The following is a 144179-nucleotide window of genomic DNA, read 5'->3' as shown; positions in this document are numbered from 1 at the left end:
TCAAAATCTCCCAGGGCATGAAGGACAGAGGCCATAACAGGGACCCGAAGCAGTGCCGCGTGAAACTGAAGGAGCTGAGGCAAGCCTACCAGAAAACCAGAGAGGCGAACGGCTGCTCCGGGTCAGAGCCCCAAACATGCCGCTTCTATGATGAGCTGCATGCCATTTTAGGGGGTTCAGCCACCACTACCCCAGCCGTGTTGTTTGACTCCTTCAATGGAGATGGAGGCAATACGGAAGCAGGTTTTGGGGACGAAGAAGATGATGATAATGATGAGGTTGTAGATAGCTCACAGCAAGCAAGCAGAGAAACCGGTTTTCCCAACAGCCAGGAACTGTTTCTCACCCTGGACCTGGAGCCAGTACCCCCCGAACCCACCCAAGGCTGCCTTCTGGACCCAGCAGGCGGAGAAGGGACCTCTGGTGAGTGTACCTTTTAAAATACTATACATGGTTTAAAAGCAAGCATGTGAAAGGATTACTTTGCCCTGGCATTCTTGGTTCTCCTAGATGTAGTCCTAAAGCCTTTGCAAAAGGTTTCTGGGGAGGGCAGCCTTATTGCGTCCTTCATGGTAGGACACTTTACCACTCCAGGCCAGTAACACGTACTCGGGAATCATTGTAGAACAAAGCATTGCAGTGTATGTTTGCTGGCATTCAAACAACACCCGTTCTTTATCTCTCTGTGTTATCCTCAGGAGAGTGAGATATAATTCATGGTCACCTGGTTGAAATAGACTGCTTTTCTTCAGGGGACACTCAGAGGAGCCCATTCCTGCTGGGCTGTTTGCCTCTGGCTAAACAGAAATGTTCCCCGCTGTTAGCCACAGGGAGGGGGGAAGGTTGAGGGGGTAGTCACGCGGTGGGGGGAGGCAAAATGCGACCTTGTAACGAAAGCACATATGCTATGTATGTAATGTTAACAGCAAGGTTTACCCTGAAAGAGTGTAGCCACTGTTTTATAAAATGTGTCTTTTTAAATACCGCTGTCCCTTTTTTTTTCTCCACCAGCTGCATGTGTTTCAATGATCACAGGATCTTCTCCTTCCCAGAGGCTAGTGAAGCTTAGAAAGAAAAAAAAACGCACTCGCGATGAAATGTTCTCCGAGCTCATGCTGTCCTCCCACACTGACAGAGCACAGATGAATACGTGGAGGCAAATAATGTCAGAGTGCAGGAAAGCACAAAATGACTGGGAGGAGAGGTGGTGGGCTGAAGAGAGTAAGTGGCGGGCTGAAGACAGGGCTGAAGCTCAAATGTGGCGGCAGTGTGATGAGAGGAGGCAGGATTCAATGCTGAGGCTGCTGCAGGACCAAACCAGTATGCTCCAGTGTATGGTTGAGCTGCAGCACAGGCAGCTGGAGCACAGACTGCCACTGCAGCCCCTGTGTAACCAACCGCCCTCCTCCCCAAGTTCCATAGCCTCCATACCCAGATGCCCAAGAATGCGGTGGGGGGGCCTCCGGCCAACCAGCCACTCCACCACAGAGGATTGCACACAAAAAAGAAGGCTGTCATTCAATAAATTTTAAAGTTGTAAACTTTTAAAGTGCTGTGCTTAAAGTGCTGTGTGGCATTTTCCTTCCCTCCTCCACCACCCCTCCTGGGCTACCTTGGTAGTCATCCCCCTATTTGTGTGATGAATGAATAAAGAATGCATGAATGTGAAGCAACAATGACTTTATTGCCTCTGCAAGCGGTGATTGAAGGGAGATGGGGAGGGTGGTTAGCTTACAGGGAAGTAGAGTGAACCAAGGGGCGGGGGGTTTCATCAAGGAGAAACAAACAGAACTTTTACACCGTAGCCTGGCCAGTCATGAAACTGGTTTTCAAAGCTTCTCTGATGCGTACCACGCCCTCCTGTGCTCTTCTAACCGTCCTGGTGTCTGGCTGCGCGTAACCAGCAGCCAGGCAATTTGCCTCAACCTCCCACCCCGCCATAAACGTCTCCCCCTTACTCTCACAGATATTGTGGAGCACACAGCAAGCAGTAATAATAGTGGGAATATTGGTTTCGCTGAGGTCTAAGCGAGTCAGTAAACTGCGCCAGCGCGCCTTTAAACGTTCAAATGCACATTCTACCACCATTCTGCACTTGCTCAGCCTGTAGTTGAACAGCTCCTGACTACTGTCCAGGCTGCCTGTGTACGGCTTCATGAGCCATGGCATTAAGGGGTAGGCTGGGTCCCCAAGGATAACTATAGGCATTTCAACATCCCCAACAGTTATTTTCTGGTCTGGGAAGAAAGTCCCTTCCTGCAGCTTTTGAAACAGACCAGAGTTCCTGAAGATGCGAGCGTCATGCACCTTTCCCGGCCATCCCACGTTGATGTTGGTGAAACGTCCCTTGTGATCCACCAGAGCTTGCAGCACTATCGAAAAGTACCCCTTGCGGTTTATGTACTCGGCGGCTTGGTGCTCCGGTGCCAAGATAGGGATATGGGTTCCGTCTATCGCCCCACCACAGTTAGGGAATCCCATTGCAGCAAAGCCATCCACTATGACCTGCACATTTCCCAGGGTCACTACCCTTGATATCAGCAGATCTTTGATTGCGTGGGCTACTTGCATCACAGCAGCCCGCACAGTAGATTTGCCCACTCCAAATTGATTCCCAACTGACCGGTAGCTGTCTGGCGTTGCAAGCTTCCGCAGGGCTATCGCCACTCGCTTCTCAACTGTGAGGGCTGCTCTCATCTTGGTATTCATGCACCTCAGGGCAGGGGAAAGCAAATCACAAAGTTCCATGAAAGTGCCCTTACGCATGTGAAAGTTTCACAGCCACTGGGAATCATCCCAGACCTGCAACAGTATGCGGTCCCACCAGTCTATGATTGTTTCCCGAGCCCAGAATCGGCGTTCCACAGCATGAACCTGCCCCATTAGCACCATGATGCATGCATTGGCAGGGCCAATGCTTTCAGAGAAATCTGTGTCCATGTCCTGATCACTCACGTGACCGCGCTGACGTCACCTCCTCGCCCGGTATCGCTTTGCCAGGTTCTGGTGCTGCATATATTGTTGGATAATGCATGTGGTGTTTAATGTGCTCCTAATTGCCAAAGTGAGCTGAGCGGCCTCCATGCTTGCCTTGGTATGGCGTCCGAACAGAAAAAAGGCGCGGAACAATTGTCTGCCGTTGCTCTGACGGAGGGAGGGGCGACTGATGACACGGCTTACAGGGTTGGCTTCAGGGAGCTAAAATCAACAAAGGGGGTGTCTTTACATCAAGGAGTATTTCAGGCAGGACTTCACGGAGGGTTCCAATAAGAAATGGTGCACCTAAGTTATCGTTCTTATTGGAACAAGGAGGTTAGCCTGGCCTCTGATTGATACATGGCTAGATTTACCTCGCTGCACCTTCTCTGTGAGTGACTGCAGTGTGACCTAGAGGAATGAGTCCCCTAGACGGGGGAGGAGGCAAATGAGTACAAAACAAATCTGGTCTATTTCTTGTTTTGATCCACTCCATCTATCTTTTACATCTTTGGCTGGCAGCAGATGGTGCAGAAGGACTGCATGCCATCCACATCTCATGGCTGCTCGGCAGAAGATGGTATAGTACGACTGCTAGCCATCCTCATCTCTTGCCTGCCCGGCAGAAGATGGTACAGTACAACTGCTAGCAATCCGTATCACCTGCCTGCTCACCATAAGACGGTTCAATGGGACTGACTGCAGGACTAAAGAGAATGACCTGGTCAAGTCACTCCAAATTTAGTCCCTGCGCCCATGTCTGCCCAGGCACTCCCAGCCGACGTGGCCAGGAGCACCTCGGACACAACGAGAACGGCTACTAGTCATACTGCACCGTCTGCTGCCAGAAGGCAATGGGTTGCTGCTACTGTGTAGCAATGCCGTACCACGTCTGCCAGCACCCAGGAGACATACGGTGACGGTTACCTGAGCAGGCTCCATGCTTGCCGTGGTATGGCGTCTGCACAGGTAACTCAGGAAAAAAGGCGCAAAACGATTGTCTGCCCTTGCTTTCACGGAGGGAGGGAGGGAACGGGGGCCTGACGATATGTACCCAGAACCACCCACGACAATGTTTTAGCCCCATCAGACATTGGGATCTCAACCCAGAATTCCAATGGGAAGCGGAGACTGCGGGAACTGTGGAATAGCTATCCACAGTGCAACGCTCCGGAAGTCGACTCTAGCCTCGGTACTGTGGAAGCGCTCCGCCGAGTTAATGCACTTAATGCACTTACAGCATTTTCTGTGGGGACACACACACTCGAATATATAAAACCGATTTCTAAAAAACCGACTTCTATAAATTCGACCTTATTCCGTAGTGTAGACATACCCTTAAAGGGATCCTAAAATCGATTTCTATACTCCTCTCTCTATGAGGGGATTAGCACTGAAATCGACCTTGCCGAGTCCAATTTGGGGTAGTGTGGTCGCAATTCGACGGTGTTGGCCTCTGGGAGCTATCCCAGAGTGTTCCATTGTGACTGCTCTGGACAGCGCTCTCAACTCAGATGCACTGGCCAGGTAGACAGGAAAAGGCCCATGAACTTTTGAATCTCGTTTCCTGTTTGGCTAGTGTGGCAAGCTGCAGGTGAGTGCAGATCTCATCAGCACAGGTGACCGTGCAGTCCCAGAATCACAAAAGAGATCCAGCATGGACCAAACAGGAGGTACGGGATCTGATCGCTGTATGGGGAGACAAATTCATGCTATCAGAACTCCGTTCCAAAAGACGAAATGCCCAAACATTTGAAAAAATCTCCAAAGGGTATGAAGGACAGAGGCTATAAAAGGGACCTGCAGCAGTGCAGCGTGAAACGTAAGGAACTCAGGCAAGCCTACCAAAAAACCAGAGATGCAAACGACCACTCGGGATCAAAGCCCCAGACATGCCGCTTCTATGATGAGCTGCATGCTATTCTAGGGGGTGCAGCCACCACTACCCCACTCCTGTGCTTTGACTCCATCAATGGATTATCACGCAACAGGGATGCACATTTTGGGGACAAGGAAGATGAAGAGGAGGAGGAGGAGGTTGAAGATAGCACACAGCAAGCAAGCAGAGAAACCATTTTCCCCGAGAGCCAGGAACTGTTTCTCACCTTGGACCTGGAGCCAGTACCCCCTGAACCCACCCAAGGTGGGCTCCTGGACCTGCCAGGCGGAGAAGGGACCTCTGGTGAGTGTACCTTTGTAAATGTAATACATGGTTTAAAAGCAAGTGTGTTTAATGATTGATTTGCCCTGAAGACTTGGGATGCATTCACGGCCAGTACAGCTACAGGAAAAGTCTATTAATATGTCTGGGGATGGAGCAGAAATCCTCCAAGGCCATCTCCATAAAGCTCTCCTGGATGGTCACTCTTCATGGTCACCTGATTGAAGTAGGGTAATTTTATTAAGGGGACATTCAGAGGTGGCCGTTCCTGCTGGGCTTTGTGCCTGTGGCTAACAGAAATCTTGTCCGCTGTTAGCCACGCGGTGGGAGGAGGGGTGAAGCGATCATCCGAGAGAATAGGGTGTATGGGAGGAGGGGTGTTTAGTCGGGTTTGTGCTGCACGTTAACCTGAAAACTGAAGCCCTCCTTTTAAATTGCCAACCCATTTTAAATAGCCAACCCAATGGCTGCTCGGTATGGGAAATGAGGGCGCTGCTGTTTGAAACTATTCCCACATGTTATGAAGGTTAAAGATGCCAAAAGATTGTGGCTTACCATGGCTGCCTGCAAGCCGAATTCTGTTGCCTGGCCCTGCGTGTGTGATCTCTCACACCAAACCGGCAGACCCTCAATATAAGAGGCAAAATGTGACCTTGTACCGAATGCACATGTGCTATGTAATGTTAACAGCAAGGTTCACCATGAAAGAGTCTACCCATTGTTCTCTAAAATGTGTCTTTTTAACTCCTACTCTCTTTTTTATTTCCCTCCCGCAGCTGCAAATGTTTCAACGCTCACACTATCATCTCCATCCCAGAGGCTAGCGAAGATTAGAAGGTGAAAAAAATGCACTCGCAATTAAATGTTCTCTGAGCTCATGCAGTCCTCCCACATGGAAAGATCCCAGCAGAATGCGTGGAGGCAAACAATGTCAGAGTCCAGGAAAGCACAATATGAACGCAAGGACAGGTGGCGGGTTGAAGATGATAGATGGTGTAAGCTTGCTGACAGAATCCCTGTGTAACCAACTGCCCTCCTCCCCAAGTTCCATAGCCTCCTCACCCAGACGCCCAAAAATGTGGTGGGGTGCCTCTGGGCACCCAAGCACTCCACCCCAGAGAACTGCCCAGACAGAAAGCTGGCATTCAATAAGTTTTAAAGTGCAGTGTGGCCTTGTCCTTCCCTCCTCCCTGACTCCTCCCGGGCTACCTTGGCAGTTATCCCTTATTTCTGTGATGAATTAATAAAGAATGCATGAATTTGAAAGAACAATGACTTTATTGCCTCTGCAAGCGGTGATCAAAGGGCGGAGAGGAAGGTGGTTGGCTTACAGGGAAGTAGAGTGAACTAAGGGGGCGGGTTTTCATCAAGGAGAAACAAACAGAACTTTCACACCATAGCCTAGCCAGTCATGAAACTGATTTTCAAAGCTTCTCTGATGCACACCGCACCCTCCCGTACTCTTCTAACCACCCTGGTGTCTGGCTGCACGTAATCAGTGGCCAGACGATTTGCCTCAACCTCCCACCCCGCCATAAATGTCTCCCCCTTATCTCACAGATATTGTGGAGCACACAGCAAGCAGTAATAACAATGGGAATATTGTTTTTGCTGAGGTCTAACCGAGTCAGTAAACTGCGCCAGTGCACTTCTAAACATCCAAATGCACATTCTACCACCATTCTGCACTTGCTCAGCCTGTAGTTGAACAGCTCCTGACTACTGTCCAGGCTGCCTGTGTATGGCTTCATGAGCCATGGCATTAAGGGGTAGGCTGGGTCCCCAAGGATAACTATAGGCATTTCAACATCCCCAACAGTTATTTTCTGGTCTGGGAAGAAAGTCCCTTGCTGCAGCTGTTGAAACAGACCAGAGTTCCTGAAGATGCGAGCGTCATGTACCCTTCCCTGCCATCCCACGTTGATGTTGGTGAAACGTCCCTTGTGATCCACCAGTGCTTGCAGCACCTTTGAAAAGTACCCCTTGCGGTTTATGTACTCGGCAGCTTGGTGCTCCGGCGCCAAGATAGGGATATGGGTTCCGTCTATCGCCCCACCACAGTTAGGGAATCCCATTGCAGCAAAGCCATCCACTATGACCTGCACATTTCCCAGAGTCACTACCCTTGATAGCAGCAACTCAGTGATTGTGTTGGCTACTTGGATCACAGCAGCCCCCACGATAGATTTGCCCACTCCAAATTGATTCCCAATTGACCAGTAGCTGTCTGGCGTTGCAAGCTTCCACAGGGCTATCGTCACTTGCTTGTGAATGGTGAGGCTGCTCTTATCTTGGTATTCTTGCACTTCAGGGCAGGGGAAAGCAAGTCACAAAGTTCCATGGAAGTGCCCATACGCATGCGAAAGTTTCGCAGCCACTGGGAATCGTCCCAGACCTGCAACACTATGCAGTCCCACCAGTCTGTGCTTGTTTCCCAGGTCCAGAATCAGCGTTCCACAGCATAAACCTGCCCTATTACCACCATGATGTCCAAATTGCCAGGGCCCGTACTTTGAGAGAAGTCTGTGTCCATGTCCTCATCACTCTTGTCACCGCGCTGCCGTCGCCTCGTCACCTGCGTTTACAGGTTCTGGTTCTGCATATACTGCTGGATAACGCGCTTGGTGCTTACAATCATAACTGCTGCGGTGATCTGAGCAGGCTCCATGTTTGCCGTGGTATGGTGTCTGCAGGAGAGCAGAGTGGCGGCGGGTGGATCACGATGCTGACAGTAATATGGCGTCTGCACGGAAAAGGGCCGTTACTTTCACGGGGGCGGGAGCAAGGGGTAGGCTGGCAGCAGATGGTGCAGTATGACTGCTAGCCATCATCATCTCCTGGGTGCTCGCCAGCAGACGGTGCAGTACGACCGTAGCTGTCATCGTTTCTAGGCAGACTGAATCTCCATGAGACAAAACTTAAGAGAATGACCTGGAGTCACTCCCGTTTATTTCCAGGCACCTCTGACAGACCTCACCAAGGTCGGCCAAGAGCACCCAGGAGATGACGACGGCTACCAGTCGTACTGCACCGTCTGCTGCCACAAGGCAAGGGGTTGCTACTGCTGTGTAGCAATGCAGTACTGTGTCTGCCAGCACCCAGGAGACGTATGGTGACAGTGAGTTGAGTGGGCTTCATGCTTGCCGTGGTATGGCGTCTGCACAGCTAACCCAGGAAAAAAGGTGAGAAATGATTGTCTGCTGATGCTTTCACGGAGGAGGGATGGGGCCTGACGACATGTACCCAGAACCACCTGCAACAATGCTTTTGCCCCATCAGGCATTGGGATCTCAACCCAGAATTCAAATGGGTTGCGGAGACTGTGGGAACTGTGGGATAGTTGCCCACAGTGCAACACTCCAGAACTCGACGCTAGCCTCGGTACTGTGGACGCACTCCACCGACTTAATGGTCTTAAGTGGGGACACACACAGTCAACTGTATAAAATCGATTTCTAAAAAAATTGACCTATAAATTTGACCTAATTTCATAGTGTAGATATACCCCTGCGTGAGGTATCTTGTTTCGACGGCTCAACTCTGGCTGAAGCAAGGAGAGGGAGGGAAATGGTCACACATAGTACAAAGAAAAGGAGTACTTGTGGCACCTTAGAGACTAACCAATTTATTAGAGCATAAGCTTTCGTGAGCTACAGCTCACTTCATCGGATGCATTCAGTGGAAAATACAGTGGGGAGATTTTATATACACAGAGAACATGAAACAATGGGTGTTACCATACAGACTGTACCGAGAGTGATCAGGTAAGGTGAGCTATTACCATCAGGAGAGGAAAAAAAAACCTTTTGTAGTGATAATCAAGGTGGGCTATTTCCAGCAGTTGACAAGAACGTGTGAGGCTGGGGGTGGAGAGTTGGCAGTCACAATAGCTCAGGAAAGCTTATGCTCAAACAAATTTGTCAGTCTCCAAGGCACCACAAGTCCTCCCTTCCTTTCTGCGAATACAGACTAACAGGCTGCTACTCTGAAACAATCCTCATTTAAGACAATAGGCTCTTAGCAATTGAAAGAAAGAACATGGCCTCAGCGGTAGTTGCTCTCAGTTAGCAAACAACTTTCAGGTTTCAGAGTAACAGCCGTGTTAGTCTGTATTCGCAAAAAGAAAAGGAGTACCCGTGGCACCCTAGAGACTAACCAATCTATTAGAGCATAAGCTTTTGTGAGCTACAGCTCACTTCCTCAGATGCATATCGTGGAAACTGCAGCAGATTTTATATATACATAGAGAATATGAAACAATACCTCCTCCCACCCCACTGTCCTGCTGGTAATAGCTTATCTAAAGTGATCATCAGGTGGGCCATTTCCAGCACAAATCCAGGTTTTCTCACCCTCCACCCCCCCACACAAATTCACTCTCCTGCTGGTGATAGCCCATCCAAAGTGACAACTCTTTACACAATGTGCATGACAATCAAGTTGGGCTATTTCCTGCACAAATCCAGGTTTTCTCACATCCCCCCCACCCCCATACACACACAAACTCACTCTCCTGCTGGTAATAGCTCATCCAAACTGATCACTCTTCAAGTTTAAATCCAAGTTAAACCAGAACATCGGGGGGGGGGGGGTAGGGAAAAACAAGAGGAAACAGGCTACCTTGCATAATGACTTAGCCACTCCAAGTCTCTATTTAAGCCTAAATTAATAGTATCCAATTTGCAAATGAATTCCAATTCAGCAGTTTCTCGCTGGAGTCTGGATTTGAAGTTTTTTTGTTTTAAGATAGCGACCTTCATGTCTGTGATTGCGTGACCAGAGAGATTGAAGTGTTCTCCGACTGGTTTATGAATGTTATAATTCTTGACATCGGATTTGTGTCCATTTATTCTTTTACGTAGAGACTGTCCAGTTTGACCAATGTACATGGCAGAGGGGCATTGCTGGCACATGATGGCATATATCACATTGGTGGATGTGCAGGTGAACGAGCCTCTGATAGTGTGGCTGATGTTATTAGGCGCTGTGATGGTGTCCCCTGAATAGATATGTGGGCACAATTGGCAACGGGCTTTGTTGCAAGGATAAGTTCCTGGGTTAGTGGTTCTGTTGTGTGGTATGTGGTTGTTGGTGAGTATTTGCTTCAGGTTGCGGGGCTGTCTGTAGGCAAGGACTGGCCTGTCTCCCAAGATTTGTGAGAGTGTTGGGTCATCCTTTAGGATAGGTTGTAGATCCTTAATAATGCGTTGGAGGGGTTTTAGTTGGGGGCTGAAGGTGACGGCTAGTGGCGTTCTGTTATTTTCTTTGTTAGGCCTGTCCTGTAGTAGGTAACTTCTGGGAACTCTTCTGGCTCTATCAATCTGTTTCTTTACTTCTGCAGGTGGGTATTGTAGTTGTAAGAAAGCTTGACAGAGATCTTGTAGGTGTTTGTCTCTGTCTGAGGGGTTGGAGCAAATGCGGTTGTATCGCAGAGCTTGGCTGTAGACGATGGATCGTGTGGTGTGGTCAGGGTGAAAGCTGGAGGCATGCAGGTAGGAATAGCAGTCAGTAGGTTTCCGGTATAGGGTGGTGTTTATGTGACCATTGTTTATTAGCACTGTAGTGTCCAGGAAGTGGATCTCTTGTGTGGACTGGACCAGGCTGAGGTTGGTGGTGGGATGGAAATTGTTGAAATCATGGTGGAATTCCTCAAGGGCTTCTTTTCCATGGGTCCAGATGATGAAGAGGTCATCAATATAGCGCAAGTCTTTTTGCGAATACAGACTAACACGGCTGTTACTCTGAAACCTGAAAGTTGTTTGCTAACTGAGAGCAACTACCGCTGAGGCCATGTTCTTTCTTTCAATTGCTAAGAGCCTATTGTCTTAAATGAGGATTGTTTCAGAGTAGCAGCCTGTTAGTCTGTATTCGCAGAAAGGAAGGGAGGACTTGTGGTGCCTTGGAGACTGACAAATTTGTTTGAGCATAAGCTTTCCTGAGCTATTGTGACTGCCAACTCTCCACCCCCAGCCTCACACGTTCTTGTCAACTGCTGGAAATAGCCCACCTTGATTATCACTACAAAAGGTTTTTTTTTCCTCTCCTGATGGTAATAGCTCACCTTACCTGATCACTCTCGGTACAGTCTGTATGGTAACACCCATTGTTTCATGTTCTCTGTGTATATAAAATCTCCCCACTGTATTTTCCACTGAATGCATCCGAGGAAGTGAGCTGTAGCTCACGAAAGCTTATGCTCTAATAAATTGGTTAGTCTCTAAGGTGCCACAAGTCCTCCTTTTCTTTTTGCGAATACAGACTAACACGGCTGTTACTCTGAAACACATAGTACAGTACTTCTTTCCAGAGACAGCCTAAGAACTACTAAAATCTTGGCAATATGATTAACATTGAGAAGAGGGATTGAAAAACCAAAGGAAAACAACCTGTCAATGCTGAGTGGCTTCTTTGACCAACTGGATTCCTCAGCTGGAAGTGGCATAGGAGAAATGCACTTTCCATTCCGAAAAAGAAACATTGTTGATTTAGCTGATAAAGCCAAAAATTGAGGGGTTAGCTGCTTTTCTACCCTTGCTTTGATTTGATCACAAGTGGAAATAAGATATCTGTTTGAATCTTTATCACAAGGGCCTTCCTCAGTGACTGGGGAAAAGCTTCCTTGGCCAGATGATTCTGCAAGGCGTGGGTGACTGTATGTTTATTTTATTCATTTGGTGTCACACCCTGTCAGGGTTCCCTCCCCACTCTGCACTCTAGGGTACAGACATGGGGACCCACATGAGAGACCCCCTAAGCTTTTTTCTACCAGCTTAGGTTAAAAACTCCCCAAGGCACAAATTCTCCCTTGTACCTTGGATTAGGTAACGCTGCCACCACCAAGTGATTTAGACAAACTCCAGGAAAGGACCGCTTGGAGTTCCTACTCCCCCTTAATATTCCCCCAAGCTCCCACACCCCCTTTCCTGGGGAGGCTTGAGAATAAACAAGATGATCACAGACCAACCTTGGGTTTTTTTAGGACACTAAAAAAAAAAACCCAGTCAGATTCTAAAAGAAACAGAACTTTATTATAAAGAAAAAAGGTAAAAGAAGCACTTCTGTAAAATTAGAATAGAAGATAATCTTACAGGGCAATCAGATTAAAAAACACAGAGGATTTCCCTCTGGGCCAAACTTTAAAGTTACAAAAAGAAAACCAGGAATACACCTTCCTATCAGCACAGAGAAAATCACAAGCCAAAACAAAAATAAGCTAATGCATTTCCTTGCTAGTACTACTAATTCTAATGGAGTTGGATTGCTTGCTTCCTTAATCTGTGTCTGGCAAGCACACAGAACAGACAGATCAAAACCTTCCCCCCAGATTTGAAAGTATCTTGTCCCCTTATTGGTCCTTTTGGTCAGGTGCCAGCCAGGTTACCTGAGCTTCTTAACCCTTTACAGGTAAAAGGATTTTGTGCCTCTGGCCAGGAGGGGTTTTATAGTACTGTGTACAGGAAGGTCGTTACCCTTCCCTTTATATATATGACACACCCAAATGCCTTTCTTTAGATTCTCTTGAAATGTGCTAATAAACTGTTTAAATAAAAACTTGGCCCCCTGTATTGCTATCCCCAATCATTCAGAAATAATGAATCAGACACCTCCATAATCAGAGTGTTACCAACTCTCATGATTTTGTCATGATTCTCTTGCTAATTATTGTTTTCCTTAAAGCCTCAACTCCTGGAGTCAAGTAGAAATGTAATGCTTTCAACCTTCATTCTTAAAGAAAAAATAAGTTTCTAGCCCTCGTGGCTGTGGAGACAGCATCAAAATGTGACAACAAGCAGAAGGCAACTAAAAACCCCAAGTCTATTATTTTTACATCATCTCATCATTTTAAAGCCAATCTCATGATTTTTGGTGAGCCTGACTCATGATTTTTGAACATTTGGGGTTGCCAATACTGAAATCACGATTAGTTTAAAAATCCATGAGATTTTAAAAACATAAGGCATTGTGAGTTCCTTTCTTTTTGCCTTCTGAGCTTTTAGGTTACTTTGCTCATCTTTTCATAGATTCCAAGGTCAGAAGGGACCATTGTCACCATGTAGTCTGACCTCTGTATAACAAAGGCCACAGAACTGACCCAAAGTAATTCCTAAAGTATATATTTTAGAAAAACATCCAGTCTTGATTTAAAAATTATTAGTGATGGAGAATCTATCACGACCCTTGGCACATAGTTCCAGTGGTTAATTACTTTCACTGTTAGATATTTACACTTTATTTCCAGTCTGAATTTGTCCAGCTTCAGCTTCCAGCCACTGAATTGTATTAAACCTTTCTTTGCTAGACTGAAGAGCTCATTATAAAATATTTGTTCTTCATGTAAGTACTCATAAACTGTAGTTCTTCTCTGAACTCTCTCCAGTTTATAAACATCCTTCTAGAATTGTGGACACCAGAAGTGGGCATAGTATTCCAGAAGCAATACCACCAAAAACTGAAATAAAATAACCTCTCTACTCCTATTTAAGACTCCCCTGTTAATGCATCCAAGGATTGCATTAGCCCTTTTGGCCACAGCATCACATTGGGAGCTTATGTTCAGCTGACTGTCCACCATGACTCCCAAAGTCATTGCTTCCCAAGATAGAGCCCCTCACCCCCACCTCCATCATGTTAGTATGGCCTACATTCTTCATTCCTAGATGTATATATTCATATTTAGCCATATTAAACCACCTATTATTTGTTTGAGCACAGTTTACCAAGCAATCCAGATTGCTCTGTAGTAGTGACCAGTCCTCTTCATTATTTACCAGCGCCCCAAATTTTGTGTTATCTGCAAACTTTATCAGTGATAATTTTATGTTTTCTCATAGGTCTTTCGTAAAAATATTAAATAGCATAGGGCCAAGAATATATCACTGCAGGACCCCACTAGAAACACACCCACTCGACGATGATTCTCTGTTTACAATTACATTTTAAACCCATCAGTTAACCAGCTTTTAATCCATTTAATGCATGCCATGTTAATTTTATGTTGTTCTTGTTTTTTAATCAAAGTGTCATACAGTATCAAGTCAAACCCCTTACAGAAGTCTAAGTAAGACTTAGGCAACACTATTGCCTTTATCAACCAAACCTATAATTTAGTCAAAAATAGATGTCAGGTTAGACAGGATCTATTTTCCATAAACACACATTTATTGGTATCAATCATATTCCCCTCCTTTTATTCTTTATCAGCCACTCCCAGTTGATGTCAGACTTGCAGCCCTATAATTACATGGGTCATCCTGTTTACCCTTTTAAAATATTGGCAGAACATTAGCTTTCTCCCAGTCTTCTGGAACTTCCCTAATGTGCCAAGACTTAGTAAAAATCAACATTAGCAGTCCAGCAAACTCCTCAGCCAGCTCTTTTAAAATTCTTGGATGCAAGTTATATGGAACTGCTCAATTAAAAATGTCTAACTGTAATAGTTGCTATTTAGCATAATCCTGAGATGAGACTATATGATCTGTTTTTCCCCCCAAATATAGAACAAATATTTATTTATTTATTGAACACATCTGCCTTTTCTGAATTGTTATTGCTAGTTCTACCATTTCCATCTACTAATGGGCCACTACCATTGTCAGGATTATTTTTCTTTCTAATATACGTAAACGCCTTATTGTCCTTAACTCTGCTAGACAAAGATTTCTCCTTGTGTCACTTTGCTTGCTTTATCAGTTTTCTACAGCTCCCAGCTTCTGATTTATATTCATTACTATCAACTTCCCCTTTCTTCCATTTGTGATATATTATATTTAATAATGAGGCTCTTTTCAAGCTCTTTTCCTTAACTTTGAGTGCTAGAAGCTTTTATTAAAAATGAGAACAGATTCTTATGCAATTGCAGGACTGTGTGAGCTGAGGCTTTACGAAAAACACAAACTGTTGTGACATTTGCAAAGTAACAATTCAAATTGTGGGAATTGACTGCACCGCCTGCTCCTGTAATGCTTTCTGGCACTGACACTTAAATCCTGTCATGTGGAGTTGCTTACCAAATGGCCAGAAGAGTGTTACATTGCTAAGAAACACCCTGGGACTCCAACCCAAAAAGCATTTAAGCATGCGTGTAACTCTAAGCAGGTAACTATTTCTACCGGATACCTGAATGCTTTGCTCCACTGGGGCCTCAATGACTCGTTTTACTGAGTGAGCTTTTTTGAGCCTTGAGTGAGATGGGCTCCTACAAATCTCTCCTTCACGGAGGTTGGATTGTGCAAGTAATGGACAGCACATAGTTGCACTGCCCCAGGAGCACCTATGAAAGTCACAGTGTAGCTCCTGTTTCCCCCTTGTTCCATAGGAGAAGGCAGTTTCCCCTTCATTTCTCCTCCATGCCACCTCAGCTGTGCTGGCTGCAGTGGCAGGTGCACTGGGTGTGGTGGAGCCAAGCCTCCTCTCCCATCAGTGAGAAGAGGAGCAGCAGCTACTCTCCTCTGCACCACCCTACATATAGTCTGATGAGGCACATGATCCATGCAAGGGAGTATGAGCAATTCTCACTCCCACTTTAGTCCCATGTGTAAACATACAGTCAGGCTCAACTGCATCCATAAATTTATTATATCACATTGTATGCATTGTCACTCAGGTCACAGATATCCATTCTTTTGTTACATCAAGATTACATGACAGTCAAGGCCCCCTGTGTAATAGAATTATACAGCCACATACACTGCTGCATAATTTTGCTACAGAATCTAAGATTTCATTGAAGAAGTCTCTAGTTTCTGTGGTACTAAGATAATTTTCAAAATCTGAACTGAATGTACAGTGATATAGACTCATCTGCTTGAGTTTGAAGACAACTTGAAACAATTTCTCTGGGAGCTCTGGACTGCCCCCTGCATCACAATGGAATGTCAGCTTTGAATCCTAATGACACTTCAAATTTCTATATTAAATATTTGGCTGCTGATTGTTTTACCCAAAATATCACCCTAATGTTCTCCTCTGTGGTTGTTGGATGTAGTGGCAGATATTGCAGTGAGGGTACAGTAGAGCAGTCGGTTACTGTCAAGATTTACTGCTATGAGGAATGTTGTGAGTAAATTGGGAAACTGAGTCACAAGTCCATCCAATTTAGGCTTAATCAGTAAATTTTGCCTTTATGTATACTCAAGTGGGACCACATCCTGAAAGAAATATTTCCCAAACATCCTTTTCTGGCCTTCAGACAACCCCCCTACCTCATCAAGGTCATCATCAGATGCAAGTTTCCCACAGACCAGGACCCACCAACTCAAAATGGCACCAGACTTCCATAACAACAGATGCAAAACCTGCAGCCATATATCACTGCTACAGTGATCAATATCCCTACAACACACCTTTCAAGATCCATAGTCTGTGATGGGGTTTCTACCCCACACAAGGCCTGAAGGTTTAAGATGGCCATGTGGGGCCTAGGCAATTAGTTGCTCCACCTGGAGGGGGACCCAGGGAGCAAGGAGGACTAATTAGAGTCCTCAGGGCCCAGCTGGACAGGAATAAGAGGGGCCTGTATAAAGCCTAGTAGCTGAGCAGAGAAGGGGACTGTAGAGAGTGACACTGCAGTCACTACCAAGGTGAGAAGCTGAAGTAGGAAATAGCCCAGGAATACAGCAGAGGTTCAGGAATGTGCAGACTTGACTGCTGGTTGTAGGGTCCCTGGGATGGAACCCAGTCTACAGGGTGGGCCTGGGTTCCCCTGCCAGCCCCTGAGGAAATGGCACCATTAAGGGGCAGTGAATAGGAAGACTTCCTAGGACAGTGACTCTGGAGAGATTTTGATATCCTGGAAGGAGGAAGACTACAGTGACCTGACCGGAGGACCAAGCCACAAAGTGAAGGTAGTTGAGCCCTGAGAGAGCAAGACACCGAGAGAGTGACAGAGTGCCACGCAGGCAGGGGCATTGGCTTCTCAGAGCTAGTCCCCAAATGTGGCCAGAAGGCATGGGCATAGTTTGGGGGACTATGGGGATAGTGCATTACTCTGCTCGGCCAGCGGGGAGGAGAAGGAGCTCTGTTCTTCCCATGCTGCCCCTAGGGTTGTCAACTTTCTAGTTGCAGAAAACCAAACACCTTTGCCCCGCCCCTATTAAAAGTCAAATTGGCTGCCTGCCCAGCTCCACGCAGCTTCCAAAAGCAGCCAGCACATCATTCTGGCTCCTAGGCATAGGAACGGTCACGGGGGCTTCATGCGCTGCCCCTGCCCCGAGCGCCAACTCCGCAGCTTCCATTGGCTTGGAACCTCCAAATATAGCGGTCAAACTATGCCTATGCCAGAAGGAGGCACCACCCAGCAGTGACTAGAGTAGCCCTGTGACAGGGTCATACACATGCCTATCACAATGTGTGGTGTACCTCATCTAGTGCATTACATGACTCAACAACAACTATGTGGGTGAAACCAAACAATCACTAAGCTCTCTAATGAACTCACCCAGCAATATCCTAAAAGACAAAAACACCATATCACCCATGGGCGAACACTTTTCACAAAACAATCACTCCATATCCGACCCCTCAGTCCTCAAAGGAAATCTACACAACATGTTAAAAAGATGAGCCCGGGAGCTTGAATTCATAACTGCTAGACCTTAAAAATCATGGCCATAAAGACATTGGATTTATGGTTTATTACAATAATCTGTGACCCAATAACATCCCTTTTTTTTGTCCTATGACCGCAGGGGTGGTCCCTTAGAGTACATGTTAACTACTTATGCTAAACAATCTGTTCCACCTTGTATTTAGTTGTGACACTCTGAGGCCTTGGCTACACATCCACGTTATACCGCAATAAAGCCGCCCAGAGCGCTCTAACTCACTCCCGGTCCACACTGGCAAGGTACGTAGAGCGCTCTGACTCCCTGGCTAGAGCGCTGCTGGTCCTCCACCTCCCCAAGAGGGATACGGTTTGCTGCATATTGGGTGAGACGCTACAGCATCAGTGTGAAGGAGGAGTTACCTTACAGCGCTCTGATTGCCCTTCAGAAACGTCCCGTAATCCCATTAACTGAAGTGGCCTTTCTTGTCTCTGTTGTGAACTCTGGCAGGAATGCGGAAGTGGCCCTTTCAAAGCTCTGTTTGGGAGTGCCAGCTGCTTATCAGCTCTGAGAAAAAAACAAACAGCTAATGTTTGCTTTGAGTGAGAGAGAGAGGGGGGGGGGTCTGTACTCACAAGACAGCACGCTGACACACTCTCAGCCCCCCCAAAACCCACTCCCTCTCCCCCCCCATACACACAACACACCCCACCCCACCCCCTCCCCATTTGAGAAGCACGTTGCAGCCACTTGAACGCTGGGATAGCTGCCCATAATGCACCGCTCGCAATGCAGCTGCAAGTGCTGCCAATGTGGCCACGCCAGTGCGCTCGCAGCTGTCAGTGTGGACAGACTGGAGCGCTTTCCCTACTGCCCTGTATGAAGGCTGGTTTAACCCAAAGCGCTCTACATCTGCAAGTGTAGCCAAGCCCACAGTACTTTTCCCAGACCTGAAGAAGAGCTGGTCTCTTCCACCAGCAGAAGTTGGTCCAATAAAAGATATTACCTCACGCACCTTGTGACATCAGAAATTTGACATCAGGAATCATAACATTCAAAAACCAGTAGGAGAACGCTTTAATCTTCCTGGTCACTCAATAACAGACCTAAAAGTGGCAATTCTTCAACAAAAAAACTTCAAAAACAGACTCCAACGTGAAATGTGTAGCTTTTAACTACCTAATTGCTGTCCATACAGAGACAGTTTACAATCTTTTTAAAGGTTTCAGAGTAACAGCCGTGTTAGTCTGTATTCGCAAAAAGAAAAGGAGTACTTGTGGCACCTTAGAGACTAACCAATTTGTTTGAGCATAAGCTTTCGTGAGCTGAGCTGTAGCTCACGAAAGCTTATGCTCAAACAAATTGGTAAGTCGCTAAGTTGCCACAAGTACTCCTTTTCTTTTTGTGAATCTTTTTAAATTTTCCTTTAGTTTTGAGAATTGAAAATATAAAGCCCCACACTTCCCCATTCTGCATGCTTCCTAAGTGCTTCATTAATTTGCTTCTTTGATATTTCCTGGTTTCTGTTTTTATCCCATATGGCACAGGCATTTGAAAACAAGGCAATGCCTATTCCTGCACTCATCCTTTCTGGAAGATTATTTATCATTACATTAAGATGGGATGATGACTGTGGAGTGCCATTTGTGATTGCTAGAGTAGCCACAGATTGCCAAATCTAATATTTAGGAGTTTCTGTGGGAAAAGAACAGTCTGTAAATAAGGATAGAATTTGGGTGATAGCATCCTTACCCATTTCCACGGATGAGGCAGTTTTGCTATCCTTGAATCTTGGTATAGATGCAAGTACCTGAAGCTGAGGTTGTTACTCCAGAACATAAATACAGTCCTTGTGATATAGGAGGCCATTCTGTAGTCGGAACTTGGAGTCAGGTCAGGTACCCACATTGTTCAGGGTCTGGCAGATCTGGGTTGCAAACAGGTCATCGGAGAACAGGGAGCAGATTGAGGACATTAGATTGCTGTTTATCATCTTGTTGACAAAGTTGAACGCCTTGAGCACGATAGCCAAGAGCTCTTAGTCAGGCCTGGAGACCTGGACAGATGGTTCTCTCCTTTCCCCTTCTTCTGATCCTAAAGGTCCTTCAATAGACTCTTATACAAGGCCAGATAGTTCTCTGTAGCTTTTGGTTGGCCTTTTTTGTCTGAATGAACTAATCCTGCTTTTAATAAGAGATTCAGTACTGCTTCCTAAAACCTCAAATTTCCTGTTCCACAGCAATCTAAACGCTTCAATCCCCTGGCATGGATGTTGACCACAGAGATTGAAAATTAGGAATTTCCCTCAAGTCCTTATTACCCAGTTAAAATTTTGATGCCCTACCACTTCTAAAGTATTTTACAGAATTTGTAGAATTCTCTATCTAGAGCTCTAGTAGAAATGTTTCTAGCCATTGGTTTGGGCTCATGAGTCTAGCTTTATTGCAAGAAGGGTTAAATTAAGAAAACACCAATTCTTCAAGTACCTTAAAGATCCAAGACTCTTTAAGAAGTTTGGTTTGATTTCCAAGGAAAGCTTTAGTCTCTTCCTCCTACCCTGCCACCCCCGCCAGGGCCGTCCTTACCCATACGCAAACTATGCGGCTGCGTAGGGCACCAGGAAATTTGGGGCACCAAATTGCCCCAAATTTCCTGGTGCCCTACGCAGCTGCATTCTGTTCCAGCAGCCAGCCCGATCCCCTGGCCAGCTGAGCCAGCCAGGAAAGCTGCCCCCTATCCTGCCCTGCGCCCACTCCACCCCTTCCCCATAGTCCCTGCCCCCGTCCCACCTCTTCCTGCCCCATCCCCACCCCCACTCCACCCCTTCCCCTGAGCTATGTCCCGGGGGACTGCAGTAGGGGTTGGGCATGCCCTGCACTCACTGGGCAACAGGAAGTGGAGTGGTCCAGACCCAGCCCGCTCCACTCCATTGGCTGGTGCTGGAGGGCAGTTCCCCACTGCCCCCTAAGTCCCAAGGCTGGGAGCCAGGGAAACAAAGCAGAGCGGGCGGGGTCACTCCACTTCCCGCCGCCCTGTGAGCGTGGGGTCAGGCCCACCCTGCAATCATCAGGCGGCAGGAAGTGGAGTGACCCGGCCCCAACCTGCTCCATGTCGCTGGCTCGTGCTGGGGGGCAGTTTGCCCCATCCCCCACAAGCCTGCTCCTGCCCCCACAGACCTTGGGTGCAATCGTCCGTCCCCTCCCCCCCGCAGAGGCCTGGGACCAGCCCCCCCCCACGGGGGTGCTGTATAGGGTACCACAATGTCTAGGATCGGCCCTTCTCCCAGGGGTAAGTCTAGATTTAATTCTCCTTCTCCCCTTTTTAATCTTTGTAAAAACCCTCTGTGTTCCTCCCCTTGAAAATGCAGCTACTTTTTCTTTGGACAGTTTAACTTTTAAAATTGCTTTCCTAGCAGTTATTGCATGCACTGGAAGTACAGGTGAATTAGCAGATAACCTCCTGGGTGAAAAGCCAGTGATTCTTTTTCTACTTTTCTCCTAAAAGTTTTATTTGCATTTCACATGAAGTATAAATACACCTTTTCCCCCTTCTGTGAGTTACACCATTCCTTAGATTTTTTTTTTTTGCATTCTAAGGGCACATCCACATGCCAACATTTAACTCTGTGTAAGCCAATTAGTAACATGGTCGGCTCTTAATATAGATTAGCATCTGTCAAAGGTTCATAGAATATCAGGGTTGGAAGGGACCTCAGGAGGTCATCTAGTCCAACCCCCTGCTCAAAGCAGGGCCAATCCCCAACTAAATCATCCCAGCCAGGGCTTTGTCAAGCCTGACCTTAAAAACCTCAAAGGAAGGAGATTCCACCACCTCCCTAGATAACACATTCTAGCGCTTAACCACCCTCCTAGTGAAAAAGCTTTTCCTATTATTCAACCTAAACCTAAACCTCCACCACTAAAACTCGAGACCATTACTCCTTGTTCTGTTATCTGCTACCACTGAGAACAGTCTAGATCCAACCTCTCTGGAACCCCCCTTTCAGGTAGTTGAAAGCAGCTATCAAATCCCCCCCTCATTCTTCTCTTCCACAGACTAAACAATCCGAGTTCCCACAGCCTCTCCTCATAAGTCATGTGTTCCAGTCCCCTAATCATTTTTGTTGTCCTCCGCTGGACGCTTTCCAATTTTTTCACATCCTTCTTGTAGTGTGGGGCCCAAAACTGGACACAAGTACTCCAGATGAGGCCTCACCAATGTCGAATAGAAGGGAACAATCACGTCACCCCTAGGTCCTTTTCCGCAGAACTGCTGCCTAGCCTTTCGGCCCCTAGTCTGTAGCGGTGCATTGGATTCTTCCGTCCTAAGTGCAGGACCCTGCACTTATCCTTATTGAACCTCATCAAATTTCTTTTGGCCCAATCCTCTAATTTGTCTAGGTCCCTCTGTATCCTATCCCTACCCTCCAGCGTATCTACCTCTCCTCCCAGTTTAGTGTCATCTGCAAACTTGATGAGGGTGCAATCCACGCCATCCTTCAGAGTATTAATGAAGATATTGAACAAAACCGGCCCCAGGTCCGACCCTTGAGGCACTCCATTTGATACCGTCTGCCAACTAGACATGGAGCCATTGATCACTACCCTTTGAGCCCGACAATCTAGCCAGCTTTCTATCCACCTTATAGTCCATTCATCCAGCCCATACTTCTTTAACTTGCTGACAAGAATACTGTGGGAGACAGTGTCAAAACCTTTGCTAAAGTCAAGGAATAACACTTTCACTGCTTTCCCCTCATTCACAGAGCCAGTTATCTCATCATAGAAGGCAATTCAATTAGCCAGGCATGACTTGCCCTTGGTGAATCCATGCTGACTGTTCCTGATCACTTTCCTCTCCTCTAAGTGCTTCAGAATTGATTCTTTGAGGACCTGCTCCATGATTTAACTGGGAATTGGTCCTGCTTCGAGCAGGGGGTTGGACTAGATGACCTTCTGGGGTCCCTTCCAACCCTGATATTCTATGATTCTATGATTTTTCCAGGGACTGAGGTGAGGCTGACTGGCCTGTAGTTCCCAGGATCCTCCTCCTTCCCTTTTTAAAAGATGGGCACTACATTAGCCTTTTTCCAGTCATCCAGGACCTCCCCCGATTGCCATGAATTTTCAAAGATAATGGCCAATGGCTCTGCAATCACATCTGCCAACCCATTTAGCACTCTCGGATGCAGTGCATCCAGGCCCATGGACTTGTGCTCGTCCAGCTTTTCTAAATAGTCCCGAACCACTTCTTTCTCAACAGAGGGCTGGTCACCTCCTCCATATGCTGTGTTGCCCAGTGCAGTAGTCTGGGAGCTGACCTTGTTCGTGAAGACAGAGGCAAAAAAAAAAAAAGCACTGCATACATTAGCTTTTTCCACATCCTCTGTCACTAGGTTGCCTCCCTCATTCAGTAAGGCACTTCAGTAAGGCATTCAGTAATACACTTTCCTTGATTTTCTTCTTGTTGCTAACATACCTGAAGAAACCCTCCTTGTTACTCTTAACATCTCTAGCTAGCTGCAACTCCAAGTGTGATTTGGCCTTCCTGATTTCACTCCTGCATGCCTGAGCAATATTTTTATACTCCTCCCCAGTTATTTGTCCAGTCTTCCACATCTTGTAAGCTTCTTTTTTGTGTTTAAGATCAGCAAGGATTCACTGTTAAGCCAAACTGGTCACCTGCCATATTTACTATTGTTTCTACACATCGGGATGGTTTGTCCCTATAACCTCAATAAAGATCCTTTAAAATACATCCAGCTCTCCTGCACTCCTTTCCCCCTCATGTTATTCTCCCAGGGGATCCGGCCCATCAGTTCCCTGAGGTTGTCAAAGTGTGCTTTTCTGAAGTCCAGGGTCTGTGTGAAGTCCCTTTTGGTGGCACATTTTCACTGAACTGGCTCTCCTCTATTTAACACATGCTAGCCCAGTCCATCAACTTAAGATAAAATGAATCAATCAGCCCTTAAACTCCAGGAAAGTCTCCTTTATCAGGTCCTTGGAGGCAGCCTAGTGCAGGGCTGTTGCCCCTCTGTCATCCCAGGCTCTTCTGCCTCCCATCACGCTCTGTTTTCCTTCCTTTATAGCTGGGCTTGTTTTTCTTATTGGTCTCAGCTGCGGTGTATCTCTCCATGATTAGCAGTTCTGACAGCTGTGCTGAGATGTGGTCAGCCTAGTGGCCTGCAAGTGGAGGATGTTTAACCCACACACCTCCTAGGTGTGATGCTCTGTCCCATCGAGTGCCACCAAGACCACTTACAGAGAGGTTAATGAGTTTGCTCTACAACCTTAGCTAAGGGCCCTGTGGCTTTTAGCTCATGCAGTAGAGGCTCATGCATTTAGCTCCAGAGGTCCCAGGTTTGATCCCACCCGCCAACGACCGGGGTCTGTCAGTGTTACAAATGCTCTCCTCTGTGTTCTGCATGGGGTTTGTAAACCCCATTTCACAATGGCATGGTTAATACTGGATGAGTGTCTCTGGCAGTTAATCATATTTCACCCCTATTAGAGGCAAGGCTAGTTTGTGGCTCAGAATTAGGGCTTGAGTCGTGCTGGAATGTCATTCTGACACTTTTTGATAGACTTCCAGTACTAACATTTAGGAGTGTGTTCTGACACACCTGTGTGCACACTGTGTGCATATATAGACCTAAGTGGTCATATAATTGGCTTTCCTTTCTCCCAGTTCTCCTTGCAGTAAGAAATATCATAATGCATTGTCCCATGTGCAGCTGGTTCTGGTCTGCTGAAGCAATATATGCTAGCTGCCCAAACTTTCCTCAAAAGCACTGGCACAAACATGAATTGGCAATGAGGTGAAAGTAGTGATGTGACAGGGTCTATCAGGCATCCTCTGATCCCTGCTGGAGGCATCACCACCATGACACCAAGGAAAATCCACTCAGATCAGGTGACCAACAAGACAGTCCTCCAGAGGTCTAGAAAGGCCAGGAGGAAATATTGACCAATCAAGAACCATCAGGCTAGTTAAGAAGACTTGCCTGATTTTGCTCAGTGGCAGAGCTGGGTGAGTCTGGGACAGAGGAAGATCTCCTCAGGGCTAACCAGGGTTTTGGCCTACACACTTGCATTTTTAAGGGATATTTTCCCCTGTCTTTGTTTAAAGATGCAGACAGTCAAACCCTGAGTTGCTATTTTGATACTTGATTGTTTAGAGGCTGATGCCAAGTTTATGGCACAGGCTACACTACCCCAAGCAGGCAGCCAAACCATGCAGACTAAGCTGGGGAGTGGTTGCAATACCAGATGTGACCTTGAAGGGGCACTGCAGAGCAACCCCACCTCACACAAATGCACCTATGTAAAATATGGTGGCAGATAAGTAAGCCCTTTCATTTTCAGTTTAAACTGATTTTTACAAAAAAATCCCAAGTTTTATCAAATATATTATTCAGTTTTTTCTGATTTTCACCTTACTTTTGTATCATTCAAATATATAAAAAATAACTTGTTTTATTAGGAAAATTCAATACATTGCATCATATATAACGATAATACATTAGTTTGTGTGTATATGCAAAGCTGCCTGTTGAAGTAAGGCTATGTATTAGTCTAGAAGATACACACAATGTATTGGTCTAGAAGATACACACAATAAACAAACAGGCACACACGCAATCTATGAAGTGTGTGTGCATCTGAATGTACTGATAAATCTTACACCCACCATGTATACATTTCAAGCTGCTAGCAGATAACGGTTTAAAGATTTGACACACTAAAATGGGAAGAAAAAAATCTGTATCAGAATACATTTCAGAACACAAGGAAATATTCAGAAGTTTAAAATAAAACAACCCCAAAACAGAAGAAAAGGATGAAGTTGAGTGTATGTGCTGCAAATGGTGTGGCCCAATTATTAAATGTAAATATTTATAGGCTAAAAGTTCTAAGTCTACAACAGTAAACTGTTTATTCAAATGAAAAGTTTTATTTGGGGGTCAGAGATATATTGTTTTCTTAAACTCAGAGGTGGCATTGTGTTTTAAGTTCTGTTTTAGTTCTGCAGCAAACCACATTGATGAATGGAATTCAAAGCATTCATCTACTGAATACTTCTCCCCCACCCATCTTTCCATCCAACAAAATAAACTCTGATATTTACCCAGAAAAATTATTAATAATTTTTTGCACTGATTTTCACCAGTTTTTGTTATGGTGATAACAAACACTGATAAATTCCTGGGAAAAATTAAATAAAATAAAAAGTGAAAACTAAGGACCTTACAGACCAGCTGCTGCGCTGGCCCAGACTGAACCCATGACTTCTGAGCAGATAATATGACTGTACTAACTAGTCACAAAATCACTGTTTTTGGTGGTTGTTGTGGTTAGGCCCTTAGTGTTCTATTCAGCTTCAACTAAAGGCTCAGACTATCAGACTCCATACCTCAGCCTTGGTCTTATCAAGTCCCATCACCCTTGCTTTGTGCTCACTCCCCATGGATAGTTCCTGCTCTCCTTGCTTCCAAGGTCAAACCAACTTTTAAATGCCACAGTTCTTAGGACCCCAACTCAAAAACTCATGTAGAAAGCAGATTTTGAAGCTCTGATCGTACCAGATGACTGCTTTGTGCAACAGATATGTTCCTGTATGGAATCTTGTATCTGAAACTGTTTCCTATTCAGAAGCCCAGGACTAGCTTAAGTAGTACTTCCAGTCAGTGTAAAACAAATGTTTTGGGGAAAGACTGTGATCATAGCACTGTTGGGAACACTGGGGCATGGCCACTAGGTAACTCGAGGGGATGGAAGACCACAAGTGTCGATGAAGCCCCCTCGCACTAGGCCCCGGTGTTCTTGCCCCCCCCCCCTCCTGCCTGGAGGCACTCGCAGCAGCTCTGCGTGCTAGGCCCAAGTGTCCTTGGCCCCCCCCCCGCCTGGAGGCACACACAGCAGTTATGCTGAGAATCTGCAACAGTATGTTGCAGAGTCAGACTGCCTGAAACTAAGCAAGGCCAAACAGGGGAGATATGGAAGAACAATGCTGAATAAAGCAGCTTTATGTATAGTTTAACAAATGATACAGAGAATCAGGGAACTAGCTGGGAACTGGATTGGCTGGCTATATGGATACTTGGAGCAGCTTGCTATTGGATAAGTATGCTGGGAAAAAGGATGTATAAAAGCCTGTGTAACTTCCTGCTCTGTTGTGCAGGATTTGAGATTTTATTCTCCCTGTACCTTTTTGCAGCTGCAAATAAACTTTTCTGCTTCTCCATCCCGTTGTGATTATTGGGTGTAGCACACGGGGTAACGAACCACTCAAGCTGTTGTTCAGCCTCTCGGCACTGGGTGCCGGCAACAGCACTGTGGCCTTCGCATTATTTCTCAGCAAGACGAACTTAGCAGACCTAGATAGCCTGAGGAAAATCTTCAGAGCCACTATTCTGAGATTCTTTTAAGAGACAAAATTATACCTGCATGAACTATAATGTATCTGTAACACCGACAGACTCTGGTCATCAGTGGGTGGGATTGAATCCGAGATCTCTGGAGCTTAGTGCATGAGCATCTGCTGCATGAGCTAAAAGCCAACTTGCTGTTAACTAAAGCTGTAGAGCAGACTCATTAATCTCTTTCTCTTTAAGTGGTCTTGGTGCCACTAGATGGGATGGAGCACTACACTCAGAAGGTGTGTGGGTTACATACCATCAGATATGTACTAATTCTGTCTAATCTATCTCTGCTGCACCCCACCCTGTAAACTATCCATCTGTTCATCCCTGCTTTCTCCACAACTATTCATCTGTCCCATGATTATTTCTGACTCACTGTGGCTGCGAAATAGCAAAGCACCAAGCGGGAGGGGTCAGGGGGAGAGATCATAGCTGATGCCAACAAGAGTCCAGAAAAGTAATGGTGCAGCTCCCTCTGCAGCTGGGGTTGAGGCTGCTTCATATACTGAGATCAATTCATGGTGATGTTCAGTTTGCCACAGAGTACCCAGGGGCTTGGCTACAGGGTACATACACACTACCTGTGACTGGAAGTCTCTGATTGCTGGAAGAGGGAGCTATTACACTTTAATATATGGAATTTTGTTTGGCAGAATAGAAAAAGAGGAGGGAAGATGACGGACAGTTACTGGTACATAATATATTTACTCTGAATTACAGCTAAATGATTTACTGATTCACTTTGTTTTTGCCACTGCCAGCCACATTCTAAGTTTAATTTAAAATAAGAAATTGGATATTTTAAAGCCTATAGGATATTATTAAAATTAGGCATCCCTAAACTCTTGGTGTAATTACCTTCTTATGCATGGGCAATCAATGTTTGCCAACAGTCTAAACTTTAATAGGCATATTTATTTGTATTTGTGCATTAAAATGGTCATCTGTGTCCATAATTTTTAACATTTTTATCTGAACTAGAAGAAACGCAAAGAGAACAGTGGATTTAGGCAATGTGTAGCTGTCTGTTTGCTAACAGGCATATGAAGCTATCCACTCAAGGTCCAACTCTAATACAGTAGCAGCTATAGGCAAAATTGATCACCATATAGATCACCTTCAACTGTCCTGAGACCATTATGGTCACTCATCAACAAGCCAGTTTTTGCACTGTTCCATCCCTGTAGAGTGTCTGCCACCTATTTCCTTCTCCCTTGGGGGGTAGCTCAGTGGTTTGAGCATTGGTCTGCTAAACCCAGGGTTGTGAGTTCAATCCTTGAGGGGGCCATTTAGGGATCTGGGGCAAAAAAAATTGGGGATTGGTCCTGCTTTGAGCAGGGGGTTGGACTAGATGATCTCCTGAGGTCCCTTCCAACTCTGATATTCTATGATCCCTGCTCATAACTGGGCATAAACCAGATACCTTGTAGAGGAGGAAACAAAGCAGCTAAGGGACAGAATGTATTACTGAGCTGAGTGGGAGGAAAGGGAAATTAGGAAAGCTTCCAACTCCCTTTCTCACATGGGCTAGCCCTACTCTGACATCTCTAAGGCTTTGTCTTTACTAGGACATGAGTTAGCTAACTCTGGGTAAAATCCTAGGGAAGACAAGGCAGTTTACACATGAGTTATCAGATCAACTAGAAGAGAGGGAAGAGACTCTATGAAGACTCACTTCTAGTGTCCTTGTAGTGTAAGCAGGACACTACTTACTCATTACCATTAGAAGGTACAGGAGAGGTTCACTACCCATGATTAACTCAAAAGGGTATTTAACGCCTAATCCAAAGTCATATTAAAGCAAATATCATTATAAAGAGCCTGGAGAAGAAACCGATCCATAGTAAATATAAAATCAGTTCAATGGAAGTGAATCAACTCCGGCTCCAACTGAAACTGTATTTAATATCTAGAGAGAAGGAACACTGCATTTGATTTTTGTATATCTTTCTGTTTTAAATCCCACCAACCTGCTCATCACTTTTTGTTGTCTGCCATTTCTAAGAGAAACATGGAACCATGGTCAACCTTGTGAGGTCAACGCAGTGTGAGTGTAGAGACATCATGGCAGTAAACAGGTTAGTGGCATATGGGTCTTGGCAGTTTTGGCACACCAGCGGCAGCGGTGTTCTCTGTGCCTTCGTTACCCTCGGGAGTGAGATTAGCTAGAATCACCACCACTTGTGGAAAATAGTGCCAATATTCAGTGCCATTTTCCTATACTTGTACCTACAGAAATAGGGAATGAAATTGTATTGTTTCATACAATCAAAAATCTTTCCCCCTCCTCCTCCTCCTCCTCTCCCCCCATGCACCCCCTTCCCCCCACTCCTGGCGCACCATGGCTGGGGCTGGAGAGTGGTACTGTGCTGCTGGTACCCTGAAACTGCTCAGGCCCATATGCCTGACAACAGATGGCAGACAACAAAAGAGGGCCAGGCGGATTTGTGAGCTTTAAAAAAAGTTGTGAAAATTAGGTGATGTGGCTGGCATTAGAGGATGGAAAACATTACATGATGGGAACATGATGCCTAGATCCCTCTGTGACTCATTCCTACCCCACAACATGTTGCAAAAATTTCCCAAATGGCATTGCGCCAGACAGTGGCACACGGGGAAACCTACCCTTAATGCACCACACTTCATTGTCACAAGCATTCCTGGTGAATATGAGAAGTGCCAATGTAAGCACTCAAGTATACCTGCGCACGAGCGATTTATTAACTTTGGTGGCTGCACGCCAATGTAACTTGCGTCGACCAAAGTTTTTAGTATAGACATGGCCTAAGAGAGGTTTTCCAAATCTTTTCTTAAGGCTGTGCCTACACTACAGAGCCTGTGCCTGCATAGCCATGTCAGAGTAGCTATGCCAGCATAACCCTATAGTGTAGATGCAGCCTACACCAATGAGAGGGGTGCTTCTGTCTGTGTTGGAATACCACCTCCCTGAATGATGATAGCTACATGTATGGAAGCATTCTTCCATTGACATAGTTGTGTCTACACTGGGGGTGAGGTTGGCATAGTTACATCCGTCAGGGGTGTAACCTTGTTGACCTAACTTTTAAGTATACACCAAGCCTCAAATGTTTCCCAACCCTTTACATGTTAATAAATGCCTCAACGATCAGCTTCCCCCTGAGTCAGGTTTATGTGAATTACCTCCCTTCCCTTTTGCATCCCTGTGACAATTAAACTGATTGCTTTCATGGAAAAGAAATGGGGAAAGCTTTTATTGTAGTGTTCTTTCAGTGTAATTAACCAGCTGGTAACAAGTCGAACCAGTACCTGTGACAAGCCAGCTTTCCGTTCGTATCCAGCAAGTACTCTATGCACTACTGTTTGGAAACCTCAGGTGTAAATTACTGAGGGAGAGGGGCAGGGAGTAGGGTTGTGAGATTAAAACTAGAGCTGGTGAATCTCAAAATTTCCATTCCACAGGAAATTCCAACATTTTAAAATCTCTTTTAGTCCTGAATCAGAATGAAAAAAGTAAAAATTTCAAAATTTCCTGCACAACAAAAGTTTTGAAATTTTTGTTTTGGAAATTTCAACACTACTTTATCAAAACTTTTATTTATATTATAACATAAAAGTCAGAATGATAACATTGAAATGAAGCACTTTGCAAGAGCCAGAAGAGGGAGCTGAGGGCAGCACACCTTCAGGGCTGTACTGTGACAACAGGGTACTCTATGACACCCCTTGGTCACAAACCAACAGCTATTTAAGGCTACATCTACAGTTAATTTCCTCGATCAGGTGTGTTTTTCTTCTCATAGTCATTCTTGACGTGGTCTGAAGCAGCAACTGGAGACAGACCATAAAAAGGTTTGTGACACCAGGGCTACATCAGGTAGGTCCTCTCTAGTTGTAGACTTCCAGCTTTCTTTAGATGTTTTAAATAACAAAATCTTATCTTTTTGGGGTGGGGGTGGGGGAAGGAAAGAAGGACAGGAAGGGAACCCCTTCCCCCTCAAACCACTCAAACTAAACAAGTCAAAAGGAACCAAACTCCCCAGTAGGCAACTTCAATCCAAATATTAAAAGTAAATGGAAAGGTTTGTTAAACTGAGAGAAATCCATTGGAGATACTTAACCACATGATAGCAGACAACTTTATCCTGACATAAAAAGTTAGAGCTTATGTAACATTAGGAGAACACAGTGGAAAGCTGATTATAGTTGGAGTTTATAGAGGGAGTCAGCATCACAAAATTGGTTTTACATCTGTTTCCCCTTGTTGATGGCAGAAAGACAGCCCATGTCCAGACTAGATAAGACATAGATATGTTTTAAGAAAAATTATATGATTATTTCCTGCATGTATTTTGTAATATCTTGTGGGGAGAAAAATTTTAATTTTTAAAAGTAAAAGTTACAGTAAATTATGTAGTTTTCAATATTTTACAACAAAATATGTAAATTTAAACATATGGTCATCTTTCCAAGTCAATTGACCCGGGCTCTGAGACTCAGCACTGCAGGTTTTCTTTGCGGTGTTAGACATACCTTTGGTACCAAGCCTACTGATCCCAAGGAGCCAGGGGCCACAGTTCCAGAGGGGATACATTTCTAGTACAAGAGTCAGAACTGCTGAGGTACACATCCACATCCCTGAGGTGTACCTGACTGAGTAATGTAGTTATACTGACCTAATCTCCTAGTGGAGACCATACCTGAATCAGTGCAAACTTGTGTTTAGAAAAAAGCCTTTGTTTCATAAAAAGTAATGGACTGTTCAACACTGATATATTTACAGAAGGATATCTCCTATTTCACCTACCTTTCTAGTGGATTTAATAGTGGCGAGGAAAGTAAATTTTAAAGATAAACCTGCTTTAAAAAATATTCACCCTAACCAAATTTGAGCCCTGCACTACCCAATATAACCAAAACCTGTCCATTCTGTCCGTACCACTGTGCACAGGGTTTGCTTTAGGAATTCAAGGAGGGCTGAAGAGCAGGGCTCCCAAGTCTCATGAATCTCACATAACATTCATACAGTCAGCAGCCTTGTCACACCTTCCTGCAGTCCAGCTGGGATGTCACACTCCTCTTGCAGTCCTATGAGATTTCCTCTGCAGTACGTCATCCCGCACACCAGGGGATGCTCTGGCAGTGCACAGCTACAGGTGGCTAGGTGTCCCCTTTCTTTCACCACATGCTGATGTCGGGTTCTCGGCTGGACTGCAGCCAGCCAGGCAGCGAGTGGGGAGGGGCGTCTGCACACCCATGGCCGGCGACGGTGAGGAGAGCGCAGGCCTCGCCGGCACCAGCACCTGACTCCCAGCCCAACGCTTCGCCTCCCCCACCCAACTGCCCCGACTCCCAGCTGCCCCGACACCCCCACCTGCCTGCCTCCCCCAACACCCCCACCCAACTGCCCCCGACGCTCCCACCCAACTGCCCCCGACGCCCCTACCCAACTGCCCCCTACGCCCCCACCCAACTGCCCCCGACGCCCCCACCCAACTGCCCCCTACACCCCTACCCAACTGCCCCCGACGCCCCCACCCAACTGCCCCCTACACCCCTACCCAACTGCCCCCGACGCCCCCACCCAACTGCCCCCTACACCCCTACCCAACTGCCCCCGACGCCCCTACCCAACTGCCCCCGACGCCCCCAAGCAACTGCCCCCGACGCTCCCACCCAACTGCCCCCTACACCCCTACCCAACTGCCCCCGACGCTCCCACCCAACTGCCCCCAACGCCCCCACCCAACTGCCCCCTACACCCCTAACCAACTGCCCCCGACGCTCCCACCCAACTGTCCCCGACGCCCCTACCCAACTGCCCCCAACGCTCCCACCCAACTACCCCCTACACCCCCACCCAACTGCCCCCGACGCCCCCACCCAACTGCCCCCGACGCTCCCACCCAACTGCCCCCTACACCCCTACCCAACTGCCCCCGACGCCCCCACCCAACTGCCCCCGACGCTCCCACCCAACTGCCCCCGACGCTCCCACCCAACTGCCCCCTACACCCCTACCCAACTGCCCCCAACGCCCCCACCCAACTGCCCCCGACGCTCCCACCCAACTGCCCCCGACGCTCCCACCCAACTGCCCCCTACACCCCCACCCAACTGCCCCCGACGCCCCCACCCAACTGCCCCCGACGCTCCCACCCAACTGCCCCCGACGCTCCCACCCAACTGCCCCCTACACCCCTACCCAACTGCCCCCGACGCTCCCACCCAACTGCCCCCGACGCCCCCACCCAACTGCCCCCGACGCTCCCACCCAACTGCCCCCTACACCCCTACCCAACTGCCCCCGACGCTCCCACCCAACTGCCCCCGACGCCCCCACCCAACTGCCCCCTACGCCCCCACCCAACTGCCCCCGACGCCCCCACCCAACTGCCCCCGACGCCCCGACCCAACGGCCCCCGACGCTCCCACCCAACGGCCCCCGACGCCCCCACCCAACTGCCCCCGACGCTCCCACCCAACTGCCCCCTACACCCCTACCCAACTGCCCCCGACGCTCCCACCCAACTGCCCCCGACGCCCCTACCCAACTGCCCCCGACGCCCCCACCCAACTGCCCCCTACGCCCCCACCCAACTGCCCCCTACGCCCCCACCCAACTGCCCCCTACACCCCTACCCAACTGCCCCCGACGCCCCCACCCAACTGCCCCCTACGCCCCCACCCAACTGCCCCCGACGCCCCCACCCAACTACCCCCTACACCCCCACCCAACTGCCCCCGACGCCCCCACCCAACTGCCCCCGACGCTCCCACCCAACTGCCCCCTACACCCCTACCCAACTGCCCCCGACGCCCCCACCCAACTGCCCCCGACGCTCCCACCCAACTGCCCCCGACGCTCCCACCCAACTGCCCCCTACACCCCTACCCAACTGCCCCCAACGCCCCCACCCAACTGCCCCCGACGCTCCCACCCAACTGCCCCCGACGCTCCCACCCAACTGCCCCCTACACCCCCACCCAACTGCCCCCGACGCCCCCACCCAACTGCCCCCGACGCTCCCACCCAACTGCCCCCGACGCTCCCACCCAACTGCCCCCTACACCCCTACCCAACTGCCCCCGACGCTCCCACCCAACTGCCCCCGACGCCCCCACCCAACTGCCCCCGACGCTCCCACCCAACTGCCCCCTACACCCCTACCCAACTGCCCCCGACGCTCCCACCCAACTGCCCCCGACGCCCCCACCCAACTGCCCCCTACGCCCCCACCCAACTGCCCCCGACGCCCCCACCCAACTGCCCCCGACGCCCCGACCCAACGGCCCCCGACGCTCCCACCCAACGGCCCCCGACGCCCCCACCCAACTGCCCCCGACGCTCCCACCCAACTGCCCCCTACACCCCTACCCAACTGCCCCCGACGCTCCCACCCAACTGCCCCCGACGCCCCTACCCAACTGCCCCCGACGCCCCCACCCAACTGCCCCCTACGCCCCCACCCAACTGCCCCCTACGCCCCCACCCAACTGCCCCCTACACCCCTACCCAACTGCCCCCGACGCCCCCACCCAACTGCCCCCTACGCCCCCACCCAACTGCCCCCGACGCCCCCACCCGACTGCCCCCGACGCCCCCACCCGACTGCCCCCGACGCTCCCACCCGACTACCCCCTACACCCCTACCCGACTGCCCCCGACGCTCCCACCCAACTACCCCCGACGCCCCCACCCAACTGCCCCCGACGCCCCCACCCAACTGCCCCCGACACCCCTAACCAACTGCCCTGACACCTCCCACCCAACTGCCCCCGACGCCCCCACCCAACTGCCCCCAATGCCCCCACCCAACTGCCCCCTACACCCCTAACCAACTGCCCCGACGCCCCCACCCAACTGCCCCCGACGCCCCCACCCAACTGCCCCCGACGCTCCCACCCAACTGCCCCCTACACCCCTAACCAACTGCCCTGACACCTCCCACCCAACTGCCCCCGACGCCCCCACCCAACTGCCCCCGACGCTCCCACCCAACTACCCCCTACACCCCTAACCAACTGCCCTGACACCTCCCACCCAACTGCCCCCGACGCCCCCACCCAACTGCCCCCTACACCCCTACCCAACTGCCCCCGACGCTCCCACCCAACTGCCCCAGACGCCCCTACCCAACTGCCCCCAACGCTCCCACCCAACTACCCCCTACACCCCTAAACAACTGCCCTGACACCTCCCACCCAACTGTCCCCGACGCCCCTACCCAACTGCCCCCAACGCTCCCACCCAACTACCCCCTACACCCCTAAACAACTGCCCTGACACCTCCCACCCAACTGCCCCCGACACCCCCACCCAACTGCCCCCGACGCTCCCACCCAACTGCCCCCTACACCCCTACCCAACTGCCCCCGACGCTCCCACCCAACTGCCCTGACACCTCCTACCCAACTACCCCCTACACCCTACCCAACTGCCCCCGACGCTCCCACCCAACTACCCCCTACACCCCTACCCAACTGCCCCCGACGCTCCCACCCAACTGCCCCCGATGCCCCTACCCAACTGCCCCCGACGCTCCCACCCAACTACCCCCTACACCCCTACCCAACTGCCCCCGACGCTCCCACCCAACTGCCCCCGATGCCCCTACCCAACTGCCCCCGACGCTCCCACCCAACTGCCCCCTACACCCCTACCCAACTGCCCCCGACGCTCCCACCCAACTACCCCCTACGCCCCTACCCAACTGCCCCCGACGCTCCCACCCAACTACCCCCTACACCCCTACCCAACTGCCCCCGACGCTCCCACCCAACTACCCCCTACACCCCTACCCAACTGCCCTGACACCTCCCACCCAACTGCCCCCGACGCCCCCACCCAACTGCCCCCGACGCTCCCACCCAACTGCCCCCTACACCCCTCCCCAACTGCCCCCGACGCTCCCACCCAACTACCCCCTACACCCCTACCCAACTGCCCCCGACGCCCCCACCCAACTGCCCCCCGACGCCTCCACCCAACTGCCCCCCGACGCTCCCACCCAACTGCCCCCGACGCTCCCACCCAACTGCCCTGACACCTCCCACCCAACTGCCCCCGACGCCCCCACCCAACTGCCCCCGACGCCCCCACCCAACTGCCCCCTACGCCCCCACCCAACTGCCCCCGACGCCCCCACCCAACTGCCCCCGACGCTCCCACCCAACTGCCCCCGACGCCCCTACCCAACTGCCCCCGACGCCCCCACCCAACTGCCCCCTACGCCCCCACCCAACTACCCCCGACGCCCCCACCCAACTGCCCCCTACACCTCCACCCAACTGCCCCCGACGCTCCCACCCAACTGCCCCCAACGCTCCCACCCAACTGCCCCCGACGCCCCCACCCAACTACCCCCTACACCCCTACCCAACTGCCCCCGACGCCCCCACCCAACTGCCCCCGACGCCCCCAACCAACTGCCCCCTACACCCCCAACCAACTACCCCCTACACCCCTACCCGACTGCCCCCGACGCTCCCACCCAACTACCCCCGACGCCCCCACCCAACTGCCCCCGACGCCCCCACCCAACTGCCCCCGACACTCCCACCCAACTGCCCCCGACGCCCCCACCCAACTGCCCCCAATGCCCCCACCCAACTGCCCCCTACACCCCTAACCAACTGCCCTGACACCTCCCACCCAACTGCCCCCGACGCCCCCACCCAACTGCCCCCGACGCTCCCACCCAACTGCCCCCTACACCCCTAACCAACTGCCCTGACACCTCCCACCCAACTGCCCCCGACGCCCCCACCCAACTGCCCCCGACGCTCCCACCCAACTACCCCCTACACCCCTAACCAACTGCCCTGACACCTCCCACCCAACTGCCCCCGACGCCCCCACCCAACTGCCCCCTACACCCCTACCCAACTGCCCCCGACGCTCCCACCCAACTGCCCCAGACGCCCCTACCCAACTGCCCCCAACGCTCCCACCCAACTACCCCCTACACCCCTAAACAACTGCCCTGACACCTCCCACCCAACTGTCCCCGACGCCCCTACCCAACTGCCCCCAACGCTCCCACCCAACTACCCCCTACACCCCTAAACAACTGCCCTGACACCTCCCACCCAACTGCCCCCGACACCCCCACCCAACTGCCCCCGACGCTCCCACCCAACTGCCCCCTACACCCCTACCCAACTGCCCCCGACGCTCCCACCCAACTGCCCCCGACGCCCCCACCCAACTGCCCTGACACCTCCTACCCAACTACCCCCTACACCCTACCCAACTGCCCCCGACGCTCCCACCCAACTACCCCCTACACCCCTACCCAACTGCCCCCGACGCTCCCACCCAACTGCCCCCGATGCCCCTACCCAACTGCCCCCGACGCTCCCACCCAACTACCCCCTACACCCCTACCCAACTGCCCCCGACGCTCCCACCCAACTGCCCCCGATGCCCCTACCCAACTGCCCCCAACGCTCCCACCCAACTGCCCCCTACACCCCTACCCAACTGCCCCCGACGCTCCCACCCAACTACCCCCTACGCCCCTACCCAACTGCCCCCGACGCTCCCACCCAACTGCCCCCGACACCTCCACCCAACTGCCCCCCGACGCTCCCAACCAACTACACCCGACGCTCCCACCCAACTGCCCCCGACACCTCCCACCCAACTGCCCTGACACCTCCCACCCAACTGCCCCCGACGCCCCCACCCAACTGCCCCCGACGCCCCCACCCAACTGCCCCCGACGCCCCCACCCAACTACTCCCTACACCCCTAACCAACTGCCCTGACACCTCCCACCCAACTGCCCCCGACGCCCCCACCCAACTGCCCCCGACGCTCCCACCCAACTACCCCCTACACCCCTAACCAACTGCCCTGACACCTCCCACCCAACTGCCCCAGACGCCCCTACCCAACTGCCCCCAACGCTCCCACCCAACTACCCCCTACACCCCTAAACAGCTGCCCTGACACCTCCCACCCAACTGTCCCCGACGCCCCTACCCAACTGCCCCCAACGCTCCCACCCAACTACCCCCTACACCCCTAAACAACTGCCCTGACACCTCCCACCCAACTGCCCCCGACGCTCCCACCCAACTGCCCCCAACGCCCCCACCCAACTGCCCTGACACCTCCCACCCAACTACCCCCTACACCCTACCCAACTGCCCCCGACGCTCCCACCCAACTACCCCCTACACCCCTACCCAACTGCCCCCGACGCTCCCACCCAACTGCCCCCGATGCCCCTACCCAACTGCCCCCGACGCTCCCACCCAACTGCCCCCTACACCCCTACCCAACTGCCCCCGACGCTCCCACCCAACTGCCCCCGATGCCCCTACCCAACTGCCACCGACGCTCCCACCCAACTACCCCCTACACCCCTACCCAACTGCCCCCGACGCTCCCACCCAACTGCCCCCTACGCCCCGACCCAACTGCCCCCGACGCTCCCACCCAACTACCCCCTACGCCCCTACCCAACTGCCCCCGACGCTCCCACCCAACTACCCCCTACACCCCTACCCAACTGCCCTGACACCTCCCACCCAACTGCCCCCGACGCCCCCACCCAACTGCCCCCCGACGCCCCCACCCAACTGCCCCCGATGCTCCCACCCAACTGCCTCCTACACCCCTACCCAACTGCCCCCGACGCCCCCAACCAACTGCCCCCCGACGCCCCCACCCAACTGCCCCCGACACCTCCACCCAACTGCCCCCCGACGCTCCCAACCAACTACACCCGACGCTCCCACCCAACTGCCCCCGACACCTCCCACCCAACTGCCCCCCGACGCCCCCACCCAACTGACCCCCGACGCCCCCACCCAACTACCCTGACACCTCCCACCCAACTGCCCCCAACGCCCCTACCCAACTGCCCCCGACGCCCCCACCCAACTGCCCCGACTCCCACCTGCCCCGACACCCCCACCTGCCTGCCCCCAATACCCCCACCCAACTGCCCCCGACGCCCCCACCCAACTGCCCTGACACCTCCCACCCAACTGCCCCCGATGCCCCCACCCAACTGCCCTGACGCCTCCGACCCAACTGCCCCCGACGCCCCCACCCAGCTGCCCCCGACACCTCCCACCCAACTGCCCTGACACCTTCCACCCAACTGCCCCCGTCTCCCGCACCCAACTGCCCCCGTCTCCCACCTGCCCCCGTCTCCCACCTGCCCCGACACCCCCACCTGCCTTCCCCCAAAACCCCCACCCAACTGCCCCCGACACCTCCCACCCAACTGCCCCCGACGCCCCCACCCAACTGCCCCCGACGTCCCTACCCAACTGCCCCGACGCCCCTACCCAACTGCCCCCGACGCCCCCACCCAACTGCCCCCGACGCCCCCACCCAACTGCCCTGACACCTCCCACCCAACTGCCCCCGACGCCCCCACCCAACTGCCCCCGACGCCCCCACCCAACTGCCCCCGACGCTCCCACCCAACTACCCCCTACACCCCTACCCAACTGCCCCCGACGCTCCCACCCAACTACCCCCGACGCCCCCACCCAACTGCCCCCGACGCCCCCACCCAACTGCCCCCTACACCCCTAACCAACTGCCCTGACACCTCCCACCCAACTGCCCCCGACGCCCCCACCCAACTGCCCCCGACGCCCCCACCCAACTGCCCTGACACCTCCCACCCAACTGCCCCCGACGCCCCCACCCAACTGCCCCCGACGCTCCCACCCAACTGCCCCCTACACCCCTAACCAACTGCCCTGACACCTCCCACCCAACTGCCCTGACACCTCCCACCCAACTGCCCCCGACGCCCCCACCCAACTGCCCCCGACGCTCCCACCCAACTACCCCCTACACCCCTACCCAACTGCCCCAGACGCCCCTACCCAACTGCCCCCAACGCTCCCAACCAACTACCCCCTACACCCCTAAACAACTGCCCTGACACCTCCCACCCAACTGTCCCCGACGCCCCTACCCAACTGCCCCCAACGCTCCCACCCAACTACCCCCTACACCCCTAAACAACTGCCCTGACACCTCCCACCCAACTGCCCCCGACACCCCCACCCAACTGCCCCCGACACCCCTACCCAACTGCCCCCAACGCCCCCACCCAACTGCCCTGACACCTCCCACCCAACTACCCCCTACACCCTACCCAACTGCCCCCGACGCTCCCACCCAACTACCCCCTACACCCCTACCCAACTGCCCCCGACGCTCCCACCCAACTACCCCCTACACCCCTACCCAACTGCCCCCGACGCTCCCACCCAACTACCCCCTACGCCCCTACCCAACTGCCCCCGACGCCCCCACCCAACTGCCCCCCGACGCCCCCACCCAACTGCCCCCCGACGCCCCCACCCAACTGCCCCCGACATCTCCACCCAACTGCCCCCCGACGCTCCCAAACAACTACACCCGACGCTCCCACCCAACTGCCCCCGACACCTCCCACCCAACTGCCCCCGACGCCCCCACCCAACTGCCCCCCGACACCTCCCACCCAACTGCCCCCCGACGCCCCCACCCAACTACCCTGACACCTCCCACCCAACTGCCCCCGACGCCCCTACCCAACTGCCCCCGACGCCCCCACCCAACTGCCCCGACTCCCACCTGCCCCGACACCCCCACCTGCCTGCCCCCAATACCCCCACCCAACTGCCCCCGACGCCCCCACCCAACTGCCCTGACACCTCCCACCCAACTGCCCCCGATGCCCCCACCCAACTGCCCTGACGCCTCCGACCCAACTGCCCCCGACGCCCCCACCCAGCTGCCCCCGACACCTCCCACCCAACTGCCCTGACACCTTCCACCCAACTGCCCCCGTCTCCCGCACCCAACTGCCCCCGTCTCCCACCTGCCCCCGTCTCCCACCTGCCCCGACACCCCCACCTGCCTTCCCCCAAAACCCCCACCCAACTGCCCCCGACACCTCCCACCCAACTGCCCCCGACGCCCCCACCCAACTGCCCCCGACGCCCCCACCCAACTGCCCCGACTCCCACCTGTCCCAACACCCCCACCTGCCTGCCCCCAAAACCCCCACCCAACTGCCCCCGACGCCGCCACCCAACTGTCCCCGACACCTCCCACCCAACTGCCCCCGACGCCCCTACCCAACTGCCCTGACACCCCCACCCAACTGCCCCGACTCCCACCTGCCCCAACACCTCCCCCCACCTGCCTGCCCCCGACGCCCCCACCCAACTGCCCCTGACACCTCCCACCCAACTGCCCCGACTCCCACCTGCCCCGACACCTCCCCCCACCTCCCTGCCCCCAACACCCCCACCCAACTGCCCCCGACGCCCCCACCCAACTGCCCCCGACGCCCCCCACCCAACTGCCCTGACACCTCCCACCCAACTGCCCCCGACGCCCCCACCCAACTGCCCCAACTCCCACCTGCCCTGACACCCCCACCTGCCTGCCCCCGACGCCCCCACCCAACTGCCCCCGACGCCCGCACGCAACTGCCCCCGACGCCCGCACGCAACTGCCCCCGACGCCCCCACCCAACTGCCCCCGACACCTCCCACCCAACTGCCCCCGACACCTCCCACCCAACTGCCCCCGACGCCCACCTGCCACGACACCCCCACCTGCCTGCCCCCAACACCCCCACTCAACTGCCCCCGACGCTCGCATCCAACTGCCCCAGACGCCTCTACCCAACTGCTCCAACACCTCCCACCCAACTGCCCCCGACGCCCCCACCAAAGTGCCCCCGACGCCCGCACGCAACTGCCCCCGACGCCCCCACCCAACTGCCCTGACACCTCCCACCCAACTGCCCCCGTCGCCCCCACCCAACTGCCCCGACTCCCACCTGCCCCGACACCCCCACCTGCCTTCCCCCAACACCCCCACCCAACTGCCCCCGACGCCCCCACCCAACTGCCCCCGATGCCCCCACCCAACTGCCCCAACACCTCCCACCCAACTGCCCCCGACGCCCCCACCAAAGTGCTCCCGACGCCCGCACGCAACTGCCCCCGACGCCCCCACCCAACTGCCCTGACACCTCCCACCCAACTGCCCCGACTCCCACCTGCCCCGACACCCCCACCTGCCTTCCCCCAACACCCCCACCCAACTGCCCCCGACGCCCCTAGCCAACTGCCCCCGACACCTCCCACCCAACTGCCCCCGACGCCTACCACCCAACTGCCCTGACACCTCCCACCCAACTGCCCCCGACGCCCCTACCCAACTGCCCCCGACGCCCCTACCCAACTGCCCCCGACGCCCCCACCCAACTGCCCCGACTCCCACCTGCCCCGACACCCCCACCTGCCTTCCCCCAACACCCCCACCCAACTGCCCCCGACGCCCCCACCCAACTGCCCCCGACGCCCCCACCCAACTGCCCCAACTCCCACCTGCCCCGACACCCCCACCTGCCTGCCCCCGACACCCCCACCTGCCTGCCCCCTACACCTCCCACCCAACTGCCCTGACACCTCCCACCCAACTGCCCCCGACGCCCCCACCCAACTGCCCTGACACCTCCCACCCAACTGCCCCCGACGCCCCCACCCAACTGCCCCGACTCCCACCTGCCCCGACACCCCCACCTGCCTGCCCCCAACACCCCCACTCAACTGCCCCCGACGCCCCTACCCAACTGCCCTGACACCTCTACCCAACTGCCCCCGACGCCCCCACCCAACTCCCCCGACGCTCCTACCCAACTGCCTTGACATCTCCCACCCAGCTGCCCCCGACGCCCCTACCCAACTGCCCTGACACCTCCCACCCAACTGCCCCCGACGCCTCCCACCCAACTGCCCCCGACGCCCCTACCCAACTGCCCCCGACGCCCCTACCCAACTGCCCTGACACCTCCCACCCAACTGCCCCCGACGCCCTGCCCAACTGCCCCCGACGCCCCCACCCAACTGCCCCGACTCCCACCTGCCCCGACACCCCCACCTGCCTTCCCCCAACACCCCCACCCAACTGCCCCCGACGCCCCTAGCCAACTGCCCCCGACGCCTCCCACCCAACTGCCCCCGACGCCTACCACCCAACTGCCCTGACACCTCCCACCCAACTGCCCCCGACGCCCCTACCCAACTGCCCCCGACGCCCCCACCTAACTGCCCCCGACGCCCCCACCCAACTGCCCCGACTCCCACCTGCCCCGACACCCCCACCTGCCTTCCCCCAACACCCCTACCCAACTGCCCCCGACGCCTCTACCCAACTGCCCCCGACGCCCCCACCCAACTGCCCCCGACGCCCGCACGCAACTGCCCCCGACGCCCGCACGCAACTGCCCCAACTCCCACCTGCCCCGACACCCCCACCTGCCTGCCCCCGACACCCCCACCTGCCTGCCCCCGACGCCCCCACCCAACTGCCCTGACACCTCCCACCCAACTGCCCCCGACGCCCCCACCCAACTGCCCCGACTCCCACCTGCCCCGACACCCCCACCTGCCTGCCCCCAACACCCCCACTCAACTGCCCCCGACGCCCCTACCCAACTGCCCTGACACCTCTACCCAACTGCCCCCGACGCCCCCACCCAACTGCCCCCGACGCTCCTACCCAACTGCCTTGACATCTCCCACCCAGCTGCCCCCAACGCCCCTACCCAACTGCCCCCGACGCCCCTACCCAACTGCCCTGACACCTCCCACCCAACTGCCCCCGACGCCCTGCCCAACTGCCCCCGACGCCCCCACCCAACTGCCCCGACTCCCACCTGCCCCGACACCCCCACCTGCCTTCCCCCAACACCCCCACCCAAGTGCCCCCGACGCCCCCACCCAAGTGCCCCCGACGTCCCTACCCAACTGCCCCCGACACCTCCCACCCAACTGCCCCCGACGCCCCCACCCAACTGCCCCCGACACCTCCCACCCAACTGCCCCCGACGCCCCTACCCAACTGCCCCCGACGCCCCTACCCAACTGCCCTGACACCTCCCACCCAACTGCCCCCGACGCCCTTACCCAACTGCCCTGACACGTCCCACCCAACTGCCCCCGACGCCCCTACCCAACTGCCCCCGACGCCCCCACCCAACTGCCCTGACACCTCCCACCCAACTGCCCCCGACGCCGCTACCCAACTGCCCCCGACGCCCCCACCCAACTGCCCTGAGACCTCCCACCCAACTGTCCCCGACGCCGCTACCCAACTGTCCCCGACGCCCCCACCCAACTGCCCTGAGACCTCCCACCCAACTGCCCCCGACGCCCCTACCCAACTGCCCCCGACGCCCCCACCCAACTGCCCCCGACGCCCCCACCCAACTGCCCTGACACCTCCCACCCAATGCCCCCGACCCCCCCACCCAGCGCCCCCGCCCCCCCCACGCAGCTGCCCCCGACACCTCCCACCCACCTGTACTGACTCCTGACTCCCAACTACCCCAACACCACCCACCCAAGTGCCACTGACACCTCTACCCAATTGTCCTGACATCCAACTGCCCCGGCTCCTCCACCCAACTGCCCCAGTACTCCGCAACTGCCCCGGGACCCCACAACTGCCCTAGCAGACCCCATCACTCCCCCACCCAACACCCTCCAACTTCCCCAACACCTCCACCCAACAACCCCAATACTCCTACCCAATTGCCCTGACATCCTCACCCCACTGTCCCAACACCCCCATCCACCTGTCCTGAAATCCATCTGCCCTGGCATCCCCCACCCAAATGCCCCAAAACCCCACACAACTGCTCCCCAACCCAGCTACCCGACAGTCCCGCCCAATGTCCTGGTACCCCTACCTAACTACTCCTCCCCTACCTAATTGCCCCAGTTCACCCGCCCACGACTTGACACCCTCATCCATCACTCAAGTGTCCCACCAGATACCCTCACCCAACTGCTCCAACAGACAACCCCATCCATCCCATCCACCCACCCACCATCAGACACCCCTAATCCATCTGCCTCGACATTCCCACACATCACCAACACCCCCACAAAACTGCCCCAACATCCTCACACACCAGCTAACATTCTCCACCCACCACCACCACCCAAATACCCTGACACCCCCACCTATCTCACCCACAACTAGACACCCCCAGCAAGCTGTCCCAGAACCCACCACCACACACAGCCCCATCCAACTGCCCAAACACAGCCAACACACCTGCCCCAACCACCCCCACCCAACTGCCTATCTGCACCGACACCCCCCTCCCTCACCTCCTTCATAGGCTTTGGGCAGCAGATTTGGCCTGGCCGTACTTCCACTATGATAGAGGGGTGGCCAGGCCAAATTTGAGTGCCCAGAAATCTGCTGCCCTAGGCAGCTGCCTAGTTTGCTTTCAACTAAAGCAGCCTCTGCCAGCACCCCGCACCCAACTGCCTAACTACCCAACACCCTACTACCCCAGACACCATTAACTCAGCCTGTCCCAATACCCCCACCCCACCCATCTGCCCCAGTCTTCTGCCATATAGCCCAAAACTACACAAGCCCCACCCAATTGCCCCACCACATCCAACTGTCCCACTCCCACAACATCCCTCCCCCACAACTGCCCCAGGCACTTTCCCACCCAGCCCACTAACATCCTCCCACCAATCTGCCTCAAGACCCTCTGACCCAGCCCACTGCCAGGCATTCTCACATGCCAACCAACTGCCCCTTCACAGTTCCACTGATCCTAGCATTGTCCATTCTTTTGTTTGCTTTTCTTACAACTATCTCCCACACTTCCCATGTGTGTGACTCCATCCCCAAACTGCACCTTACGACTATTCATTACCTTCTCTTTCAAAACCCTCTCTAACACCCACTTCTTCTGTGAAAGCTACAAGAAATTACCAAAGACTTAAGGATAGGTTGGGGGCATTAGAGATACAGTTAATATGTATTTATCTGTTATTTTAAAATAACAAACACCTATGTATAGAATATATATAAACATGGAACATATTTTGTATATCACTTGTAGTCTTAGACTCTGATCCTGAGAATGCTTACGAACATGCTTAACTTTAAGCATCTGAGTATTCCTATTGAAGTTAAGCATAAATTTTTGTGGGATCAGAGCTTTGGACTGGAAGTTGCTTGGGACAGAGACAGTGTCTTAATATGTGCTTAATTACAGTGCCCAGTACAATGGGACGCTATCTAATATAAATAAAAAATAACATGTATTTATTAACCATAGTATTAGCCATATCTCAAAGTCCTAGTTTATATAGGACAGTCAGTTAATGTTAAGAACACCATTTAAATGAAATAAAAATGTTTGGAACTTCTTTGCTAGTAGTAAGAATAAAGGATAATGTCATCTTTTTCTAGTGGAAAAGCTAAGAAAGCTGCTATGATTATGAAGAGTTTTGGACTTAGTTTGTTTCATTCTCTTTTTACCAGGAGATGCTAAGCAGAAGTAAATCCAGTATTTCAGAGCAGAAACTTGTAAACTATATGACCTATCTGACTTACACATTGGAAGAATTGACTGGTCTGGAGTACCTTAAGACTATCTGGATTAGGTGTTCTACTTCTTGTCGCAGTTAATTCCATTTATAATGCTGCTTGCATTTCATATCGTTCTGTTTGGTGTTCTCTACCTTTCCAGTCTTCTTCTTCATGTTTACAAGAGAAAGAATGACCTAAAGGGGGATTATTCCAGTAAGTTATGGGACAATGGGAGGCAAATGGTGGTATGCCTCTGGGACTTGTATGGAAAGTTATGGCATGGTAAGCAAGATGTTTTCTTTAAACATAAATCCAAACCCTCTTAGATAAAGTGAAGGCACTAAAGAAAACCCTGGTTCTCCAAACAAATACTAGCTGGCTACTTCCTACCCAACTTTGCCATGCTGGCTGCTCCTTTAACTATTCACTGTCTGGTTCAGTGTGACAAGGTCTTTTTTATGATAAAAAAAATCCTGTGTCAGTGCCCTGTCATTCACTCAGACATCTGTGTTCCAAACTGATGCTTAAGCCTTTCAGTATCGTGAACACTCACTGCTATATTTGAATTGAAATCACTTTCCCTGAGAAACTAAATTTTACAGACTTGAGAAAGAGCATTTAACAATCCTAGGGCTAATATGGTATCCCTCCAGTACTGTCTTTTAATGACAACTTTTACAGATCGTGCCCCATTGCATTAGCTTAATATTTCAAAGGACACCGATTCTTGGGTGATCCAGTGGTATCTAGCTTTGCAGCTGTATGCCTTCCAGGTGCAGGTATGGACATCTTGGTGAGATTGCTTATGGGGAGTAGAACACCAGCCATCCAAGTGGGGAGGTATGTAGTGGGTGGTACAAACACTTTGGGCCCCAAAGAAAGGTGCTCTTGGACCTGGTTCACCACACCAAACCCCCAGTTTCTGTAAAAAGCAAGGCAATATCCACCTAGATCTCTTTGCCTCTCGCAAGGAATGGCTAACCTTTCACCCCCACCCTCACCCCCGATCTTGTTCATGATTCCCAGAACCCCAGGTCTCTCAGGCAGGATCTATAGCTCAGTGGTTTGAGCATTGGCTTGCTAAACCCAGGGTTGTGAGTTCAATCCTTGAGGGGGCCATTTAGGGATCTGGGGCAAAAATTGGGGATTGGTCCTGCTTTGAGCAGGGGATTGGACTAGATGACCTCCTGAGGTCCCTTCCAACCCTCATATTCTATGATTCTTCTATCCCAATGATCTCAGGGTCATATTCATGTTTCCTATCCTTCCCCACTTCACTGAATCATAAAGGCTGGAGTGCACTGAGCAGATGAGATGGCTTCACAATAGCTATTGTGAAGCCAAGACAGTTTGCTGTGCAGGTTTATTTCCCTCTTACACAGTTCCTTCAGTAACAACATCACCTTATAATCAACATTACTTTGATATCAGTGACATAGCAAACGAGAAGTTAATCTTTGGCACAGTTTCCTCTAAAACTTCCTGCTGGTATCTAGTGAGGAACTTATGTTAAATCACAGCATGATGGGTAGAACACTAATTGCACTTTGTGTACTTGACAGGTTATGAGCTTCATGGTGTGGAAAAAATCCCAGAAGGACCAGGGCTGATTATTTATTACCATGGTGCCACTCCTATAGACTATTTGTACTTTATGGCTAGATTATGTAACCAGAAGGGCAGACTCTGCCATTCAGTAGCTGATCATTTCACCTTTAAAATACCAGGTAAAGCACTTTCATTGTACTGGGCAGGTGAAGGGAAGGGAGGAGAGTTAAAAATATTTTAAATTCAAAGATACTTGGAGAAATTCATACATTAATACTAGAGATACGTACATCAGTATAGGCATTCAGGTTGCTTTCCAGTGTGTACTACAAAAAATAGTGTAATTACAAATGTTTGAGGAAGTCTGAGGTCTCCTGAAGTTCGTAATAGCTATTGGTTCACAGATTTCCAAAAACTTTGCATGTGGCATTAACATAAAGAAGAGGCAGTGTTCTTTCTTCTCTTAAGTATCCCACTTAATATTTTTGGTAAAATTAAGGCTGTTGTAAGTGAAAAGAATACATTATTAAGCTAGTTTTATTATTGACTTTCAAAGTTGTAAACTATATATAAATAGGGCCCTACCAATTCATGGCCCATGAAATCTGGTATCTCTTGTGAAATCTGGTCTTTTGTGTACTTTTACTCTATACTATATAGATTTTACAGAGGAGACAGCGTTTCTCAAACTGGGGGTCCCAACCCAAAAGCGGGTCTTGGGGAGGATCATAGGGTTAATGTAGGGGGGCCGCCCAGCTCTGCAGGCAGCAGCGCAGAAATAAGGGTGGCAGGATATGGTATTGCCACTCTTACTTCTGCGCTGCCTTCAGAGCCAGAGAGTGGCAGCTTCTGGCTGGGCGACCAGCGCCAAAGGCAGTGCCTTGCCAGCAGCAGTACGGGTGGCAATACCATACCTTATTTCATATTAACCTTGTGACCCCTCCCGACAACCTCCTTTTAAATTTCAAATTTAAATATCAGAAATCATTAAATTTATGATTTTTTAAATCTTATGGCCATGAAATTGACCAAAGTGGACCGTGAATTTGGTAGGGCCCTATATAGAAACTATTCTACTAAATAAACTTTCCGTATCAGCATGATAAAATTGTATATGTTATATTTTACTTATGTAGGAATGTGTGTTATGTATCAACATTCTTCCCCTTCAGACATTGTCCCCCCTTGTCCTCCAAGTGTTCATATTAACTTTCACTTTCTATTCTATTCAATAGATGTTTTTATGCTGCACTCATCACTAGTATCTGAGTGCCTTCCAGCAGTGTATTAAGCCACGTCACTACATATCTGTCACATGTTGTTTGTTCTCTCATCATCTCCCCAGAGGGAGAAATGCGTGCAGCGGAGTGTCTTATTTTGGTAGGGTGTGACTTTTTATATATGTGTGTATACATACATACATACATATACACATATACATATATATATACACACACACACACACACATATACGTGTTACTATGTGTTTATATTAGAGAAGGCAAAGTCAAAGAAATGCACCTTGCACCTGAATTGATAATGTTTATGATAGTCCTTAGTTCCTGGGGGAGTTCATTCCAAAGTCTCAGACTCCCCCCAGAGAAAGTTTTGTCTCCTGCACAGACAAGTTTTACTCCTATTGTTGAGAATTCCATTGTGCCAGAGGAGTGCAGTCATCAGCCATGGTCTTCCTTCGAGAACTTTAGATGGTTTTTCACATATCCTGGGCCCAGGTCATGGAGTTCTTTGAAGATCAGGACTGAGACCTTGAACTTGATTCAATATTCTATTCAATATGCTATTGGAAGTCAGTCTAGAGAGTGGAGGACAGATTTGATATCTTCCCGGTAGCCTGTGTTGCTGAAGAGATGCACTGTGGCATTCTGTACTAGCTGGAGTTTCCTAAATGCTGACGTTTTCATGCCCAGGTATATTGCATTTCTGTTAGCTAGCCAGGAGGTGATAAAGGCATGAATAACTGAGGCCAGGTCTTCATAGAATCATAGAACTGTAGGGCTGGAAGGGACCTTGAGAGATCATCAATTCCAGCACCCTGTGCTAAGGCAGGACCAAGTTAGCCTAGACCATCCCTGACAGGCGTTTGCCCAACCTGTTCTTAATAACCTCCCAGTAATGGGGATTCCACAACCTCCCTTGGAAGCCTATTCCAAAACTTAATGACCCCTATCGTTAGGAAGTTTTTCCTAATATCTAACTTAAATCTCCTTTGCTGCAGATAATTCATTACATCTTGTCTTACCTTGAGTGGACATGGAGAGCAGTTGATCACTGTCCTATTTGCAACAGTCCTTAACATATTTGATGACTATTACCAGGTCTCCTCCTCAGTCTTCTTTTCTCAAGACTAAACATGCCCAGTCTTTTTAGCCTTCCTCGTAGGTCAGGTTTGCTGAGCCTTTTATCATTTTTGTTGCTCTCCTCTGGACTTATTCTAATTTATCCATATCTTTCCTAAAGTGTGGCATCCAGAATTGGACAGTTATCCAGCTGAGGCCTCACCAGTGCCAAGTAGTGCGGGCCAGTTACCTCCCATGTCTTACATAAGAAACTCCTGTTAATACACCCCAGAATGATGTTAACCTTTTTCACAACTGCATCACATTGTTCGCTCATATTCAATTTGTGATGCACTATAAACCCCAGATCCTTTTCAGCAGGACTACCACCTAGCCAGTTATTCCCTATTTTGTAGTTGTGCATTTGATTCACCGCTCATCTAAGTCTTTGGAAACCACCAGTAATAGAGTGGGGATGAATTTACCTGGCAATTTTTTATGTATGTCAGCACTTTTTCTGGAATAGGTATATTTCAAGTTTTCTTGAATGATATCTTTCAGCTGATGTTCTAAAAGACATCAGCTTGCACTGATCAGGGCTGCTCACTACCAAATTCCTCTGGTAATATTCTAGCCATCTTAGCTGTTTTATTCATTGTAGGACAAAGGCCTCTCTTGACAGTAACCTTGGCCATCATACTATAGTATACTGTACAACAGAAACAACATGTGAGGAGGAGACGTGGGGGTCGCATGCCCCCCCCCCATTATTCAGTCACATGGTGCAGCCAGGCCCCCTCCCTGCAGGGCAGCTGAGCCAGTGAGCTGCGAGCTGCACCAGGCAGGAAGAAGCAGAGGTGAAAGAATAGCCTGGGAGCTGCAGGAGGGGCTGCTGCTTTCCGGGAGGGGGGCACTGCTTTCCGGGTGGGGATGCAGCCTCAAGGGGCGTGACTCCAGCTGTTCCATGGTTGTGGCCCCCGCCGCCATCAGCAGGCATTGGCCATCTCTGCTGTTCTATGCAATATAGGTTCTTATAGTGACCTCACCACCATAGTGTCTAAACGCCTTCCAGTAGTGCATTAAGTGGTGTGACTAACATCGCTTGCAGTTTGTCACATGTTTATTCTCTCACACTCTTCTCAGGGGAACAATTTTGTGTACAGTGTAGTGTTCTGTTGCAGTAGGGGTTTTTGTTGTTTCTTTTTTTTTTTTTTTAATCTACACAGTGCTATGTTGTTTATATTAGAGAAAGCAAGGTGGAAGAAATGCACCTTACACTTGGTGCTGAAGATGGGGAGGTCTGTGATAGTCCTTAGTTCCTATGAGAGTTCATTCTACAGTCTCAGACCAGCCCTCAAGAAAGCCTGGTTTGCACAGATGAGTTTTACCTTTAAGGTGGAATGTTTCATTGTGCTGAGAAGTGACACTGCTGACCACAGTCTTCAGCTGTGCCACTGAGCACCTTGAAGATAAGAACTGAGTCCTTGAATGTGACTTGATATTCTACGGAAAGCCAGTGTAGAGTGAAGGATAGGTTTGACGTGATCACTATAGCCCATGTTGCTGAGGAGATGTGCTGGAGCATTCCATACTAGTTGAATTTCCCTAAGGACTGATGGCTTCATGCCCAGGTTGTAGCCAGAACTTTGCTACAGTTTGACGTGCAAATGCCTTTCCATACAATGGTGGCTGAACATGTCAGAGTGTCAGTGTCAATTATATGGGAGGATTTTGTTATGCTAGACTTGTTGCTACTGACTATAACAAAATGTCTTGTTTGATCGATATTTAAAGTGTAGCCAACTATACAAAATTGGTTGACTGTGAGGACTAAAGGGGCAGATTGTGTGGACTACCAATAGGTGGCTTATTAGATTTGTCTTCATTACTACCCTGGTTGTCTGGTCATCCCAGGCACTGATGTCTGGATAAGAAACATCCAGTTCACACAATGTTCCAATTGTATATTAACAAAAATCAAACAATAACATAAAATATAAACAAATCAAATTAAGATTAATCAAGTTAGTATTAATTTATCAATCTAATTATCAGGTTAATTACTGCCAAATACAATCATTCCATATTTGCTTTATCTAATAATTTGGGAAGGTGGCATACCTTTTTTAGCTATCAGCCTTAAAATAACAGGGTACTATCAATCTAAGACCTGTTGATATTACAGTAAAAAAGCTATGTTAAAAGAACATTAAGGTTGAAAAATCAAGCAGTCAAAAGTCAGGAAATGTCAGAATTAAGGTTGCTCGTGCAACATTACTTTGTCCTCCTTGTGCGTACACATTATGATACAGTCTCTAATTACATGATCATATACTATTTTCCCACAAGACCTCTGCCTTATTCAGTGCACAAAATAGATTATGCTCTGAAAATGCATTAGAGTTGTGTAGGCTGTTGGTTGTAAGACCCTGTCCCTATTTGTTGCAGATTTTGGAAAGTGTGTTGTGAAGGAGGCAGGGGGCTGCAGAAAGAGAAGGGGAGGTCTCCTAGTTAAGGCAGCTGAATACCACTCTGGAGAATTAGATTCTATCCCTGCCTCTGCCACAGACGTCCTATGTGATTCTGGGCAAGTCATTTAAACCAAACTTTTCACAGGGGGTCACTAATTGTGTTTTGCATTTTCAGGGCACCCAGTTTGAGATCCTAGGACTGATTTGCAAAAGTGCTGAGCATTCACAGCTCATCTGAAGTCATTGGGAACTGTGCTCTGAACATATAAAGTGATATAGAATGCTAAATACTCTGAAAAATCGGGCCATATCTTTTCCAAATTGGGCACTTCAAATTAGTGGACACTTCAGAGCTTAATTTCTCTGTACCTCTGTTCCTCATCTGTAAAATGAGGATAATAATAGTGCCTCATCTCACAGGATTATTATGAAGATATATTCTTCAAATTCTGTGCAGCACTCAGATACTGAAGTGATGAATGCCTGTGATGGGTATACAAACCTGGCACTGGCCAAGTGAGGGTTAAGGAACAGCTCTGGGCCGGACTGTTCAGCCCCACCTCAATCTTCAATGAGTGGGATGGCCTAAAGGGGAGAACCATAGCTAAAGTAGTGGCATATCTGGGAGAAGACCATCTACCAGAGAAAAGGTTAATTAAGAGCAGGGATTGCTCAAACAATTACTTCCTGCTGGAGTCCTCTGAGGGGAAGGTGGGCCTGATGCAGAATGATTACTTTGGCACTATTACCAATGACTCACCTGTGGGGGCTGTGCAGGCCTATGACCTGCCAGAGGCTTCCTGAAGGAAAAGAATCTTGTGTGTTTGGTTGTTTTCCCTTAGATCTTTGATAGCCCAGGAAAGAGCAGACTTCCACAGGACTCAGTCAGAGGGCTGAGTCTCCCACACCCAGATCCATGCTGTTGACCAGCCAGGCATTGCTGACCAAAGGCTGGGTGTATTCAACACACTGTCACACCCTAAGGGGGCACTATGGGAGACCAACCCCAATAGCAATGCCATGAATTTTCCCAGGGCTTTTTTTATAATGTAGTATTCAGAGCAGGGTCTGAAGAATGCATGATGAGTACGTCATGTGGCCATTAACTGAATGATGACACAGCTAAAACAAAATACTGAATAATTACCTATCCAATGAGTCTATGCTGTACATGCTGAGGCAGGAGTCCTTTGGGAAAAAAATAGTTTGTGGTCACATAATTAGAGACTGTATCATAAGTATACTTATGGTGGGGGCAAATTAAGGTTTCAGAGGCATCCTTAAATGTGGCATTTCTTTATTAGTGCTTGACTTTGCAAACTTAGCATTTTTTGTATGTAACTCCCTGAGGTTTTACAAATGCACAATTCAAAATAAATAGAAATTTCATAATGAGTCATCAAATTCTGCACATAAGTCATCAGCATGGTTGGCTCCTTCAGATCTACAGTTTAGACTTCTGCCACTTGAGCTAATAGAGTAACTGATAGCAGTAGTAGGTTGTCATCCTTTAAGTGGACAAGCCACTAGAGGGAAATGAGACATACATTTTGCCAGGTGGTTTTAGAGATATTTGCTGACAGCAGAGACATATTGAGACTCAGGAATTTTACATTTCAGTCCAGGCTTTGGTGAGGAGTGTGTTATAGTGGTAACAAATCCTTCTACATCTAGCCTGAAACCTCCTATTTCTGTCCCCTCCAGCCGAGCCTTTCCCCAGCCTTCTCCACCTTCCAGCCTGTTTCAGTCCTCCCGCTCAGCTCCCTTTCCATCCCAGCTTCTGTCTGTCTCCCACCCAAACTCCTCACTCCTCTGCGTCTAGTCCAGCAACTTCCTTATCTTCCATGCTGCTTGAGCACCAGCAGTGGGGAGACTGAGAGTACAGGCAAGATGATATCCTTGCCTTCAATTTCAAGCCCTAGCAACACAACAATTGCCAGTAGCTGGGGTGAGCAGCTCCAGGAAGAGTTCTGCTCAGCTCCAGGATGGAGAATACTAAATAGCTCTGAGGGGATAGCACATGTGCAGTCTAGTTAACACGTGGCATCCTCACTTACTTTGTCAGTCAGTCATGCACACAAAGGAAAATCCCTTGTTATGACTAAGCAATTGTTCTTTTCCACAGACAGGTATTTAACTTCTCTCTTTATATTTTGGTTCTCATTGACTATCAGCAATTCAACTTTAACAAAATTCCCTAAGACATAAATCTGGGGGAAAGGTTAGACTAATGCTATCAGAAAAAAAGGTCTGTTACTCTTACAAATCATGGGGTTCAGTTTTCACATGCAGGCTTATCTGCTTCACATGACGTTTAGCCACTTTTTTTTTTGTAAGGTAAGCAGTTCTTAATGTAAGGTGGTCTAGAGTTCCTTTATAATGTAAGCTGGACACATTTCTTACAGGTATTAAACTGCTTTTAGATATTTTTGGTGTGATGCATGGTGGAAGAGAAGAATGTGTTCAAATTCTGAAGAATGGCCACTTATTGGGTGTGTCGCCAGGCGGAGTTCGAGAAGCATTCTTTAGTGATGAAAACTACAACCTCTTGTGGGGTAATCGCAAAGGCTTTGCTCAGGTGGCTATAGATGCAAAAGTGGTAAGTACCACCTCCTGCATGTACATACAGACATATTTTATTCTTGAACATGGGATCCACAGACTAACAAAATAGTTGTTTTTAAGTATGTATTATAAAATAATGGATTTCTCTTGCCCACAGTGTCAGAGGGCGTTTCTTCGGCTACCCCATGAGCAGCGCTGACTAGCCTGTTTTCATGGCCTCTCACTCAAAAACACACAGACAGTCTGTTTCTTTTCCACCACATGAACCTTTAATCCTGGCTTTCTAAACAGTATTGGACATAGCACAGGTATTGAGCAGGAGGAGCCTGTCACAAAGCTTTCTTTACCTTCTGAGCTTTTCATGACTGCCTGTTCCTCCCAAATATATATCCACCCAGTTACTGAGTCAATTGTCTCATTAGCCCAGTAGTTACCACCAAAGGTCAGTAATCCCCACTAGGAACATACTGATTGACTCCAGTCAAACCTGCAGCCTTCTCTGTGCTGCACCTTCAGTGAACAGGGGACTACAGCCAGCACACAGTCACACAGTCTATACCTTCATGTTCACCCCTTTTACAAAAATATGATAAATTTTGTAAAAAGTATGCTCTGTGAGGCATCATTTGAAAACTCACAATTTGCTGATCATTATTGTCCTGGTAAAATATGTGTGGCAACATTGCATGTCAAGTTATAAGATTCCTCTCTATGGTATCACTGACATGTTCCACGTCTGGGGAGCAGCCACAAACCAGTTCCTCGGAGACAAAAGGCTAGCCGATTCCTCAGCTGGGTGTCAACAAAATCAAATGGACCATCAGCTGGTTAAGTGGTCATACTTTGGCAGGAAAGAGGATGTGTGAAAAAATTTATATCTTCACAAAGAAACAACTGGGGGTTCCTATCCTGAACCTCAGCTGGAGATGATCCTCAAGGAGGGGGAAAAATTATAAGAAGGGAGAGCAGCTGCCCAAAATTATCTCTCCCTTTCTTTCTAACCATCCACAACACCTGAAGAAAAAAAGAAATAGCTTTGGACTGGGAGAAGGATCCTGACTGAAAGAAATTCAGCTGGTAAAACTGCTGAAATATGTGGTGAGAGAGACCTGGGCTTTGAATTCACTTAGCTTGTTAAGTTAGGCATTAGTCACCTTTTACTTTTATTTTTTTGTAACCAGTTCTGACTTTTATGCCTCGTTACTTGTAATTACTTAAAATCTATCTTTTTGTAGTTAATAAATTTGTTTTATTATTTTATCTAAACCAGTGGTTCTCAAACTTTGTACTAGTGACCCCTTTCACACAGCAAGCCTCTGAGTGCGACCTCCCCTTATGAATCAAAACCACTTTTTTATATATTTAGCACCATTATAAATGCTGGAGGCAAAGTGGGGTTTGGGGTGGAGGCTGACAGCTTGCAACTCCCCATGTAATAACTTCGCAACCCCCTGAGGGGTTCTGACCCCCAGTTTGAGAACCCCTGATCTAAACCAGTTTGGACTGAAATGTTTGGGAAACTCCATTTGGGATAACGGAATTTGTGCATATCATTTTCTATTAATAAAATGACATTCTTTATATGAGCATGTATTGTTAAAGAGCGAGGTGGGCAGTTCAAGACGTAATTTCTGGGAAAGTCTAGGACTGGGAACTTGCTGGTGTTTCTCTGCAGTGTAATTCGTGAGTGGCTGGCTATAGTACTCATACACTATAACTGGGAGTAACTTACATGCTGCAGGCTGTGTGTGAGCAGACCAGAAGTGGTAACTGGCAGAGCAAAGTAGTGTAAAAGGCACCCCAGGGTGGAGAACTGAGGGGACACAGCTGTTCATGGTCCAGATTATACCCTGGGTAATGTCAGTGACATAAATGAAATTCAAACTCAGTTAACATTTTTAGTTTCATATCAAACCTGAACAAAGATAGCAACATAGCTTGATAAATACACAACCACAACTCTGTGGCAAGCACAACAGCAGGCTTGTCAAACTCTGAGACTGCTCTTGTGTACACAAGAGCAATCTGAATAGAACATTTCAGTGTTTCAATTAATCATCTCCAATCAAGTAATATATTACTTACCTGTCAAGCAATAGTCTCATTTGTTATATAGTCTTGACATTTTAGGCAAAACCACCAAAAAAAAAAAAATCCACCAGGATTATATCTCTGAAGCAGTCTCTTTGGAATGGTTCTGTGCTATTTATGGAATCTATTCTTTCTGCTTCTAAATGTTATGCTGATAACCAATGTTGTTTTAGTGTTTGTGTACTTGGGAACCCTATCCAACACCCCTTTAAATCAATGGAAAGATTCTTATTCAGAATTTCCCCATTTAAGTTAGATCAGGCCCATGGTACATAACTAGCTGTAGTTTTTCTAAGCAAACACAATACTACTTTCATTTACTAATACAAATTTACCAGTTTCATTTCAATTTAGTGAGATGATAACATTTGCTATGACCATGTGATATAGATGGAATGCCTCTCTAGTTCAGAAATGAACTACATTTTTAAAAATTAAAAAAAAAATGAACTAATTTTTAAAAAAATTAGAGTGAAATGTTGTCCAAATCCTCACCACTTTTTTCTCATTTATTAGCCCATCATCCCTATGTTCACACAGAATCTTCGGGAAGGATATAGGACACTTGGAAAAATATGTAAGATATAATACATATGTATCCCTTAAAGTTTAGAATTTTTTAAATATGTGCAATATCTACTATATGTCAGAAATATACTTGTAAAACTATGGAGACTTCTGTTTTAACTCTGGTAACTTTTTCTTGTATTATTATTGTATTAATACGGGTGCATACCAAATATGCATGAGATAAAGCAAGGGTAAGTAGAGGGTTTGTTTCAGCACCATCACCCAAGATTCTATGCTCTGCAAATTGTCTTGCTTATTTCGTCATGGCTTTGGTAAAATTGTCACTTGCAAACTAAGCAATCCAGGCATTATTTGGATTCAGGGACTCAGCTAGCTTTTAACCTATTGCTTACCATTTACAATTTGTTTTTAAACTCACAGGGTCATTTAGGTGGCTTTATGAATATTCTCGACTGCCAGTAGTTCCCCTATACGGAGGGTTCCCAGTTAAATTTCGCACATATATTGGAGATCCCATACCATATGATCCAAATGTAACTGCTGCGGAACTAGCTGAAAAGGTACAGTAATTTGATTTTCTGAATAGTCAAATCTCCAGTATTCTGTATGTAAATTGTTGCTTTTCAAGGGTAAAAGGCAAAAATAAAATGTCTGTTAGTTTTTTGTAAAGTAAATCTTTTTTATAGTCATGTCATCTGTTACATAGTGAACTGTTGCCCACTAACAGACTCCAGTGACTGTAATTGGTAATCTGTGGCTGCCATTGGCTCCTGACCTCATTGTCTTAAATTGTCATAATTCTTCATAGATTTGTACATTGTTTTAATTAGAGCAGGTAAAAAAAATTACGATGGAACAGTTTTGTGATAGGAAATGCTGATTCAACTAAATCAAAAACTTTTGTGGGAATGTATCGATTTCATAAATTTTTTTTTACAATATTTTCAAAGCAATTCATTTTGACTTGATTATTTTGCTATAGCTATAAAACATTTTCATATGGTTGTGTTGATATTTCTGAAAAAGAGTTTCTGGAAATTTTTGTTTGGCAGTAAAGTTTGAAATTTCTATTTTCTTCATTCCAATTGGGACAAAAGGCAATTTTGAAATGTCATAATTTCCTGTGGAATGGAAATTGAGTTTCAACCAGCTCTAGTTTTAATCTCATAACCCTCCTCCCTGCCACTCTCCCTCATAATTTATACCAGAGGTTTCCAAACGGTGATACACAAAGTACTTGCTGGTTATTTATGTAGAGCTCTCACCAATGCTGGTTCGACGTGTTACCAGCTGCTAAATTACGTTGAAAGAAGTAAACATTTCATTAAAAGCTTTCCCAATTTCTTTTCCATGGAAGCTATTAGCTTGTCACAGGGATGTTATCTGGTTTCAAAAGAGAAGGGAGGTGATTCACATAATTATGACTCAGAGTGAAAGGGTTTGGGAAACCTATTTTATACTATTCAGTGGAGTGGAAAACATGATGCAAAGGCAGTCAGTTTCAGGCAACTTGAATACTGTCTGCAGGCAACTGGCCTCTTTAAAGGGAGATGAGGCCAGCCCCACCTGTGCAATAATGAATTAGCATCTTCCCAGACTGAAGGGTAGAGATAAGGAAGCCAGCTGATGCTCTATTAAGCACCTGAGCCTTATAAAAGGACAGAGGCATCAGTCTGGGATTGGAACTACACAGAGCAGAAATAGGCAAAGGTTTCATAACAACTCAGCCTATCTCAGTGATTCTCAAAGCCGGTCCGCCGCTTGTTCAGGGAAAGCCCCTGGTGGGCCAGACCGGTTTGTTTACTTGCCGCGTCCGCAGATTCGGCCAATTGCGGCTCCCAGTAGCCACGGTTCGCCGCTCAGGCCAATGGGGGCTGCGGGAAGCGGCGCGGGCCAAGGGATGTGTTGGCTGCCCTTCTCGCAGCCCCCATTGGCCTGGAGCGGCGAGCCGCGATTGGCCGAACCTGCGGACGCAGCAGGTAAACAAACCAGCCCGGCCTGCCAGGGGCTTTCCCTGCACAAGCGGCGGACTGGCTTTGAGAACCACTAGCCTATCTGACACATCTACTATTTAAATTCTACCTCTAAACCTCATGAATACATAGCAGAGCCCTTCAAAATGTGTAGCAAAGGACCAGAATCCATAGTCTCTTTTTGCCTTCAAAAATAGACTATCACACCTCTGAAAACGATAAACATTTTTCAGTTCTTAATATATGGACCTACCGAATTCCAGCATTCCCAACCGTTACTGTCTGCCACTCAGTTGCTCCCTTAAATATTTCAGTTTTTCCTCCCAGGTTGCCTCTTCTGCATGGGGGAATAACTCCCTGACAAAATTTGATCAGCCACAACCTCATCCTTCTTCAAATTCCTCCTTAAAACTCTCCACTGCCACAATGCTTACAAAAGCCAGCATGCTAATCATAGCTAGTTAGATGACAAGCTATGATTATTACTCTTCACCTATCCTTTTCCTACACCCTTCCTATAAAACCAATTTTAAAAATGCACATAACTGTAAGCAAAGATGAACCAATTCTTCCTGTTATTCATTTGGCTTTGTGCATATCCCCATCCCCTACTTTTCATGTGTTTGTCTCTTTAGATAATAAATCAGGGCAAAGGTTCTCTCTTTTTCTGTTTGTACAGGTCTCAGTAATGATTGGGGCCTTTGGTACTAACATAGTATAAATGTTTACTACTACTACTATTTACAGATGGCTCTAACAATTTTTACTTCCATACAACAAATAATCTGAATATACATTATTCTATCTTCCCTTCAGATAGTCAGTAAATTCAGTACAGGCATGGTCTGCTCCCCTCCAGACTTTCCAAGCCTCCCTTTACTTAATTTCTTTCTCCATTCTCTCCTAGGTTATTTGCTAGTATGGCCTGACAAAAGAGTTCACATGCATAGCTAACACTGGGCGTGAACAGGATATAGGGCACAATCCCACAGTGAGCTCCGTGAGGGCACACCCCATTGCAGGATTGGGATCAGCATTGGAGGCTTTTAACAGCTAAATATCAAATACTTTCTCATCATGGGTTTTAAAGGATTTTGAGGGGGATTCCTCCCCTCCCCCCCAACAGCATTTTCCAGAGACTATTAAAAATACAGACTAATAACAGACTAACACAGCTGCTACTCTGAAACCTATTAAAAATATGTATCTTTAGCAAGCATGATAGTGATTCTGTGAGCTGCAGTGTTCTTATAAAGAAGTAAAATTCTCTGTTCCTTCTTCTTTCTTTCCCTTAACAGACAAAGACTGCAATCCAATCTCTAAGAGACAGGCACCAAAAAACACCAGGAAATATACTAAGAGCTCTATTGGAACGATTTGATAAACATCAGAAAGATGACTAGTGTGTTTAAATATGCTGAAACATTTACGCATTTGGTAGTAAAAGATCTTTATAATTGCATATGTTACTGTAACTTGTGATTTCTTTTAAGAAGCATCATCATTAATTCTTCAATAATTATTGCTGTGTCTCACCTGATGTGCTCTGGACATAAACAGTATCTTTCCTACCTGAAGAAACAGGCTAAAAAAATTTTTTTGTGTGTGTGGTGTTGATTTCCCCATATAAAGTAGATCACTTCCAGCTATAGTTGGTTTCCCCCCTTTGCTAAAGGCTTGTCTACACAGGGAAACTTTCTGGATTAGCTCCACTTGTGGATGCTCTATTTTAGACCAAAAGTCACCTTGTTCCAGAAAAATTTGTGTGCTGAGTGCTAAATAAGTATGCTGAGCAGACTAAAATTTAGCAAGAATGTTTGAAACGGCATTTGGTTGGCTAGTGCTCTTTTGCTCATATTTTTCCATTATTCCTGTGGTAATGCCTTTTACTGCAATGTTGTAATTTATGTTGCAGAAGATTTTCCTTACTGTGAATTTCTAGTTTGTAATTTATTTGTCTTTGACTTAAACTTGAAGGGTTGGAATTTAAGCAGTGAAGATCAATATTCTTTATGCAGAAATCGCAAGAAACTTAACTACAGTCACTTGTCTGTTTCCAATCAAGGGAAGACAGGTACCTATATAATGTTAGAAAATACATTAGATAGTAAGTATCCAATTATCCTATTGCTCTATGGAGATTTTACCCAAACAAGTAGGAATAACAACTGCCCCTACCCCTGGTCTGCCAAAATGATTACTAAAACCAGACCTTTGGTTTTAACATCAATTTTTAAATGTTATCCACCACAAAAGTGTCTTCTTATGGCTCAGTTTTGCATTCCTATGTACCCATGACTGAATGAGTTTGGGTTGAGAAAGAAGGAAGATCAAGGCCTTGCTGTTCCTTTGTAATGTATTTAAAACAAAGAAAGCAATTTACGATTTCTTTACAGTTTCTACTATCAAACTTAAATGTGCAGATCATTTATATCCTGCTTTTGTGCACAGAGAATCAAATTGCCTAACCATTCAAAATGTTTAAATATATTACAGATCAGTTCCTGCAAAGCATTTTGAAATAATTGGGTTTTTATCCCTTTTTGCTTCTTTGAGGTGTAGACAGTTTAGAAGAGTTAATTTTACCGAAAAGAGTTTGGATCTATTGGGTTTAAAAAAAAAAACCCAAAAAACCCTTAGGTCATAAAATGTCAGTTCTGGTTTTGCTGGAGAACTTTTTGCGGATATCTGACGTGTACTGTGAGTTCTTCATTAGAAGTTTGGGGTGTTCCTTTGTTGGAGTGTTTCCATTATGTTGTTATATAGGTGCAGGCAAAAAGAACAAACAGCTCCCCAACCCTGCCCTAGTGCTTTAATTAGTTTGACTTAAAAACCTTTCCCTGCTCAGCTTCCAGTGTCCTGCGATGTCAACATTACTTCTCCAATACCAATCCATTTTGCCTTTATTTTACACAGCCATTGATTTTTAGTATCTATTAATTTTTATTCCCTAAAAGGGCAGACAAATGTTTATCCTGTTATCCTTTGAAATTTAATTTTCATGTAATATCCACTTGATGAAAATGGCAAGAGTAAAATCTTATCGAGCAAAATTAGAAATACTGCATCTTTCAGTACAACAAGGTGTTTTATTTAGTATTTAAAATACGTCCATTGAGTTTAAAAAGTCAGTGGTCATTTTGCATGAAAACAAATGCAACTCAGAAGTCTTTAGATGTTTTGTCTTCTTCAAAACCTGATTTTTAAAGTGTGGAAACAGAACAGTGTTCTGGTGTCAAAATCAAATGCAATAACTCTTCTCTCAATGTTAAATGTACTTGTTTAGTAATTCAAATCAATTTTGTATGTACAATAGATAAAGCCCTAAATAAAAATAAAGTTTCAGTTGGAGCCAGAATTGATTCACTTCCATTGAACTGATTTTATATTTGCCATGTGTGGATTTATTTTCTAGATCATATACAGTGCTATTTACCAAATGTCACTAAAAATCCTGATCCAAAGCCCAGCGAAGTCAATGGAAGTCTTTCCACTAATTTCAATGGATTTTGGATTAGGCCTTAAGTGCACTTTTGAGTTAATCATGAGTAGTGAACCTCTCCTAGACCTTCAAGTGCTTCATTTCCACATCTAAAAGGTGTCTGTTTCTGCCCAATTGTGAGCAATGAGGGAGAAATAAACAGGTAGCAGACACTCCACAGGGACAGAACAATGAAGAAAAAACCTGGCCTTCTGATGAGTGACCATACTGGTCCCAAGACAGTTGAAAGTGATTTATCTGGTGATCTATTTAGCCTGTGGTTTCTAGCATATTAGAGTTGAGCCTTGAGTTAGGCTTCACATGGCCTGCTAGGAAACGGACAACTACACAACACCTAAATTAGTAGGAGGTTATATAAGGGTGCATCTCTTTGGCAGGGGGATCATCCTTCAGGATAGGTTGTAGATCCTTGATGATGTGCTGGAGAGGTTTTAGTTGCGCATCATCAAGGATCTACAACCTATCCCTCACTCTCATAGATCCTGGGAGACAGGCCAGTCCTCGCTTACAAACAGCTCCCCAGCCTGAAGCAAATACTCACCAGCAACTACACACCACAAACACTAACCCAGGAACCTATCCTTGCAACAAACCTCGTTGCCAACTCTGTCCACATATCTATTCAAGGGACACCAGGATAGGACCTAACCACATCAGCCACACCATCAGGGGCTCGTTCACCTGCACATCTACCAATGTGATATACACCATCATGTGCCTGCAATGCCCCTCTGCTATGTACATTGGCCAGACCGGACAGTCTCTATGCAAAAGAATAAATGGACACAAATCAGATGTCAAGAATTATAACATTAAAAAACCAGTCGGAGAACACTTCAACCTCCCTGGACACTCATTAACAGACTTAAAAGTAGCAATTCTTCAACAAAAAAACTTCAAAAACAAACTCCAACAAGAAACTGCAGAACTGGAATTAATTTACAAACTGGAAACCATCAAATTAGGCCTGAATAAAGACTGGGAGTGGATGGGTCATTACACAAACTGAAAACTAAATTACCCCATCCTAATTTCCCCCCTACTGTTACTCACACCTTCTTGTCAACTGTTTGAAATGGGCTACCCTGATTACCACTACAAAAGTGATTTTTCCTCCTGCTGATAATAGCCCACTTTAATTGAATTGTCTTGTTAGAATTGGTAGGGCAACCCCCATCTTTTCATGGACTATGTATATATATATCTTCCTACTGTATTTTCCACTCCATGCATCTGATGAAGTGGGTTTTAGCCCATGAAAGCTTATGCCCAAATTAATTTGTTATTCTCTCAGGTGCCACAAGGAGTCCTTGTTGTTTTTGCTGATACAGACTAACACGGCTACCACTCTGAAACCTGTTGAAGAGTTGTGCATCATCTAACTCAAAGCATTTAGGAAGGAAACAGTACACCATAAATATAAAGAGAGAAGACAAAAGACCTATAACAAATGCAGAAATCACTGAGAGAGACCAACATGTACTTAAAAGGCACAAAGAACAGAAACAATGTGTACTGTATACAAAATGGACAAACAGGCAAGACACCTCTGCCCACTTAAAGAAGACTCTAGTTCTAGAACAAAACGTAGGGCTTGGCTACACTTGCGAGTTAGAGTGCATTAAAGCAGCCCTGGGTGCCCTAGCTCACGACCCATCCACGCTGGCAAGGCACGTAGAGCACTCTGACTCCACGGCTAGAGTGCTCCTGGTACTCCACCTGGGCGAGAAGATTAATGCTTCTTGCACCTTGGCTGAAACCCCTGGGCATCAATGTGAATGAGGTGTTGCATTACTGCGCTCTGATCAGCCTCCAGAAACGTCCCATAATCCCCTTAAGTCAAGTGGCCATTCTTCTCATTGTTTTGAATTCGCTGTAGGAATGCAGATATGCCCTTTGAAAGCTCCATTTCTAACAGCCGGCTGCTTATCTGCTCAGAGACAAAGCAACCATTAGTGTGGAATGTTGTGTGTGTGTGAGAGAGAGAGGTGGGGTAGAAGGGGGTCTGCTGCTGTCCGAACTTACAAGACAGCATGCTGACATGCTCTCAGCCCCCACCAAAACCCACTCTCTCCCCCCCCACACATACACACAACACACCCCCGTCACACTCCATGCCCCTCCCCCCATTTGAAAAGCACGTTGCAGTCACTTGCATGCTGGGATAGCAACCGCAATGCACTGCTCTCTGTGGCCTTTGCAAGAGCTGCTAATGTGGCAATGCCAGTGTGCTTGTAGCTGTCAGCATGAACACACTGCAGCACTTTCCCTACTGCGCTCTCTGAAGGCTGGTTTAACTTAAAGCGCTCTACGTCTGCAAGTGTAGCAATGCCCTTTATCTCAAGAGAGGAAATCACTGTTGTAGGGACTTGAGAAGCTACGCTCAACCTTGTTCGGGTAATAGAAGAATTTGTTCCTATCAAAAAATCTGGTAGCAATTACCATGCTGCACTGCGCAGGAGCAAGTCTGGCAGGAAAGCTACGCGCTGTGAAGCACATGGGGACCATTTCGGAGGAGTGAAAGGAGGCCTCCAGCTTCCTCCCCTAGTGCCCGGGGCGGGGAAAGGAGCGGGACACGGACTCTGCCCCAAGGGCCAGCAGAGAACCCTGCGCTTCACTGAACACGGGAAGCGCTGGTAACAAAAGGCTCAGCCAGGCATTTTCCCAGCCGACGCCAGGGAGCCCAAGTGCAGGCGGCAGCCCTGATGTGACGACACAAATAATAATCCTCTCCTTTTGCATCTAGGTACAGTTTCTGCCACGCAAAAGTGACCATCTTGGCTACTTCTCGGGACTTGCTACCACCTGGGCCAGGTTCCAAATCAGGAGGGATAGGGTTTTTGGTTGAAAACACTCACGATTTGCTTCCTCCTTGCTAATGTGCCAAATTGATTTATTGGATGATTGAGGCGTGCTGCTTCATTTTGTGTGTGAGTATGTGAAAAGGGAGGTAAGGTTTGGGGGTCCGGAGCATGCCCATGAGCCCAAGGTGATTCCAGAGTGGTCCCTTTGATTTTTTTCACTGGCTTCCTCCTTGCTTATTTCCAATGCCTTGGCTGCCCATGCATTTGTCACTGAGCCAGGGATGGTTGCGAATCAGGAGGGATGGGTCAAAAACACTCACGATTTGCTTCCTCCTTGCTGCTTTTATAATTTGCATTATACACATGGACACAAATACCAAGAATATTTTTTTTCAAATAAAAAACATTTATTATTATAATCTGGTATATAAATTAACACATTTATTTTGGTTGCATTATGTTTTGAACAAGAGGCATTTAAACACAATGGTTTGTTGTTGTTGTTGTTTTATTGTTTTTATTTATTTTGTTTTGTTGTTGTTTTTTTGGTAAAGAAGGGAACTATGCACATTTTTTGCAGTTGTACTCTTTCTTCTCATCAGTCAGATAGTCTTGACTTCTGGAATGCAGGGCATATGTACCCACCTCTTGCAAGAATCACACTGGACCTTTGATATGTAACAATTGAGAAAATGAAATCACAGAAGTTATAAGGTTACACATACTTTGCATTCACTCATGCTATTCCTTCCATATGTCAGCATTAGCTAACATATGCCTATCAGCATGATAAAAATGTTTACTGATGTGGAATTTTTACAAGAATCATTATCCTTAGGCAGTTTATGGCATTTATTTCTCATACAATTCTATGCTTCTTACCATCGTGCAATCCTCACTTTCCTTTTCACAGTTGACAAGCCTGCGGTAGATGCAGGAGTCCTCCACGCTTTCTGAAAAATAAATATAGCGCGATGAAATGATGAATACATTACGACCAACACTGAAAATGCAAATCTTGATTTATTAATGTCAATATTTTAATCCAGTCACTGGTTTTAACATACCTTTTTCTTTTTTGGGAGTCATATTTTCTCAAATTTTTACTTTACTGCACCTATATAAAAATACCAATTTCATTCAACTGGTCGATGAATAGCAACCATTCACCCCATTCAAATTTTTGTGTACTTAAAGATATTATTGATTCATAGTCACCATTACAGAACCAAACCTGTGAGATATCCCACTTTAGGAGTATTAAGATAACTGTCTGCTACGTGACATAATTCCACTCTTCCTGTTGTCTTCACAACTGCCTAATGAGTCCACAGTACATGGTAGAAAGTAATTACCTGACTCCTTCATTAGAAGAATTGCTATATGTCTTCTAAACGCAGTATTAGCCTCTTGTGTTGTTTGTGCTGCAAATACGTTTCTGCAAACTAACAACACTGATATTTAGAATAAACATCATAATTACCATAGGTGAGAGTGGCCTGGTCCAGCATACCGGTAAGAACCGGCCACCGGTACCAACCCGTACACAGCTGATGTTACACTTCCGCTGTGGCAGTGCTTTATGCTTTAACATCACTGCCCCCTTTATCCCATTCCCCCGCCCCGCTCCCCCCACATCAGCGGCCCTGCCATAGGGTCCGGCAACACTGTTGCATGCTACTAGCAGGGCTGCTGACAGCTGGGGAGCAAAAGGGGCCCTGTGTTCCGGCAATTTACAAGGGCCTGGTGCTCCTGGCCACTGCAGCAGTAGCTGTCAGGAAGGGCTGTCTGGTGGAATCTGGCCCCCCAGCACCGCACCTTCCGCCAGAGACCCCATCCCTTCTGGGAGCCACAAGCCCACCCTACACACCTTAGCAAGGACGCTGGTGCAGTGCCCACTGGTAATCTCTGGCATTTACTTTCACCCTGGATAATTACACATACATAACAAATGATAATGGCAATTTGGTGTTCAATACCTTTAAGATGAGTGGTCTGCAGTTGTGGCCATCACTTTGTCTGGGATGCTGAACAATTTTACTATTCCAATCAGATGAGGATTTTCTAGTTAATCATTTGATGAAGTTTCTGAAATTTTTAGAGAGTACATTAGCGGAGTGCATAAATGAGCTTTTCTTTCCTTTTTTTTTCCCCCCTCCGGTTTCTGGACATAGGTACAAATCAGTTCTATCTCTTTTTAATTAATGATTGAAATGACTTATTGCTCACATATATACACACTTGCTTTCATATTATTGTCTCACTCTTACACAGTGTATCACCTGATTTGCCATGCCCCATGTTGATAATAACACATTCTCAATCAGGCAACATGCTACTGTTTCATGTCCACATTCTGTGAAGTCGTTTCCCAGAGTCAAATCGCACAAGTTCACTCAAAGTCCATTACTAAGCATATTTAGTACAAGCACATGCTGTTTCAATTTTTATTTGTAGCTAACAGGAAGATATTCGTCTCACTATTGTTACCTTCCCTTTAAAAAATTTTTCAACGGAACAGTTCATGTCCACTGTAAAAGTAAGTATCTAATAAAACACCTCCAATTCCTCAGGCATGTTCTTTCATATCTCATCTCATCACACAAGGGGTCAATTATTAACAATTCCTTTTTTTCATCAAGGCTATCTGTAAGTGTAAATACATTCACCAATTACATTGGTAGTGTGATTCTTTCAAAAATTTTATACTGATTTATCAAAAATTATTATGCAATTAACATATTCTCGTTTGTAATGTCCCAGTAACACACATGAGGAAAGCATATTGTGAAATCATTCATCAGTTCAATACAGAATGTATTCTTCCAAGTTACATTAACAACGTAACTTGACAGTAGCATTTTATTTTTATCGTTCACATTCCACTTTCCTTTGCATGCACTGAACTCACTGAAAACCTGCAACACGGGAAATTATATCACTGCTAGCTATAAATGTTACAAATAGAGTATTTAATACCACATTTATTGCCCATAATCCAAAGTACAATACAAAACATCTTACCGCAAGAACCCAATGACCTGGTGTGTGGTAAGGAAGCAATAATATATCATTTTGAAGTAATTCACTCTGTATTTATTTAAAAAGAAATTAGAAATGCAATTATAGTTTCCAGTGAAGCAAACCATGAAATGTACATTATACTGAAATTCCCAATTTCATTACATGTATTACTATTAGAGTACTCCTCCACATCAAACATAGCATTGTATTTGCCGTTTCACACTATGTTTAACTCACTGAATGAAATTGTGTTTTGCTCATGCTATGTATGAAAGAGTGTTAGCATTTACCTTCACTTTCATTTGTGGAGCTCTGCTGAGAGAATGACAGTGGAAACTACTGATGAGATGGCTTGTACCTGTTGACAACAAACAACAAAGTTATTTATGCATTAATAATGCTGGCACATCACGAACATAATGAGTTTAATATAGACAGACATGCAAGGGATCCTTAGTGTTACAAATCAGATACGTAAGAGAGTCCTGTAAAAATAAAATGATTTGTAATCAATGTGCTCTGTCTTACTTAATGTAAAAACTGACTAAGCTGTTTGCATACTTGTGTTTAATTAATGGACCCATTCAGTGATGAGCTTTCAAAATCTTAACAACCGGTTCCCTCCTCACCCCATGAGGGGGTCGTGGCCCACCCCCGCCCCCCAGGACTCCTGCCCGGCCCCGCCCCCTGGGACTCCTGCCCCATCCAACCCCCCGTGTTCCTTGACGCCCCCCTCCCCAGGACTCCTGCCCCATCCACCCCCATCCCCTATCCCCTGACTGCCCCCAGAACAGGGCAGGAGGGTCTCGTGGGCCACCGTAGCGGGTGCCCGCCCCACCCCGCCCCGCCCCTAAGAGCCAGAGGGACCTGCTGGGGGGCGAGGTGGGTAGTCCCGGCAGTGCTTACCTGGGGTGGCTCCCGGGAAGCATCCGGCAGGTCCCTCTGGCTCCTAGGGGTGGGGTAGCGTAGCTGGGGGAGAGCAGGGGGAGCAGCTGCTCCCCCCACTGATCACATCAAAAGTGGTGCCTTAGGCACCAGCTCCGTGGGTGCTCCAGGGCTGGAGCCCCCACGGGGAAAATTTGGCGGGTGCAGAGCCCCCACCGGCAGCTCCCCACACCCGGCCCAAGCTCATCTCCGCTCCGCCTCCACCCCTGAACGCGCTACCCCGCTCTGCTTCTCCGCCCCCTCCCCCACAGCTTCCCGCAAATCAGCTGTTCGCGTGGGAAGCTGGGGAGGGTTGAGAAGCAGGCGGCGGCTTCACGCTCAGGCCCAAGGAGGCAGAGCAGAGGTGAGCTGGGGCGGAGGGGGCGCGAGGAGAGCTGCCCGCTGGTTCAGCTATCTCAGCAGGGCTGCTGGCCACGGGGCCAATGGGTGTGGATGGGCTCGGTGGGATCTTGGGAGTCATGTCCCAGGGATCTGCCCCGCTCCCCAGCGCTGCTCCAGCTCTGAGCTGTCTCCGCTTCCTGGGACCTGTGGGGCCCCACCTGCCTCCCCAGGCGAAGAGCCACCTGGGACTGGTGCAGAGGCTGGGCCAGCCTCAGCCAGTGACAGGGGACAGTGTGGGGGGCTCAGCTGGGTGGGTCCTGCCAGGCATGTGGGTCCTGAGGGAGCCTGGCCCGGGCAGGCTCTGTTCCTGCTCCAGCTTGGCTGATTGCACCACTCCCAAGGGGCCGGAGTTATCCTGCCCCGGGACCAGCTCTGGCTGCGCTGCCGGCTCAGCCTGGCAGATACAGTCACCTCCCATCAGGGCCGGCTATTGTGGCAGGGGGTCAGGGTGTGGGAGAGTAGGTCTTTAATGGGTCTGGGGGGGTGCTGGGCAGTGGGGAGATCTGTGTGTGTTGAGGGGCTGTGCAGTGGGGAAGATCTGTGTCAGGGTGCTGGGAAGTTTGGGGGGTCAGCGCAGGACACTGTACAGTTGTGGTGGTGGGGGGCACTGGGCAGTGAGGGGATCTGTGGGGGGGGCCTCTGGGCAGGGAGGTGCAGGGTGCTGTGCAGTTGTTGGAGGGCTGTGGGGGGTGTTTGGCTGGGGGGAACTGGGCAGTGAGAGGAGCTGTGGGGGAGTTCCGGGGGGGGGGGACTGTGCTGGGCATAGTGGTCTGTGGGAGGGCACTGGGCATGGGGGTTTGTGGGGGTCTCTGGGTGGTGTGGCACTGGGCGTAGGGGGGCCCCTTCCCAGTGGTGTGGCACTGAGTCAGAGGGGTGCTGGGCAGGGGGGCAGCATGGTGCAGCATGGGCCCGCCCCCAAGAAGAAGCAGCAGCATGGCAGCCCAGGGCTGGGCTGGCCAGTGTGTGTCTGGCAGCTCCCGGTTTGTAAACAGTGGCCTTGTACTGGGCTGGGTGGAGTGGGGCTGTCCCTGCTGTGCCATGACCCATCTCCCATGCCCCCAGCCAGCCCCTTGCTCTGAGGACTCTGCCCCCCCGGCCCCATGTGCCCGTTGCCCCCATGGGGGCCCACAAAAGGTTAATCCGGCCCTTTTTGGGGTGCAGGCTCTGGGATGGAGTTGGGGTGCAGGAGGGTTGCAGGCTCTGGGGAGTCTGAGTGAGGGGTGCAGGGGAGTGGGGTACAGGAGGGGCTGCAGACATGTGGGCTCTGGGAGGGAGTTAGCAACTCAGCACGTTATATAAGAGAAAGGAGCTGCAGTGATTTCATATGGACACAGGCACTGAGAGAAGACTCTTTTGCGTATTCAGGAGGCGAGGGGCAGAGTCTGAGGGCGGGCGCGTCTGCAGGCGATTGCCCCGAGTCCGCCTCCCGGCCGGAGCACGCACGCAGCCCCGGGGCACGATACAAGCGCGGGGCTGCGGCGCCTGAGCACAGACGGTCTCGGGATTGGGCGGCCCGGGCCTTTAGGAGCCCGGCCCCGGGAACCCGCCCTCTGCGCCGGGGCTGACGTGCAGCGTCCTGGGGGCAGAGCGAAAAAAGCCTCTGCCCCTCCCCCCCCCGCCTTGCGAGCACAGCAGGTGGCTCATACCATGGGGTCACTGTCCCCCCCTCCCTAAAGGGGGGTTTTGTCCCTCCCCCCAGGGTCTGGCACCCCCCCCGGGCTTAACTCCGGCTCCCACTCCCGATTTTCCCCCTTCAGCCCCTCTGCTGCCGCTACCTACAGTAGCTTGATCCCCGCCAGTAAATGTTTTGCCCCCTGCCCGAATCCTGACCCCCCCCCCCGCCGCGATTTGCCCCCCTTAATCCTTTTCAACCCCTCCAAAGGGGAGGCAGCCAATCGCGAGGAGAAGCGAGGGCAGCGGCAACCGCGACGGTTACTGGGCATGCTCAGTTCGGGAATGGGGCGAGGGAGCTGTTTGGGCGCGGTGCAGGGTGAGCTGCAGGCCGGCCCGCCCGGGCTCTCACTCCCCCCCGCCCCCCATTCGGCCCTGAGTCCGGAACCACGCTCCTGCGACTCCGCCCGGACCCCATTGGGTGCGACACCCCAACCCCGTCGAGGCCGCTTCCGGCGGAAGGAACGCGAGGCCATTGCGCCCGCCGCGCCCCTGCTTCAAGCGCGGGCTGAGCCGCGGCCGCCGCGAGACTCGCACAGCAGCGCGTGCCCCTCCGCTGCGCCCCGCCTTTCCCGTTGGCCGCGGGCGGGATGCCCTACGAGCCGCGGAGCCGCCTCGTGGCGGAGCTGCTGCTGCAGGCGGATGAGGGAGCTGGCAGCATCCTGTGCCTCTGTTCCCGGGCCTTTGTGGAGTGAGTACGGGCCCCTCCCCCGGACCTCAGCTCCCTGGGGCGGGCCTAGGGGCGCTGGCCTGGTGGTTAGCGCTAATGCAGGGGCTGCCTCTTTCCATGGGTGGGTCTCTCCCTGTGCACCGGGGGGATCAGGGCTTCACCTCTCTAGTGGGGTTACGAGAAATGTCAGGTCAGCAGGGGAGGTACCTGTGTGCTCCAAAGCAGGGCTGGGCATTGGACCCATGGATTCTCATGGGTGACTTTAATTTTCCTGATATCTGCTGGGAGAGCAATACAGCGGTGCATAGACAATCCAGGAAGTTTTTGGAAAGCGTAGGGGACAATTTCCTGGCGCAAGTGCTAGAGGAGCCAACTAGGGGGGGTGCTTTTCTTGACCTGCTGCTCACAAACCGAGTAGAATTAGTGGGGGAAGCAAAAGTGGATGGGAATCTGGGAGGCAGTGACCATGAGTTGGTTGAGTTCAGGATCCTGACGCAGGGAACAAAGGTAAGCAGCAGGATACGGACCCTGGACTTCAGGAAAGCAGACTTCGACTCCCTCAGGGAACGGATGGCCAGGATCCCCTGGGGGACTAACTTGAAGGGGAAAGGAGTCCAGGAGAGCTGGCTGTATTTCAAGGAATCCCTGTTGAGGTTACAGGGACAAACCATCCCGATGAGTCGAAAGAATAGTAAATATGGCAGGCGACCAACTTGGCTTAATGGTGAAATCCTAGCGGATCTTAAACATAAAAAAGAAGCTTACAAGAAGTGGAAGGTTGGACATATGACCAGGGAAGAGTATAAAAATATTGCTCGGGCATGTAGGAATGTTATCAGGAGGGCCAAATCGCACCTGGAGCTGCAGCTAGCCAGAGATGTCAAGAGTAACAAGAAGGGTTTCTTCAGGTATGTTGGCAACAAGAAGAAAGCCAAGGAATGTGTGGGCCCCTTACTGAATGAGGGAGGCAACCTAGTGACAGAGGATGTGGAAAAAGCTAATGTACTCAATGCTTTTTTTGCCTCTGTTTTCACTAACAAGTTCAGCTCCCAGACTGCTGCGCTGGGCATCACAAAATGCGGAAGAGATGGCCAGCCCTCTGTGGAGATAGAGGCGGTTAGGGACTATTTAGAAAAGCTGGACGTGCACAAGTCCATGGGGCCGGACGAGTTGCATCCGAGAGTGCTGAAGGAATTGGCGGCTGTGATTGCAGAGCCACTGGCCATTATCTTTGAAAACTCGTGGCGAACCGGGGAAGTCCCGGATGACTGGAAAAAGGCTAATGTAGTGCCAATCTTTAAAAAAGGGAAGAAGGAAGATCCTGGGAACTACAGGCCAGTCAGCCTCACCTCAGTCCCTGGAAAAATCATGGAGCAGGTCCTCAAAGAATCAATCCTGAAGCACTTGCATGAGAGGAAAGTGATCAGGAACAGCCAGCATGGATTCACCAAGGGAAGGTCATGCCTGACTAATCTAATCGCCTTTTATGATGAGATTACTGGTTCTGTGGATGAAGGGAAAGCAGTGGATGTATTGTTTCTTGACTTTAGCAAAGCTTTTGACACGGTCTCCCATAGTATTCTTGTCAGCAAGTTAAGGAAGTATGGGCTGGATGAATGCACTATAAGGTGGGTAGAAAGCTGGCTAAATTGTCGGGCTCAACGGGTAGTGATCAATGGCTCCATGTCTAGTTGGCAGCCGGTATCAAGTGGAGTGCCCCAAGGGTCGGTCCTGGGGCCGGTTTTATTCAATATCTTCATAAATGATCTGGAGGATGGTGTGGATTGCACTCTCAGCAAATTTGCGGATGATACTAAACTGGGAGGAGTGGTAGATACACTGGAGGGGAGGGATAGGATACAGAAGGACCTAGACCAATTGGAAGATTGGGACAAAAGGAATCTGATGAGGTTCAATAAGGATAAGTGCAGGGTCCTGCACTTAGGACGGAAGAACCCAATGCACAGCTACAGACTAGGGACCGAATGGCTAGGCAGCAGTTCTGCAGAAAAGGACCTAGGGGTGACAGTGGACGAGAAGCTGGATATGAGTCAGCAGTGTGCCCTTGTTGCCAAGAAGGCCAATGGCATTTTGGGATGTATAAGTAGGGGCATAGCGAGCAGATCGAGGGACGTGATCGTTCCCCTCTATTCGACATTGGTGAGGCCTCATCTGGAGTACTGTGTCCAGTTTTGGGCCCCACACTTCAAGAAGGATGTGGATAAATTGGAGAGAGTCCAGCGAAGGGCAACAAAAATGATTAGGGGACTGGAACACATGAGTTATGAGGAGAGGCTGAGGGAGCTGGGATTGTTTAGCCTGCAGAAGAGAAGAATGAGGGGGGATTTGATAGCTGCTTTCAACTACCTGAAAGGGGGTTCCAAAGAGGATGGCTCTAGACTGTTTTCAATGGTAGCAGATGACAGAACGAGGAGTAATGGTCTAAAGTTGCAGTGGGGGAGGTTTAGATTGGATATTAGGAAAAACTTTTTCACTAAGAGGGTGGTGAAACACTGGAATGCGTTACCTAGGGAGGTGGTAGAATCTCCTTCCTTAGAGGTTTTTAAGGTCAGGCTTGACAAAGCCCTGGCTGGGATGATTTAACTGGGAATTGGTCCTGCTTTGAGCAGGGGGTTGGACTAGATGACCTTCTGGGGTCCCTTCCAACCCTGATATTCTATGATTCTATGACCCGTCCAAAAATAATTGGTCAGTGGACTGGCCAAACAGTGGTCCAGTATTTTCAGTGTGTCAAAAATGATAAAATATGTTAAATTGCTATCCTATAACAACAGTAACAAAAAGAGCAAAATCAAGTCTACAAAATTAAGTTGACCTATGATACATTGATGTACAGCTACCGCAGTAATTACATTGTTTTTGCATGTCCACACTATGCTCCTTGTGTTGGTGGTGCATGTCCTCACTAGGAGCGGTTACCAATTTAACTGTCAATGTAGGACATTGTGGGATGGCTTCTGAAAGTCCACAACAGTCAATCTAAGCAAAGTAGTGTCTACACTGACACTGCGTCAATCTAACTACATAGACTTCAGCACTATGCTTAAGTTATTAAGTTGGTGTGATGGGCAAGTTACATCAGTGGGAGCTATATTTTAGTGTATACACTTAGGTCAACGTAAACTCTGTAATGTAGACCAGGGCCAAGTCTTTTTGTTCTCCAATAGGCTCAGCCTTACTACAAACCGCAAGTTATTTAACTGTTTCAGAGTAGCAGCCGTGTTAGTCTGTATTCGTAAAAAGAAAAGGAGTACTAGTGGCATGCATCCGATGAAGTGAGCTGTAGCTCACGAAAGCTTATGCTCAAATAAATTGGTGCGTCTCTAAGGTGCCACTAGTACTCTTTTTTTTTTTTTTTTTTATTTAACTGTGTTATTTTAACTCAGAAAAATCTCCAAAAAGAAAATAATTTCTTTACAAATGAAAGAATAATTATTATTCGCATTTTAGTCATGTTAGGTGGCATACAAATGAGAATATTATTCAAGACTGAGCAGTGTCAAAGAAAAATAAAATTTAAGCAGTAATAAAACAAACACCTAGCAACTATAAAAGAAAAAAGTCATTTTTAAATGCACGTATGCTAGGTAGGCAGCTGGTCAACTCTTCAAGCATCTTTCTTTTTTTAATCTTCATTTTCTTTGTCAACTTCAGCGGCTTCGTCTATATCTTTGTCCTCATCATTGCATTCATCGGTATCTCCTTCTTCTTCTTTATCTGATGAATATTGAGTCAACTTTTCATCTACATTTTATTCTCCAATCTTACATTGTGATATGTTGTCACCAGCTTCCCAGAAAGAGGATGTCTTCAGTTTCTGGGTTTTGAATGGATGGTTCCCCAAATGGACCAGTTTTGTTTTGCACATGCAGTAATATATGTATGTGTTAAGAAAATCTGCCATTATAGCTATAGTGCAAGGAGGACACAGCCCTTTCCACCACAATGAAGGAGATTTGATTCTACTGCTGAAACTACACTCCATGTTATTTTATGACTGAATGGGCTACCTTTTGCTTTATACTTTCTTACCTGTACATTTGACTATCCTTTACAATTTGCAGAAGCCACTATGAGGTCACCAGTTGAAACAAAGTAATCATCAGTAAGGTCTTGGCCCTGGAAGCAAAGGTCAAAAAGCTAGGCAGCATTATCTGTGGGAATGATCACTTGATTTTTCTGTGGTTTTTTTTTCCCTTCAGCTTTTGTAAGTGGACTGTGTTTTCCCAGATATGTTCTTAAGGAACTCATTCTTGGCATCAGACAACATAGCACTATTTTCCGTATTCAGAGACTGCTGAATTGGAATTAATTTGCAAACTGGATACAATTAACTTAGGCTTGAATAAAGACTGTGAGTGGATGTGTCATTACACAAAGTAAAACTATTTCCCCTCCCCCCCAACTCTCCCCCCCCCCCCCCCCCCGTTCATCACACGTTCTTGTCAACTGCTGGAAATGGCCCACCTTGATTATCACTACAAAAGGTGTGTCTCCCCCCCTCCCCCCCCTGGTAATAGCTCACCTTACCTGACCACTCTTGTTACAGTGTGTATGGTAACACCCATTGTTTCATGTTCTCTGTGTATATAAAATCTCCCCACTGTATTTTCCACTGAATGCATCCGATGAAGTGAGCTGTAACTCACGAAAGCTTATGCTCAAATAAATTTGTTCGTCTCTAAGGTGCCACAAGTACTCCTTTTCTTTTTGCGAATACAGACAAACAGCTGCTACTCTGAAACCTGTCATCTTATAGGCAGTACATCAGTAACATAGAATGTTTGTATTGTCATTTATCAACTAAAAGTCCAAGCAGCTTTCATGTTACTCTGTTGTAGGTCACAACCAAAATAACCTTCCATGGATTCAATTTATTGATTATATTTTTAAACTGGTTAGCGATATATTGGGCTCTGTGGGGTGATGCTCAGTTGTTTACTGGAATGAGTAAACACTTGTTGTGGAGTTGTTATCATGAAGGTGATGACATCCTCATTACAAATATTGCTCCAGACGCTAGAGACCTGTGAGGAGCTTTTGCTATAAAACCAACTCTCTCTTCCTCACATAATTCTCTTTGACATTCAGAAGACTGCCTGCACGCTGCTTCCTAATAGGTACTTTGTAAATTGGACACTATTTATGAAAAAATTCTAGTATATAAGGATCTTTATATTTATGCCATTTCATATGGACATCCAACAAACATACAGTGAAATTTATTTTTCTGGTCCTGGGACATTCTATCCAAAAATCTCTTGATACCAGTTTGATGAACATTGGAAGACTTTCCAGGAGTAGAAGTTTTTGATGCTGAAGCAGATGAGGTAGCAAAATTCTTATTAGAAGTTGAAATGAAATTAGCTTCACTTTCATTGTCACTTATATCACTGTCTTCATCAAAAGATTCCATGCTTAATGATGGTGCTGCTGGAGACAAAGCAGAAGGAGAATGCACAGAAGAAAACCAAATTTTGATGCAGGCCAGTTTTTCTTTTTTTTGCTTGACTGCAATAATCTATCTTTGACAGCAGCTAGACATATACCACAAGAATTCAACAAATGTTTCCCCATTCTACCTACATGTGTCACATACTCAGAAAACCAGAGATTGCACGTAACCTTGACAGTTGTTGCATGTTCATGTCTATTAAAATAAAATGTCCCTGCAAATGATTTTGGCTTCCCCTGACTCTGCATAATAGATTATCAGGTATCTCTTAGAACTGAATAGCTATGCTTAGATTGAAATCTATTTCTAACTCCTACTGTTCTAGAAGATTCCAGACAATTGAAATGTTTTTGGGCATGCTGCCCTCTCCCTCCTAGGACCTTTACAGATTCCCAGATCCCATGGAGAGCAGATGGCCTCTCCTCCCCGCAGCAAACATAAGGGACTCATAAGCAGCAGTTGGAGGAATAGAGCAGGATTTCAGGAAGGGAGGGGCCTCTGCAGAGATGTGGTGTCAACACTCCTCATCAGCATAAAGCGTTTTATATTCTCAGCAAGATTTGTGTGGGAGGGCTTATGAAAGGGATTTTTGTTGAGGGGAGAAATGGGGGGTTATTTACATGGGCGTTTGGTGTGGGTGGGGAAAGTGTTCTGGGGGGGCTTAATAGCTGTGATACTTTAGTTAAGGGAGAGGCTTAATGGCTGTGCATCTTTTCTGTGTGTTGGAAAACGAGGTTTAATGACTATGAACGTGCTTCTTCCTCCCCTACTCCCTTCTAAGTTAACTTCTGTATATTTGTCTGGTCAGTTTAAATCATAAGCTCTTCAGAGAAGAGCCAGAGTCTTAACTTGTTTAATGTGCTGTCTGAAATGCCACGTACATAGATGGCGTTGTGTACAAATAAAGATATCCATATGTACAATGTTCATTAAGATTCCAGCCAATCAAGCTCAGCTTTCCCCCAGTTTACCTTTTTCAGCAACAGATAGCTGTAAGCTGGCGTGGCTGTCCCTCGGCATCCACATATGGCAGGGGGAGGTGGGGCGTGCCTCCTCGCAGTTTAGGTCAATTAGAGCCTTCTCCGAGCACAGGAAAAAAGGGGGGAATTAGCAGTTCTCAAGGGTCCTGTCCTTCAAATGGAGTGGGGTCATAAATAGTCTGGGCTCTAGCCTGTAACCAGGCAGAGCGGCAACAGTCTCTTCGCCCAGCCATTAAGCAGGGTGGGGCAGCAACCACCCAAGGCTCTGGCCTGCAATCAGGCAGATCTGTAGTACCAGCCCAGTGTAGGGGCTCATGTACAGGGTGAGTGTCACATGCAGTCTCTGGGGGCTCAGGTACGGGGTGAGCTGGGGAGCACAGGCCTCCTGGCCTACAGAGGGGGAGTACTGCCGCCCCAGTGGTAGGATGGTAGGAGGGACATGGGCTTGCCCAACTCCACTGTGTCCCAATCCAGGGCCCTGTCAATGGTGGAGCAGTCCGCCACTGGGTCAGCAGGGATCCGCCTATGACACACTGACCTGATCTGAGGCTCACTCTCCACCAGGCTACTGCCTAGTTCCCCTCCATTGCATCCTTCTCTTCCCCATCTGGCATACCTGTGTCCAGGGGTCGTTCTCAGTCTCCCCGGCATACACTGCCAGGGTTAGCCGTAGCAGTTCCTCCACATCAAGAACGTTGCAGGTCCCTGGAGCAGCAGCAGCGGTTCTGCTTGGTGCTCGATGCCAGCAGTGGGGAAAAAATATCCATGTCCTCCAGCAGCTCCCTCCTAACTGAGCTGCAGGGCTGGCCTTTTACATTTCCCCTTCCTGTCCTGCCCCTCTGTGTCTGGCTTGCAGGTCGTGGCCCTCCTGATTCAGCCCACCAGGCAGCTTGCGGTGCTCCTTCCATGTCCGCCTCTGAGGGGGGGGGGGGGCACACCTCCTCTCTACAGTGGCCTTAACAAGTGAGTGATCAAGACTAAGGCTGTCAAGCGATTAAAAAAATTAATCACGCGATTAATCGCACTGTTAAACAATCATAGAATATCATTTAAATATTTTTGAATGTTTTCTACATTTTCAAATATGGTGATTTCAATTACAACACAGAATACTAAGTGTATAGTGCTCACTTAATATTTATTTCTGATTACAAGTATTTGCACTGTAAAAAACAAAAGAAATAGTATTTTTCAGTTCACCTAATATGAGTACTGAAGTGCAATCTCTTTATCATGAAAGTTTTGAGTTTAGAGCCGGCAAGTCCAGTTCTTCTTGTTCAGCGAATCGCTCAAACAAGTTTGTTTACATTTACAGGCAGTAATGCTACCCGCTTCTTGTTTACATTGTTACCTGAAAGTGAGAACAGGCATTTGCATGGTGTTTTTGTAGCCAGCATTGCAAGGTATTTACGTGCCAGAGATGCTAAACATTCATATCCCCTTCATGCTTCAGCCACCATTCCAGAGGACATGCTTCCATGCTGATGATGCTCATTAAAAAAAAAAAAAGCGTTAATTCAGTTTCTGACTGAATGCCCTGGGGGAGAATTGTATGTCTCCTGCTCTGTTTTACCCACATTCTGCCATATATTTCCCTTTTTATAGCAGTCTCTGAAGATGACCCAGCACATGTTGATTTTAAGAACACTTTCACTGCAGAGTTCACAAAATGCAAAGAAAGTACTAATGAGAGATTTCTAAAGATAGCTACGGCATTCGACCCACGGTTTAAGAATCTGAAGTGCCTTCCAAAATCTGTGTGGGACAAGGTGTGGAGCTTGCTTTCAGATGTCTTAAAAGAGCAACACTCCCATGCGGAAACTAGAGAACCCAAACCACCAAAAAAGAAAACCAACCACCTGCCGGTGGCATCTGACTCAGATAATGAAAATGAACATGCGTCAGTCTGCAATGCTTTGCACTGCTGTTGAGCAGAACCCGTCATCAGCATGGACACATGTCTTCTAGAATGGTGGTTGAAGCATAAAGGGACATGTGAATCTTTAGCGCATCTGGCACGCAAATCATCTTGTGACTTCGGCTACAACAGTGGCATGAGAGCACCTGTTCTCATTTTCTGGTGATATTGTAAACAAGAAGAGGGCAGCATTATCTTCTGTAAATGTGAACAAACTTGTTTTGTCTTAATGATTGGCTGAACAAAAAGTAGGACTGAGTGGGCTTGTAGGCTCTGAAGTTTTACATTGTTTTGTTTTTGAGTGCAGATATGTAAGTAACATTTGTAAGTTCACTTTTACGACAAAGAGATTGCATTATTGCAGTACTTGTCTGAGGTGAATTGAAAAATACTATTTCTTTTATCATTTTTACAGTGCAAATATTTGTAAGCAAAAATAATATACACTTTGATTTCAGTTACAAGGCAGAATACAATATATATGAAATGTAGAAAAACATCCAAAATATTTAATACATTTCAATTGGTATTTTATTGTTTAACAGTGCAATTAAAACTGTGATTAATTTTGATTGATTTTTTTGAGTTAATTGAGTGAGTTAACTGCGATTAATCGACAGCCCTAATCAAGACATTTATGTCGGCTTGCTATCAGCACCATCATGCAATCAAAAGCGTAGTCTGCCACCTACATCAGGGCATTTGTGCTGGAAGATCTGACAATATTTGACTGGTCAAATAGTAGGCGGCCAAGTGACTGCTCAGTTGACCATCTTGCCAAGCCTACTGTGAAATGCAAGCAAGGCAGGATGATGCTAGCAATGAGCTTGGAATTGTGTAAGCAGCGGCATTGGGGGTGGCAAGGCATATTCCACTCAGCACCCTCTCAGAAGAAATCTGAGCACTTGGGCCCTGATACTGCCATAAATGACCACTGATCTTGCAAGGGGCACCTCATGAACAGTTGATTGCAGGCTTGGGGCATTTGGTTTTCCCTCTATCTAGTAGGTGGAGGAGGCCCTTATTTCTCAGTCTTTATAGCTTCTTAGCAGCTGCATTTTCTGTCCATCTTGTTCTTGCTGATTTATTCTGTGATTCATCAGTGGTGTTGCCTTTTCATGGTTGTTGTGTTTTTCTGGGTTTTTTTATGACCTTGATAATGATGATGTGTTTTAATGTTTGGGTTTTTTTTCATTTGTTTTATAGGGATCGAAAATTATACAAATTAGGACTAAAGGGGTTTTATGGTAAAGAAGACTATGACAGTACAGGTAAAGTATGCTTGATAATTAAAGACATCAGGGTTGATTTTAGTTCAAGTGGCTAAAATAATTACTAATTATGTAGTAAATATGTGCTTTGTGGTAATATGTGTAATTATGTAGACGTGATTACATTAGTTATTCAGGGTGCGGTAATGCTGTATAGTTACTAACCCATAATCATACTAATTTCTCATCCATTTCTTAGTGCTTTTGCTAAAGAGGACCTTTCCGGCCTAAGGATAACATAATTATTCCTTAAATGTACATTGTGTTCTGGCAACTGTTACTTCCTCTGCTCTGATTGGCTACCATCCTTAGCACTCCCCATCAAGATGCCTACATGAACATGATTCCCTTGACATGTGATTGCCTCCTTACTATCCTGTCACTCCTACCTGGCCTAAATACTAAATATTTTGTAAAGGAAAAGCTCTGCCTAGAGAGGAGGCGAAACTTTCCACACACATTGAGAAAGAGCAACAAAGTGGAGATTGAAAGAACTTGGAGTTGTCAGAGTGCTGGGGTCAGAAGTGGAGGCAGTCGTATTTCTTTTAGGTATATGGATGAGTTCTGGGGTCAGTCACCAACCAAAGCATAGAGGTGAAAGGAGAGAGAGCACATTTTAGTAGATGAACTTGAAGATGATCCTTGTTATCTGCATAATAAATATACTCTGGGCTAAGAAACTGATTTTTTTTAAATGCTTAAGAATCAATTTTTGCTACAGGATTACAAATGTCTGCATTTAGCCAGCCTCATTAATATGCAGTGCCTACTTTGGCAATTATTTTTGTAGCACTAAACATATTTGTAATTATGTCAATTTTTTTAAATGTAAAGACTGAGAGAAGAGCAAATGGTGAATTGATAGCTGGCTATATCCTTTTTGAGGTGATTTAGTGACATTCTTGGCACACCGTGTTTTGTAAAATTGCATGATCTTTGTTAACCCATTTATGGTACATTTGTAAAGTTACTGACCATCTCCCATGGTTTAATGCAGTGGTTCCCAAACTTGTTCTGCCACTTGTGCAGGGAAAGCCCCTGCTGGGCCGGGCTGCTTTGTTTACCTGCCGTGTCCGCAGGATTCGGCCGATCGCGGCTCCCACTGGCTGCGGTTTGCTGCTCCAGGCCAATGGGAGCTGCTGGAAGCAGCAGCCAGTACGTCCCTCGGCCCGCGTCGCTTCCAACAGCTCCCGTTGGCCTGGAGCAGCGAACCGCGGCCAGTGGGAGCCGCGATCGGCCAAACCTGCAGACGCGACAGGTAAACAAAGCAGCCTGGCCCGGCAGAGGCTTTCCCTGCACAAGCGGCGGAACAAGTTTGGGATCCACTGGTTTAATGATATGCCAAAAAAAGTCCTGTGAAGCATTTACTTTCTGTACTCTCTCCCTTGCTTTTAGATTTTTGGCCAGATACTATCAGGCAGTATGTGTTTTACAAATATTTAAACAGCTGGGACTTGATTTTCAAACTGGGTCTCCATTTTGTAGGCATTGTAAGAATTATGCCTGTAGTGAATTGCACCCACAATTCTGTGTTCCCACTCCATTCATGCTTTTTTTGAGTGCAGTTCATTTCAGGGGCAACAATCATGTAGGCAAAAACAGAGGCCCTTATTCTGTTATAATCAATTGAAATAATTACATCATTAAAAAGTTCAGAATTCATGTATGTATTTCTTGGCTGCTGTGTTTAAAAAAAAAAATCAACAAAAAACCCTACATACCCTGCAGATATGTAGTCACTTCAGATGAGTTGGAGATAATTCGTTTTGCTGCAGTGATCAACTACAGCAAGAGATGGAGAGGGCTGTGCCTACTAAGCAGTTTTCAAATGTTATAGAATGTAGCTGGGGAAAGAAACTTGAGGTGCAGATCTCCTGATTCTGCATCAGAAAGATACAGAGCAGAGCTGGGTAGGATTGAAACCAATTTATGAAATTTTGAATTAATATCGCTTGTTTATAGGAGAGGAGCAAATAGAGGAAGAGAAGGAGGGGAATCATCATCCCAACGTGACAAAAAACTCAAATAACAATCATTCTTTGGGCCTGGAAGAGGATGAACTGGACTCAGAGGCTGAACTCATGAGGAGTATGGGGTTACCACTTCAGTTTGGAGGACTGTCAGCTCACAAGGAATTTGTGGTAAACTCCAGTTTACTGTGCTTTTTATGCATCTTTGTATTTCCAGACTCTGAGCTAAGAAAGTAAATTGAACGCTGTGTGTGTGTGCGTGTGTGTCTGTATGTCTCTGCACACATGTGAAGAAGCTGGTCCACAGAGCAAGTTGTAGGATTAGGAACTGATTAATTTCTTGAATGAACAAATTTGTGAATAAACTGATCAAAACACAATATTAAAAACAGTGGTACACAAACTGTGGGACAAAGGAATTGAATGGGAAATGAATACACACTACTTTTAATTTATAGAACACTGGTAGGAGTGGTGCTTTATAAAGTGCATGTTAAAATAAAGTATGGTATGAGGGCTGTGAAGGAAGTAACTTCAGTGAAAGATGGGTATTCGTTCTCTGGAACCAACTTCTCAGTGGTTCTCTGAAGTGGCCATACACAATCTGAAGAGCAGGTTTGAGTTTCAGTAACTCTCATGTTTGACTTTTTTCAGATTCATAATAGAAAAGTTTGGTTCTAAAATATAGGTACTTCCAAAGATACTTGTGTGTATATATTACAAGTCCATTAGGTAACTCTGGACATCTTTTATCCAGCAGGCATTAAGAAAAAATGAGCAAGGTTTCCTTTGCAAAACTTGAATCACAGCATTTCAGTTCTAGCTGAACTTTGACAGCAACTGAAAATGGGTTTCCAATTTAACAACTTGAACACTGCTTGTTCTTTTGAAAGTCTCAGCCATTGATGCAAATGAACTTTGAAGCTCCTTTCCTCAGCAGTACAAAGCTGAGTGAAGCTGACTGTGATTCAGAAATAAGTTTGGGGGTGTACTTCTGTGTAGGATAAGTTTTTTGTGTAGCTGTTGGCCCTGGTAAGTTGTACTCAGTGTAAAAGAGGATTATTCTCTTCCCATTTTACTGCCAAATTAATAGTTTCATGGATTTAGCCAAAGATCCACAGTCGGCACTAGTGAAACAATTTCTTGATCTCTGTTGATGGCCTTTAAAAATGACTACTGGCCAAATTCATGGCTTATGTAAACAAGCATTCCTGCACCAAGTTGGCCATCTTATTACCTTTTGCCTCCTGTTAGTTGTTTCCCTGTCTCTTCTCCTTCACCATAGCTTTGTCAAGTTTACCTTGTGTTTTGGGCAGCATATGAAAGGGTTATATGCTGTGGCAGGAGTTCATTTCTTCCCCTGCTCTCCTCCAAAAGCTCCCTTAGTATCTTATACTAGTAATCTCATGAGTAAGACTACGATTTTGTCATGGATATTTTTAATAATAGTAATGGACAAGTCACGGGCAATAAACATGGAAGCCATGACCTGTCCCTGACTTTCACTAAAAATATCCATGACAAAATGGGGAGGGAGAAGGGTCCAGCACCCTGCCCCACTGCATGCAGCGGGGGCAGGGAGCTAGGAGTGATCCCTGACTGTGGGGTTGGGAGCCGGGGCAGGGGTGGGGGGAGGGGTGATCCTCCACTACCTTTGAAGGGCTGGGAGCTTAGGGATCCCCCACTCCCTGCAGTGACTGGGAACTGCAGGGTCCCCCCACCGCCCGCCGAGGCTGGGAGCTATGGGGGAATCCCCTGTCGCCCTGCGGGGCTGGGAGTTGGGGGGGAGGCCGCCGCCCGTGGCAGCTGGGAGCTGCGGAGGGTCCCCCCTGGCCACAGTGGCTGGGCTGCTGCAGGGGCTCAATGTCACAGAGGTTGTGGACTTCTGTGACCTCCATGACATACTCATAGCTTTACTCATGAGGGAAAAAATACTTCTGAGTAATGAGTGGAGGGCAGAAGCAGGAATATCCCTGAAGACTGAACAAGGAGGAAAGAATAAATTCTCCCTTGTGAGTTACTTGGTTCTGGGCATTTTTTAAAAACACATTTTATTTCTTTTTGATTTTTAGGCATCAGAAAATTCCAGAAAGAGAAATAAGATAGTGAAGAAGAAGAAGAAGAAGAAGGAGAAAAAGTTGCAGCAAAAGCACTTGAATGAGATCATGCGGGAAACCTGGAAAGAAGATTGTGAAGACCATAACCAGTCTTTTTCAGATGATCCAGCTTTACATACAGAACAAACTGAGGAGAAAAAAACATGCCAGCTTCTGAATGAGGACAACTGTGAAAATAGAGATTGTCCTATTAATGATGCTTTACCCAGTGAGCTGAAAGAGAAATGGGAAAAATATTGGAGTGAGTATGGAGAAGGTCTTCTGTGGCGAAGTTGGCTGGAGAAGCACATGGAAGTAGAATTGTCTGAGAATGCACCTACTTCTGAGCCTTGGAACTCTCCTGACACCCAGGAAAAGTGGAAGCAGCATTATAACGAAATATACTGGTATTACTGGGAACAGTTTCAGTACTGGGCAAGTCAAGGATGGACTGTTGACAGCCCACATAACGATGGCACTGACATCAACGCATATAAACTCGAAACAGGTCTGCCAGGAGAAGTAGACTGTGTTAGTACAGATGCTGTGTCTCATCAAGTGCTGGACTCAGAACTTTCTTCTTATCCTCCCTCCAACATCAGCTGTAAAGAAAACCCTAGCTCATGTGATGAGCACCATAATGAAATCCTCTCTGGGATTAGTAACATAAATCTGGATTTGGAGGAAGTGGAGGAGAGCAAATTAACCCTAACAGTAATTTATGATGGCCATCAAATTCTGAGTTCAACTAGTAGTACAAGGCAGTGCCCTTGTGTTTCCAGCCAGAAGGAATCATGCAGTGGAGGAACCACGAAAAGTGCATCTTCTGAAAATAAAAGCACAAACCAATCAGGTCCGTGTAGGATTTGCTAATATTGATTCTGGTAATATTCCTCCAGATGTGTATCTCTTATTTTAAAAAAAAAAAAAAAAAACTCTGGATGCACTAGAGAAGTGGTGGGATAGCAGTATTAATGCTTCCTTATTTTAAGTCTGTCTGCTATGCAGCTGCTATACTATCCATATACAGGAAAAGCTGTATTATCTGGCACTTTACAAACCAGAAAGCTCTATAAACTGGCATTTCAGGAGGAGGTGTGGGGCATGGGCTTTGGGAGGAGTTTGGGTGCAGGAGGAGTTTCGGGGTGCCAGATCTGGGAACTCCCACCCTCTTAGTTAACTGAAATTTTTGGCTTACTGGCACCCCCCCATTTCCCCAACATGCCATATAACAAAACTTTTACTATAAAAACACAGACCAATTGGCTTCCCCCTAGTATATATCTCACTCAGTAGGTTGGAGTAAATAGAACAGAAATAGATGTTTTAATAAATCTGGCCTGTGAAAGATCAATTTTGAAGGAAAGTCCTAATAAACATACAATCCTTTCTTCACTCCATCTTCTCATATCTGCCCCCAAAATGCTGTACCTGAAAATTTGGGATTTGTTTGATTCAATGTAAGTAATATCACAGGGCAGCCGTCTGCTTACTGCACTATAAACTATTAGCTATGAACAAATCAAGTTGGTGGTACTGTATGAGCCAGATGGGCAAACTATGGCCCGTGGGCCACATCCGGCCCGTCAAACCATTTAATCTGGTCCTCAGCTCCAGCCAGGGAGCAGGGTCAGGGGCTTACCCCGCTCCACGTGGTTCCCAGGGAAGAGCTGGCATGACCCCCCTCCAGCTCCTACGTAATACACAGAGGCGTGGCCAAGTGGCTCTGTGTGCTGCCCCATTTGCAGGCACCGCCCCTGCAGCTGCCATTGGCTGTGGTTCCTGGCCAATGGGAGCTGCAGGGGCGGTGCCTGCGGACAGGGCAGAGCCACGTGGCCGCACCTCGGAGCTGGAGGCGGGACATGCTTCCGGGAGCTGCTTGTGGTAAGCACTGCCTACAGCCTGCACACCTGAGGACCCCCCCCCTCCAAACCTCCTGCCCCAGCCCTGATCCCCCTCCCACCCTCCGAACCCCTCGGTCCCAGCCTGGAGCCTCCTCCTGCACCCCAAACCTCCAGCCCCACGCCAGAGCCCTCAGCCCCCCAACCCGGAGCCCCCTCTCACACCCTGAACTCCTCATTTCTGGCCCCACCCCAGAGCCCGCACTCCCAGCCAGAGCCCTCACCCCCTCCCACACCCCGACCCCCGATTTTGTGAGCATTCATGGCCTGCCGTACAATTTCCATATCCTGATGTGGCCCTTAGGCCAAAAAGTTTGCCAACCCCTGATATAAGCCATAGTTGACCAACACTGACTAGTGGAAATGCCAATTTATTTTGTAATATTGTCATGGACTACAACCAAAGTAGGGTTGATTTATCACATTGGGAGAGTGAAGCTACTTGTCACTGCAGGTTTTGGGCGGATTAGCTTGGAAGAGGGATGTGCTGATCGCTGGGAAGATGCAGTATTGTCTGGCAGCTGAGACAGAATGCTGAGAGCTGATTCCAACTTTCTAGCATTCATGTGTCTTGGAGTGTAGGGAAAGTATCCCTTTTCCTTCTTCCGCCATTACTTCTGCCTGCCTGCACTCCTCAGAGGCAGCCCATATAACCCTTTTGTACTGCTCTGTGTTTTCTTCTGCTTAAGAGGAAGGGTGGAATATGCAAGAGCAGCGGTGGCTGAGGTGTTAGGAGAAACACCTGTATTATGCACTGCTGAGGAGTGTAGATAGCGGATAGATTTTCCCCCTTCTCCTGGCAGCTTCACAGAAACACCAGAGGCAGGAGCTTGGAGCCAACTCTCAGCAGCCTCCCCTCTCTCTCCTTTCCTTCTGAATGCCCTCTATTCACCTTAAATTGCTACCCCCAGCCCTGGGACTGCCAGTGGGTTGTTTGAGTGTTGCTGTGAGTTCTTTAGCCAATGTCACTGCACTATCCTGGCAGACTTGCTCTCAACCATTAAGATGAGACATGGGATGAAAATCCTAACTTATTAACTTGCAGTTATTTTTTAAAAAGGACAGGGAAGCCATGTGGGCATTGTCCTGTATAGACTTTTCATATATGGAAACCTTTGAGTCTTTAAAATTGATGTTGCCAAATATGTAAAGGTCCTTTAAAACAGCAGAGGAAACATAGCTGTTGGTATGTTGAGACTTAAGATGGAGAAAAGCAAGGGTACATGTGGTTTGGTAATCACTTGTTTGTCAGACTCAAGTACATAATAGTGTACCTTTTTCAAAAAAAACCCTCCAAAATATTTAGTTTTTTGTAGACTGGAGAAGAAATGATTGGACAAACAAAAACAGTGCTGTTTTTATGCCTCTTTAGATTCACAGGAGCCATCTAGACCAAATTCAGATGACAAAAGAGGATCGCACAACAATGATAAGAAAGAAGACGAAGAAGAGGAAGAGCCACCTGAATATAAACATGCAAAAGTCAAGAGGAGGCAAGTAATAAATTAGTTTTTTCTATTTCTAAAATCTGTTTCTGTGTGTTCCTCTGTATTAGAACGGCTCCTAGCACAATTGGGCACTGATCCCTGATTGGATCTGTTGGCTATTCCTGCAATGCAAATAATAATAATTGGCTTTCCTACTTCCTTACCTTCCCATCTGAGAGCATGGAGCTTTTATGTTGGTTGGAGGTCTCTCTTTCTTTATTCCAAGGAAAGAATTTAGAGCCCTGACTTCCAAACTCTATGAGAGGTGTATGTACACACTTATCACCAGATTGCTAAATTGGATGGGGTGCACCTTCTGTTGAGAATGGACTTGTTTATTTGTAATTGGCATAAAAACCTGCTTTTTTATTTTTGGGGATGGTGAGAGAAGGAATGGGAACGGTATTAAGTAGTTACTAGTTTAGGTGTTGATGCTGATATGTTAGTGTCATTCTAGTAGCATAAGAACAAGAAATGCTTATGCCTTGAGGTAGAAAAAGCCTATTGTCTCCATTCATATGGACAGATTGCACTTGTCTAGCTTGTGACTTGGAGGATATAAATGGAAAGGTCACTGTGTGTGATACTTACTGATGTGTATATTAAAACTTCATTAATACTTGGGTTCTTCATGATGTAGCCTTTAAAACCCAGAAGATAAGAGTCAGACAGAGTTAATGGGAATTTTCCTCTCTTAGTAGGAACTGTAATAAAAATGGTGACTTTTTATAGAAAGTAACCGACGTCTGGGTTTCTTTATAGCCATGAACTGGATGCAGATGAAAATCCTGTTGCGGATCCTGAGGAAACCTGTTCTCTTCTGGGATTCAAGCATGGTACAGGACAAAAGTAATGACTTATAAGCAAATTCAGTGTTCCCCCACCCCCCAAAAATTAGCTCCTTTTACGCACTAGTTGGCCCATACCTATTATTTTCAAGTGTACCAGCAATCTCTGTTCCTTTTGACTGTTAAGTTATTTGAAAGTTATTTTGAAAATTAGTGTTTGTGCTTAATAAAACTATAGGTTTGTCTTTGGGTGATTGTAGGAGTGGAAAGGAGGGATGCAAAGTGTTAAAGGTGAATTAGAGAATAATAAAAGTGCTTTGAAGTGAAGGTAACAAGTAACAAAGGTTTAAATTAGATGGCATCCTAAAGTATAACTCCTTTTTTGTTAAAATGCTTGTGGTTTTATAAATATGAATTAGTCTCTTAAATTCTCTGGTCCTGAGGGCTCTAATTGTTAATCAGTTTTTAAAAGTTGGTGTCTAGTTAGGAGCCAGATAGGAACTTATTGCGTCTTCATTATATTAGGACAAAGCTGCTGTCCTGTTGATGCAGATGTTGACCGTGTTTTCATGATTAAATAAAACAGTTTCCATTGGCTCATGGCATGGTCTACAAACTTTGGGGGAGGATGTTCTAGTTTGGATCCATCCAGTATGGAATCCATTTTATTTGGCTCTGGGGCTGCTGTAAGATAAGGTGTCACTAACACACACTGTGTAATATGCAAATATTTTCATATTATGGGGAGATCTGGATAGTTAAATTTGTACTTAGGCTGAAAAGTGTAATTTTAAGGTAATGTTTGGCCTGTCAAAACTGACAGTCTCTCTCAAACATTTCATAACAGCTGAATCCCACATATTTAAACTTCTGTTCTTAATCCATTCTTTTTGATTGCAGATATGGGGGAATTTCAAACTTTAGCTGCAGAAAGGTCCAGTATCTGGACAAAAATGCAAAGCTCAAATCCCAGTTCTTGGACATGCGCAAACCAGTGAAGAGAAAAAACAAACACCTCTTCTTCACAGAAGAGTCAGAAATGTTGTCTTGCCAAAAAAGTAAAACTTTGAGTAAGGTATAAGTATTTCTTATAAGTTTATTTATTAGCACTGTTATAGCAAAGCGCCCTAACCGCGGTATTGTAGATGTATCCGTGTTTTTTCTGATAACTATTATTGAACTGTGAAAACAGGAGTGTTTAGACCAGTAAAAATCAAATGAATACACATTATTAAGCATCAACCTGTGTCTCTTTATTGCTTACACATCTTTCTTTAGTCAAAAGCACTCTAGTCAGGAAGCATATCAAAACAGTGAAAAACTCTTCACTGCGTTGTTTTGAAGAATGTCACTTTTTAAGAATGTCATCTTAACAGCCATCTTGTATAAACAGCTTTCGTTACCTCTATATTCCTCGTTTGTTCAGTAATGTGTATATATGTTTCTATATATAGACCAGTGGTGGGCAACCTGCAGCCCGCGGGCCGGACGCAGCCCATCAGGGTAATCTGATTGTGGGCCACGAGATATTTTGCTGACATTGACCATCCGCAGGCACACCCCCAGCTCCCAATGGCCGTGGTTCTCTGTTCCCGGCCAATGGGAGCTGTGGGAAGCGGTGCCTGCAGGCGAAGGGGCCGCAGGGACATGCTGGCTGCCACCTCTCACAGCTCCCATTGGCCGGGAACAGAGAACTGTGACCACTGGGAGCTCTGGGGGGCAGTCCCTGCGGACGGTCAACGTCAGCAAAATGTCTTGCAGCCCGCAGTCGGGTTGCCCACCACTGCTGTAGACCACTGAATTACCTGCATTTTTAAATGCATGTGTTTTGCATTTTGAAACACATGCATTAACAGTGAGGAAAAAATATTTCTATGCTATAGTGAATTGTATACACCAGCATAACTTTTATATTGCACATAAAAATACCCCCAAAAAAGTTTATCCATTCTCCTGTCCATCACCAGGACATTTGCTATATCGTTGCTGTGATCACCCAAATCATTGATTTAGGTTTCAGCCAGACTGAACAGAAGCTACTAGATTGTTCACTATTGTAGACTGTAGCCATTGATGTTTAGTCATCACTTTTTCTCCCTTGTTATATTATTTTGATAACTTCAGTATTCTTGTTGGGTTTGTTTACCTGTACTTACTTTAATGTAATCTCAACCTTAACTCTATTTGAACAGATTTTTTGCCTTGGAATTTGTAACCTATTTAGAGAAACTTGTTTACAAGTGATTTTTCTAGTTAACAACTTCCTTTTTAAGATCTGTTATCTCACATTCTTCTAGGGCTCACGGGCTCTTCTAGGGCTCCAACTCTCCTATTGCAAAATTTATTTTCTAGTACTGGTGGTTAGTGGTGTGTTGGACCTTAAACTTGTCACTAAACTCACTGATCTAAGACTGAGTATTGCCCACCCTGCACCTGAGGCTAGTGTAATTCTAGGGAAAATTCCACTTTGGTGGGATTAAGAAAGAAATATGTGGCTATTTGAAAATAGCCATATACTTCCTAAGGTTTACATGAGGGGGGCTGTCTCCTGCTGCGGTAAGCCCAGTCTTGCAAAGACAATAGCAGTAATGTTAAGGTTAACCATATGTGGAGATCTTTGAAGGATCAGGGCTCCAACTGTTAACATTAGATAAGGTGTTCTGGTAGTTTTTTACCAGGGCATTTCACGTTGAAGATTTCTCTCTTTAGAAGAGAGAGAGAAGAAACTTATTTTGATGGAATTTCTTACTACGCACAGCCTTCCCTAGGTACAATTCAACAGATGAGGCAGCTAACATGGAGCTAATTTACATGCACTTTGTAGCCTTCTTAAATGCAGTTCACAGGATGAGACAAGTTAACTAAAAAGCTGTAAATTTGGCTTACACGTGCCAGCAAGTTTTTTATACTGTATTTTCATCTGTAATGAATTCTGTGAAATTGGATTATTGTACTACTTATATTAATTAATTGCATGGATTTTGTCTCTTGCATACACAGAGAATGCGTATCTAAAGTTGTAAAGGAAAATTTGTATTATTATGTAATATCTGAAGAATTACTCTGATCATATATTGATTCATTGGCCCAAAGAAGCAGTTTTCACATTCACTTTTAACTGTGCAAACTTAACATTTTCAACTGTTTTTTTTTAGGGTAAATAATACGTTAATATGAACTATTGCTATATCAGTGGAAGAGACTTTTAAACTAGTGGTTCTCAACTAGGGGTACGTGTACCCTTGGGGGTATGCAGAGATCTTCCAGGGGGTACATCAACTCATCTAGATATTTACCTAGTTTTACAACAGGCTACATAAAAAGCACTAGCGAAGTCAGTACAAACTAAAATTTCATACAGACAATCACTTGTTTATACTGCTCTGTATTCTATACACCAAAAAGCAAGTACAATATTTATATTCCAGTTGATTAATTTTATAATTATATGGTAAAAATAAGAAAGTTTTTCATTAATAGTGTTCTGTGACACTGTATTTTTATGTCAGATTTTTGTAAGCAAGTAGCTTTTAAGTGAGGTGAAACTTGGGGGTACACAAGACAAATCAGACTTCTGAAAGGGGTACAGTAGCCTGGAAAGGTTGAGAGCCACTGTTTTAAACTACTTTGTTTCATCGTGATGATGGTGCAATCTAATTATTTGTGATACTTGACCATTCCAGGTAGAGAAGTTCCTAAGACAGGTTAGTGAACCTGTGGAGGAGACTATGTCCCAGGAATCCTTTGCTCAGGATAAGGTGCAGGGCTCCTCTACAAGCAGTGACTCAGAGGAACAGGAAAGTTCACAAAGTAATAATTTCAGTGCGAAAAAGCATGACCCGCTATCTTCCAGAATTGTTAGTTATGAACTTGGAACAAATAACCTTGAAGAAGAGGAGAAGGAAGATGCAACAGCAAGTGGCTCTATCTCTCAGAGCTCAAGAAGACAGGAATGTCATTCTGGACGACAGCTAGTTGCTCTGGATATTCCAGATTATCTTCAAGTGGAAACAGAAAGTGTGAGTCAAGGTACGTACAGTTTTTAATAACTGGAGGCAAATTGGTTATAAACTTTATCCTGTGAGGTTTCTTTACCAAGCTATTTGTCATTTTATATTTACTTAATGAAGCTTACTATATTCTTAAATGTTTGCAGTCAAAATCTTGCAAACTGAGATTTGGTTTGTGCAGTGCAGGTGAAGATAGCTTTGGCATTTTTTCTGAATAAATTTTGACCTTGCCACTGTTTTTAATAATGATTCTTTGGGGCTTGTTTTAATGAACAGCAGTTCGTCAATCTTCTTTACTCCCAGTGAACTCCCTCATTGCAGTTGCATTGTTTCAGTAGTGAGGCAGAGTCCTTAGCAGGGATTGATTCAATTAGAAAAGAAATGTCTGGACTGTCAGAGTTTGGATTCTTGGATATGTTATTGCACTGAGCCTCAAGGAACATATAATGTATCAATACTAACATTACTTTATTTTCTAGAAAAAAAAAATCCAGTATTTTATGAGCTTTTTTTTATTATTATTTATTTATTTAACACTTACTATACTCCAAAGGAATAGAATTACTGAGGATTCCATATACATTCCATTATTTCTGTGGTTGTAGTTTTACTTATTTTAATATAAAATTGGTATTACATAATTCTTCTGTGTAAATCAGCTTTGATTCCTGGTTTAAATACAAAGCATAATTCAGTTGCTTATATTTGGTCACTAAATTGCCCTTTGATTTGGTTAACAGTTGTTAATTATGCAATGTCAACTATCTTGCCGTCTGCTGAAAAGAATGGTAAATCTGCTGAGGTTCACCCCTTGGCCAGTTAACCAGTCAGCCTAACAGTTAAGTCAGGGAAATAAGTACAGGAACCAAGCAGCCAAGGTAAGTAGACTTGACACTGGGGAGCAGGAGGATTTGACACTGTGGCAGGGTGGTGCTCCAACTGTAAATTCACCCCAAGTTCTTAATGCCACTCTGAGCTCTCATTCTCTTCCCTTTGCCCTGCCAATCCAAACCTTCCACAAGATACTTCATCAGTATTCCCCTTTCTGTCTTAATAATAGGTTTGTGGCCTAGTTATATCTGTACTGCAGATTTGGTATGGAACCACTGCAGCCTGCACAAACCTAACCATGAGTGTCTCTAGCTCACGTTACCAACCCACAGAATCCTGCAAATGACCCCATATGGAATCCAGCAGTGTGCTTAGATAGTGTTATAATTGTTGCCGTATATCTACTTACATACTACAACCCTCACCCTTGGAATGAGGGATTGCTGGAATGATGCTAACTTTGTAATTTGGTGTTTTCAGTTGTAGCTGAACCAACCGAAAGAAGAAATCCCCAAAAGAAGAAAAACAAGAAGAAAAAAAAGAACAGAACCACACCACCATCTTTACCTGCTGAGATTGCTGCTGATCCTGAGCTGACCAAATACTGGGCACAGCGTTACAGACTGTTTTCTCGGTTTGATGAGGGGATTAAATTAGATAGAGGTATGTTATTAGCTGAAGCACACAAACATTGCAGCATAAAGGTATTTAAACCTGCACTTTCATCATCTGATAAGAAACAACAAAGCAGAAGTGAATAATAATTTACATCAGTGTGGAATGTATGAACAAATTATAGTGAGCTGGTGCAGATTAGCATAGCTTATTGATTTCAATAGAGCTATGTTGATCTCTGCTGAGGATCTGCCACATATGTCAGACCTGATCTTTTCTGAAAATTGTGCTGCCTGTAATTATACCATATTCTGGTTGGTTAATTTGTGTCAGCAGTGATCTTCAGAAATCAGATGGCAAAAGGTGTAATCTGTATATGGCCAAATAAACTTCCGATGTTGAAATATGTTGATTACATGTCATGTTTGCATATTAAATGCTCTAAATTTAGTCAGTTGCTAAAATACAGCTTTACATAGATCAGTATGGGTTCTCCAAGGGAAAAAGTCATAAATTTGCAGAAAGACTAGCGATTGTAAAACAACTTCTTGTGGTTTTTTTTATCATCTTATTTCAAGCAGTCCCCATTTTCAAGCAGTCCCCATGTAAATATAAGGAGAAATATTAGGCATGTGGAATTTCAGTTATAAAGATCCATGTTCTGTCTTCTCTGCCATTTTATTTCAGCTCTGTTTCAATTTTAACAGAAATTCTGTGTGTGTTTGTAACAAAATGGCATTGTTGTGACTGAAGTGTAAACCATTATTTTTTCATCACAGTCTTGTAGAGCTTGATCCTATAAGGTGCTGAGCCTTTTGGCTCAATCTAGCACTGAAGTACATGTTTAGCTGTAATTACATGAGAAGGCTGACTTTAGTGGGACTACTCCTGGACTTAAAGTAACCCACTGTATCAAATTAGTATTCAGAACCTTACAGGATCAACCCCATAGTACCCTAGTAAAATGCATGGTACCAAAGTTGCTGGGCTTAATTTAATGTTCAGCCTCTGTTTAGTTCTTTTGAATGATTGATTTTGGAAACAATTGACAAATTTTCTCTCCATCCCTTCCCACACTGCCTCCATCAGAGGGTTGGTTTTCTGTCACACCTGAGAAGATTGCTAAGCATATTGCAAGCCGCATCAGGCAGTCCTTCAACTGTGATATAGTAGTGGATGCGTTCTGTGGAGTTGGAGGAAATGCTATTCAGTTTGCCTTGGCATCAAAAAGAGGTAATAATCTGTTTGTATAACGTGATTTCCCCACCCCATCCTCTGTTCTCTCTGCAAGCAGTCTTGATACTGGCTTTCTGCATGTGTTTTACCTTATTCATTATGTTCTACTGCGATATATACTATTGATGAATTTTTTTACTCCAGCATAAGCATGTCATTGTTTATATATTTGAAAAAAACAGGGCTGCTCTTGTATTTCTGCCGGGCATATTTTAATCAGTTTATTTTAGCCAAAGATGATCACTTGTTGCATTATTCAAAGTTATTTTATTTATCACGTGTTCTAGTAAAATAGCTAACCTGTATGATGTGTATATCCCAATCCCAAGTAGACTCCCATAGCTCTGTAGGGATTCGGCTGGGATAATTTAATATAAAAACAAATAACACAGGGGCTACAATACTGATTAAAATTAAAATGAATAATACAAATTAATGACGACCCTCCATTTTTTATTTGAATGAAGCTGCTGCAAAATTTCCAGTCTCCCACATCAGAGTGATGCAGAATCTAAGGAATTTGCTCCGGAAGTTAGCTCCATCTTGTAACAGACTTCCTGGGACAATGCCTATGACAAACTAAGGGGCATCGTTGACTGGCTCTGAGCAAAATGCCATCTAGTCCTCCCTAGCCAAAAGGAGCTGAAAAGAATTTGGGAGGAAAATGCTCTTCACTCTAACAAGTTAAGAAAAACAGTGTATAAGATATGTTCACAAGAATAGTTTTTCTCAAGAAATCATTTATCAGGTTTAATAATTCCACAGTCCCCAAGAATCTTTTAGGTTTTTTTTATTCAGTTGATCTGATTCTGATGAGGCCCAGAAAGTTAAGCTAATCAGCAGTGTATGTGTCAGGAGAGCAGCTTACAACTTCTTGTTTCCATGACAACTGTGCAGTATGCAATTTGTATGCCACTCATAAGCACATTACATATGGAGTATAAAATACTGCCAGTAATAGGAGCACATGCTGGTGCAGCTGAGCCAGTTGCTGCAAAGTAATATTAATCTAAAATTAGCATATTTTTACATTGCTAATCTATTGCTACTGCACTAATGAAGTGAAAGCAACTTCTTCAGTGAAAACATATAATACTCAATATTCTGCTCCATGGAATCTGTCACTAAACATTCATGGGTGTGAAGCAGATTCATATTCTAGTGCTGAATATTTTCTGGGGAGGGAAGGTGATGTGATCTATGCTAAATCTGGCAGCTCACGTTCAGTTATTTCTGTAACAATTCTTTTAATCTAAACTTAGTTTTTTTCTTTATATTTTGTGGCTGAGTTTTGTGTAAATGTTTATACTATATCAGGAGCACACAGTTTCAGTTTACTTTTCAGAAGAGTTACTGATTAGTGTCATCTCTTGCAGCCTGTCTTTCATTTATTCTTGGGGTAAGATCAGCTGCCAGCCAAGTAGTTTGAGCCATGTATCCTAGCGGGTTTTGCTGGTGTCAAGGAAAGGAGTCTTTGCCCTCCCAGAATGCATTACCTACCAGGGCTCCAGCCCAGTGTTGAGTTGGTGGATCAACATAGTAGCAGATGCACAGTTCCAAATACCCCAGGTCAGGAACGCACAGGAAGCCATTGCAGAACTGTGCTTCACAGCATGTTTTGGGTATATACAACCACAGCCAGCTTTCCCAAATCTCACCTGCTTTCCCTCCTTCGTACAGTGTGAAACTCTACTGTTTCTGCAGTGTCTGGGAACCTCCGCTTTGCAGTGTTGGAGGGTAAGAATTTGCTCCTCTGAGGAAATAGTTTGGTGTGCTTCAGCAACAAGATTGAGATAATTGGCTGTTGGTATATGCCAAAAGGTATACATATTTATAGAAGTCACGATTGGGAACACAAAATTAGTGGGTTTATAAATGTGTTCTGCACCTGAGAACTACAATATAGCACCTTAACCAAAGGAACATCTTGTTTTGGCAAGCAATATGGACATCTGTCAGCTTGTGTGTTTCATAGTGTTAATTCTTTTTCCTTTCACCTTATTTTCAGTGATTGCGATCGATATTGACCCTGTTAAGATCAGTCTTGCCTGCAATAATGCAGAAGTGTATGGAGTAGCCGATCAGATAGACTTCATATGTGGAGACTTCATGCTGCTGGCTTCTCATATAAAAGCAGATGTTGTGTTCCTCAGCCCCCCGTGGGGGGGTCCTGACTACGCCACGGCAGAAATCTTTGATGTTAGAACAATGATATCGCCTGATGGATATCCTTTGAAAGTCGTATGTTCACAGCAATAGCTCTCACACATTAACAAGAGCTTCACTTCTTTTAGAAGGATAAAACAATGCAGGATTCTTTGGCTCTGTCTTGTTCTGTTGATAGTTTGGGCTCCTTTGAACTTGATTTAGAATTGCAGGTGCACAGCACTCTTGAAAATCAGGCCTTAGATGTGTGAGGTTGGATACCCAAAACTGAGGTGCTCAGAATTAGTGGACACACTTACAAAACTTGGTCCTTGGTGACTTGCCCATGCAGAGAGTAGTGTTAGAGCTGAGGTTAATGCTCAGGAGCACCTAGGTTCAAGATCAATGTGCAGTGGATGTAGAACACGTGTCTCCAAAAATGATCAAAAATAGTTGTTGATGTCGCTTTTGATCTTTTTCTTCTTTCAGTTAAAAAAAAAATGAAGTATATTTGTTTGAAAACATGATCTTGTTGCTTTGGATTTTTCATATGTTCCTTGCCTCTGTTTTTTTCCTTGAGGCCATGATCTTAAGTGACATGATCTTCTTCACATTAATCAGTTGCGGTGTTGCAACCAGAGGATTATGGGCAGATTTTTTCTCCTTCTGTAATAGAGGATTTGGTCTTACGGATTCAAATGAGGAGTAAGCAGCAGGAACATATGAAGACTCTTAAGCAACTGTTGCCTTTTTCTCATGCAACTGTACTTAATTATTAAAAATAAAAAAAAAACAAGTGGGTGAGAGTAGGCAAAGTTGTCTGAAAAGCAGACTTCTATTTCAAAAAAATTAATGAGACTGTGGTAGGTCTTTAAATCAGTGCATCACTGTTAATGGCATTTGTCATGCTGATAATAAAACCAAGATATTCTTAGTATTTTGCTTTGTTTTGATATCCGGCTTTTTGGCAAACAAGAAAACTTTTTTTCATGTAGGCAGCAATGCATAAAGCATGTGATAAGACCCATCTGCGGGCTATAGAAATACATCAGCTTTCTAAATTATAGTAAAAAGCCCCCAAACAAACATAGTGCCCTAATTACCTATCTGCATGTTTATTAGGTGATATGATTTGTATCAGATTTTTAAAAATACAGGCAATCTTTAATTAAATATAAATAAACTATACATCTATTCTTAAGATATTTTGTTCAAAATTGAAAAAAATAACCTGTTTTAAAAGTGTAAAACAGATAAATTCCGTTTTAAAAGCTAGAATTTCTACTAGCATTTCCCCATTTATAAATTATTTATAAAACATTCATCGAGTACTCCTGAGCTCCTTTCCAGTGTATTAAAATATTTCATATCAAAATATAAATTGATGTAACCAGACAACTTTCCCTAACTCAAAAAATTACCTACAAAAACACATGGGCTGTGTTTCAGAGTTAGTTACCTATTTTCTTATTGTTTTATGAAAAGTACATCCTATTTATTTAGAATCTTTTTCCAGACTGTCTAAAACATAGCAGATGACTGTATCCTAGGAAACCAATCAATAGCACAAAGCAGTCTTATTGTTACTGGATCATTTCTGTACTGATATTTTGTGGCATCCTGGTGGCCTCTTGGTAACTTTATATTGAGTGTGTGTGTGTATAACTTTAAATTAATCTTTTATATATGCGTGAGTAATTAGAAGGATCAAGCCATGATATGGGATAGAAAATAGCCAGCAAACGAAAAATGTGCGACAGTTTTAACAGGTACTATTTTCATTTTAAGAAACCATTTTAGTGAAACACTGACACATGAAACACTTCATAACATCTGGGCAAATTTATGGAATGTGAGGAGTTTATCCATTTTGGTAGTGCTAGGTCTGACATTTCAAAAGAGTATCTAATACGTAGCGCCAATAGACTAATTAGAAGAATGTAATGTCTCTAATCACTAGATTGGGGATATTCTAACATAGCAAATGAACCCATGTGAAGCTTTTATTTTTTCCTTTATTGGTCTCTACATTTGAAATTTTCAGGCTGTCCCAGAAGATCACAAACAACATTGTGTATTTCCTGCCACGCAATGCTGACATTGACCAGGTAAGTTATCATTCACAAGCAGCTTTCAGAAGCAACTTTGCTGATATAAATTGATTTTTGTAACCTTATTCAAATGAATCAGTTGTTGTAGTACAGGCCTATAGTTAATAACTTTTACCTTTACAACATATCGGGAAACTGGATAGTGAATAACTCATGTCAGTTTGTTTTTCCTTACTGCATTCTAGAACAACAGTACGTTACTCTCTCAATTTTGTGTGCCGCTCTCCTCCAAACTCCTATATGCTTCTGTCAGGGTGTGTAACTAATACTTCTTCATATCAATCAATCCAGTTATAGCATGTGTCTTTAACTAGCGCTGGACTTGAGGAGAGTTGTTGAATAATAAAGCTCAGTATTCAGATTTTCAGTACATAAAGAAAGCTGAAGAAAATCATTATACATCCTGGAATACCAACTTGAGTAGTGTCTTAGGTAATGTACAAAGTAAACATGTTTTGGGCTCTAGAATATCAGTGTGCTGCTAGAAGCAGAGCTGACATTAGTTACCTATGCAATTGCTTGTTCACATATAGGCAGCCCATGAACATAAATTACTAGATGATCCAGAGATATGAAAGATCATATAAACAAAATACTTGTTCTACCAGCATACACTTACTACAGGAATTTTCATTATTAAATTATGTCATGTGCAATGTGAAATTCATTGGCCATTATGAAGTGAGCTGTAGCTCATGAAAGTTTATGCTCAAATAAATTGGTTAGTCTCTAAGGTGCCACAAGTACTCCTTTTCTTTTTGCGAATACAGACTAACACGGCTGTTACTCTGAAACCTGTAAAGTGGAACAGTTATTGTCAGTATTAGTAGAAGCTAAATAATCCCTTTTGGTTGGGATATACTAATAACATTTGGTAAATAGGTATAGTGAATGTTCTGCACTGTATCTCTTCCAAGTGATTGACTTAATTTCCTCTCCTTACAGTATGCGTTAATCTATACAGAATTTGTAGTATAAGGCCAGAAGGGACCACTGTGATCTAGCCTGACCACTTGCATAACACAGGCCATAGAACCGTCGTGAATAAATTCCTGTTTCAAGTCCAGTAGCTGTGGTTGAACTAGAAAAATATCCAGTCTTGATTTTAAAATCTCCAGTGATGGAGAATCCACCACAGTCCTTGGTAAATCTTTCCAGTGGTTGATTATCATCACTATTAAAAATGTGCACCTTATTTCCAGGTTGATTTTGTCTAGCTTCAGCTTTCAGCCATTGGATCTTTTATATCTTTGTCTGCTAGATTGAACAGCCCATTGGTATCAAATTTCTGTTCCCCATTTAGATACTTGTAGATTGGCCAAGTCATCCTTTAACCTTCTTTTTCTTTGTTAGACTCAAGGATCTCAATCTATTTAGTATATCACTATAAAGCGTGTTTTCCAATCCTTTAATCATTCTTGTGGCTCTTCTCTGAAACCTCTCCAGTTTTTCAGCATCCTTCTTGAATTGTGGACACCAGGTGTGGACACACTATTTCAATAGTGGTTATACCAGTGCCAAATACAGAGGTAATATAATGTCTTTACTTCTACTCCATATTCCCCTGTTTACACGTCCCAGGTTCACTTTAGCCCTTTTGGTCATAACATCACACTGGGAGTTCATATTCAGCTGATTATCCACCATGACCCCCAAGTCGTCTTTAATCACTGTTTCACAGGATAAAGTCCTCTATCTTGTACATATGGCCTGCATTCTTTTTGTCTTGATATAGACCTAACATTTGGCCCTACTGAATGCATGTTGTTTGCTTGAACCCAATTTAGCAAGTGATTCAGATTGCTGAGTATTAGTGACATGTCCTGTTCATTATTTACCATTCCTGCAATCTTTTGTGTCATCTGCAAACTATCAGTGGTTTTGTTTTCTTCCAAATCACTTATACAGATGTTAAGTAGTGTTGCACCAAGAACCAATCCCTGTAGGACCCCACTAAAAAAATACCCGCTTTATGATAATTCCCAGTTTAGCTACATTTTGAGATGTTAATCAATTTTTAACCAATTTAATATGTGCCATATTGATATTGTAGCATTCTAGTTTCTGAATTTAAGTTTAGTGCTGTACCAAGTCAAATGACTTACAGAAGTTTATTACATCAATGCAATAACCTTTATCAACCAAACGTGTAATTTCATCAAAGAGAGATTTTTGTCAAGTTAGATCTTGTCAAGTTAGTTCTCCATCACTGGAAATTTTAATTCAAGATTGGATGTTTTACTAAAAGATATGTGTATCATAGAATATCAGGGTTGGAAGGGACCTCAGGAGGTCATCTAGTCCAACTCCCTGTTCAAAGCAGGACCAAGAATTGTTTTGTGGAAATCCTGTAGCTTGTGTTACCCAGCTCAGACTAGGTGATCACAATGATTCCTTCTGGTCACGAAATCTATGAATCATAATAGAAGTCTTGGGCAGAGTCAGGAAAAGAATCCAGCCCTCTTCTGTCTCACTGTACTGCCTTAACTACAAGAGAACGTCCATACTCTGCTTAGAACTTTGTCTAATTCACTGTCCATCCTGTGCACTGAATGAGGCATGCCTGCTGTAGAACAGACAATTTTTAACTACATCCTCATATACTATTATGATGCATGGTGGCTGAACCATTTGAGCTGAAACTTTAAACTAAAATCTTCACCTTGAGGCAAAGAGCAAGCACGGAAAACTTCTGCCTGAAAAATTAATCTTTGGCAGAGTTTTATGAGCAGTTGAAAACGGAATCATATAGTGTTAGGCTCCCTCATCAATAAGCATCACTACCAGCTCTGTCTGTAATGTGAAAAGGTGTTTGGTAAGTGTGACCCAAGGTGCCTAGGGTAGCCCACACTGAAAAAGGTCAGGCTGCAAAAAGGAGAGTAGATTCTCCTAAAGCTGGTGGTTAACACTGTAGTTAGATTCACCAATCAGTCACAGACTGTGCTCCTGATCTCCCACACTGGTTATCAAGAAGCTGACAAAAAGAAATTACACAGCCCCCTTTATTGCATTCCAGTTTCTGACTTCCAGTCAGCAAATAGGTCCAGCAAAGTGAGAAGTTATTTAAAACTCTATTCTAAACTGTATTTAAAACTACACAAAATGTTCTTCCGATCCCCAGAGGGCCAGCCACATTACCAGATCAATACTAGTTTGGATCTTACCCAGAATACCACTCTGCCAGCCAATCCTTTAGTATCTAAAACAAAGGCTTATTAGAAAAGAACAAGAAGAGAGTTGTTAAATGGTCAAAGCAATCAGAGAAGCAGGATGGAAGACAAAATGGAGGTGATGCAACTGCCTTTTTGTACAAGCCACATGGCAAAGGATATATCCTCTGTCCCAAACACAAGCTCACAGCACATGGGCATGGAAAAGTTCTTGGGAGTCCCCTGTCCACAGACATGTCCTGCTGACTCAAAGGCATAGCCCCTGGCTTCTCTCAATGGGTTCATTAATACACCTGGATTACCCTTGATGGGCCATCAAACGGGCTAGATAGTGCTGATGCCAGTTTGTCTGAGGGTGTCACCCAGAAACACAGCACAGGTTTGAGATGCAGGTATATTACATGTATTTATAACTCATGGTACAAAGATGATACATACATATAAACAAGATTACCATACTTAGCAAATCATAACTTTTCCACTGATACCTTACATGGCGTATCTTGTAAGAGTCATTGCAATTTTATAATATTGGTATCAATAATATAAATGACAAGGAGTCCGGTGGCACCTTAAAGACTAACAGATTTATTTGAGCTTAAGCTTCTGCGGAGCTTCTTACCACAAGTGAGGTAATGAGCCAGCCACTCCCAGTCCCTATTCAAGCCCAAATTAATGGTATTAAATTTGCAAATGAATTCTAGTTCTGCTGTTTCTCTTTGAAGTCTGTTTCTGAAGTTTTTTTGTTCAAGTATAGCTACTTTCGAATCTGTTATAGAACGTCCAGGAAGATTGAAGCGTTCTCCCACTGGTTTTTGTGTGTTACCATTCCTGATGTCCAATTTGTGACCATTTATTCTTTTATGTAGGGACTGTCCGGTTTGGTCAGTGTACCTGGCAGGGGGGCATTGTTGGCACATGATGGCATATATAACATTAGTAGACATGCAGGTGAATGAGCCTCTGATGGTGTGGCTGATGTGGTTGGGTCCTCTGATGGTGTCACTAGAGTAGATATGGGGACAGAGTAGGCAAAAAGGTTTGCTACAGGGATTGGTTCCTGGGTTAGTGATTCTGTGGTGTGTAGTTGCTGGTGAGTATTTGCTTCAGGTTGGGGGGCTGTCTGTAAGCGAGGACTGGCCTGTCTCTCAAGGTCTATGAGAGTGAGGGATAAGTTGTAGATAGTTGATAATGTGCTGGAGAGGTTTTAGCTGGGGACTGTACGTGATGGCCAGTAGTGTTCTGTTATTTTCCTTGTGGGGCCTGTCCTGTAGTAGGTGATTTCTGGGTACCTGTCTTGCTCTGTCAATCTTTTCTCACTTCCCCAGGTGGGTATTGTAGTTTAAGAATGCTTGATAAAGATCTTGTAGGTGTTTCGTCTCTCTCTGAGGGATTGGAGCAAATGCGGTTGTATCTTAGAGGTTGGCTGTAGACAATGGATGGTGTGAGGTATCCTGGATGGAAGTTGGAAGCATGTAGGTAAGTATAGCGGTCAGTAGGTTTCCGGTATAGGGTGGTGGTTATGTGACCATGACTTGTTTGCACTGTAGTGTCCAGGAAGTGGATCTCTTGTGTGGATTGGTCTAGGCTGAGGTTGATGGTGGGATGGAAATTGTTGAAATCTAGGTGGAATTCTTCAAGGGCCTCCTTCCCGTGAGTCCATATGATGAAGATGTCATTAATGGAGCGGAAGTAGAGGAGGGGCGCTAGGGGTCAAGAGCTGAGGAAGCGTTGCTCTAAGTCCGCCATAAAGATGTTGGCATACTGTGGGGCCATGCGGGTACCCATAGCAGTGCCACTGACGTGAAGGTGTAAGTTGTCCCGAAATCTGAAATGGTTGTGGGTGAGGACAAAGTCACAAAGCTCAGCCACCAGGTGTGCCGTGGCCTCATCAGGGATACCGTTCTTGACAGCTTATAGTCCATCCTCATGTGGAATATTGGTATAAGGAGCTTCTACATTCATGGTGGCCAGGATGGTCTTTTCAGAAAGATCACCAATGCATTGTAGTTTCCTCAGAAAATTGGTGGTGTCTTGAAGATAGCTAAGTGTGCTGGTAGCGTAGGGTTTGAGAAGAGAGTCCAAATAGTTAGATAATCCTGCTGTAAGAGTGCCGATGCCTGAAATGATGGGCCATCCAGAGTTTCCAGGTTTATGGATCTTGGGTAGCAGATAAAATACCCCTGGTCAGGGCTCTAGGGCTGTATCCGTGTAGCTTTGTTCCCGTGCTGTAGCAGGGAGTTTCTTGAGCAGATGGTGTAGTTTCTTTTGGTACTCCTCCGTGGGGTCAGAGGATTGTGGCCTGTAGAATGTGGTGTTGAAGAGTTGCCTAGCAGCCTCCTGTTCATAATCCGACCTGTTCATGATGACTACAGCACTTCCTTTGTCAGCCCTTTTTATTATAATATCAGAGTTGTTTCTGAGGCTGTGGATGGCGTTGCGTTCTGTACGGCTGAGGTTATGAGGCAAATGGTGCTGGCTGTTCACAATTTCAGCCTGTACACGTCTGCAAAAGCACTCTATGTAGAAGTCCAGTCTGTCATTTCGACCGTGCAGAGGAGTCCACGCTGAATTCTTCTTGTAGTGTTGGTAGGAGGGTTCCTGTGGGTCAGTGCATTGGTCAGTGGTGTGTTGAAAATATTCCTTAAATTGGAGACGACGAAAGTAGGCTTCCAGATCACCGCAGAATTGTATCATGTTTGTGGGGGTGGTGGCGCAGAAAGAGAGTCCCCGAGATGGGACAGACTCTTCCGCTGGGCTAAGTGTGTGGTTGGATAGATTAACAATATTGTTAGGTGAGTTGAGGGTACCACTGTTGTAGCCCCCTGTGGCGTGTAGGAGTTTAGATAGTTTACTGTCTCAGATAGCTTACTGTTTCAGAAACAGACTTCAAAGAGAAACAGCAGAACTAAAATTCATTTGCAAATTTAACACCATTAATTTGGGCTTGAATAGCGACTGGGAGTGGCTGGCTCATTACAGAAGCAGCTTTGCCTCTTCTGGAATTGACACCTCCTCATCTATTGTTGGGAGTGGACTACATCCAGCCTGATCGAATTGGCCCTGTCAACACTGGTTCTCCACTTGTGAGGTAACTCCGTTCTCTTCATGTGTCAGTATATTTATGTCTGCATCTGTAACTTTCACTCCATGCATCTGAAGAAGTGAGGATTTTACCCACAAAAGCTTATGCTCAAATAAATCTGTTAGTCTTTAAGGTGCCACCGGACTCCTTGTTGTTTTTGTGGATACAGACTAACACAGCTATCCCCTGATACTCAATAATATAAATGGTCACCCATATTCCATACATCATCAGAGTAAGTACTAATGCAGAAGGATTATTCCGGAAAAATTGTGCCCATCCCAGTTTATAAACAGCAGGGTTTTTAGAATGTTTTGTTCAGGATATAAGGAGACAAACACATTGGTTTTTAGTTTTCATTCCTTCTTCCCCTCACTATTACTTAAATAACATTACGTTTGTTTAGTGCTGGAGTGTACAAGGTGGCAAAACACAAAAAAGCAAAAGAAGTAGAATAGGCAATCCCATCCCCCAGAGAACTTCTAATGAGATTTGTCATACAGGATCAGGCCATTGGTCCTTCAAGTCTGGTATCTTGCCTACAGGAGCGGCCAATTTCTAATTTTATTTTTTAACTGGGGGGGTGGAAAAATCCATAATGTACCAAGCCAATTTGTGCTATGTTGTACACGGCAGGGCAATTCCTAAATGATCCCAATGGAGGTCAGTTGCACCCTGAATTATAAGGTTTTATTACCTCTATATTACGATGAGCAATTACAGACATTGTTGTTGGCCATATAACTATTCATCCCCTTTTTGGTTCCACCTACAATATCTGGCTCTGCAACCTGTGATGTTCATTCTGTGTGGAATTCACAGTGTGCAGCATAAAGTGTTTCTTTTTAATCATTTTTAAATTTAGTCTGCCATTAATCTTTAATTTAGTGCTTGTTTTATGTGAAGGCTTGGAAGGATTAGGTTTTTACTGGTAAATATCTATGAACATCGATTTCACTGTACACATACAAACTGATGAAGAGATATTTCTGTTGATAATCAAAATTTAGGCAATGTAAGAAAAATGCTGCTTGAGAAGCTAGTTTAATGTAAGGCTGTTTACTTTGTCATCATCATGTCAACATATACAATTTGTGTTTTACGTTATAAAGCTTCAGCTTTTTGAACCTCAACATCTGTTGTTCTAAAATTATTCTTATCCTGATTGTCTGCCCTCCCATAATTTCCCACAACTGTGAAAATTTAAAATTGATAACAATAAAAGCTGAAAATAGTGTCAATTATTTTTAAAAATTGAATTCTATCAAGGCCATTTGTGTGACATCTGTAATTAGGAAGCACTAGTGTATATATACTACTGTATCCCTTGATAATCTTTCATAATCTTGTTGCTGTTCAAAAAAGAAAAAGGAGAAAAATGCAAGAACAGATGTTTGACATTATATTTGTAGAAATGGAAAATGCTTCACTTCTCTCTCTTACCATTTGGGAAGGTTATCTTCCATATATGCACGTAGAATTAATACTCCTTATCAAATCTTCTCCGTGTGCTGGCCAATGTAGTAAACGTCCTTACCCTAGATGGCTATTTGGAGCCTACTGCCCTAGTAGATGGCAGGCAGAAACTTCCAATATAAGCAGTATCACAGCATGAAACAAGAAGCGGGAGAGGAAGTACAAAAAAAGCTCAAAGGGAATCTTCGCATAGGATCGCTCATTTGATGAATGAGAGTGGTCAGTTCTTCAGTGCCCTAGCACTGTCACACGTTGACACTGTCTGCTGTGTTAGCCATGCACAAGACTGTAGAGTATTAAAACATCTGGAGGCTGAAAGAGGCAGATTAATGAAATAAGATGAAATGCATGGGCGGCTAGTGACTCGACTGTTGGGGGAGGCTAGCCCCCAGCCCCTCCCCTTGTGCCCAATGCCCCGCCCCTCCCCATCTGCCCCTCTCTTCTGCCCTTCCCTGTGTCACAGGAGCCCAGAGCACCCCCACCGCGGCCCCCAGCACTGGGCGGACAGGGGGCAAGGTCCTAGTCATGGTGTGCTGGGCAACAGTGCTATGGGCCCTGCCTACGATACCCACTGCCCATGGTCAAATGTTACTTTTGAGGAGAATAAAGATGGGGAAAACAAATAGTTTGTTGGGGAAACTCTGATTTGGACATTTTAAACAATATTGGGTGACTAGATTCTGACCTTCTAGGTTTGCAAAGAAAACTTTAAAAAGCTAAGTTTGATTCGTACAAATTCTTTACAGACTTTTTCTTAAGATTTGTGTTTTCCAGAGTCAGAAAAAGGTGTGGTTTTAATTTGGTTGCTCTCATATTATTTTATAATAATAATTTAGGCATTTAGGTGCCAAAATTTCTTTTCAGAATGGAAGTTAGGCTCCTAAATCATTTAGGAGTTGCAACACTAAGTGCCACAGCGCCTAAATACTTCTAAAAATCTGGGCCGTACCCCCTAGTTTAGACAGTGTACTACACCTTCAAAAGCATTTTATGTGTCTATAGTCAACCTTAGGGAAGAGCTGATACACTTTTCCCCCAGTCTATATAGTCAAGTGTTTGGGCCTTGTCTACAGACAAATTGCACTGATTGAACTAAGCTGATTTTAGTTAAATTTGATTTAGTTAAAGGTGCAAACCCCTGGGCAAATATACTTTTTCTGATGTATCCGGTTTTAAACCTATATAGCTTACACCTGTAAACTTACCAATGCAGCCTAAACCAATACAAACCAGGTGTAACCATGGTGCAACTTTTCCTATGTCTACACGGGGGGAAAGGGGTATTTTTCTTTTTACAACTAGATAGCCGTGTTGCTGGAAAATCCTAGTACAGATAAAGCAAGTGGTAAGTTTATTTTGCTCTAGCTGGTCAGGTTGAACTCCAGGCTCATTTCTAGGATTCATCTTGACCAGCTACATTGAGGTAAAACAGACACTTTCCTTTTCTATACTAGCTGTGTGTTTAATAAAATAACCCCAAACTCTTAGAGTCTAGTGTCGATGGGACTGCCTTCGTGTGCTGAGTAGGCCTTACTGGTAAAACTCTTTTGCCTTAAATTTGGGGCTTGTCTACACTACTGCTTAAGTTGATGTGTGAAAAAGCCACCCCTCTGAGCAACGTAAGTGGACTTAAAGCGGCATCCACACCGCGCTGTGTCGACAGGAGATGCTTTCCCACTGATCGCTTCCGTCTCTCATTGAGGTGGAGTAATTATGCCTAGGGCTCCGTGTTTTGTCCTGGAGGTTGTGGAAGTCCATGACTTTCCGAGACCTCCATGACTTTTGCAGGGGCCAGTTTGGCTGATCCCAGGGCACAGCCACACCAGCCACTGCTCTAGCAGCCCCCGACAGCAGTCCCGGGGTAGCCAGATCATCCGCAGTCCCCAGCCGGCTGGAGCAGCTGTGGTCCACTGGCCCTGCACCCCCACCCCTGCAGCGATGCCCCACTCCCTGCAGCAGCCTCCCAGCCCACTCCACCCCAAGATTTAGTCACAGGTGTTTTTAGTAAAAGTCATGGACAGGTCACGGGCTGTGAATTTTTGTTTATTGCCCATGACCTGTCCATGACTTGTACTAAAAACACCTGTGACTAAATCATAGGTTTAATTATGCCGATAGGAGAGCACTCTCCCATCGGCATAGCGTGTCTTCCCCAGACACACTACAGTGGAGTACACTAGCCCTAGGTAAGGTGCAATTTATCAAATTGTTTCTCTTCTGTTAATTCATCTATCTCTAGAGGGAGCAGTAGTATTAATAAAACATGGGGAAAAGTATTAAAGAAATTTACAAGAAACTTCAAATCAGCAGCACTGCTATGGGTACCTGCATGGCCCCACAGTATGCCAACATTTTTTATGGCTGACTTAGAGCAACGCTTCCTCAGCTCTCGTCCCCTAATGCCCCTACTGTACTGGCGCTACATTGAGGACATCTTCATCATCTGGACCCATGGAAAAGAAGCCCTTGAGGAATTCCACCATGATTTCAACAATTGCCATCCCACCATCAACCTCAACCTGGTCCAGTCCACACAAGAGATCCACTTTCTGGACACTACAGTGCTAATAAGCGATGGTCACATAAACACCACCCTATACCGGAAACCTACTGACTGCTATTCCTACCTACATGCCTCCCTCTTTCATCCGGACCACACCACACGATCCATTATCTACAGCCAAGCTCTATGATACAACCACATTTGCTCCAACCCTTCAGACAGAGACAGACACCTACGAGATCTCTCTCAAGCATTCTTACAACTTCAGTACCCACCTGCTGATGTGAAGAAATAGATTGACGGAGCCAGAAGAGTACCCAGAAGTCACCTACTACAGGACAGGACCAACAAAGAAAATAACAGAACACCACTAGCCATCGCTTTCAGCCCCCAACTAAAACCTCTCCAACGCATTATCAAGGATCTACAACCTGTCCTGAAGGACGACCCATCACTCTCATACATCTTGGGAGACAGGCCAGTCCTTGCTTACAGACAGCCCCCCAACCTGAAGCAAATACTCACCAGCAACCACACACCACACAACAGAACCACTAACCCAGGAACCTATCCTTGCAACAAAGCCCGTTGCCAACTATGTCCACATATCTATTCAGGGGACACCATCATAGGGCCTAATCACATCAGTCACACTATTAGAGGCTCGTTCACCTGCACATCTACGAATGTGATATATGCCATCATATGCCAGCAATGCCCCTCTGCCATGTACATTGGTCAAACTGGACAGTCTCTATGTAAAAGAATAAATGGACACAAATCAGACGTCAAGAATTATAACATTCAAAAACCAGTTGGAGAACACTTCAATCTCTTTGGTCACTCGATTACAGACCTAAAAGTGGCAATTCTTCAACAAAAAAACTTCGAAAACAGACTCCAACGAGAGACTGCTGAATTGGAATTAATTTGCAAACTGGATACAATTAACTTAGGCTTGAATAGAGACTGGGAGTGGATGGGTCTTTACACAAAGTAAAACTATTTCCCCTTGTTTATTCCCCCCCCCCCACTGTTCCTCAGACATTCTTGTCAACTGCTAGAAATGGCCCACCTTGACTATCACTACAAAAGGTTCCCCCACCCACTCTCCTGCTGGTAATAGCTCACCTTAAGTGATCACGCTGGTTACAGTGTGTATGGTAACACCCATTGTTTCATGTACTCTATGTATATAAATCTCCCCACTGTATTTTCCACTGAATGCATCCGATGAAGTGAGCTGTAGCTCACGAAAGCTTATGCTCAAATAAATTTGTTAGTCTCTAAGGTGCCACAAGTACTCCTTTTCTTTTTACAAGAAACTGTTTTGCTTTTTTTAAATCCCGTCAAATTTACCTGCCTATGATTGTGATCTTTTGTTACAAGAATAATTTTTCATGTGTTGCATTTTTAGGTCAAATTGAAGATGAACAGCCCCAGTAAAATATGAAAGACCTGTTTTTAACTTTTTTAAAGAAGATTCTATTTATGCTAATTATAAATCTTAATTTCCTTGTTTTTAAGCACTCTTTTAGGGCTGTCGATTAATTGCAGTTAATTCATACGATTAACTCAAAAGAATTAATCGCAGTTTTAATCGCCCTGTTAAACAGTAGAATGCCAATTGAAATTTATTAAATATTTTGGATGTTTTTCTGGCCTTTTATATATATTGTAATCTATGTTGCAATTGAAATCAAGAGTATATTATTTTTTATTACAAATATTTGCATTGTAAAAATTATAAAAGAAATATTATTTTTCAATTCATACAAGTACTGTAGTGCAATATCTTTGTCCTGAAAGTGCAACTTACAAATCTAATTTTTTTTTGTTACATAACTGCACTCAAAACCAAAACAATGTAAAACTTCAGAGTCTACAAGTGACTGAACTTCTTGGGGGACAATTGTATGTCCCCTGCTCTGTTTTACCCGCATTCTATATATTTCATGTTATAGCAGTCTTGGATGTTGACCCAGTACATGTTGTTCATTTTAAGAACGCTGTCACTCTAGATTTGACAAACACAAAGAAGGTACCAAGGTGAGATTTCTAAAGATAGCTACAGCACTCGACCCAAGGTTTAAGAATCTTCCAAATCTGAGAGGGATGAAGTGTGGAGCATGCTTTCAAAAGTCTGAAAAGAACAACACTCCAATGTAGAAACTACAGAACCTGAACCACCAAAAAAGAAAATCAGTCTTCTGCTGATGGCATCTGACTCAAATAATGAAAATGAACATGCATCAGTCTGCACCTCTTTGGATGGTAATCGAGCAGGACAGCATGGACGCATGTTCCCAGGAATGGTGGTTGAAGCATGAAGGGACATATGAATCTTTAGCGCATGTGGCACATAAATATCTTGCGACGCCGGCTACAACAGTGCCATGAGAACGCCTGTTCTCACTTTCAGGAGACATTGTAAACAAGAAATGGGTAGCATTATCTCCTGCAAATGTAAACAAACTTGTTTGTCTGAGCAATTGGCTGAACTTCAAGAAATAGGACTGAGTGAACTTGTAGGCTCTAAAGTTTTTTACATTGTTTTATTTTTGAATGCAGGTTTTTTTGTACATAATGCTACATTTTAAAGTTTTTAACTTTCATGATAAAGAGATTGCACTACAGGTGACTTGAGAAATACTATTTTTGTTTTTTTTTACAGTGCAAATACTTGTAATCAGAAATAAATATAAAGTGAGCACTGTACACTTTGAATTCTGTGTGGTAATTGAAATCAATATATTTGAAAATGTAGAAAACATCCAAAAATATTTAAATAAATGGTATTCTATTATTGTTTAACAGCGCGATTAATCGTGATTTATTTTTTTAATTGTTTGACAGCCCTACATTCTGTATGTGTGACATACTTCATGGTGCTGAATCTCCTTGCATCACGATTTTAATGCACCGAGTATATTTTCTCTTTTTTAAAAAAAATAAATCCAGAACTAGCATTTTCAAAGTATCAAAACTATCAATCAAACGATTTAACAAGACTTGGATTGAGAGATCACTTTAATTGGCTGCTAGTTGTACGTTTACATACCGTAGCACAAAATTTCAGCCGGAAAAACTCTTCCGGAGAAACAGGTTTAATGAAAAGGATTAGAGTCACAGCTTCAGAGAGACTTCCTTGTTCTCTTTAGGGTATTTGTTTTGTTTGTTTTACAGTTTCCAAAATCAAGCGCAGTGGAAACTCTGTGTACATTCAGATAGTTGAAGAACCCCACTGACTTCTTCTGGTGACTTGTTCACTTACAATGTTTTTTCAAACCAAGTAGTAAAACCATCAGGATCGGGGAGCAGAACTTGCCCCTAAGGTAGTAGTGCTGGCTCTTTTCATAGCTTGTTTTTTCTTTAGGGGATTTTGCTACTCTCTCTTGAAATGTTGCAACCTTTTATACTTGCTGAGAAAGAGCATATTGTTGAGCATATTGTACTTGTAGGGGGAATTCTGTGCCAAAAAATTAAAAATTCTGCACACTATATTTAAAAATTCTGCATATTGTATTTGTGAAAATAACACAATATAATTATGCCAGTTACAATTATTTTGGTAATTTATTTCAAAATATCTGTCCGCAAGTATGTCTGTACCAGAATCTTCTTTTTTTGTCTGCATTGTTAATTTTTTTTTGACAAACAGATTCCTGATTATGCATATTAATATAGAACTTTGTATAATTCATTTAAAAAAACGCCCTCCTTATATTATATGTTCTATTGAGATTCTGCATGTGACACCTCTGATTAAAACTGTAGGATTTTTAACCTGGCAAAAAGAAAGCAAATTGGAATAGCTTAATAAAACAATGGGAGAACACGTAGTGCAAATCATCCACAGTTGGTAAAATTGGTTTTCCAATTCAAGTATCAACTTACTTAATATGATTTTTTTTACCAGCCTACCCAATCTTGATAGAGGCTAATTACCAAGAAACTTGTGAAATTTGGATTATCACTAGCCACTCTGACCCTGGTTAATTAGTTTCCATGATATTGTATTCTGAGCACTTGAGTATCCTATTTTTAATTTTAAAAATAATGAAATCACAACAAGGTCAGTAGTTATGAATGAATATTTACTTTAGAAAAAACATTTTTTTTCCTTTTAGCAAAAAGACAGTTTATAATATGTGTTATCATGTATTGTCCTTATTTCTTAACACGGTCTGTTTTCAGTTCTGTAAATAGGGCATGCAATTATAAAACAATTAAAAACAACTGTTACAAAGTGCCCTTAGTCCAGTAAACAATTTTCACAGGTTAAAAACAATTGGGTCAAGTTTTGTAAGAGTATTTTTGGCAGCCTCCGTTTTTGGGTGCTCAGCTTGAGATCTTGAAATCCGATTTTCAGAAAGTGCTAAGCATCCGCCTTCTGAAAATTGGGTCCCTTTAAGGCAAGTGTTCTCCAACTGTGTCCCGCCTGGGGTGGAGTGGAATATATTCTGGGGGCAGGGGCGTGAGAAGTGTTGGGTGGGGGGGAAACGTACGGCACACATTTTACCCAAAGCAATGAATGATTAGCAAAGCTGATGCGTCCAAACATATCAGGTCCTCAGATGGTGCTGTGCATTTGACTCTAGATGGACTGTGCATTTTGATGGATTTCTGTTAAGCTTGCACAGCATTATACAAAGTTGTCGCCATCTGTATGTTTTGCTAGGATGTAGTGTGAACATTTAATCATAAGTATCAACGGCAATCGTAGTTTTGCTTTTCCTCTTATTACAATGGATGATTGGCTCTGTTTGAATTAATGCGTTACTGTTTTTAATATTTAGTGAGAGTTGCATGTTGATTTTTTGTTTTATCTGTGTATGTACTTACGTGGTGGGGGGATAAACTATTACAGACACAAAGAAGGGGGACATTTGAGAACCACTGCTTTAAGGTGTTTCAAATTGGGTATCCAAAATCACTAGTCCCTTTGGAAAATCTTGGTCTTAACATACAATAATTAACCTGCTGTAAATTGTCTCCCTATCACTGGATTTTATTCAACCAACTCTGTATTATTTCATTAAAGGTGATTGCAATCTGTAAGTGTCAAGACTAATGACAATTCTGGGTTAACAACCATGAAAGCACCCTTGTTACTCCCAACAAGCAAACTTTCATTGGCCGTCTAAAGTAATCGGCACTGATTCTTTTCAACATGAAAATGTTACGGGGTGGGAGAAGGAGCAGGATTCTTTTCAGAAAGCATCAGTAATAATGATTTCCCATTTTGCCCTTCTTTGTTACAAAAGGTGAGGGTGAAGGTAGCCTCAAAGCAGTGTACGAATGCTGATTTATGTTAAATCATTACATTGTTTCACAGAGATCTCTATTAGAGCTGTTTAGTTGGTAGTTAGAAGATAAGTTTTCTCAGCATTCATCTGTTAGGATTTAGTTTATTCCTCTGTAAAGGTTAAGTCACAGATGGATTTTCCATACAAAAGCCATTTTCCCAACTAACTTTGTGTAACTTTGCTATCTTTTAAGCTGTATAGAAAGCTGGTTTATCCAGATATTTTCCACATCTGTTTGTAATTCCTTACTTCCTTGGCAACTCCTAGTGCCCTCCCATTCCTTCTGTGGTCATGCTCCGTCTGTAGTTTGCCGTAACATCTCTGCAGCTTTCACCATCTTCAGAAAAAAACGTGTAGTCTAGAAGGGAATAATGGGGTAAGTGTGTTTTGCCCGTCTGTGACAGGGCCATGCTCTGTCCTGATGCCCCAGAAACTGACCCACTTTCTTCTTGTATGTAGGCTGCATTTTATTCTAAACCAATTCACCAGCCCCAGTAGAGTGCAACATCACAGTTTTAACCTTTGAGATCTCAAAGTGTTTCTTTCAGCCCTTCTTTGCTAGGGCCCTAAAAGGAGAGGTCTCCCTCTCTCTAAGGAGTGCCTTCATTCTAGACTCAGCTAGTCATGTCCTCCCCCCCCCCCCCGCATAACACTTCCTTCTTGGCTTTTATCAGATTGTTCAGGTCTAATTGTTGAGGTCTAATTAGTTCCTTACCTCCCTAGTCTCTCCTTCTGATTAGCTAATTATGCAATCAGCAATTACTGGGGGAACCAATTCAGGCTACAGTGATCAGAGTGCTGACCCACCTGTCACATCTCAACACTCTGTCACGCCACCAAGTCAGTCTTAACTGGCTTTAGAGTGCACTGCTTCGAATAGTGCAGTCTACACTCTCACTGCGTTGACCAAAGTAGGTTGACCATTTGGTTTGAAAAAATAAAATTAGGTGGCTTGTTCTCTGGCAAAAGCAGCAGGGTGCTTTGCACAAATTTTCAGATGAGGTCTTTCACCTTTATGTTATTATCCTAATAAGCCAAATCAATCAAGATAGTGTTGAGCTTCTATTTGATATGTTAAGACGAGGCAATACAGGATATAGTGGTATTGTTAAAACCTTTCCAGTAACTCTACAAATAAAATATCTTAATATTGTTCAAACAAAAAGGAAACTAGTAAAAACTTATTTGAGAATCAAAGTGGGTTCCAGACAGACACATATCTATGTAAATCGAGTAAATGTGTGGTTTCAGAGGGAAAATGTTTCTATGTTAAATTGTAAGGCCAGAATGTGACTCTTTCCTGGGGTTCTGAAGGGTTTCTCATATGTTGCCTTTGTGCTGATGATTCATATTGTTCACTAAAGATCTTCTGAAGCTTCTTAACTTGCTATTCGTTATTTATTCATTGTAAGATATTTGCACCAGCAGTTTATCAGTAAATACTGAAGTAACTAAAGAACAGTGGTGTAAAATATTCATCAAGAGCAGGGTGGACTTTTGCTTTTAAGCATGAAGAGAGCCTATTTTAATGTCTATATCAGTGGCTTCCCAATGCAATTTTAACAGAACTTTGGCTTCCATAAACTGAAACGTAATTTTTTTTATTAAGGAGAAAGGTCTTTTCCTGTTAGTTGCCACAAAAACATTCATCAAAATTTATTCTGTTCAGCTGACTTTTTTTTTGGTACAGCATTTTAGTTTACTATTATAGAAGAAAAGGAGCAGTGCTGCTTTTGTTTTTTTGGGTAACATCTAATGACTTTCTTGTGCTTTAGCTTTTAGCACTTAAGCAAATCTCATTTCTCTTTAACTCTGCTTTATAAAAAGTCTTAAACGTCACAAGCAATTGGATAAGGTGAGGAAAAATGAACACAAGAGACTTTACTGGAAGGGGAGCTATTAATTGCTGACTTGTTGGCCAAATAAATCATAATTATGTAAAGCTGACAGACCCAACAAAATATTCATGTTTGGAATAATAACCAGAACAGCATGACAAAAATTGTCAGGATGATGGTTTATAAAATGGCTGCAGATAAGTTATTACTCAGTGGCTGCACAGGAGTTCCCTCTGAATTTAAGGGAAAGATTTAGGCAAACTGCCCAGGGATGTCCGCTAAAGTCTTGTGCAAAATAAAATCCAATTCTGTTTCATTAAACATGCAGTGAAAGCAGGATTTCTTTTACAAACATAAGCCAAGACTGTAGCTGTCCACAACATTTCAGTCCACATTTTCCATGGCAACATTAACGTCTAAAGCATGAAATATCAAATTCTAGGCATGCACCCACTGCATTTTTTCATAGACTATTTTTCCATAGAGTTTAAGTCGAGAAAGGAGCATCAGATCATTTTGTATGACCACCCAGTATATCACAAGCTATTATATTTCCTCCATATACCCCTATACTAAGCCCAAAGGCTTTTCTTAGAATAAGGCATTTCAGTCCTCAGGATACTAAACTGGCAGAGAACAGGACAGACTAAAGTATCACCAGTGCTTGAGGCCCCTGTAATGACAGGAAATTGATTAGGTGAGATGTCTGCATGATCCCAGCGGCCAACCTCACTCCACAATGCAAGGGAAGGAGGAGAAACTCCCAAGGGCCCTGCTAGTCCTTCCCAATCTAAATCTGGCAATCAGTATGTGAGCAAGACGCACCATCCAGGCATCTAGAAAGAGGAATTTCTGAACCACCTCAAGAGCACTGGTCCATCCAAACAGTGTCCTGTCTTCAGCTGTGGCCAATCTCTGATGCCTCAGAGGAAGGGGAGAACAAGTAAACCCAGAACACACCTAGCCAATTATGCGTTGGAGAAAAAAATTCCTTCCTGACCCCTGCAGAAAACCAGCTGAAGCCTGAAGCATGAGATTTGATTATAGTCTATCTCATGACGTACAAGGCATAGAAAAGAATGTTGTGTAATTTAACCCAGCTTTCAGATGTTGTATGACATGCATTTCTATCTCTGAAGCCTTGTGATGAGTTGGTCCTTAAAACTGCTGCTGATCCCCTTTGGTTAGCAATGCTTTTTAGACAAGGTCCAAGACTGAGACATGGCAAAGCCTGACCCTCTGACCTATATAGAGAAATATTTCTTATAACTTCCCTTCTGAATAGTTAAAGGCAAAGAGTGAGAGACAGTGAGATCTTATGTTAATTTGAATGTGCTGTGATTGGCACAGTAGAAGAACTTAGATTCATAGATTTTGCCAGGTAACTATACTTACTGTACTTTGCTTTTAAAATGTCTCATCTATAAAATAAACTCAGGTGCTCTAGTATTTAATGAAGACTCAAGACAATAGAATCACAGGATCAGTTCTGGATTTCAAACTTGCTAAATTTCAAGGTGCTTGGATCTGAGATTTTGGTTTGGGCTTATCTCAGTTTTTAAATAACACCAGAGTTTTGAGGGGTTTTCATACATTGTTGTTGTTGTTCTTCGTTGGGTCTTTAAAGTATTTACATGAAAAATGCTCCCTGCAAGGATGGTGAGTAATTGGAACTTGGTTGTGTTCTGTGTAAAGCCCAAAGCAGTTAAAGAATATTAACTTTCCTTAGCAGGTTAGGATTTTTGTTAGTTTCTAGGTTGTTAGAATATTAATTTTAATTTGCTATCTACATATTGTATAAAGTGACATGGCTGCCATAGCACTGTTGTAAGATTGTTGTAAAATGGCAGTGTCAGCAATCAAAGAAGTTGGGCATTTTAGGGGAGTCTATGCATCATAAGTCCAGCTAGTGGAGGAAATTGATGCCTAGATTAGCTGCTTTAAGGAATTTAGGTTTGAAGAAAGTACGAGAAAAAGAGGAGGACAGAGAAACACTCCATGCTGGATCGTGTACTCTCAGCATATATAGTAAGTTTGCACATTACCTTAATTGCTAACCTAAAAAGAGCCATACTTTTTAATCATTATCTAAGATAGTGTAGCTATCTAGATCTACTTTCCTGCTCATATTTCCTTTTTCACATCCCATTATATTATATTTAATATGTAACTAGAGTAGAAAGGAGAAATGTCAAAAAATTGGTTTGTTTTTTTTATTTTTTAAATAATTTTATTAAGAATCATAGGAGGTTCATGTTGATATTTCTAAGAATAATGGGAGATGAAAGAACAGAATAACCAAGGGGGGAATAGGGATTGAGGAAGGCAGTGATTGCAGTTTTTAAAAGCATTTGTCAATTAGTGTGTAGTTAGTCTTGTGTAATGCTGGGTTTTTTTCCCCCTATAACTGTCAGGGTTCATTGAACCCTGCTGATTTAGAATTGCCAGCAAGTATCTTGTACATAATTAGGTCTCCAGTAATTTGTACATAAACATAATTGGAAAATGTTCTTAGATTTTTTTTTCCTGCACGCAGGTTGTTCCATATGAGTCAGCAGCACCTCTGTACTGAATTCTGTTTGTTTCTCTGGACCTCCCCTCAACAAAGAGAAGGTTGAGGAATTAGCATAGAGAGTAGATGAGCAGGCAACCTGTGTAGTTCATGGCAATCTGGAATCTTGAGACTTTTATACTACATTTTGTTTAATTTCCCTATATTGCTTATACTTGTATATTTAATTGGCTTCAAGGAATCTTGTCACACTTTGTTTAAAGTATTTTTAGTGATTGACTGAAATTGTAACTATACTCATCCTGGATCTAATACTATGAAACTATAAATAGCCACATACACTGTAATTGTTCAAATGTGCTTCAGTATGTGCTGCCTTTCTTCAACGCTTATGTCCTGCATTTCAGCTAAGTCCGACATTTTATTTTTCTTTATTTAGTTGTGTAGTTTCCATTTGGTTTATTAGGAAGCTGGAAAAATTAAGGAAATCAGTCCATTCTTTATCTTTATCAGACATTTTGATTAAATGCTTCTGTTGTTTAGTAGGAATTCATTAGTCATGCACAGAAACATTTCATGCTGCAAATTCTATTCCTAGTGTGCTGAAATTTATATTGAAATGCCTTTTTGCTGGCATTGTATAGGTACCTGCTCTCATACTGAGTAGTCTCGTCCAAAATATTGATGTAATAACTTAAACAAATCTAATTACAAAACATATGTATTCCAACAATTTTGAAGGGGGTGATTATTGCTTTTTCTTAAACAGAATTCTTAAAGAAGAGTAGCACAAAACTAACATCCTTAAATTTGTTTTGCCCTTAGATGTAAACAACTTTGCCATTAAAACTTCAAGTAAGAAAAAATAAGTCAGAACATTTAACATTCCTGACCACTTGCCAAATTCAGATTCTTGTGCTATTTATAAATACCTCAGTCAGCTTCTGTTTTTTTGCCTTAAGTATTCGGTTGCATTTTGACAAGAACAGTGTTTTTTCTTATTAACATTAAACTGTGGGATGAAAAAGCTTTTAAGGCTTTTGTTTTTGTCTGCTGCTGTAAGAAAGAAAATAAATGTGTTTCAGATTAATATGTGATAATTATTGATTTCCATAAAAAAGTTCAAAGTAGAATTTAAATTAATGTTATTTCCTCTCTATTACAGTAGCTGTTTTTTTTACTAATACAAAAATAAGAGGAAGTTCAGCATGTTTAAATATAAACTCATGTATAAGTCTCAAAGGAGTTTAGAAGAGGTAACAGTGCATACTTAACTTTGCATTTTAGCAGCTGCTGCCTAAATATCTAAAGATCAGTTAAAATCTACTGCAGGCTTGTAGTTCATGACCTTAAAATTTTAGTCAGCATAGAATCACTTTGTACGTTTGCTTTCTTGGGAGCAATTTCAATGCAAAACTGATGCAAAGACAACAAAGTGCATCAGATTGGGTGCCACTCAGTCGTTTAACAGCTGCAGACAGACTGCAGCACATGTGTGGAAGCACATTGAAATCAAGGAGGCCCTGTATCCACACAACTGCCTGCCCGTGCACATTGCCAGATCAGGGTCTTCCAGGGTACCTTTTCTTTTTTTCTTTGAAGATACATTTTCAGTTACGTTCCCTATATTTTTTCTTTCCTTCTTGTGGTAGTCCATCCCATGTACAGCTGTAATAAACAAGTATTTCCTATTGCTCATACTTGGCACACTGTAAATATGAAGTAGGAAGAACACAATTACTGAATGCTATAGTCATAGAATGAGAGCACCTGCTGCAACAAGTTCTCTTTGCTACTGTCCTGTAAATATTGCTTTAAAATTAGTTGACCATTAAGGATGTTCAAAGCATAGTAGCTGAACATCAGCAGATTCAGTAGACTTTTTGCCATTGACTTCAGTGGGGCCAGGATTTCTATCTGGAACATTTAGCAGCAGTTAATTTGCTAACTGTTTTATTCTAAACATTATGTGAGACTTAAAAAAAAAAAAGTCTAGTTAAGGGTTTTTTTGTGACACATTTTTCTCATCCCATATTTTTTCTTGAGCAGTCAACTCCCGTGCAATCTTTCATCCTTTTCTTGATTAAAATTTAGCTCTCATAATCTACAAAAATTATGGGATTTTGGTGCCTTCCTGTTGCTGTTTGCTGCAAGTGAGATGGGCGAACTGCAGTGCTCTCAAAACTGAGGGTCCTGTACCCCAGGATTAACATTTCTGGTAACCACTTTTAAATAACACTGAAGTGTGAACAATAGCAAGCATTTTTCCTCATATGTAGTCCTACTGTTTTAATAGCTATGAAGAGGGAAGATTTTTCAGAGGTACAAATGGCACGTAGACACTAATCAGCCATTGTTTTGTTTGTTTGTTTATATGTTTAAGGAGGGATTTTTTCACTGTTACCAAAAAGTGTGTCCCTGTTTTAATAGATTTCAGAGTAACAGCCGTGTTAGTCTGTATTCGCAAAAAGAAAAGGAGTACTTGTGGCACCTTAGAGACTAACCAATTTATTAGAGCATAAGCTTATGCTCTAATAAATTGGTTAGTCTCTAAGGTGCCACAAGCACTCCTGTTTTAATAGTAGCAAAGAAAACACTTTTGATTGTTTGGTTATGTGGAGATGAATGAAAGATGTGTTTTGAAATTGCTTGTTTTTCTGGGAGTAGACTATTTGTTTTTATTCTTTTTAGGTTGCTTCCTTGGCTGGACCAGGAGGGCAAGTTGAAATAGAACAAAATTTTCTCAATAACAAATTGAAGACAATAACGGTTTATTTTGGTGACCTAATCAGACGAGATGTATCCTGAACTCAGTGCATATATACCTAAGTAAGAAATGGATCACGGTGTTCTAAACTTCCTAATAATATAGACTTGATTTCCCTTTGTCTCTAATTGATGGCTTTGGTTAAATTTCTTCTGTTTAATTTTTTTCTCCTTCCTTTTTTTGTTTAGAGAAATATGTTTTCATCCTGTTCATTGCAAATATGTCAATAAAATACTTTTATAATAAGATTTTTGACATTGATGTATTTCTTTAATTAAAATAACAAAATGAAACTTTAGTAGTTTTCATTACCAAAGATCTTATTGTAAATCTAGGGAAAGCTGCCTTCAGAATAATACATGTCACAATACCAGTCTAAGAGGAGCTCAAGGCTCTGTTCAAATATGCACGCAGAACCTAAATTATATTTTATAATAGGTATTTTTGTGTTTATCAATTTTCCAGCCCTGCATAATATTCAAAACAAATTGAGAGAGATCTAGTACTTAGTACAAACTAATTCTGGAAACAAATAATGAAAATGCAGTTTCTCTGAAAAAATAAAGAGTTTATAAAGATCTATGGTCCATGCTTAAATAATTAAACAGAATAAGCTACTATATGGGAAAATCTAAAAAAGACTTACCAAAGTCAGAGTTAAGCAGCTCTCAGTTCAGCTGGAAAACATTTATGTGGTCACTGTTCATCACCCTAGGGTCCACAGACCTGTTACAAGGGGTACTTCAGCCTGCGTGCGGCTTGTGGGCAGGACCAGACTTGTCAGTTGCTGGGAGCAGGGCAATGGCCTTCCCCCTGAAATTCCCTCCAGTGTATTTGCCTTCCCAGTGGCCAGTTGTTCACCCAGCCCTCACTGCTTCGGGACCTTTCTGAAGGAAATTTGAAACTTTATTTCAAATTTCTAACTAACAGTGTGACTCACTGATGTGTCTGATTCCCAGTCGTGTCCCAGGGCTGCGTTTGCCTTCTGGGAAAACTGTCCTCTAACTCGGCTTCCTCTTCTGAGGTGTTTGCAGTGGCTGTGGCCCTGCAGGCTTCAGAGAGAAAAGCCATAAGCACAAGGAAAGGTCTGTGTCTTACTCCCTTTTATTGAATGTCTCATTGGGGAGCTCAGCTGGCTCTGTGGGCAGAATGTGGTCCCAAGCCAGGTAGGGTTGGCTTGGCCTCCTGCCCTGGGAAGGAAAAGAGGCAAGCAGGATTGGAAATGAACTGGTTCCAGGGCAAACAACCCCCCTCACCCATCTCTGAGGGGAGAGAATCTAGAAGGGCAGTGTGCCAGATGGAAGGTTGCACCTGAGTCCCTATAGACCACATCAGCAGCCACATTCTGTGGTGCTCAGCCATCTACTCCCCCTTCCCTCAGGCTGTAGATGGAGGGCACTGGACACCCCATGGGACACTGCCAATGCCAGGAAGTGTGGTAAGGGGCCTTTGGGCCCAGCTCCCTCTCCTTGCTACCACTTCTATATCAGACCTCCAGGATCTCTATTGATATACCTAACTGAGACCTCTAGGGGAAATGGAGACCCATGTGGCCCCCGTACAGTAGAAAGGGGTAGAATCTCTGAGTTGATTCTTGAACACCAGTATCTTCCCTGAAAGATCCCAAGGGGACCTTGTTGGGGAGAGAAGACGATAAATCTAGCTTCTTTCAGGCCAGGGGATTGCCATCCATTTATTTTTCTGAAGGAATGTCTGAGCCAAATGTTGCTTCTCTCTCAGAAGCAAGATCATGGGGACTGTGACACACAAGCCCATTTGTGTTCACTACTGTGTGTCCGCAACTCTTGTCAGGCCCGACATACTCACTACACATGCCACACTGTTGTCATCATCTATATCTAAAAAGATGTCATGTAAGGCAGTGGTTCTCAACCCAGGAGAGAACTCAGGACTGGGAGGGTGTTGGTGTCACCCTGCAAGCTGGTGGAAGTCAGGGTGAGGCCATTGTGCTGTGTGCACACTGCTGGTGTCAGGGCTCCGAACCAAAGCTGTGCAGCACAGAGGCACCCAGGGTTCCACAGCAGACAGTGGCAAAACCCCTTCCTGGTCTGGGTTGAACCCCAGGATGTCACAGGAACAAATTCCAGAAAGACTAAATCAACGCTGGTTCTTTTGTTCACCTTCATGTAGTGCAACATGGTAGATAATTCTCCATGAATAGTCCCCCTGCTCACCTTAGAGTGCAGTATGGCAGATTCACAGAGAGAAGACTAAGCAAGAGATCTGTGCTAATTCCACTGGATTCGCAAGATTAGCTGTATATAGTACATCAGTAGATCGTCCGCAGGTAACACAAGTCAGTGCTAGGGGAATTTTGGATAGCTATTGCAAAAAGCTTTATAGCCAAAATAAATAAAGAGAGAAAACCTCAGTTAAGTCTAGTCTACACTAGCAATAGGAGCATATTTTGGTGTCCCTGAAAAGAAGGGGGGAGCTAAGAGGTTGCCAGAAATATGAATATTAGCAAGCGAAAGTTGCAGAGAAGAAACACCAGTGTACTAAAGTTAGGATCAAACCCAGCAAATTAAGACTACTCAATAAGATCAAAAGCTTTCTCCTCCAGAGGAAGTGCAGCTGCTGAAGCAGACATTTTTACACAATACAGATAACATTACTGAAAGTGCTTGTACCATCAGTTTGTTTCTTAAATCAACCTAATCACTGGATATTGAACGTTATTACTGTGAGATGGGGCGGCTGCCCCTCACTGGTATGTAAGGGGTTAAAGCCACTCTGGGGAGGCTGCGCAGGAGGCAGCCAATAAGGAAAACGCTTGTAATGCCAGCCAATTAGGAGAAGGTTTATTGGAGGAGTCAGTCAGGGCCAGGCTGGCTCATATAAGAAGGGGCTACTGAGCAAAGCGGAGTTTTGAGGGAGGAGGACGGGCTGCTTAGGGGGCTGGAGCACCATGGACAGAGCAGCGCTGGGCAGGGTCAGCAGCGTATCAGAAAGCTCCAGGTTGATGGCTGCCAGACTGAGGCGCTGACACAAGGGCAGAGGAGCTGCTAGGGCTGTGGGGGAAGTAGCTCAGGGAAGGAGACAGTGGAGTTGGAGGAGGGAGCTGCTGGCTATAGAGTCCCTGGGTCAGGGCCCGGAGTAGTTGTTGGGCCCGGGCTCCCCATTTCTCCCCCCCCCGCCCGCCCCGGGCACTGAGGAGAGTGGCCAGTGCATGGACTGCAGTCTGCCACTGAGATGAGTGGCTAGAACCTGAACTGCAGATTGCCATTGAGGCAAGTGGTTGGGCTGAGGCCTGTCAGCCCCCCGGAGAGGGGGAAAGAACCGAGTGGGACACAGCCAGAGGGCTGTGTCCAGAAAAGGACAACATGGTCCGGGGAGTTACGTGGGTCCTGGACGAGAGATAGGAGTGACAATGGGTGAGACACCACCACCAGAGGAGGGCGCACTGGCAACCCCAAGCCAATTCCCAGGTTGACCAGCAGGAGGATCCACTGTGGTGAGTCAAACCCAGTTACACACTGTCTATTTTAGATATGAAACTAAGAAAAACTGATGTGTAGTTGCAATTGGTGTGATTTTTTTTTTCCACTAAGGCCAGGCCCAAAGCCTCATCCTAGTGCCCAGTCTGAGTAAGAGGGGACGTGCACTGGGAGGTTGTGGGAGGAAATGCTCAGCAACAGCTACCACAGTGCCTTGGCATTTCTACCTCGCTTGCCTTGCCCACTTCCACCAAGCTCTGTATAGTATCACAGATGACAAATGGGTTCTAGAGATCCATAAGTCATGACTACCCAATCCAGTTTCTGTCCTTTCCTCTTTCCCCATCCCTCTTTTCAGAGACCTGCTGTATCTCCCCTTTGAGCCTCTCTCAGAATGCTGTTTGTGCTACCTCACCCTTAATATGGTCTTTGTGGGTGCCATAGCGAGGTGAGTGAGCAAGCTTCGGGCACTCACGGCTGAACCTCTCCATACATAATGTTTCACAAGGACCTGGTCATAGGAAGAGGTCTCAATAAGTTTTTGTTCACATATAGTCTTAGAGTTCCATTTGAACAAATCAATTAATGTACCTGTCTTCCCTAAATCTCCTGCTGTGCTGGAGAGAAGAAACTGCACTCGCTGGATGTTCCCAGAAACTTACTTTATTATATCAATAGAACTGAACTTTTCAGACTTGTCTCCTCATCTATTTCTAGCTTTAGGTGGCCAAACAAAAGTTCAGCCTCCTTCATCACAGAGACTATCCAAGTGGATAACTCGCTGTATCTTGACTCATCAATTGCCTAGTGTACCCCTCCCACAGAATATTAACGTTCACTTTACAAGTGCTCAGGCAACAGCCACCAACTACTTCAAGAATGTGCCAATATCTGAGAGATGCAAGGTGTCAATAAGGAGTAAACCACTGACCTTTGTCAAGCTCTATGACTTGGACGTAGCTTCCAGACCAGATGCCAAGTTCAGGAGAGCAGTATTGTCAGCTGTTCGACTGATGCAACTGAAGGTTCTTATTCCCACCATCCAGAGGGGATGCTTGCTTGCCAGTCATCTACAGTGGGATCCACATTGAATCATACTATAGGATAAATAACTCTTCTTCAAGTAACTTTTAAAAAAAAAAAACCAAGGAGGAATCCGGTGGCACCTTAAAGACTAACCGATTTATTTGGGCATAAGCTTTTTTGGGTAAAAAACTCAGTTCTTCAGATGCAAGATGTGGTTCTTTAAGATGATGTTGTTCAGGTAGATCCCAGGACCTACCTTCTCTCCCTACTTTCAGAGTCTTCAGCAAACACGGGCTTTAAATTGTGAGGGAAATGAGGAAGGGTTCTGCTCTTTATGCCCTTAATCCGGGAGCACCAAGCGATGTCCATGAGCCCTCATAGACCTCACTTGGTGCTCCCGGATAAGGAGCATAAAGAGCAATGCTATTCAGAATACTCCAATCTGATGCTAATGAGCCTCATGTGGATCCAGAGTGGAAACCACCCTGACGACAACATCTCGAAGAAGATTTACTGTTGGGTAAATAACCGTTGTATCATGTGTCAGGGGTTTTAGATTTACCTGGAAATAATTTGCTAGCAGTTCACCAGCCTAGTTTGTATCTGAATGTTTTTTTGACATTACTCTATAAAGAGGGGGATAAGAGCTGTGAGAGAAGCTGGAGTTGTATGGCTATTTAAAGGTGAACTGTCACACAAAAAAATAAAAATTTGGGGGCAAGTATTCTCTTTTTGTACAGTGCCTTGCACAATAGATTCCTGGTCCATGCACACGCAAACAGGGCTGACGTGACCTTTGGATATATAAACAGGGGAGTAGTCACTAGGAGTAGGGAGGTGATTTTTACCTCTTTATACAGCACTGGTGAAACCAGACTGGAATGTCTGGTATCCGCATTTGAAAAAATTGACACAGGCACAGAAAATAGCCCCAAAAATGATTTGAGAGACTTAAAGAGCTCAGTCTGTTTAGCTTATCAAAACAGATTGAGGTCAGTTAATTACAGTGTAAAAGTAGTTTGACAGTGAGAAAATACTGGGTACTAAAGAGCTCTTTAATCTAGTGGTGAAAGGCATAATTAGAACGTATGGCTGGAAGGGCCAATGCTCCTAGATTCGGACTTTGTGTAATACAAAAACCCATACTCCTTACAGTGAAAGCCACAAGATCAGACATCACCACCTCCCAAATCCATTTGGCAGCCAGAGCCACCTCTCCACAAAGCCATTATTTGCTTCCTCTCCTCTCGGAACAAAAGCATCTCCTTATTGGATTCCCTTCCACTATCACTTGTTTCCTTGTGTCTTTCTGCATTAGTTCTTTATAGACCTGCCATCAGCCTCTCTGTCTCTACTAGCTCTTCCCCTTTCCTATTCCAAATTATCGCTTTTGACAGCCCCATCACCCCTTCTGAATAAGTCACACTTGGCCTGTGCTCACTTGCTAATTCTCATCCAATCTGCATCCTGTTGCTCCACAGGAAGGTTCTGGGGAACGTGGTCTTTGTACACCTCTCTGACCACATGAAGAACATTTGAATCAAGAGAGGATGAATTCCGGCCAGAATGCTTGTTCGCTTCCTAAAACAACTAATGCAGTTCCCAGGGGATCCAGAATGATACAGCTGGACGGATCTTTCAATAATGGATCTAAATTTGTATTCACTAGATTCCTATCAAGCTCGGAATCAAATTCAGAATTGCTTTCCTCTGTTTAAAAACTAAAATTTGCTTCAGTCTACCTCTGACTTTATATCCCTCTCAATCCCCACACCCTACTTTTATTTTGACCACCTCCCTTTCCTTTCCCTGTGATTCTCTCTCTCTACCCTCTAAGTACTGAGATTGGGGTGGGGGAATAGACTTGAGATTCATATTTAGTCTGAACTAATTCACCTAATTGATAGTTTTCGTCTGTCTAGCTCAGGCATTTCTAACATGCCTGTCACTGGGATATCTTAGTGCTGTACAGTGTACTAGAGAGGGATTTTCAGGGGCTGGCAAATTTTAGATTTCTATTTCCAAATGCAACTAGTTTAAAACACTGTAAAAATGCAGCTAATATACATTATTCCTGATTAAGGACTGTAGTGAGCCAGCCAGACTCCCTGGCTCAGTACTGTTCCATGCTTTGGTTTGGAATGGGGCTCTAAAATCCATCACACACACTCCCCCTCAGCTCCAGAGTTGCAGACGCACTTTTGTTGACAGACCTCTCCCCATCTCATGAAAAGAAAATGTCAGTTTCAGCTTGATGTACTTTGAAGTGGAACAATTGCAGAGACCAGTACCACCACATGATTCAGGAGTTGTGATCTTTTATGGACTGTAGCCATCATAGGGGTGAATGGACAATTGCTAGCCAGAACAGGTAGAAATGTAGGGCCTCTGCAGCCCACTTTACAGATAGGGTCTCCTTCTTGATAATCAAATGCGCAACTTCCCATGGGAACAACTTCCTGCTAAGATATAGGACAGAATGTTCCTCTCCTCCCACTTCTTGTGACAGTATGGGTCCAAGGCTGACAAATTCATCTGTTTGCAAAATAAAAGGGCTTGAGAAGTCAGGGTGAAACAAAACAAGTTCCTGGATCAGTGGCTCTTGTAATACCTGGAAGGCTTTGTCACAGGCTTCAGTCCAGAGGATCTTCCTTGATTAAACGTCTTTCTCCAGGGGCAGCAATCAGGCAAAGTCAGGGATGATCCACCTACGGTTTCCTGCTAGCCCCAGAAGCAGCACATTTGTTTCTATGTAGCAGGGAATCGAGCATTCTGACAAAGCCTTCACCTTTCCCACCAATGGGCATAAACCCCCCCTCTCCCCGCTTTCCTCACCCCTCCCCCGCACTGTTTTTCAGGTAGTTCACAGTTGGCCAAACAACATTTAGCAGGATTGGCTGTCAGTCCTGCTTCCTGGGGTGCTTGTAGACCACTGTGAGACGTCTCAGGTTGTCCCCCCAGGTCTCACTATAAATGACAAATATAATTGAAATAAGTGGCCACGTACTGCCTGTGTGTTCATAACACTTTTTCCATTAATTTTCGGAACATAGTGGCGGCCCCATACAGACCAAAAGGCGTGGTTGTAAATTGGAATAAATCCATGGGTGTATAGAAGGCAATCTCCTGGGATTTGGGGGTCAGGGGGATCTTGGTCAGATTGAGAGTGGATATATACCTGGCGGCTTCCAACCTATCCAGCAAGTCATTGACACATGGCATGGAATAAACGAACTTGGATACTGTGTTCACTTTTCAAAAGTCAATGCAAAACCTTGTTGAACTGTTTGGTTTGGACACCAGTACTATCGGACTTCACCGCTTCCTGTGTGACTCCTTGACAGTAATCTGGGTCAACATATTCTGCAGTTCCTGCCACACTGTTTCCCACATTCTTCCATGCTTTTCATCCGGGTTTGGATTTTATATGGTGAGATACCAGGTGAGGCCAACCTTGGGTTGCGGAAAATATGGACGGGAAGGTTCTGAGGAGTTGATGTATTTTCTGGTCCTGCTCCCGTAGTAACGCTTATCTGATTGTTATTGTCTCTGGGTGGGGAACCATCATAGCCTGGGGACTGAGCTCAGGAGGGAATGGAATGACAAAGAGTCCCTCCTGCTCTTTCCACACTTTCAGCAGGTTAACATGATATATTTGAGCAGTGTGATGCTGTATGGAACATGGGTGACCATTTATGATATTGTTGATACCAATATTATAAAATTGCAAGGAATATGACCAGAGATATGCCATGTAAGGTATCTGAAAATGTTATGATTTGCCAAGTATGATGATTTGTTTATATGTTTGTATCACCTTTGTATTGTGAGTTATAGATATGTATGGTATATCTGTATTTCCAAACTTGTACTGTGCATCTGGGTGACACCCCTAGACAGACTGTCATCAGCACTGCCTAGCCTGTTCAATGGCCCATCAAGGGTCATCAACTGTACAATGGACCCATTGAAAGGAACCAGGGGGTACCGCTTATGAGTTAGCAAAGCATGTAGTATGCCTGTGAACAGAGAATCTAAGGCTTTTCCATGCCATGTGCTGTGAATCATGTGTTTGGGACACAGGAAGTTCAAGCCATATGGCAAAAGGAATATAAAGGGCAGCTGCATCTTTTCCATTTTTGTCTTCATTCCTGCTTCTAACCTCTAGAGTAACTTTTCTATTAACAAAAAGAAAAGGAGGACTTGTGGCACCTTAAAAACTAACAAATTTATTTGAGCATAAGCTTTCGTGACAAGTGGCAATTCTTCAACAAAAAACTTCAAAAACAGACTTCAACGAGAGACTGCTGAATTGGAATTAATTTGCGAACTGGATACAATTAACTTAGGCTTGAATAAAGACTATATTTTCCACTGAATGCATCTGATGAAGTGAGTTGTAGCTCACGAAAGCTTATGCTCAAATAAATTTGTTAGTCTCTAAGGTGCCACAAGTCCTCCTTTTCTTTTTGCGGATACAGACTAACACGGCTGCTACTCTGAAACCTTTCTATAAATGAAGCTCTGAACAAAGGACTCAGTGACCCATTCTAGTTGTGGATGTGTTCCAGAGGGACTTTCAAGCCAGCAAACTCACCAATAGTGCTAAGAACCTGACTCTCCCTCGACCCCTAACAGGTATTCTCTGCCCATTGTCTGACTACACCCTCAAATCTATTAAACTTTGCATTCTGACCCCCATTAACCTGCAGTGAGACCCATTTTGGGGGGGAAGGAAAGGGGTCCCTTCTTGTGGACTCTAGATTCCACCTCCCAGACCTGCCCTGAATTGCAGTCCATGTATAGGGAATCCCATTGGAAGTGGCCCAGTTGTCCACACATGAGGCAATTGCCAGACAGTGTAGGGCCTCTGTTGCTTGTCTCCTTCATTGAACGGTGTTCCTGTGAAAGTGCCTCTAACCAGGCTGAAGCCTCCCTCCTGTTTCATCACTCTGTGGGGTTGAACTCCCAAGGGCAGTCTCTGCTCAGTTGGCCAACCTTGGATTCGGAAGCCAGGTTTCTCTTGTACCTCCCCTTCTTGCCCTTCTCTGCATTGGCCATGGTTGAGCTAGGTATTTCTTTGGTATTTCTCGGACCAGGTCTGGCAGACTGCATGTAATTTTGTCAGTGTCACTGCCTTTGGAAGACTCTATGGTTGGTGTCACACCACCAACTTCCATACTCTGGGTGGGAGAATTTGGAGAAACTGCTCCAGCTCGACTCTTTTTGCCACCTGCCCCCTTCTTTTTTCTTTTCTTTTTTTTTCCTTCAGGCCAGAGCCACCACCAGCAATGTTCCTTTAGAGTTTGGGCTACCACCCTGGGTCAAGCTCTGGCCAAAAACCTCCCCCACCGGAACCTCTGGCAATGGGCCTCACCTGAAATGCCAAAAGCAACTGGGATGGCCATCTTTGAGTAGGAAATACTCCTGTGTTGCTGTCACATCAAGACTTTGGTATACAGCCTCAGCCATCCCTCTGAGATATGGGCAAATCAGGACCGCCCAGCTCTCCACCAGCCAACGGTCTCTAATGTTACTAGGAACTCTTTGGGCTCAGCATCTGGTCCCATATTGTTTCAAAGGGAGGTCTGGAGCCAGGCTGATGTTAGTTGCTCCCACTGGCAGATTAGCGGCAGGCTTTGGGGCTGCAGCAGCATCACCTGCTCCTCCCTCGGTTGTGTTGCCAACTACCTAATAAGCTTGCTGCTGTTGTTGCTGCTGAGCCTGTTCCTTTTGTTGCATTGCCAGTTGTTGTAGTAACCAAGTCTGTTGTTGCTGCAGATTCTCCACAACCCATTTCAGCAATGTGTGAAGATGCAGCTCTACAACCCCCTTCACTTTTTATTCACATGCCTCAGGCTCCTTTCAGGCCTGAGGACACCCGCTTGAATTCTCCATCAATTTTGTACTGGTGGAGTTTGATAGCTAGCTGGCTTTGTGGTCAGGCAGTGGTTTCACGTTTCTTTTCAGTCTGTCCATCCTGAAGGGCACCCTGTTAAGTCATATACAGAGGGCCTCAGTCTCTCCTGTGTGTCCCCTCTTCCTCTCAAGACAGGGGCAGCAAGGGGGACCCAGGCCCTCCCACTCCACCAGATCCTGACCCAGGACCCTGCTCCCAATATCCAGACTGCTCATTGGTCCATGCTTTGTCTGCCAAAGGACAAGACCATCCCATTCTTTGGGGCCTCTTGTAGGTTCTTGACACGAAAGAAGTGTGGGAGGAAATATGGACCACTGCTCCCAGAGTGGCCTTACCAAGGCTGCAGTTGCTCTGCTACAACTCCAGGCATCAGCCTCATTTCCTGGTGCAGCCTGTAACTCTTTCCTACCTCTGACTCGGCTTCCCGTGCCCTTTTCAAACTGCACCTCCACCGGGAGCATGTTCAGCAGCTGGGGAGGGGCGATGCCTTCCTGACACAGTACCATGCCATGCCTTCCTCTGGGTTAGTGTGTGATCCATAAACCCCATCACATGGACAAAATTTATTTCTCACAGTGTTTCCTTAATTACTACCTCATTGTCTTGACTGCAGGAGTTTGGAGTTGGGGAACAATCACATGATCTATCAGCTAGCCAGTGACACTGGTATCCGTTGAAGTAAATCAGAGTTGTGTAGCATGGTAAAGTCTGCCACTAGGATCTGGGATTATGATTATATAATTGGAAATCCGAGCTAAATGTAAACAAAACAATGGTATCTTTGCAATTGTGTGTCAGGTTCGGAAAGCCTATAGTACATTATTTAAACATTTTTATAATTTAAAATCAAATGACAGGAATAAATGCTGTAAAGGTATTTGGGACTTGTATTAGCTACATTAATTTTTTACTTGTCAAATGCATTAAGATGTCAAGTAATATATTCAACTAAGTGAAGGGTATAATCTATTCATACAGTGTGCAAGTACGTGCAAGGATGATACTGTACAAAGTCAGTCAGATGCAGAACCCTCAAAACACCTCAAACAGCCATATAATTTTTCCACCAACCCTCTCCCCTTTTCTAGGCCATGGCCACCTAGAAAAGGCCCTAATCTGGTGTTATGGGGTCTTGAAAAAGACAACTAAATTTGTCTGTAACTGCAGGACATTATTTTCATTTACTAATAAAAGAGCTAGGATATTGACCTCAGAGGTTTACAAAGATGTGGCTAAATCCTAAGCTATGGCCAAGCAGTGGTCAGGGAAGTTGAGGAGGCAGGAGCAAAGATGTCCTTTGCATACCCTAATCCTGGTCTGGTTTCCATCATAAAGAAGAGGTGCTCTTCCTTATGCTGGCTTTGAAAGAAACCCCTGCCCCACCCCACCCCGAGCTGCTCCAGCAGCTAAGAATTGCAATGGCCAGGCCTGTTCTCCTCAACCGTACTCTGACACAGGTGACTAGAAAGGATAGGTGGTGTTCTAGGAGGTGCTATAGCAATTCTACTCCACCCAAGGATTTCCCCTAAACTGGGGGGTTGCCCAGTGACCTGCAGAGCTGAGGCAGTGCAAAACAGCTGTAGTAATGTAGAGTAAGATCTGGCCATTTGACTATTCTTCCTGTTAACCTGGCAGTTGCACAAAAATTTAGGGTTATCTTTAACATTTACTCTTCTTTTAACAAATGTACCAATAGTGGTGTTGTCTACCGGTTATACCGGTCTACCGGTCTCTGGGGAGCAGGGCTCCTGGCTCTGCAATCAGCTCTTTAGGTGCCTTTGTACAAGTCATACACAAATATATTTTCAAATGCCTTCCTTCCGGCAATCAGTGGAGGTTTTGGCCAGCCACTCTGTGGTGCTCTGAAAATGGGGAGTTTTAAAGCAGTTCTAGATACCTGTGTTTATTGAAAATCTGCTGTACTGTATGCATGCTATGTGTGTGCGCAACTTCAAAAACTCACCAGTATATGGTTTTGTGGTCTTCTGACAGGTCATTCTCTTTCTCCCTAAATATTACAAGTCCTTCTCCTCCCCTTCCAAAGTCACCCCAGATAATACAACAGCTTTCTCATGGGGACACCTGTGGTCTATGGGGACAGCACAATGAACTCATCAACACCTGGATGGAAAGAAATTCCTCATAAACAGGGGCCGTAAGGTGGGAATAAAGCATTTTCCCCATTCTTTGTCCTAACACTGTAAAGGCAGAATGTGCAGTACAGAGAAGGATGCTTCTCTGCATTTATACTACAGATTGATATACTTTGAATAAATTACCCTTGTCACATCTTAGGACACTGCCATCTAGACCTCTGAGGGCTTGTCGCATTTTTGTGCCAGGACAACCAGCCGTTCTTATTCTGGTAAATAGCTTTTGTCCCCACTCAGCTTAACTGTGAAACAGTCATGGCTTGAGAGCAGGACAGGTCCCAAGGGCTTAATTATCTTGTACCAGGTGCCATGACCTAGACAGCTGATATGTAGGGCAAAGGTGGTAATGAACTGCATGCTGAATTCTTGATATATAAGTACTTCAAATGAAACTCTCCTCAGAAAAGGTTAAATGCAGAAAGCCTTGCCCAGTGATGCCACAAGAGCTGACTACAGCAATCACACCTGGATAGGGGATTGTGTGGGTTACGCACTCTCTGGTTCAGATGTAGACTCAGAGAACCCATTTCCAGTGGACATTAGTTATCACTGAGCCTATATGTGGAGTTCCTTTTTACTGTAGAGCAGCTGGACCAGTGGAAGGGGGTATGTTCCTGGCAAACAAATAGTTAATTAGAACTCAGGCTCACACAGATGCTCCTGGGAGGGGTCAAGAAAACAAGTGTTTCAAGAGCAGGAAGTTGGAGGTTTCCTGGGAGAAGGCCAAGAGCCTGGGTAAGAAACCTTGTGCTGGGAAATAGTCTTTCAATTATTTTTTTATTATGCAATTCTCCCTGAGAATGGGACCAACCTTGTTTTTATGCTGAATTGCAATTTACAAGGGATTAATGCCCCAAGCGTTCACCACAAGTACAACTAGTGAAGCCTCATGTAATTAACACTTTCCATGTGACTATGCCATGTGACTTATGGCACAGGGCTTTCCCCTATGAGTGTATGGGGAGCAGGCAGGATGCGGAAACAAATTGTATTGTGAGAGCAGGACACAGAGACCCAGCCTAGAAGGAGCTGCTTGCTGGCTAAAGCTGAACACAGTGGTGCCTGGGCTGGAGCAAAGAATCCAAGATGACTTTGTAATCTCAGCTGTGCCTGGTTTAGTGAAGTGAACTTTAGAAGTGACTATCAGTTTGATCACCATGGACCATGTAGTTTTCTAAGAGATACAGTTGAACCAAACAGTGTAGCCAGCTGGGAACTTGTGAACAGAAATAAGCTGCAATGAGGATATAAGGCCCTGGTGAAGAAACTCCAAGTGTCAGGAATGAGAAGGTGTAGCTCTGCCTGCTGAGTCTCCTGGCAGCCTGTGAGCATAGCTGAGCTGCAGCAGGGGCTCCTGATTGATGACACTGCCTGATTGGTGGAGGGAGTCCACAACTACTGTTCTCTACCTATTCAATAGGTACACCTGCAGCTGTGCTCTCCTGTCGGCCTGCCTTGCGCTAGTCCTGATCCTGGTTTGTTTGTAGTCTTGCTCCTGTTCTGCTCAGTCTGCTCCAGCTCTGATTCCAGAATCCAACTCTGACCCCTGGCTTTGGTTCCTGACTCTGGCTCTGGTTACTGGCTGCCTGGCTCTTGCTCCAGTCACTAGGCCTAACAGCCCATATCCTGGTTTGTGACACCAAGGACCAATGCTGACCACCCTACCAGTCAACTGGTTGGATGAAGAATGAAAACAACTAGCCTGCATGGGTCAAACAGATTATTTAAAATTCCTCGCTACTTTGTTTGTAATTCAGATGTTTATAGAGGAGAGTGCAGATTATTCCTGCTAGAATGATACAACCTTTGAGGGGAAAGATTGGGGGCAGGAGCGTATTTGGACCACTTTAAAGTGGTTGCTTTTATTTTTGGAGTTTGCCATCTTGTACAGCACTCTTAATTTGCAGCTATAAACTGATGCCAGTGTCATCTTCTAATAACTTAAACAAAACACTGGACACAATCCACACTGCTGGGGGTGGAGAGAGTGTGTGTGTGTGTGTCCTGCAGTTTTTTTGACAGGTTGCCTTTTTCTTTAGATCATTCGTGAAGTCATTTAATCTCCGTCAGCAGTGTTAGCTATTTGTGGCTACAAAATAGCAAGAGGCAAAGTCAGCATCACTACCAATTATATAACAAAGCTTATCACAGGAAAATAGTGTCATAGTTCAATGTCAGTCATATATTCAGTAAAAAACAGCAGTGAGTGACTCACACAAGTAGATGTAAATAACACACAAATTACAGCAAACTATTCTTATTCACTCCTGGGAAGGAAAATACAGAATAGGGTGAAAGCTTTTAAAATATTAATATATTTAATGACCTGTTACAGAAATCTGATTATTCTACCTTGATGTCAGTGGACTTATATCAGGGATGATTCTGGCTCAATATGCATATTCTAGTAGCTAAAAAGAGTGCCCTGATTCTTTCACCCAAAGGCTCCAGACTTGCCACACTCTTGCAAATGCTGATACCAGGCATTAAATTATGCTGGATATAGCAGGTGATTACATGTCTAGTTTGGGTTTTCACATAAAACCTACGGCTGTTATGTTCAAGTGCTATGGCAGCTAATGCCTCATCTCCACCCTTTTCTGACTGGGGCAGATCCTTGGGTGTTCATGTGCATTGTCCAACGTGAATAATTATTCCTATGTCTGTGCGTGTTTGGAGCAGGAGTGGGGGAGAGAGGGGAGCTTTGGAGTGATGCCAATGAGGTGGAGACTTTACACGTGATTCAGAAAAGAAATTATGCAACCAAATTTAGATGATTAACAAGGAAATGGAGCAAGTAGGACAAAACTGTTTTGAAGTGATAAATTAGCATTACATGTTAAGCTGCTTGCACATCTGGGCTGATGAGTACAATAGGGGTGGGTAGTGTACCATTATGCTCAGGAGAAGCCAGTCACATGGCCTGATATATTCAATGTGTATATGTGGCTGATGGCCAACCAGTCTGTTTACCCATCAGTCCAAAGAATACTATAAACGTGACCAATGTCAACCAGTTGGCCACTCAGGAAGGACAGATGGGGAGCGCAAAGTGTAAAAACATTGCTCATGGAAATAAATGGACAGCTAGTTTGTTCACAGCCAGAAAATCACAACCTTGTGTGAGGCTACAGAAATATTGACTATGTGGAACCACATATGCTAGTCTCCTCAGCCAAATCAAAGGTCAATAGTAGGTGCTGATCTCCATTACTGCAGCATAAATCCAGAGTAATTCACTGGGCCTGATTTTTGAGTCTTACCAAACTGCACTTAATGCAGGACCGACAGAAAAAGTTGGAGGAGGGCAAAACTGGCTTTATACCTATGAGCCCGGGTACCTAGGGCCGCACTCATTTAGAAATGCCAAGGTCAGGCAGGCTGCAAAAGGAAAAGGAGATACTCCCAAGGCTTGTGGATAACACTGATGTTAATCTCAACCAGTCACAAACTGTGCTTCTGATTCCGCACACTGGTTATCAAGAAGCCAAAAAAAGAAATCACACAGTCCCCTTTATTACATTCTTGTTCTCTAACTCCCAATCAGCACCTAGGTCCAGTAAAGTGAGAAGTTACTTAAAAAACTTTGCTTACGTATACAAAATGTTCTTCTGACCCCAAAGGGTCATCCATGTTACCAGATCAGTATAGGTTTGGATCTTACCCAAAATACCAGGCTGCCAGCCAATTCTTTAGTGCCTACAACTAAAAGTTTATTATAAAGAAAGAACAAGAAGAGAGAAGTTAAATGGTAAAGCAATCACATATAAACAACGATTCGAAGTCCATGTATCAGGTTCTTAGCACTATTGGTGAATTTGTTGGCTTGAAGAAAAGTCCCTCTGGAACACATCCACAGCTTGGATGGGTCATTCAGTCCTTTGTTCAGAGCTTCGTTTGTAGAAAGATTACTCCAGAAGTAAGAAGCAGGGCTGAAGACAAAATGGAGATGATGCAGTTGCCTTTTATATTCCTTTTGCTATGTGGCTTGTACTTCCTTTGCTCCAAACACAAGCTGTCCAGCACATGGCATGGAAAAACCTAAGAGTTCTGTCCAGATGCATGCCCCTACATAACAGTAGGTTTCATTGTACAGTTGATGTCTCTTCATGACCCATCAAGTAGGCCTAGTGCTGATGCCAATCTGTCTGGGGGTGTCACCCAGAAACACAGCATAAGTTTGGAAATACAGATATACTGTATATATCTATAACTCATAATACAAAGGTGGTACAAACATATAAACAAGATCATCATATTTGGCAAATCATAACATTTCCATAGATATCTTACATGGCATACCTGGTCAGATTCCTTGCAATTTTACAATATTGGTATTCCTAATATTCTAAAGGTTTCAGAGTAACAGCCATGTTAGTCTGTATTCGCAAAAAGAAAAGGAGTACTTGTGGCACCTTAGAGACTAACCAATTTATTTGAGCATAAGCTTTCGTGAGCTACAGCTCACTTCATCGGATGCATCCGATGAAGTGAGCTGTAGCTCACGAAAGCTTTTGCTCAAATAAATTGGTTAGTCTCTAAAGTGCCACAAGTACTCCTTTTCTTTTTGCTAATATTCTAAAGTGTCCCCCAGATTCCATACAGCACATGGATTGACAACATCATCCTGGCAGCTTCTAGTTTTCTGGGGGTTGGTTGGAGGCAGGTTCAGTCCATGCATTAAGTTCCAGCACCCAATGATGGCTCTGCCTGGGGCTATTCCAAGAGTTGGAAATACTGGAATACAGTGGATGTGGCTGGAGCACCTTTGTAAGCCCTATGACCACAGGGAAAGGAAAGCTGAGAGGATGGGTGGTACAGAACTGTTCTACTCTACCTACAGATTACTCTTGGGGAAAGGGGGACTCCCACGTAGCTGTTCAAGCTGACTTCCTGGCTGCTTTGCATTGCCGGTAAATTACTCTAGACTTTCATCGGTGCAGTGGAGATCAGAATCCATCTACAGAAACTGATAGGGCCAGGTTCGGAGCTTCTTGTGTCCTAAGCAGGATTTATTGTTCTCTCATCTGTGCCCAGAGGAGATGGGAGAAGCCTGAGAGCCCCTACAAGCATCTTAATGGGACATCAAGTTAGTGTCATGTGCTCATAAAGGCAGATTCTGGACAGTTTATAGATTATAATTACTTGGAACAAGAACAAGTTTCACATTTTTACTTCAAACAGGAAACAGTCTGGATAGTCTCTTCATTTTACTTGCTTCACTCCATACCTCTTAGCTAGCCCTGACCTAACCTTGACTGCTTTTCCTAGTCGAGGCACACCCATGTGGGATTAGGTTTTCCCTTCCTAATCTAAATTTACTTTAAATGTGTGTGTGACATGAGTATGTTGCATGTAGACACTAACCTTGCTATGCTCATGTTTAATTCCCAATAGTACCTAAGATTTATGTATGCGGTAAGGAGAAAATAGATTCATTAGTGTCAGACCAGATTACTGACTGATATCAGAAGAGACCTGTAGTCTCTCTCAGTTCAGAGTGAAACTATCAAATATGCTTACTTTGTATTTGTATTGATGTAACATCTAGAATCTCCCATCAGAATTAGTGGTCCATGGTCCCATGTGTACAAACACTGCCCCTGCCCTGACGGGTTCTAGGGTTGCCAATTCTGGTTGGACAAATTCCTGGAGGTTTAATCTCATGACATAATATTTAATGGAATATTAATCTTTAATTCCTGGAGACTTGGCAACCCTAATTAGCCTAAAATAGCAGCATGAATCACATTCAAGGCTAACATGCAACTCAGAGGGTAAACCTATGTATATACCATTCAAGACAACTGGTGATCTGTTCTTTGTATGATATCTTAATCCAGCAACATAAAAAGTTCTGATTTAGTTGTGGATGGTAGAATGAGCTAATTAGAATATCATCATCATAGAGTTGCAGCCCGTCTCACCAGGTCTGGGTTTGGTTTATAGTGTTTTGACCAGTGATTCATATTATGGTGAGCAGATGCCTGTTGTGCAGTGAAGAATCACCTACGGGGAGTTTGTCATGTTTTTTAATGCCTTCTGTAACGGAGCTCTTTAAATGACGCTTGGGTGTGGAAGTTTGTCAGGGTTCTAGATTAGTGGAAAGGTTTTATGTACAGATTAGTGCAGTGAAGGAGCTCAGTCTTCTAGTGAGTGGTTTTTGTTTTTATTAAAATTTGGTTTGGATCAGATAGTGTAAATAATTGGTATTCTGAGTTTACTTCTGCAGCTTGAGATCCATTCAGTTGCCTGTATAAGCAGTTGGGGCTTGTTACCACATGTGTAAAGCTTTTAGGTCTCTTCCCTAAATAGTCTATAGTCCCAATTTTTAATTCATTGCATCCCATAGAGATCCATTTCTATCTTGTCTCTTCTGCTACTTATTGTTGACAATAGTCTTGGTGATTCGTTTACTATTTTATCTTTCATCCATTAACACATTTTACACTATTTTTCTGTGTATTTGAAATAACACTTTCATTTCAGTGAAGAAGTGGTTACCAGCCATTGTGCCAATTCAACTTCTTGTGAGGTGGTGCTGAGCTTACTCTAACCTGCTTTAACGAGAAGCTCCTGTGCTGGGCCCTCATGCAATAATATTCCATTTTCTAGTCAGATGTGAATGCATTACACAATGCATCTTAGCCTACTCCAAATCCCAGTAGGGTAAGTATGAGAGACTTCAGCTAATTGTCAGACTGGTGCTAAGCAATCTAAAATGTACCCTTAATTAGCACTTAAATAAATGGAATGGAAATGGTGAGCCCTGGGCTAGCATGTCTGAACTCTTAACTGATACAGTTGCTTGAAAAGACTGTATTTGGCAAACATAAGAGTAGGCAAGATACAGTGTGAGATGGCTGGGGAAACATTGTACTAGTCAACACACATTTGGGTATAAACACCAAGGATGGAGAGGATTTATTCAGTGTGCAGTGTAGTAGTAGAAGAATGGAACTAGGAAAATAAAAATGTATCTGACCAGCAGGAAAAATGTATTGTATTGTGCTGGGGAATGGCTTCCAAAGGGAAGATGTCCTATCACTTGGGGAATCCAAAAAATAGACTAAACCAAGCTAGCAAATGTTTTGTAGGGAACATTCCTGCTTTGGTCCTGGAGAGATGGACTGTGTGGTGTGTTGCCTGTCTCCCCATGATATACTGAACAGAGCTGGACGT

General features: G+C 45.4%; 2 protein-coding genes and 1 long non-coding RNA gene across 3 annotated transcripts; 2 read left to right on the top strand and 1 right to left on the bottom strand.

Moving 5' to 3' along the window:
- Positions 1–46582: 46582 nt before the first annotated feature.
- LOC311517098 (DGAT1/2-independent enzyme synthesizing storage lipids-like) lies at positions 46583–61378 on the top strand (the record flags this gene model as incomplete). Its single annotated transcript, XM_084621681.1, has 6 exons — positions 46583–46754; positions 48035–48199; positions 55194–55387; positions 57961–58021; positions 58396–58535; positions 61247–61378. The coding sequence occupies 6 exons, from the start codon at positions 46583–46585 to the stop codon at positions 61349–61351; spliced, it is 837 nt and encodes a 278-aa protein (XP_084477807.1). The 3' UTR covers positions 61352–61378.
- A 5313-nt stretch (positions 61379–66691) lies between these two features.
- On the bottom strand, positions 66692–71186 carry LOC311517122. The gene is made up of 7 exons (XR_014710599.1): positions 70185–71186; positions 69569–69636; positions 68234–68342; positions 67610–67699; positions 67322–67371; positions 67137–67207; positions 66692–66922 (listed from the first exon to the last, which is right to left on the bottom strand). It is a non-coding gene; the product is annotated as an uncharacterized lncRNA (long non-coding RNA).
- A 1498-nt stretch (positions 71187–72684) lies between these two features.
- Positions 72685–124652, top strand: TGS1 (trimethylguanosine synthase 1). Its single transcript, XM_084621544.1, is given in 14 exon segments — positions 72685–72966; positions 82526–82590; positions 84553–84731; positions 86633–87509; positions 89930–90050; positions 90807–90893; positions 91733–91907; positions 94516–94861; positions 96154–96336; positions 97378–97521; positions 99533–99759; positions 99761–99765; positions 101714–101777; positions 124365–124652. Coding segments are annotated over 14 exon segments (2691 nt in total). The 5' UTR covers positions 72685–72865; the 3' UTR covers positions 124482–124652.
- The last annotated feature ends 19527 nt before the right edge of the window (positions 124653–144179 follow it).

This window comes from Lepidochelys olivacea (assembly GCF_965140295.1).
Source record: "Lepidochelys olivacea isolate rLepOli2 genome assembly, chromosome: 2".
NCBI lineage: Eukaryota > Metazoa > Chordata > Testudines > Cheloniidae > Lepidochelys > Lepidochelys olivacea.
The sequence above is the reverse complement of the archived record's forward strand: the minus strand, read 5'-3'. Positions and strand labels throughout refer to the sequence as shown.